The sequence below is a fragment of the Ceratotherium simum genome, chromosome 10 (genome assembly GCF_057802395.1).
Source record: "Ceratotherium simum simum isolate JZ-2026a chromosome 10, ASM5780239v1, whole genome shotgun sequence".
In the NCBI taxonomy this organism is placed as follows: domain Eukaryota; kingdom Metazoa; phylum Chordata; class Mammalia; order Perissodactyla; family Rhinocerotidae; genus Ceratotherium; species Ceratotherium simum.
In genome coordinates, this window is record NC_141909.1 from 14,147,419 (window position 1) to 14,269,314 (window position 121,896).

The 121,896-nt window shown below is 38.6% G+C and overlaps 1 protein-coding gene across 2 annotated transcripts; it reads right to left on the bottom strand.

Moving 5' to 3' along the window:
• Positions 1-64,114: 64,114 nt before the first annotated feature.
• Positions 64,115-105,898, bottom strand: RAP2A (RAP2A, member of RAS oncogene family). 2 transcript variants are annotated; one of them, XR_015553387.1, is made up of 3 exons: positions 105,345-105,898; positions 99,246-102,552; positions 67,859-67,941 (listed from the first exon to the last, which is right to left on the bottom strand). XR_015553387.1 is itself a non-coding variant. In XM_004423123.3 (2 exons), the coding sequence occupies exons 1-2, from the start codon at positions 105,656-105,658 to the stop codon at positions 67,704-67,706; spliced, it is 552 nt and encodes a 183-aa protein (XP_004423180.1). In that variant the 5' UTR covers positions 105,659-105,880; the 3' UTR covers positions 64,115-67,703. The 2 variants fall into 2 exon arrangements, 1 of the variants encoding a protein (XP_004423180.1); XM_004423123.3 differs by lacking the exon at positions 99,246-102,552 and having other exon boundaries at positions 64,115-67,941; positions 105,345-105,880.
• Positions 105,899-121,896: the final 15,998 nt, after the last annotated feature.

Here is a 121,896-nt window from a genome sequence, read left to right on the forward strand (position 1 = left end):
CTTTCTCTCAATTTGACATGCCCTGCCTCTCTTCCCAGAACTTGCCTCTATATCTCCTCTTGGACACTAGGCCAATCATTAAGGTTAAAGAGCAGCATAACCCAGCTGGTGATATGCTGGGCCTAATAAGAGAGTAAAAGGACTATACCCCAAAGGTGTGGCAGGACCTACCCAGCATATACTGGCAAGAGCCAGAGAGTATGTGTGGGATTGCATTCAGAGGGTACTGGATCAAGAGGGCCAAAACATGAAATTGGATAGATAAACTTTATTTCTTGAGAGTGCTCTTCTGAGATATAGAATAAATAAGTTTAACCCTGGCAAGGACACCAAGAAATGGCTTGAAATTGCTACTAGGACAGCTCCTAGAAGCAGGAAAAAGTTATGGCTCTTGCCAAGTGAAGGTGAAATGCCAGAATTGCCAAGGCAGACATTGTCAAGGCAGAATTGCCAAGGAAGAAAAGATTAAAAGTCTCAAGGAAATGGGCAACCAGGAATAGATATTCTAGGTATGGCTAGATGGCTGGCCAGATGTTTATGTTCTACAGAAAGACCTAGATGACACAGCATTTACCAAAGTTACATGGGATGTGCTAATGGGAGGAGTATGAGCATCACTAAACATTCCATGGTGGCTCTCTGCAGACCAATGTGGACAGTGAGAGAGGCTATAACAGAACTTGATTTGATGATGGCAGTGAGGATGATAGTACCCACCAGAACAAAGGTCAGGTGTTGGCAACTTGATGAACGTGGTGCTTTCCATACTCCATCTCATTACCCATTTTCAGAGAATGCAATCTATAACGATAAGAATCTAGGTTGTGTACAAGTTAAATAGCAATAAATAGGCAATAAATAAACATCTAGACACATCATAGTGAAATTTTGTAATATCAAAGAGAAAAAGAATATATTAAATGCCACCTGAGAAAAAAGGAACTTACAAAAGAACAATTAGACTGGCAAAGATCTTCTCATCAGTAACAATCAATGATAGTGACAATAGAATAACATCTTCAAAGCACTCACAGAAACTGAAGATCATTTGGGAACTCAATATCTAGTTAATCTGTCATTTAAAACTGAGGGCAAAATAAAGACATTTTGAGACAAGCAAAGACAGAGAGATTTCACCACTCTAAGATCTGATGAATGAACTGCTGAAAGAGACGTGATTCAGCAAGAAGGAAATTGAACCTGTGACAGAAGTGGGATTCAAGTTCCAATAATCATTCATAAATTATTAAACAATAATAATAAATCTAAATAGTATAGACTATTCTTTCCTTCCAATGATTTTAGTGTGCATTACCTGTCTCTATTTTGCAGTGTGCTACTTAGCTTAGAGTTTCTATCCATAAAATTATTTCTTATTTGTTAAACAGTAGGCCTATATACAGACCAAAATATATGCAAGTATTCAATTTTTAAAATGCTATTATAGTATTTGACAAAAGTTAACAAAGATGTCCAGAGGAGTGTAAAACAAAAAAAATTTTAACACTTCAAAGCTGGGTGATTGGTTTCCATGTGTTCACTTCCTAACACCTGCATTCAAATTTATGCCTTGGCTAAAAGACAGGCTACCACAGCAGGTCTTGGGCATTTCGAGATGCTTAGAAAAAGTTGAAAGTATGACTGTTAAACCCAGGAGCTCCAAGGTGATATTGTATATATTGTGTTGGGTGAGGGGACCAATATTTATTGAAAACTTACTATGCTTATATACATTAACATATGGTATTAGCTTTAATCTTCAAAAAACTCTATAAACTAGACATTATTGTTACCCATATCTTATTGGTGAGGCAATTGATATTCAGAGATTAAATTCTTTTTCAAAGTCTTAACTAGAAAAGGTCAGTGATAAGATTTGAACCTAGTTCTTTGGGACCTCAAAGCCCATGCTTTGACACTAGATACATACTCCAAGAGAGATAAAGCAGAAAGTAGGGATCAACCAAATCTATATGCAAGTATATATTCACAGAGGGATGTGACGATATAAGAATCCTATCTCATTCTTCAACCTGTTGATTTTCAGACTCATCTGCTGTCTTTTTTCTCTGCTCAACTTTATATTCTGCTATTTCCCTGGAGTTTTATTCTTGGCCTACTTCCCACCTGCTTGCTCAGTTTCCCAAATCTGTGTGGCTAGCCTCAATGGCCGGTGGTTTACCAGATGTCCCACAGACATGGTTTTATTCATTTGTTCATCCATCATCCATTCACTAAATATTTATTGAAAACTACTATATTGCAGTCATTGTCCCAGATGGTAAGTACCAAATGGCACACAAGACATGGCACAGCCCTCAAGGATCCTATAGTCTAGATAGTTGGATATGTTCAAACCCACTCCCCTCCTAGATCCCCATCATAGTAAATGTGTGGCCTTTAAATCCTGCTGATTCCAATGTCTCCCTCACCCCCAACACCTCTGTTTCCAGTGCCTTCTTTCAGGCCCTCTTCACCTGCCAAGTGAATTACTGTTGTAGCTTCCTTAATGCTTTCACAACCTGCTTTCCGCTTGGGTTTAATTTCCATATTTTCCAGTACAAGTTTGTGCACATTATTCCTTGGCTTAAACCCCTTGAATTGTGGTTCTTTTTGTATAGGATAAGATCCACACTTCTTCACATGTCTCACAAAGCCTTACATGATGAGGTACCTACCTTTGCAACCTACCTTTGCAACCTGGTCTGCTCCTGCCTCTCAGCATCTCAAAACCTACCATCGTCTCCCCACTTGAGCCATAGCCATTTCATGCTTCTATGACTTTCCTAATAGTATCATTTTGGGCTGGAATTATCCTCCCATCCTAGACAACATAGGATATCTACCAATCTTTAAATCTTGGCAAAATTATCATCCCTTTATTAAGCCTTCCTTGACTCTTCCAGGGAGAATCAACCATTTTCTTTTTTGGATTCCTAAGATCATCTTATGTATTTATCATTAAGTCCCTTTAAAAAATGTATGTTTACATGTCCAAATTTCTTCCCTAAAGCTCCAAACTCCTTATTGACAGGAGCTAGCTGTTATTCATCCTCACCTCTCCAGAACCTAGCACAGTGCTTGGCATATGTCCTATCTGCCCAACTCAATTAATGCTTGTTGAATGAATTTAATGAATGAAAATGTGGTTCAGAAAGTGTTACCCGGCACATCCTTACAATGATAGAACATGAGGTGTCATAGAAAGCAGCTCACTGCTTTGCCCTTCCTGCTCATAGAAAAACAGAAAAATACCCCAATATTTTTTGGAGTAGCTCAGCTTTATAACTCATTTCTCAGTGTTGTTGGTCTACTTTGGAGACACATAGAGGCCTTGATCAACTGCAGACCTGGAGCAAGTGCCCTTCTAAGTCTATTCGAACAGATGCTGGCAGTTCTTCTCTCACAACGCTGCTGTTCCAGAACCCTCGATGTCCTTGTCAGAGTTGGATAGAGTTTCACTCATCTAATGTTAGAATTTATAATTGAAAATTCTGTTTTCTCTTAAAGCTGGCAAAGCAACAGTACTCATCTGCTTTGAAATCCTGAAAAGAGAAATAAATAACAATAGTGGGAAAAAATGTTAGTTTACTGTAAAGCATGTGGATATTTTAAAAAAGAGATTACTTTGAAGACTTAGCATGGAGAAGTACAAACTCTGAGCTTTGGGCTACATATGTGTTTGTTTTCTCATAGAATGTTGAAGTTTTACTCCTTAGTTCCACAAATACATCTTTCTATTGTCCAAAATCTAGGGCTTTTTGCTTTCTTTTTTTACCAGATGGCAATGTTAAAATCATTTTCAAAGTGAATATTTTAACTTTCAAAAAATAAAACATGAAATGGCATGTATAGAAAATTAGGCCCATTTCATTTTGTTCACTATTTTGTTAAACTTATTTTTAGAATATTTCATCAATCTGGACATTTTCACAGATATTTTTATCAGTTCAGCCTGTTCTGTATCACTTACCAGTCTGGTTGCTATGGTGTGACAATGATTTTTTATTCTTTTCCAAAGAAAAAATAACCTTTCAATGACAATGCACTTAGATTTTTAAAAAACGCATCCATCCTCTCTCAGGCTATTTTCAATTGTACAAACCAACTGTACTTTAGCTTCCAATTCTCTTTCATCTTCAATGTTATTAGAACAAGATTTGTGTCCTTGGGGATGGAGAGTTTTTAATTGAAACCCAAACCCCACAACACGAATGAAACATTTGTGATATGGCAATTTGTAGGTTATTTAAAAGGAAGATCAGAGCGAGACCTTGGTTCATGCAAAGCAAGTTAATAAATCTTGATCCTAATTTAGAGATAGGAAATGAGAGGAAGGCATAATAATAATAATTTTTTTTTTCTTTATGAGGAAGATCAGCCCTGAGCTAACATCTATGCCAATCCTCCTCTTTTTGCTGAGAAAGACGGGCCCTGAGCTAACATTTATTGCCAATCCTCCTCCTTTTTCCCCCCTTTTTCTCCCCAAAGTCCCCATAGATAGTTGTATGTCATAGTTGCACATCCTTCTAGTTGCTGTATGTGGGACGCAGCCTCAGCATGGCCAGACAAGCGGTGCATCGGTGCGCGCCCGGGATCCGAACCCCGTCCGCCAGCAGCAGAGCGCGCGCACGTAACCGCTAAGCCACAGGGCCAGCCCCAATAATAATTTTTAAAAAATAATAAAATAATACATTTACACACATTCAGTGCCAGGCACTGTTCTAAGGGATTTTCTCATATTTACCCTTTTAATCCTCACAATCTTAGGGGTGGGTGCTGTTATAACGCCCACTTTGCACGTAAGAAAGAAGGTAGCATAGAGAGGTTAAACCGCTTAACGCCTGCGGCCACATCAATCATAAACAGTGGAGCCAGTTTGAAGCCCGGTGGTCCAGCACCAGAGCTGCTGCTGAAACGAAGTCTCCCAGCTGTGTGAGAACTTGCAGATGAGGTAGTGTTAGATTTCTGACTCCCATTCTTACCTTCTATGTTTCGGCTACTGCTTTAGCAAATCACAAGGACCCACTCTGATCTGTCTCTTCCCAAAGCATCTGTCCAGTTGCCCCACTAGTTCAGCACTTGATTGCTCCCCTATTCCAAACAGGTACTCCATTCCTGCCAGCTGGACTGTAAATGCTCCGATGACAGGGACCTCAGGGGGTCTTATAAATCTGCTGGGTGCCCATGGAGCTGAGGGCTGGGCTGGGCATCAGCGGTGCTCAGTGAGGGCCCTGTCTCTGAGAGGTTGATCAGGTCTGTAACAAGTGCACAGAGGGTTGTTCTTAGTCCTATTTCTCCCATCACCCTACATCCCCATGGAGTCTACGCAAAGGGTAAGGAATAGCCCAGAAGCAAAGCTGATCCAGGACCCTCTCTCTGTCCTCCTGCATCCCTTTGTTATGGCTGCTAGAAGGCGAGAGGGTGCCTGGACTTAGGGAACAAGGTGGCAGAGACCCATCAGAGCCTCCATCTTTCTAGTGTTCCTGAATCTTCCTTTTCAGGTGGACCTAGATCAAAACTCCTTCAAGTTGATGACTGTCAGACCTGCCCTATCTTTCTGTTTAAATTGCATTCAGATATAGAGAGCCTATCCTGTCTTCTGGCTTTTCCATCTTCCTTATATCTGACACAGACGCATGGAATCATCTAGCCTTTAAGAACTTCATCATCGGTGGAGTACCTGCAGGCCCAGCTGCTGCTCAGAGCAATGAAGTGGGTCAGCAGATCAGCCGCAATGTGTGCAAGCTTGAAAATGGCTGCTGCTTCCCTTCTGCCTCCAAAGCTCCCACACGAATGTCTCACGTGACCCACGCAAACCAGAAACATACAGGAAAGAGATTCTTGGGAAGTGGAGCTCAGCCTGGCCAGGCTGACCTGGTACTAGGCCACCACAGCACCTTTACTGGCTCACAGAAGCAAGCGACACTCACCACATAAGTGCTAGAAGTCACCTGCCTCAGCCTGGATATCTTAGATGGTTTTGGAAGGAGCAGTAAGTAGCCCAGATGAAAATATGTGAATTTCCTGCTCCAAACTCACTCTACAGGTCATGGGACTTGGAGTCAGAAGACCCGGCTTCCAGTTTCAGTTCTTTCCCTTGAGTTTTCCGGGAAAGTCATCAAAGTATTTATTGAGAGCATTAACCTCCCCGAGATTCAGATTAGGCATCTGTAAAATGAGAATAATAGTATCGGTTGTGGAAAGAGTTGGCAGACTTAAAGGATACAATACACGTGAAGTTTTTGTTGTTGTCTTTAAAACTGAAGACACTAAAATAAAATTGATCTTGATTTCCTCTGCTTTTTCATGATGTGTGTGCTGGTGCGGCACGCAGACATTTCTTTTTTGGAGATCATCGACACAGGCCTACCTTCGTGAACTCATCTTTTCCTCTCAACTGACCCATTGGCAGAAATAGGAAGTTCACATTTGAGCAGAAAGTAGAAGAAGAGGTACAGGAAAGGGTAGGCTCATTCCCGTGGCTGGTGGCAGGTTTCCCTCTCCGGCTGGTAACTGGAGATATCAATCCTTTGCGAAGCGGGTTTCTCCATAGGGCAGCTCATAACTTGGCAGCTGGCCTCCTTCAGAGTGAGCAAGTATAAAAGACGGTGCCCAAGATGGAAGCCTCTGTCTTCTGTAACCGTCTCGGAAGTGTTGTCCACAGCTTTTGCTGTATTTGATCCACCAGAAGTGAGTCACTAGGTCCAGCCCATACCCAAAGTGAGGGCATTGCAGGAGCTATGAGCACCAGGAGGTGAGATCGTGAGGGTCAGCTCACAAGGCTGTCTCCACAGGATCAACACACAGGAAACGATGAGGGCTTTAGAGTCGAGCCCTGGGCTTGTTCTACAAGTTCCACCAGTGTATTTCTGAAGTTTTTCTTCTGCTGTTATTTATTTGAGGAGAAGAAGCTCTGGGAAATGGTCACAACATTTTCTCCTGTCGCCTTCCTCTTTTCTTGAACATTGACAGCTTAGTTACTTAGACAAGCGAATAAACACCAGGGAGGCAGCGTGTCACAATGATAAAGGGTGCAGTCTCTGATGTTCAAATAGTAGCTCCACCATTGACCAGATGAGTTTCTGCAAGTTTTTGAGCCTCAGTTTCCTCAGCTGTAAAATGGAAATAATAATAGAATTTACCTCATTGTAGAGGACAACATAAAGGTAAACCTGGCACATAGTAAACACTCAATAAATATGAGAGATAGTATTATTATTATTTGTTATTGTTGTTGTTATGGAAGCGCCATATTTGTTAAGTACCTGCCCCCAACTAATCCATAATTTAGAGCAGGAGCCTAAAAAATCAGCTTTATTTTCTGAGCTATTTTTCTTTTTTGGATTGCTGGATAAAATCTTTTTTATTTCCTCATAGAAGGAAAACCAAAAGGCTTCCTCGTTAAACTGAAGGCTGCTCTGGTGTTCCGCTAAGTAGCGTCCGGACAGAACACTGAGACACTCTTTGAATGTGTTTGTCTCCTTCTTACTTTCCTGCTGCCCTTGACAATCTGCTGTTCGGGCTATTGTAAGGTTAGAAGGATGTTTATAGCTAAGAACACGACAGTCCTTTGCACATGGCCTTGGGCTCTCCAGAGGAAGCCTGCTTCTGAAATCCAACAAATAAATAATAAACAGGCAGTGGTTGAAGCAAGAGGCATAAGACTCCTGGCTTCACTCAGAGGGAATATTCAGAGCTTTGCAGGAGTGGCTTACAGGTTTCTAAATGTTGAGAGAAGCACCACTTTTTATCAAAAAAAATCCTGATAGTTCCTCCTATCTTCAATGGAATATATCGAATTAAAAAGTTTTGTTGGGCTGCAAAATTGTTTTATCATAAAGGAAAAATGGAAGTCATAATAAAATATTTTAAAACACACACAAACTCTCTCTACTTCCCATTTAGTTTTGTTATGAACCTAAAATTGCTCTAAAAAAATAAAATCTCTTTAACATAAAAAACAGAATTTCTTAACAAAGTAAATGTTTATGATTATAAACCTTGGTCATCCCAAATGACGTACTAGGCATAGTGAGTTCTCTCCAGACTGGCCACACATTTGTTCCCTGCATTTAGGGGAAAGCACACACAATTATACATTGTGTATATACCAATAATATACCTTTAATTAGTTCAAGGAAGTACTCTATTTAAGTGCTTTAAGCGAGTGTTTCCTTATGAGAAAACTTGAGACCTGACGTGAATGGTGGGGATTTCGGGAGGGGTGGCAGGCTAGGAAGGGAGGGTGCTTTTGACCTGGGAAATTTTCTGCGCCTCTCAGGTAACTAAACCATAGAAAGAACTGCCAAAGGGGCCCACCTGTTGCTCAACATCCTAGGGCACAGACTCGTTAGCTTTGTGAATTTTCCCAGGATGGATTGCTTGTGATATGACCTTCAGTTATTCCCTAATATTAATTCTTTGGACCAGACATTGAGCCTTTACTTCAAACCTAGAACTGCAGATGTTATTGCTAATCCTCACAGCAGCCCTAAGAGAGAAGTATTTGCATCATTTAGGACTCCATGTGGCAAGCAACAGAAACCAACACTGGTTAACTTAATCAAACAAGGAATTTGCTAGGCTCACAGCTAAACCTACAGGCTTTAGGAAGAACAAGAACCAAGGCAATTTGGGCGATTCCAGAGTAGGAACTAATGCGTAGTTTGTCCCGGAAGCCTCTGATTGTTTTTGGACCCTGGCTCAGATCCTACAAATGATGGGGTGGTGGGGTGTCTGATTGTCCTGGCTTGAATCTCTGTTTTCCCTTAGGGTACTTTGATTGACGCAAAATGTGGTAGGCTTTACTCTACAAAGGAACATGAGGAACGCTTGTTACAGAAAGCTAGGAGGGATGCTGTGAAGGCAAAGATCAAAAGTGTCTTCTGTAATATTCTCCTAATTTTAAAGGTGAAGAAAGAGGTCGAATATGCTTAGTTGTATGCCAAGGCACATGTCTGGGTGACAACTCCGAAATCTGATCCCATGTCTGTCTAATACCCCAGGGTCTGCTTCTTTCCTCCCCTCTCCCTCTGCCAACTCCTCTCTATGCCACTGAGCATAATAGCACAAGGAGGACATCCCCACCCCAGAAGATCCACAGGCCTGTGTTTACAAAACGTTCTGAACTCTTCTGGGGAAAGGTATGGTTTCAATAGAAATGAGTCAGCACTTCTGTGTCTGCCCTTCTTTCACGCATTTCTGATTTCCCCTAGGTTTTTATTTCCTTGGGTCCACCCCCGCAGACCTCTTTCCCAATGTAAACAAGTGAGGAGGCATTGATAAGTTGGCCAGGCTGATGGGGAAGCATGTTAAGCTTGGAGGTGGCAAACCGAAGAGAAAGGGTCTATTTCAGCGGTCACTGTGGGAGCAGGAACTAGCCAGCTCCTCCGTGCTTCTCCCTGCTCCCTGCTCAGCTCTTTTTTTCTCCTCCTGCTCTAGCTGTCTTTCCCTCTCTGAAAATAATAGTTCCAAATAACCTAGCTTTAGGTTGTGTCACTAACCAAAAACACCCAAGGCTAGCTAGAGAGAGAAAAAAGTGTAATTTTGAATTTAAAATTAGAGACCTGGGCCTATTTCAGGAGTTGGTAGTTGTGGGGTGGTGACCAAGTGCTCAAGCTGAAGGTGATTTCTTCCCGAACAACAAGTGTCAAAGATGTGAGTAGTGACTTAGTCGACTTTTAAAATGTGCCTGGATTCATGACTCAAAAAAAAGTGCTATTATATTATTAAAATATATAGCACTCACTGTTTACACAATGCTAAAAATTTCTGGTTGAGAGTTCATTTAAATATGGTTATTTCTGTTTAAAAATTATTCAAAACCATTATTTGATTATACTAGTCACTTAGTCAAAGGAAGCATAGTTTGAGCTAAGGCTTTCATTTTTATTATTAGAGGAGATAAAGTTTATCTCACTACTCAATGTAGTGACTCGTATATAAAAGATACTCATAAATGCTCTCCTATGACCTTTGTGAAATAAAGTAAACTTTAATTAATAATTGCTCATATACTCATATACTTTAATATTCTTATTCATTTAACATTCACTGAATACCAGGGGTCAATCACATGTCATTCTCCTTCAAATCCATCAGTGCCTCCTATCACCTCCTAATGCCTTGCTACTCAAAGTGTGGTCCATGGACCACCAGCAGCACCATCACCTGGGAGCTTGTTAGAACCAGGGTATCTCAGGGCCCAGCCCAGGCCTCCTGAAGCAGAATCTGATCTCAATGTAATCTGTATATATATGAAAAGTTTGAGAAGAACTGACTCACTGATCACTGATCAGGTTCCCGCTCCTCATCATGGAATAATATCTTGATCCTGACTCTTTTACTTCATTTCCTGCCACTCTCCTCCTTGGGATTTGAACTGAAATTCCCCAGACACACAAAGCTGTTTCCTGACTCTGGGCTTCTCTTGTGCTATTCTATTTGCCCAGGGTCTATTTCTCCTTTTTTGTCTTGTTAATGCCTACTCTTTCTTTAAGACATGCATCACAGGTTTGTTCATTCATTCATTCTCTATATACTTATGGAGTACCTACTATATGCCAAGCACTGTGCTCAGGCACCTTCTCTAAGAAAGCTCCTGCTGAGATGAGTGGCCCTCCTCTCTGCTCTCTAATGTACCAGGCATAACTCTATCACTGATGTGTAATGCTCTGTTGACACTGACCATAGTGGGCAGGGAGCCTGCCAGTTTGTCTCTTCTGCACCTAGCCTAGTTCCTGGTCCTTAGCAGATGCTCAGACAATGTTTTGGTGGATTGAACTGCTGCACTTCAAGAAACTGGTGATTGGGCCAGGACCACAGTGGGTGATCTCTGAAGTTACTTGTGACCCAAGGTGAACATGCTCTTTTCCCACAGACCACACCCAGATGCTCTCATGCGCCATCTGTCCTTTAATTCACTCAAAGGCCCGGTATTGGCCAGTGGCAGTAATGACATGTACCATGCTCATGTATACACTGAACTGATTGGGGAGCCAAGAGTGTCAGCGTTAGGAAGGACTCAGTGCAGAGACCTGAGAAGATGATCACTGTGGGCGTCATAAACTGGGGTTGTGGCTGTAGCCCCTCCCAGCTGCAACTACATTGGCCACAGTATGTGCTGCGTGTCATCTTATGAGTCACTGACCAGAGCTGAGTTTCCTACTGGTTCCCTACCCCATGGACAGGCATGCCTGTGGGCAGCTCCAGTGGTGGAGACCAATTAGGGGATGCCATCTTTGCTGGAGTAGGGAGGTAGTCACCAGAGGGTAATGAAAGCAAGGACTTTACTGTAATGAGCAGGAATGATAGAGGGCCATTACAAAAATGGTAAAGAATAAATCAATAAATAGAATAAAAAATGAGAGGTGGAAGAACCTAGTTAAAACATGGACCGTGGAGCCAGTCTGCTGGATCCAGAACCCCAGCTCTGCCCGTTAGAGCTGCGTGATCTTGGGCAAACTACTAAATTCTCTATGCCGCAGTCTCCCCATCTGAAAAGTGGGAATAATAATAGTACTTACCTTGTGAGGATTAAACAACTTATTATTCATAAAGACTTGGAACAGTGCCTGACACATCATAAGCATTGTATTGCTTAACAAACAGAAAATATTGAATTGCTTGAAAATAAAATTCAGCCCCTCACTCTTTTTCGATCACTGTGAGCCTTCCCACTAGTAAATGCATGTGCCGGCTTCCTGGTATTTCCCTGGGTTTACAACAGGAGTGTGTACGTCTTTAAGCTGTTGAGCAAGGCTTTAAAAAATGAACAAAAGGGAAACAGCTGCTTTGTTTTTGAGAGGATTTGCCAAGCTCACATAGTTAAATTTAATGGCTGGGTGTTTTAAACCCCGGAGAACAATGTAATTTGTGTCATCACTGCTACAAAGGATGACTCTTTGGCGAGCATTTCATTTTGGTGCCTAAAAACCTAACTTGAACAAAAGGAGCAAAAACAAACACAAATACAGTAATGGAAAAACTCTAATTAGGCTTTGGGGAAGGAGTGTCCGGTCCTGTCGTGTCTTCACAGAGCAGAATAAAAATAACACTGGCACCTGCAGAGTGATTTTTCTCACCAAATATTTTAATTTTTTAAGTAATATTTTGTGGAGGACTGCTTATGGTTCCGGGAAGTGGGAGAGTGCTTAGAGAAGGGGAGGGCTGGAGACCAGTGTCTCAATGCCTAGTATGTGCTTCCCTTGTAGTGTCTTTTTTAATCCTCCCAAAACTCTGTGAAGGAGATATTTTCCCCATTTTACAAGAGAACACTGAGGCTCAAAGAAGTTCAGTAACTTAACCGTGTTCATGCAACCAGTAATTTGCAGAACCAGATTTTGACTCTGTGTCTGCCTGACTCTAAAACCCATGCCTGTGTAGGGGAGGAAGAACTATTCCTCTACCCTCTAGGTTCTTCTGGCTGATCCAAGAATTAAATTGACATGAGACAGAGTAACAGGATAAAAATCAAACAAAGTTTAATAATACGTATACATGGGAGAAACCCAGAAAAACTGAGTAAATCACCAAAATGACTGACACCACCACCTTAAATACCATCTTTAGTCAAAGACAAAGAAGGATGTTGGGGGTAGTGGTTTGGGACTTCAAAGGGGAAGAAGGCAATTTAGATGGAGACGGAAAAGCAAATGTTTGGTAAACAAATGTTTGCTGGGCCATTTATAGACAATGTGACCCCAGAGAGAGAACTTTGATAGAAGTGGGCCTAGCAGGGTTCCTCCCAGTCTACCACACCCAGAGTTATCTATGGTGATAGCTCCTTCCTAGGACAGGCCTTCTATCTTAAATTCTTTTAGGCAGTTCAAGGAAAGGTCAAAGTTTGTTTCTGAGTCTTTTGCTCTTAAAAATAACCAAGCCAAGGAGACACATTTTGGGGTGGCAAATTTTGATCCCTCACACCTGCTTCAAAGTTGGTTGGTTCATTTTATAATAGGAACAAAGTATTTATATTTGAATCTTTTCCATGTAGTTGCCAAGAACCAAACATTAAATGCTTGTAAAGTTCAGATACATCTAATGTTTTATTTTTCTTTATGCAAGATAGATTTTGCTTCACCGTAGTCTCTGCATTTTGGTGGTAATTGTGGGAAGGAATGCGATGATGATGACGATGACAATGACAAAGACTACCATGGAAGACAAGACAACAACAATCAACCGATGACCTCATCAAATTCGGATGCCCCAATTCCCACGTATTACTATAAGAAACCCTAATGACTTGACAAAAATCAGTATTTTGTGATAAAACTCAAAAGATACAGTGATGGTTAAGACTGTTACTCACTCATAAGGGGAGTTCAAGGGCTTGTACTTCTAACTGATGTTGAAAAAAACTGGGACAGAGAAGATCCTTGAATACAGGAAGGAGTAAGGAATCCTGCCACTTTCCTCCTTTATTATTTTCAGACTACATTGCTTATTGCCAAATAGCCCAAGGACATGTGAGAGGAGAGAGAGACAAAGAGAGAGAGAGAATGGATATAAGTGACTTGTATCAGCTGAGAAGGGCTTGTTTAATTGGGCATATGCTCTTCGTTACATAAGAGTTTCTGTTACCCTTATTCTCTAGGTCAAGAAATCGCTTAGTCTAGAGAAGGCAGGAAACGATTTCATTTCTCTTCTTGACACTGAGTCAAGCAGTCAACTGAGTCTGCTTTGCAGAGCACTCACCTTTAGTTGTTGCCATTGAATGTAACTCTGTGTGTGTGTGTGTGTGTGTGTGTGTGTGTTTAGAATGGGTTCAAGGGCATCTATGAGAAGAGACTCTGGGACCTCACTGTAGAGTAAACCTTGAGTCAGATGCTGCACATCATTCTCATAAACACTACCTCAGCACCACTCTGCTGGGGTAAGGAAGGCTCCTGGAACACTGAGAAGAGACGTGCTCTGAGTTCAGGAATCCTGGGGCTGGGCTCAACATGGTCCCACTTGCTCTACGACTTCAAGCAAATTATCGGGAGAAAGAGGTAAATCAACATATTTGAAAATGTCTTTTTAACTGAAAAAGCATGGCACAATGTTTAAGGTTTATCAGCAGATTGGGATGTATAATAGTAAATTTTGCCTGGACATTTTTTCTTTTCTACCATCTCCTTCTTCTCCTACTGGAGATTTTACCATGCTTCTCCAAATGTCTAGGAAAGCAAAGAATAGTTTCCTGGCTAACTTGGATCTCCCTACATAAATCCTACAAGGGTTGCATTTGGGTAGTTAGAATGAAGTTAGTTGAATTTGCTTCAATACACGAGTCTTTGGAGATAAAAATAAGAAAGATGTTTGTTGACTCTGCTGAAGAAAAATCACATAATTATGCTGATCAGTGTCACTGTCCAGGCTACCCTGCCTTCTCCTCTGTCCCTAATCAATTCTCCCGATTTCCCCAACAGCCACTACCATCTTCTCCTTTTTCCTCACCTCCTTCCCCACTTCCTCTCACCCACTCTTGGCAGGTGCCTGCCCCCTTCCCCTTTATTGAAAATAGAAGCCATCAGACAAATCTCTCCCCCAGCTTCCAAATTCCAAACCTACAAACTATTCTACATCCACCCCATCCCTTCCTTCTTGGAATAAAAATCCAACAAAAAGGCATCCTTTCTCCAGTCTAAGTTTCTGTATGTTGTTCCTCCCCACCTCCCCCAAAGAACCTCGTTATATCAGTGACACTTTCTCTCAACTTTATCCTTAATCCTCCACTCTCCTTAATAGATCATTCCCATCAGCATCCAATCATTGAATATTAGCATCTTCCATCTTAAAGGAAAAAAATAAAATCACCCATTGACAGCACAATCCTTTGCAGCTGCTGCCTTAATGCTCATCCTTTTTTCCAGCCAAACTTCATGAAAGGATTGTTTCTCTTCTTGTCTCTGCTTTTATGCCACCCACTCACCCCACAGTGCTCTGCTGTGCGGCTTCTGTTTTCAACCCTCCGCTAAAACTGTTCTTGCTCAGGTCACTGATGCTCTTGCTGCTAATTTCCTTAGAATATTTCAAGCTCTTATCTTACTTGATTCTCAGAAATTTTGACACGTGCATCCACTTCTTGAAACATATTTTTTCCTTGCATTTTGTGACACTACACTCTTCTTGTTTGTCTCCTACTGCTCTGGCCACCCCATCTCAGTATCGTTTGAGGACTCTCATCTCTCTGCCTGTCCTTCTCTTAAACCCTTTACACCTACTGTCCCCTCGTCCCCAATTTCATCCATCCCCTTGGCCTCAGTTATCATCTGAATGCTTGTAACTCCCAAATCCTTGTGTCTAGTCCAGCTCTCTCTGACCCCTCGTCCTAGGCATCTAACTGCCTGGTGGACTCTACCCAACATACCTAACCTATACTCATCATCTTTTTCCCTAAATCTGCTCACAAACACTTCTAGTGCTTTCCCAACACCCTCAAATGAAATACAGGCTCTGTATGCTTTTCAAGAACCTTCAGATCCTCTGGACCGACCTCTTCAGGCTTCTGACCCTGGCACTCCATGCACCAGCCATTTTGACTAATTATGGCGCCCCAGACCCCTCATTCCCTCTTCCACTTCTGTGCCTTTGCACAGGCCAGACCTTCTACCTAGAACACTTTCCCCTAACCTACCCCTGCTATGTTGCTAATTCCTACTTATTCCTTAAGTTTCGTCTTAATCATTCTTCCAGGAGTCGATTAGAAGCCTCTCCTACTCACACCAAACTTCTCCCTAATAAACTATTTACCGTATCAAACAAAACAACTACATTGGCGTATTACCAGCAGTTACCAACCCAGTGTTCCCTGGTTCTCCTTCTCACTCCCCCACTGCCCAGTTTCCCCTCCTGGGGTAATTCAGCCTCCTCCATGCTTTTATGGCACTTACCACACTCTATTTCAAATATTTTGTTGTATTTATCTGTCCACTAGTACATGAGCTGCTAGAATGGTGCTAGAAATTTGAAGTAGTCAATAAAATGTTTGTTGAATTGGACTGACCTGAAACATAATTGATATGGTTCCATAGTATTACATTATTTACACAGCTATTTTTCACTATCATTTACTTAGCCATTCTCCTATTTTTAGACATTTAGAGTTTTATTGTTGTTTACCATTATAAATAATGCTGTGATGAAGATCTTTGTGATTAAAACTTGTTTCTATTGTTTCAGATTATTTACATAGGCTTGAGTCCTAAAAATAGAGTTATTCAGGCAAAAGGTATGATAATTTTAGACTTCAATTTGCATTATCGAGTTGCTTTCCAAAATTATTGCACAATTAAAATTCCCATTTATGTGACCATTTTACAAATTGTATTTTAAACCCTTATATAACATGAATATACACCTAAAAACATCACCTCATTGGAAGCATTGCAGTAGCTGTCTGAATTTATCATTTACTTTCTCTAAGAACATTGCCTGAGTGTGGAGGTCTTGTGGAGTTAAAATCTTGCAGGCTTTAAAAAGAAAATAAAAGAAAGACAATTTAGAAGGCCCTGCACGGATAGTGCAATCTACCAGATAGATGGCCTAAAAGGGCCAAATACAGGGCGTGGGGATTTTTAAAATTTTAATCTGCGTTCATGTCCTCTTCAGCTACCTAACATGCAATATTGATTGTTAATAATGGATGTTAAAGGTTATGATGTAATGTATAGACAAAGCAAAAAGACTTCTTTTGATTAATTTCATTGTCACTAGAATGACAGTGTGTCTTGAACCAATTACAAAAAGCCAATATCTCTTTGTTGGGTCATTTGTTATGAGTCACGACAGCCCTTCTCACTTGCAATCATGTTAGAATGTTGAGAGACAAGAGATATAATATTGATGTGGAGAGAAACATGTGGATCCTCCAAGTTTGTGACTATTGATTTGGTTCTCCTTGTTCAATTAGGATATCACTGTGCTTAATGGTTCAGCTGATCCCATGTTTGCCCTGGGTGCCCTGGTCCCAGCTAGGTCCCATAGGCCTTTCTGCAAGGGCTGCAGACTAAGTCTTCTATTGGCTTAATGTGGGTTCCAGCCTCATCATCTGCAGGAAGAGAGGAGGATGGAGACTGTCAAATGGACAGGAAGGATGCTGGGGGCTGGGTGGGTAGAAGAGGTTATTTAAACAGAAATGGTGACTAGAGAGCAGAAAATGCAGACAGAAGATAAGTGTTCTCCCAGGGAAGGATGAGCAGGCCCTGCACTATGTCCATGATAACAAGATTAGAAAGAAAAGGGCCACTACAGAAACCATCTGAACACGGTTTATGTCTACACCAGGCCAATTACTTTGAAATAAAATCAATTCAATTCAATAAATATTTTTTCCAAATGTAAAGACTATGCTAAGAGTATAATGAGAATCCAACCTTTACCCTCAGAGAGCTCACAGTTTACTAAGAGACATAGATGTAAAGCCAATAAAAATAGAACACATTAATGAAGTAGGCATAGAAGTAAACCAACAGTAGGAATGTTTACCTGCCACAGAGGGCCAGGGAAGTGACATAGAAGCTAGGTTTTCTCAATAGTTATGTTCTAAGTCATCAAATGGAAGAATGGGAAAAAAGAGTTTTTGCAAAGGCATGAAGGAGTAAACCACCACAACGTGTTTGGGAACCATATGCAAAATGGTATTGTTGAAGAGTAAAATGCAAAGTGTGGATTATTAAGATATGAATAAGGTAGGAGGCTGGGGAGGTTTCCCTGGACACATTGACGAAGCACCTTGGAAGCCTTGCAGAAACACACTTTCACCTGCAGGAAATCAGGAGCTGGCGAGGGGCTGTAGCCACGGACTTGCCGTTGGCAGAGGTTGGGAGTGCAGGCCCTGATCAGACACCTGGTGTCGAGAGTCTGGAACTGTCAGGTCTCAGCTCTGCGCTTTGGGCAAGTTCTTTCGCGTCTCAAAGCCTATGTCCTCAGCTTCATAAAACAACGTAATAAGTGTATCTGCTTCGTCAATTTGCTGTAAGGGTTAAATGAGAAAATGCCTGAAAATGTCGTTAGCGTCATCATCATCATCATTACCATCATCATCATTTTTTTACCACTTTGGTTTCAGTGCAAAGGGTGATTTTAAAGGGGAGAGGGAAAAGAAGAAAAATAACCAGTTAAGAATCTATTGCAATATTCCAGATGCCAGATGATAAAAGCCTAAGCAGAGAGACTAAGATGGCAGGAAGAATGGTGAGGGAGAGGCTGATAGAGAAATGTATAGGAAATAAAGTCAATTACACTTAATGAATACTAAGAGAGAGGAGTAGACGATGACTTTCACATTTCTGGTTTAGAAGACCAGGGGATAAACAGTGTTCCCATATAAGTAAATCAGAATGAAGAGAAAATAAATTTGTTTTTAAATGCCTTGTCTGAAGTAATCATAACAATAACAGCAGCTAACATTTTACATAGACCTTACCTTGTGCCATGTACTGGTCTAAGCAGCTTCACATATAATAACTCATTTATTGTACTTAACAACCAATCATTTATTGTACCTAACAACCAATTATTATTCTTCCAGTTTCTCAGATGAGGAAGCCAAGAGAGGTTAAGTAATTTGCCTGATTAATGTTCCACAGCTAGGAAATGGCAGAGTAGCATTTTGAACACAGGCAATCTGTGTCCAGAATCTCCACTCTTTACACTACACTACACTGCCTCTTGGGAGGGCTCCAGGAGGAGATTTCCAGCTGTTGGATGTAGGGGCCTGTGGTGCAGCAGCAAAGTGTGGCCTCAATACATATCTATATCCATATGCTGTCAGTCAGTGCATTCACTGGAGCAAAACTAAGGAAGCAGATAGAGGTATAGACTAAGACCAAGAAACAAGGAAGGACCAGCACTTAGGGATGGGCACAGGAGTGGATTCAAAGAACAAGATGCAAAAGGAGCTACTATAGGAGACACAGAAATGAGACAGAAAGTGTTAACGAAACTAACCTAGGGGAGAATTTCAAGATGAAGCATGTTGTCAGCATGACCCTACGCTATAGAGATATCACGGTGGATTATATATCAGAGAGAGAGAGAAAGAAAGACTCTGAGAAAAGTCCCTTGTAGTTGGCAGTTGAAAGGATAATGGTGTGGTGACTTTTGCCAGAAAAGTTTATGATCTAGTGTCAGTGCAATCCAGGTTTTAGTGGGCTAGAGTTACTCAATGGTGAATGAATATGTGCTGATGTCAAAAATAGACATTTGTGAGAAATTACTGGTGAACTGAAGGAAGTGTGGGGATTCAGCTCATCATTATTGTCTCTGATAAGCTGGTTGCAGGAATTCTACCTGCATTAAATGATTTTATTACTTATCATTGAATCTCATTGAATTCATTTCATTAGTTCCCTATTGGAGACATGTTCAAGCTACAAACTATTAACACGTCATAGACTCCTCCTTGTTTTCTTTCTGCTTCACTTGAGGGCAGTGAAAGGCAATAAGGAAATATTGTGGGTTTTTATGGATCTTGATATTTAATAGGTTATAATCAGATACAGTATCCACTGTCCCTAATGACCCATAAAATAATCCTAAAAGTATAACAGATATGAAGTAGATCTAGTATCTAGTGCCTTCCATATTTATTTGTTGAATGAATGCATGAACCTAGTCCAACCATCTGTTTCCAAACAGGACGCCACAAAGAACACTGGAATAAGGTTCTAAATCCAGGCCTATGTATTATTTGAAAGCCTATTCTAGTGTTTAATTGCTTGAACTATTAGGAAGTTCCTCCAAACTTTTACTTAATCATTATGATTTCAAACTATTTCTCCTAGATTGGACTTCAGGAGAGGGCCACCGGGGAGTGGGTGCCAGGCTGCTCCCAGTGCCTGTTCCTGGATTCCCAGATGGAGACTTTAATCCAACCCCTGTGTCTTGACATGAGTACAGCCATGTTTGGCCGGTCCATGAACCTACAACCACCAGCACACAGAGAAATGTAAAGCGGCCTTCTGTGTGGTGGGAACTGGCCCTTCTCCCACAGAGATAGTTGCAATTTGTAAGATTACAAGACTCTTTGGGCATCATAGCCCGGGACGGACTGGCCACCTGTGCTGGGCTAGGGCGATAACTAAGGAGCTCAATGCACATACACGACTGATAACCATTTGTACGTGAGAACACCAAATGCTTACTCTGGAAATTACTCACACTATATAAGCTGTTGGAAACTGGGGCCTGATGAGAGTCTTGCCTGTGGGGGGAATGCCTTGCCCAGGACCTCTTTCAATTGGCACTCCCACCTAGCCTGTCAAAGGGACTCTCCCCGGTGTAAGGGCGTGGATGTTGTAAGTACCTAATCTGATGTTTCTCTCTTGCTATCCATCTGATGTTCCTCTTTTTCGATCGATCTGATGTTGTTTCCTCTTTTTATTGACCTATTTGGATGTTATAAGTACCCAGTCTGATGTTTCTTTTTATATAGCTACTTCCTGTATTCTCCATATCTATTTGCTAACTTTAGCCTTTACCCTTCCCTATATAATAAAGTGTGCACTCAGTCCATTTGTTTGGGTTGGAAAGTTCCTTTTTACGTCTCCGATCAAATCCATCGAACCTCTTACAACACCCTGGGCCTGCTAAGCGTCTCTCCCTTGCCATATGCCTCTTGCCTCCAGGCCTCCACTTCTGCAGGGTGAACGGGCTCTCCTCTCAACAGTATCCCCTCTCAAGATCGAGAGCCTCCTCTCCTTTCATTGCCATTAAAAAAAAAAAGCCATGTTATCTCCTGATATCACCTGTCCTATTCTTTGCTTTTGTTGGTTAAGTCTTTACAATTTTTTCCTTATAATTGTAGGATGTTCTTGGGAGAGAAAGATGATAAATACTCTCAACCTGCATTATTTTTTCTCAACTCCTTATAAATAAAATTTGTTTCTAGTCCTTAGGGGTCATGGCAAGGTTGTAAATTATCATAAGTTCTGCGGAGTCTTCTTATCTTTGGGTATACATTGCCACATGGGTCTACCTGTACCAGCTGGCCAGTCAGAGTGTCTTTCCAAAGGAGTACTGCACCTGCCTGCTGAGGGACAGAGCTCGCAGTTGCCAGCAGGTCTGGAGGCGATGAGAAAGACTGGGCTGAGGACTGCCCCTCCCTGTTGTGCCTGGGGGATTATGAGATTAGCAGAGTTTCACATCTCAGCCCAAAGGTCCCAGCTTATGAACTTACTCACTACTGACTCATTTAAGGAGAAAAAAGCAGGCATATCTTCCACTGCTTGTCCAGTCTCCACCACCAGACAGACCCAGTAGCTTGACTTGCTTCATTTCTTGCTGAAGAAATTCCCATTCACTGACCTGAGGAGGACAAAAAAATAAATCACTTAAATGAACACAACAGCTGGAACAACTAGGTTACATAGGTTCTACTGAGCCAGAATCAATGGAAAAACAGACTAGGGGTTTAATAAAAATGTAATGAGAAGTCTTAGTGAGATAAGAGAACATAAAAAGATTTCTGGAAATTTTTTAAAAAGCCCACACAATCTCCAAATTTAAAGGTAAGAGGTGAACTCAAAGAGAGACTAGTTCCTGATGAAAATCAAATTGGTCAACTGAAAGATTAAGTGGAGGGAATAGTCCACAATATAGAGCAAAAATACAAAGAAATGGGAACCACAGATGAAAAGACAGCAGACACGGAAGACCCAGATAATAGGAATTACAAAGAAAGAACAGAGGAGCATATAGAAGATAAATACCAGTCAAATAATAATAGACACCTCTTCTCTGTGCTGAACAAAATCTTTCTTTTTCAGATTGAAAGTGTTCGACTAACACCAGGATGTATTTCTGACAATAACATATAAATCAGCCTCATCCAAGTGAATCTTCTGAAGTCCAAAAACAAAAAGAAAGTTTAGTCAACTTCCCCATGCAGAGAAAAAGGCTGTTACATAAAGAGGAGAAATAGACTAGCATCTGACTTCTTATTTACAACACTGCAAGTTAGAAAACAGTAGAGATCCTTCGCAAAATTTTGAGAGAAATGGAGTCATAATGTCATTTGAATGTGAGGACAAAAGAAAGCCATTATCAAACACGCTAGGACCCATTCTTTTTGAAAACACACTTTTTATGTTATTGGAGGAATTATTTCAACCAAACAAAATTTAATGGTAATTTAGATCTCAGGATAGGAGAAGACGTAGAATACAAGACAGAGCTGTGAACACTGTGCTTGGAAGATGTACAATTAAGTCTGAAGGATGCTGATAATGTGCCTGTGAACACATTCAGTAATTAATTCCCTAAACAGAAGAGGCAAAGTGCTTGTATCTGTATGAAATAGCAGCTATCTCCCCAGGTGGTAAGCACTTACTAATATTTACTGAGGGATGCTTAGATTAAGACTTCAATTTTAAATGAATCTCAACAGTTGCTGTGAGGTTGTTATAGCAAGGCGAGGTAAGCGGTTGCTTTGATTGGGGTTGGTGACGTAGAGAGTAGATTAATAAAAATTCTGATATGAGGAGCATTAATATTACTTAAGTCTATTACTACATAGCTATGATTTTGTGGCTTTAAAAATTAGGAAGCTAATTACTGGCTGAGAAAGAGAGAGAAACTTCCTAATTACTTTCCAGGATTAAGGTAGAAATAAAAGATAAATAAAACTTTTCAATGCAGTAAATTAAGGAACTGTATCAAGAGGAAGCAACAACAAAATCAATTTTAAACATAAAGTACAATAGAAAAATAAAACAAATTATCACAATGAAAGTGAAGTGATGTTTTCGTTTACTAAAAGACAAGCAACTTCAGACTGCTCACAAATTCTAGCTGTTTAAAATAAATCCAAGTAAGTCAAATAGCAAAAAAAAGGTAAAAAATAATGGAACATACAAAGATATGTTAGCAAAATAGAAAAGGGAGCTATATTAACATAATACCAGAAAAATAAGAACCTGAGGCATGAAGCAATATACAGGAAAATAATAAAAGGTATAATCTACAAAGAAGAGATAATATTAGTAAATTTTTATGTCTCCAAATAACATAGCAGTGAAACATACAAGGCAACACAAATAAAAACTAGGAATGCAGAGACTTTATGAAATCCAAAATCATAGCAGAGTCTGTAGTATACTTTTTTCAAAAAATAGGTGAACAATAAGTAAGAATATAAATATTTCAAATAATACAATCAACAAACCTGATCTAAAAATAGGTATGTAGATAATTCCGTGCCCGATGAACAAAAATGCACATTCTTCACTACATCCATCAGACAGTAGTGGAAATAAATCATCTACCTACAAAGAAAACCTTAAGAAATATCAAAAGAAGATCTTTTATTGGCACTATTCTCTGATTATAAAGCAATAAATTAGAAATCGTTCATAAACAAATAAAAATATTAATTACTTGTAAATTAATGATCAGACTTCTAAATTGATCAAACTGGGAGTATCACTCCCAGGCACCTGGAATAAGCAAATGAGCCATTCCAGAGAAATGAGTCATTAATTAAAGCCACTTGAAATTTGCACACACAGAGTCTCAACAAATATGAACTCACAACAAAAATTCTCAAAACATGTAAGAAGAGGTTCTTCTTCTGACAACACCTACTCGGTTGTTTTGTACCAACACTTCCACCAAGGGCTCTAGCCTGATACTGTTACAGAAACATAAGAATCTTGGCCCATTGCTTGATTCCGATCTTCTCAACTGCCTTGAAACACTTGAGGATTGAAATATTGAGGAAATACTGCAGACACTTGAACTACCCATCAGAGTATATAAATATTAGAGAGCTAGAAATGTCAAAACAAAAAGTTAAATGAAAAAAATTAAAAATATTTCATCCAAAAAAAGCAGAAATTAATCAGGCCATTTCTGCCCTTTTAGAAAACATTTTATGTCATTCCTGGAGATAACTGGAGAGGTTCTTCTGATCTTGTTGTGAGAGAACACGGATCCTTCCTACTCTCTGTGATCAATTTGAGAGTACGACATAATGGAACTCTGGCTTCCGTTTCCTTTTTCTCGGTTTGGCCTGGTGGGGACTGCAATCCTGCAGCATGCTGTGTACACTCCATCTTCCAGGTCTCTTCCGTGACAGGCAGTCAGAGATGCAGTGGGTTGCCCCCTCTTGGAGCTGATATTCATGTACTCTTCTATGGATCAGGCTGACTTCTGTTCAAATATTTCAGGGTAGTTGAGAACACCTGAACCAAGCAATGTGCCAAGATTCACTTGTTTCAATAGGGGTTATCAGGCTAGAGTCACAGAAAGCAACTTGACCAAGTCTTTTATCAACTCTAGGGACACAGAGCTCATCTGAAAGGGTCCTAGAGTCAGCTGATTAGTCATCCCTGTTAGCTCATATTTCCAGGTGTCAAATATTGAACTTAGATTCTGCTCGTAGCATGTGTTAACAAAATTTCTTAGACCTACTCTTGCACTGAAAATGATTCTTCTCAATAGAAGGGGCAGGGTTTTCAGCATAACAAGGTTGACCTTAGTCCAATAATCACAAAGAAAGAATATATACATATCTCACGCGGCAAATGTGACAGTAACAAAAGAAGTTATACCCCTGTGATGGACTGAATGTATTCCTGACCCCCAATTCATATGTTGAAGCTCTAACCCCCAATGTGATGGTGTTCGGAGATGGGGCCTTTGGGAGGCAATTAGGGTTAGATTAGGTCATGAGGGTGGGGGCCTTATGATGGGATTAGTGGCCTCATAAGAAGAAGAACTGAGGAAAGGCCATGTGAGGACACAGTGAGAAGTGGCCATCTGCAACGCAGGGAGAGAGCTCTCACCAGGAACTGAATCCTTTGGCACCTTGATCTTGGACTTTCTAGCCTGCAGAACTGTGAGAAAATAAATTTCTGTTGTTTAAGCCACCCCATCTATGGTATTTTGTTATTATGACCTCATAATATCCTCCTAAGTGAATGCAGAAACTGGAGATTAGAGCAATAAATACTGGGGTCCATAGAGGTTAAATGATTTGCCCAAAATTAATAGGAAAAAGCAACTTAGAATGCCTTTATTTCCAGTGCGTTTCTCACAATGTACCTTATTTATTTGATTTATGAAGAAAGAATATACTTCTTTTCTATTTGAAAGCATCTAGTAAAACATCTCAAACAACTAGACAGAAGGTTGAATAGTTTGTCCCAGTTTTTCCACTAGATCCGGGAATAGGGGGCTGCCAAATTATTATTATAATATGTCAGTCTAAATCTAATCGTTAATCATTGAATTGAAATGGTCAGAAGGATTGGTCCCCTAGAAGTCCTATATGATGGGTCTTAATTTGGGGGAAATTTCAGTTTTAAGGAGTATTGGGATTACTTAATTATTCAGATTGCATTTAATTAATCAGATTACAGTTTGCAAAGAGCTTTCCATGCACTGTTACGTTTAGTCTGCACAATAGTGGATATGATAACAATAATCTCCACGTTACAGAAGAGAAAATTGAGACTCAAAGAAGTTAAATGATTTCCCAAGCTCACTTAGCTGGTCTAATGACAGAATCCAAACATCCATCCAAAGCCTTTGATGGTAAAACTCACCCTCTTTCTACAGAGCTTAGGAATGCCAGGGGGAAGAGACGGGCTCCCTCATAGGTACCATTGTTTGCCAAGCCTGATCTCATTATTTCCTGACCCTTGACTCAGTGCCAGGCAACTGAGACCAAGATTCTCTGACTCATAAACACCGTGTTGATGTAGTCACTGAGTGCCTAATAAGCTTGGATTAGTAATGGCAGTCAGCTACTTGCATAATACACTATTGGGTAAAGCTTAGAATGGGGTCACCAACCCCTATGACATATACGATACAAAGTCAGATAGAGGACCCTGGTATCTGATTGAACAATTGAATATGCTTGACCTCTGAGGAATCAAAGTAAAACAAATGGAGTGAGAAGCCCAGATAGATTAGTCCAAGCTGCAGCAGAAAAATGAGATGGACGTAATGTGAAATACAGGGTCAAGCTTAGCTAGCTTAAAGGAGACAGCATTTCAGGTGAATGGTGTGTACTAAGAAAATTCAAGCTTTAATTAAGCCATTGTTGGTTGTTAGTTAAAATACCATGAAACTCTTTGGAGCTAATCAAAAGTTAATTGATTTCACCTGAAAATGCACTGACCCCTAATGAGAGAGTTGGACTATGAGTGAACACCATGAATCCAAACAATGGGGAATACATTTAGGGAGAAACCATGGGACCTAAGTGAAAGCTGTAGAAACTAAGAGAAAGTCATGAATGGTACAGTTAAAATAAATCATGCATGGAAATGGAATAAAGAGATGACACTGAGGAGCCGCAAGGCCAAGTGATCATAGATTTAAGCCACATGTGGAGGAGGAAGGACAACTTGTTTTCATCATAAAAGATTTTCTCCAGTGTAAATGCTAAAAAAATTTTTTTAAAGAAAAGAAAAACAAGAATTTAAAGCAATTTTCTGAGAGAGAAATGTTAGAATTTTCCTTCAGAAAATTGCTGCCCAAAGTTATCAAATAATGAAGAAAAATATATTTAGTACATGCCTTTCTACTGATCTTTCAATGTGAGAAAAAGGAAACACACATTGTCTATCAACATGCTAATCATTACCTAAATAGTAAGTCTATTTTGGCTGATATTAGCATAACTACACTAGGTTTCTGTCAGTCATTGTTTATCTGGCATATCTTTTTCCTTTGGTTTATGTTCAATCTTAACGAATTAAGCATTTCAGAGCATCTCTGTAAAAAGCATATAACTACATTTTATACACCCAGTCTGATCATCTTTTGCCTCACGACTAAAGAATTAAGTCCATCTACATTTGTTGTAACTACTAGAATTATAGATTAGATTTATTTATTTATTTATTTATTTAGTGAGGAGATCAGCCCTGTGCTAACATCTGCCAATCCTTCTCTTTTTTTGCTGAGGAAGACTGGCCCTGGGCTAACATCCATGCCCATCTTCCTCCACTTTATATGGGACGCCGCCACAGCGTGGCTTGCCAAGCGGTGCATCGGTGCGCGCCCGGGATCCAAACCGGCGAACCCCGGGCCGCCGCAGCAGAGCACGCGCACTTAACCGCTTGCGCCACCGGGCCGGCCCCTGGATTTATTTTTACCACGTTATTTTGTGCTTGTGTTTGTCTTCCTTACTCCATGCTTCATTTCTTCTCTTTTCTCATCTTTTTTTAGACTGATTGTTATTTTCTCATTCCATCTTTCTCCTCTTCTATTTTGAAAGTTGTATATGCTACATTCTAAAGTAAATCAGTATTTTTATCTTCCCCAAACACAAGAAACGTTGACATTATTCACTTCCAACTTATATGTCATTGCCATATATTTTAGTTCTGTCGTGTTTTTATAACTCCACAAGTTACTTTAATTATGTTTTATTCAGTCGATATTAGCTTTGGTTTACACACATTTGCCATATCCTTTGTTCTTTAATCCTTCCTATATAGCTCAGACCTTCCAGCCGGGATCATTTTGTTCTGCCTGAAAAATACCCTCTAGAATTTTCCTTACTGAATATCTAAATGTTGCAAACTCTCTCAGTTTTTGGTTGTTTGAAAGTATCTATTTTGCCTTCATTCTTGAGAGCTGCTGTTGCAGGTTTCGACTTCTACATTGGCATTTATTTTCTGTCAGTACATTGTACATATAAGTTGTTTTCAGGTTTCCACTGTTGCCATTAAGAAGTGAGCTGTTGGGCCGGCCCGTGGCTCAGTGGTTAAGTGCGCGCTCCGCTGCTGCTGGCAACCCAGGTTCGGATCCCGGGCGCGCACCGACACACCGCTTCTCCAGCCATGCTGAGGCCATGTCCCACATGCGGCAACTAGAAGGATGTGCAGCTATGACATACAACTATCGACTGGGGCTTTGGGGGAAAATAATAAATAAATAAAATTATTTAAAAAAAAAAAAGTGAGCTGTCAAATTAAGCATCACTCCTTGGAAGACTATGTCTTTTCTCTATGAAGGCTTGTAGCATCTTCTCATGGTTATTCAGTTTTCATTTTGCTGTCTAGAAGTGGATTTCTTTATATTTATCTTGCTTTTTATTTATAGTTGGGCTTTTTGATTCTCTAGAGGTTGTTCTCAAGCCTTCTTAGCTACTCTCTCTTCAAACAATGTTTCTACATGATTTTTTCTTTTTCTCCTTCTGGCACCCACATTAGAGCTATGTGAGTCTTTCCCATTCTTTCTGCCAAGATTCTTAAACTCTCTTTCGTATTCCCCATCTCTTTATCTCTCTATGCTTTATTCTGCGTAATTTATTCAGCTCTATCTTCTCATTTACTATTGTCTCTTAGGACACATTTTACCTTCTGTTTCTGGGATGAAGATAGTTCTTCCAGAAAAGAACTATATTTGGTTCTGCCAGGCAACTGGTACTACTACCACCCTGAGATCACTTTTAACCACACTTTTGACCTGATATTTTTGAGCAGCACAGGTCATGTGAATTTGAGTTGCAAACCACGTGAAGGATGGCGTGTGGTCACAAATTTTCAGGAGAGACTTTTCCCTTCTACTCAGTGACAAGGGTCCAGACAGTACTTGTCCTCACTGTCCCCTGGGGAGAGGAGCAGAGAGGAAGCGTATTTCTAGGGTATACCCTTAGAGGATAGCCTATGGGCTCCAGGGTTTATGGAGGGGTTTTCCATTAAATTACACCTTGGATGGGCCTGGTCCTTGCCTCCTCTTTTCCAAACCCTGTAAGACCTTGGACACTGAGGCTCAAGTTCGCGGCCAATATGCTCAACACAAAAGCTGCCTCTGCTTTTGTTTCTGACTGCCGGTTTCACTTAGTTTTTAATCTGAGGATTCCTTACTTTTTTGCTAGCTGTGGATGCATTTAAGATAATTTTTTGTTTGTTTTCCTTTTTATCCATCATTTTTAGTTGTTTAAAACAACTAAGCAAGTGTGGTTTGTTATTTTATTCAGCAATCATTTAGTAAGTGCCCACACCACGCCCAGCTGGACACCTAGAGAACATTGAACGAATTTTCTGAATTAGAGAGCTATGAAAAAGACCTGCCAAGTGTGCAGCCTTGATTAATCTATTACCCATGTCATGGATTCCAAGTTTTCAAAAAATGCAATAAAATTTGACACAATTTTAAGTAATTTCTCAATACGCAAAAGGGACTAAATTTGTTATAAGCATTCATGCAATCTTTTGATTTTTGTTTTCCAAAATATAGGGGATTTTCACCACCCCCCCAACTGAGAGACCACACCGATCCCATTTTCTCTCTGCTTTACACACAAGCAATATTCAAAGTCCCCCCAACAAAGAGATGTCACTGTATTGCTTTTAGCAATGTTAATTGATGTATTTGCCTGGATTCAATGTGTTCTTGTGCCCAAATTATCATAGAAGTGGAACTCCTGGTTTTGATGGTGAGCTCAGGAAACATCGCAAATTACCTGTATGCTGTTTTGAGTTTCATAACCGGATCCTAAATCCAGTGATAGAGTGTATCAGACTGTGGTGATTTCCAGGTTAAATTTAACTAGTCTGTAGGAATTGGCATCTTTCTGTTCAGATATCTCTATACGTGACATTCTCTCCTGCCATCTATCTTGGGGTTTCTTTTCCAAAGTAGTAACAGTGCTTCAACTTTTAGGGACTTCCCAAATGCTTGCTCCAAATGTCAACAGCTTTTGAATTTATGGATCAGGGTTTGTACGTTTTACTTCTTTGCTTCTCTCCCTCCCTGTCTCCTTTACCCCTCTCCTTTCCAATCCCTTCCTTCTTCCTCCTCGCTCTCTCTTTCTTCTTTCTTGTCTGTTTTTTCCTGCTGCTATTAAAAAGCTACTGACTGTTTTTTCATTCTCAGAGTTTTTCATCTTTTACTGAATTTTTATCTTATACCTTCACTTCATTAAATTGTTTGTTTTTTTGCATAAGAAAAATTATTCCAATTTTCTTTTTTAATCCAGTAAAACTGTGGCCATTGAGTTTATAAGGTCAACTATTTTGGCTAATTTGATTAATGATTATATCCAGTCCATCTTTTTAAAATTATTATTCATTTAGCTCAATTGGCCAGTTGCTTTATATTGGGAAAACATGATCATAGGAAGAGTAGAGAAGTAATTCCCTCTTAGCTTCATTGTTTAGTCTACCTGAACCATCGTTTTCTGTTAATTTTTACTGGGTTTGATTTGAGTAGATTTTGTGCTTTGTTTCATTTTGAGTACTCTGTTTGGCTTTCCCTCCTTCTAGTCTCTCCTAACCATGTTGTTTAGACTCTAGATCTGTGCTAATTTAAATTAAATTTAAGTTAATTAAATTTGAGATTCAGTTTATGGGTCACACTACCCACATTTCAAGTGGCTCATGGCTCCTGTAACGGAAGGTGCAGATGATCAAGGCAGAAGCTTCTACTGGAAAGCCCAGTTCTCTGTTCCTCCTAACTCTCCCTTGCACCACAAAAGGCAAAGTTTTAGTGCCAACGAAGAGTAAACCTTTCCTGTGTACCCTTCTCAGATCCAAGGCATAATGTTCTGTCCTGTTTCAGTCTTTGTCCAAGACAGCTTCATGGAAACCCTTGAAGGGTGTAACACACACATTACCCCACACACTACATTTCAGTGTAAAAAAGCAAGAAATCAGACCATGATGTGGAAGGTCTAGAAAAGAACTTCTATTTCCAAATCAGATCACTGGTGAAAGAGCAGAGGACCGATTAAATAAATAGTCACAATACTAAGCCATTACTAAGCGAGGAGTGTTCTGAAAGGTGCTGGCTAGAGGGCCTGTTCCTTGCTGCCCAGAGGTATGTTTGGCATCTTCTGTTCTATACGATTTGTGCTTTCATCTAACAGACCATGGAGGGATTTCAAATTTAAGTATGGGAGCTGTGTTAATTTCCGAGGCCTGCCGCAACAAATGACCACAAACTAGGTGGCTTACAACAAAATAAATTTATTCTCTGACAGTTTTGGAAGACAGAAGTCCAAAATCCAGATGATGGCAGGGCCACACTCCCTCTGAAGGCAAAGATCTTCTTCGCCTCTTCCAGCTCCTGGTGGCGGCCAGCAACCCTTGGCGCTCTGTGGCTTGCAGCTGCATCACTCCAGTTTACGCCTCCGTCATCACAGACATCTTCCCTCTGTGTCTCCTTTGTGCCTCTAAGTCCAAATTTCTCTCTTCTTATAAGGGCACCAGTCGTTGGATTTAGGGCCCACCCTAATCCAGTATGATTTCATCTTAACTTGATTATACCTGTAAAGACCCTATTTCCAAATAAGGTCACTTCATAGGTACTGGGAATTGGGATTTTTGAGGACATATCTTTTTGGAGGATGCAATCCAATCTCCAACAGGAGTGGAGAAGTTGTAGGTTTCGGAAGCATGTCTTTTTTCTTTTTAGAAAGAGGGCAAATAGCTGCTAAATATTAATTGACATCAATTTGAAGTAAAAAAAAATGTATACACATTGTCTACTGTACATGGAATATATTTTCAACACAAATAAATGAAAACTACATTAATACAGGGCTCTGTAACAGAGGCTGTTCATCTGTTTAACCCACTCTGGATACTAAAGTCCTGAGTGTAATAAGGAGGGAGGCTCCATCCTGCTCGATGCTATATGTGCAACATTTAGAGGAATTTTTTTAAACTCAGTACTTCATGAAAATATCAAAGCTCATTTTTGAGAACAGTTCAAATGAGAATTACTTTGCATAACTAGGCATGCATATATACATACACACACACATATATATAAACATATATACAATATATACACATAAATACACACATATATAAACATATACATCTTCGAATGTTATGTAGAGTTGCATTCTTATAACTTTCAGTTCTTATAAATAATAGAAGGAGAAGCCTTAACCAGTGTGTTTTGGGAAAGGTCTTTATTCTGGTTTAGCCTGGGACTCTTTTCCTCTTGCATTATCCGAGTTCCACCAATTCTCTTCCACGTGTCCCATGATGTCTTATTTCACGCCATTCTGCACTAGGATGGGACTTTCAAAACATGGTCACTATCTCTAGATGATCTGTGGTCATAGCCTGTCCAAAACAAAATTCATGTTGGATACAGTCGTCATGGAGTCTTTACTTTCCTCCCATATGCTCTGCAAACTGCTAATGCTTCTTTACATATTAATTAAAGGGATAACATTTGACTCTTTACTAGACCCCACAAGTTTCTCTTTAATGTGAGCATGAAGTCCTTCCAGCATTCTCTCCACCCGTAGCACTATATCCAGGATCAGCATCCTGCACTGAGTTCATAGGAGGAAGATGTTAAATTTATTTTAGCGACAAGAGCTACTTCCTGCTTAGAATCTGGGCATACCTACAGCCCACCGTGCACTTCAGATTACCAGTGTGACATTGTTAAAAACTATGAAGTTGAAAAGAACTGTCTTCCACCACAGAGGTTTCCTGGCACATGTAAGTTCTGCAGAGGTGTTTGTCCAGAAGCCTTTCATGTCATCAGATTCATAATTCTGAAATCCCTCCATACTAGAACTATGGGTTTATTTTCCCATAAAAGAAGCCCGTTGGACTTGTGTTCCCAGAGATAAAGAAATTCTTGGTTAGTCAAAATAGCCTTCAATAAGTCCTTTAACATCGGTAGATTAGAAAGATATAAGGGACAAATATAAAGAGAAAAAAAATCAATCAGCCTTGTAACTGTGATTCTTCTTTAATGTAAGGTGTAATGGCTACCTCTCTTCCTAAAAAAAAGTGCTGTTGACTGTTGGCTTGTTTTCTCTAAAGGGAGCTGGCACTTATAGACCAGAACAGATTTGTTTACAACAGGTGGTCCGCAGTTCCTTCCCACATTCCACTGTGGCTTAATAGCATTCTGTGGAAGGTGATAAGCAGCCTGCTTTGACTTCTCTCTGAACAGAAACAGAACAGCCACAGCTCTTGTGTTACTTGAAGTCACAGTTAGCCTCAAAAGCTAAGCTGATCAGAACTTGACCCACACGCAGAAGAATTTATAACTTGAACATTCTTCATTAATAAGAGTTTGCTTTGAACCGATCTTTAGCTTGATAGGAGCACTTTCTACTTAAGTGTCAGTGTGTGATGGTAAATTCACAGTCAACAACAGTTTTCAAAATGGCATTTTAATAAGGTTGAGTATCCTTCCTTGTGTATAACAATAATTGAAATAAGAACATTTTATGCAATTGAGAATTATAGTTCCCACCTAAGAATTTCTAAGTACTGCCAATCGTTTACCATCCTAATTCACAGCCAGACTTGGAAAGCTGCTAAGTGGGTTGCCTGAGGTAATGAGCAGAGTCAGAAATAAAACTTAGGATCCTATTACCTGATGCACTGTCCCATCTGCTAAATAACCTCCTCAATTTAATATAAATAAATTGTCTCACGGAAAGATGGCATAATCAGGGTAGAGGAAGTAAATCAATATATTCCAGACTCGTTCCTTTCAGGACGAAAGAGAGGAAACTGGCTTTGAATCCACTATATGATTCTACTGGTGAAGCTCTTTCTACTGGAAGATGTCAGCAACCTCAAATAGCAACAACCCAACTTGAGCATTTTGTTTTATCTAACCGATAGCCTCCATGTGCAATGCATTATGCTACACAATGCATGTACTCAACAAATATCTACCTAACTTAAGCCAGGACTGAAGATACAATGATGAACAAAGTAGACCTGATTCTTCAACTCATGGAGCTTACGGATGAGCCTACTAATGAAGAGGAACAAATACAGAGGTGATTAAAATAAAGATGGATGAGAGCTATAGAAGGTAAAGTGCAAGGTGTTATCTAGGAAGGCTTCCTGGAAGAAGGAGCATTTCAGCTGAGACCTAAAGGATGAGAAGGAATCATCCAGATAAAGTAGGGGGAAGATGAGCATTTCAGAAAGAAGACTAGCAAGATCAAAGGCAGGGAGGAGAGATCATGGTGGGTTTGCTGAATGAATAAATGAATGACTATTCAACAATCAGACATTTTTGAACAGGACAGAAATATGTTTTAGGACACCCTATGGTATTTCTTTGGCATATAGCCTGAAGTGTTCCTATGGATTGTGATTGGATAATCCTGTCTGATATAGGTTAGACAGAAAATGGGGCTCTGAAGGCGATTTTTAGGCAGGCAAAGAAGGCCTTGTGGCCTCGCCTCCTTGGGTCTGCAATTTAAGGAGTCTAGAAGTACCTAAGGACCCTCCTGGATGGTAGGTTAAGATGACATCTGTCAGGGCCTGCAGGTGACCCTAATCTGACAAAAGACTCTAACTGTGGCTCCTGTAACTTACACGGCATATTATGGACCTGCATTTCCATGTGCTTCCCTTCCTTCTCTGCCAGCCTTGAGTGAAGCCGAGTTTAAACGTTCAGGGCAGCTCTCAGCTGTGAGGAGAGCATGAGTCTCTTGGTCTCCATCGAATCCAGGACATTAAAGGGGGCACTGTACCCCTCTGAGGCCTGAGTAGGGATGGCAGGAGCAGTTATGGAGGTAAAGGAGAACCTGGAGGTGAGAGATCATCTACAGAAGACACAGAGAAAGGCTGCAAATCCGTCCTTTCTCCCCACTTGGAGATTTTGTCACCAGAGTCAAAATTGGAAAATTAGCGTTTGGCTTTATCAAGGGCATGCTTGACATCCTGACTGATAAGACTTTGTGAGAAAGGTCTTAGTGGCCAAGTGGGATTGACAGTCACAGACTTTGTGGTATGGGAACTGAAGAAGTGGGAAGCCAATTTGCCCGGTGAGGAGGTAAAATAGAGTAATTAAAAGCCTGAGTTTCAGAGTCAGACAGATCGACCTTCATGCTCTGGCTCTGTGACTGCTTATTATGTGCTACATGGGGAAATAGTGGTATCTACTTAGTTGAAAAATTTTAAGGCTATTTGGTTATGAGCATGTGTCAAAATTTTATGAAAATCTTGCAACAAGGGGAAAAAATCCTCTTACAGGTCAAGAAGGATTCACTTTTGGTAAAGATATTTTACAGGAAAAGACAATAAGTAGATTATCCTTGTTAGACTGATTATTAAAAGAAAAAAGTTCATTAGAAACAGGACTAGATTCTTGACAGATTAGTCAGGTGGGGGTGGGTGATGGTTTCCCCAAGGAAGTCTTAATCCCATTAAAGCTAATCAGAAAACCGCTTAAACATTTGATCAGTAAAATCCTAATTTCTTTTCAGAAGGAGGCTATGAATTACATCACACAGACCAGGTTTGGGACAATTGTTTTCTAGTCTAACCCATAGAATTCTATCCTCATATTCTAGTCTCATAGAACTGTGAAGACTAAGTGAGATATTACAGGAAAGATGCCCAGTCCAGGGCCTGGTCCATGGAGAATGATTGATCCACGTTCATTGTTACGTTGTTGTTTTAGGAAGACTTTCCTCTACTCCACTCCGCTCCCGACTTTCAACAGGTCTACTTGGTCTGGTTGGAGCTCTGCCTAAGAATCTGATGCTGATTCGCTCGATTATTTGTTGGTTGCTACAGAAAGAGACCCTGGATACAAAGTCCTTTGTTAAACGGAGTCTCCTTAATACAATTTTTGGCACTTTTGGATATTTAAAGGTAACTAAAGCCTATTTTGAAGAGATAGAAAATTTAACGTAATAAAGGAATAGGAATTTGATGGTTGAAGACTGGTAGTCAGACAATGGAGGAGGAGGTATTGGAATAGGCAGGAGAGGCAAGGAGATGGTAGTAAGCTCAGACCTAAGGGTTCATGTGGCCAGTGAGGAACATCCTGTCCTGGGAAATGGCTACTTAATTCTTAGTACAATGAAGTCAAATATTGCATTTAAAATTTTTGCTGGTCCTATGTTTTTCTTGGGCAACGATACCTTTCTGTTACTACAAAACCTAACTGAAAAGTTGCCTCATTTAGCCCAAATTATCACTACACGAGGCTGTGGAGTGTAGCCTCCTGAGCTAGTTAACTTGGCTGTGTGTGGCCCTGGAGAGGTCGCCCTGTAGTATGACAAATGCTTTCTAATGGCAGCACTAAAGGACATGCTGGAAGACATGTCTCATTTAGAGAGTGGGCGTTGTGGGCCCCCGGAACACATTCCTTTCAGTGCTGACATTGAATGAACCACAGTTCTCCGAGACCTGGTATGGGAGAACTATGTTTGTTTTTTTAAAATAAAGGGATTCTTTTTAAAATAAAATCAAGCAGTGAGGAAATGATTAAAGAATATTGTGAAAGTCTCTAATCTTCCCATCATCCCCAATTCCATTTCCTAGGGGAAAATGATGGGTATCCCTTCAAATGTGTTCTATGCCTCTACAAACATATTTCTATCACACATAACTCATGTATACATTTATAGACTAATGAAATTATTCGTATACTCTTTCACAATGAGTTTTTTGGCATTATCTCATCGACACAAATGCAGCATATTATCAGCATACAACCTTGAAATTTATTTTCCTTCATTTTACTGGTCAACGCAAGAGCATGTATTTTTGATCTTATCTTTCTTGATTGAATCTAAGAGTGAAAACCAAACTTAGATTGATAGACAACCAAACTCAATACAATGGAAATAAAAGCATGACCTAAGTGTTCATAAGTTCCAAGGGAGTGGGCCCAGGGTCAGGATTTGAAGGATGAGTCCTTCCTTCCTTAAGCAGCAAAGAGCTGGGGAGGAGAGAGAGCTTTCTAGGAAAAGTACCAGAGGGAACAAAGGCTTGGAGGCACAGTGATATGGCTCAGAATTTGGAAGTGAAAGTTATGGAGGTTCTACAACCTGCGTCATTCTGAATGGAATGCACAACGTTCACTCTTGGGTAATCAATAACATTTACTAGGTGACCTAATGACATCGTCGTGTAATGGAAGGTTTGCTTATGGTTTTGCTTAACAGAGTTAAGTTTTCTCTATTTGTTCCTAAACTCTGTCTTCAGTAGGTATTATGGCCGAGGGAGCAGGAGTAGAAAATGGACTCAGGAAAATTTTTATTGGGGGTATTTTTAATCTTTGCCAATAACTCTGGGACAAATCTTCTGTTAAGAAAACTCCCAAAGGGAGATGTATAGGAAATTGTAAAGTAAGTTACAATGCCCTTCTTTAATTTCAAGACAGTGTTGGGCTTTCACTGACCTAACCACTTTTCTCTGGAATTTTGCCTTAGGCTGAAAACCAGGGAGCTTCTCTACCAGGCAATTTCCTTTAAGAACTGTGTCTGCTCTTTAAAACATGCTCTCACCTGTCCCATGGCTAAATGAACGACTTCCTGCTCTCTTGTATTCATTGTTAATTTTTATTTCTTTTAATGTTGTTTTGTTTAGGGCTATACTTTTTCTACTTTTCTAGTGGGATATTTAAGGGCACCAATTATAAATAAGTTTGAATTTCATGAAATTGCTGATAGTCAACCGTTTTTTTCACCTACAAAATTGGCATTCATATTGTTCGAGCTAAGTCTTTAACTATATTGTCTCTTGTTTTTAAAATTGGGTTTCATCAATACTTTGTTTCTTACTAGTCTTCTCACTTTTAACTTTATGGTTAGTCTAAATGAATTTTTATAAACTTCTAAACATCTCTCAAATCCATTGCCTTTCTTCTGTTTGACTGTTATCACAAGAGTTCAGGTCTTCTTATCTTTTACCTTGACTATTTGAAGTGTCTTTCTACCTGGCTTTTAGTCTCCTGAAAAATTTGCCGATTTTTCTTGTTGTCAGTGTTATCTTCCTAAAGCACAATTCTTGATGACCTATCAATTTAAGAGCAGGTGTGGGAGGCTCCCACAGGACATTCCAGCCACCTATTCTCCCCCTCGTTCCTCTTTCTTTGCCCACTGCTTACATCCTGTGTTAACTCTTAGTTCATTTTTGGTTACTTATTTCCGTTTTGCTGCTGAGCTGGCTCTGCCTGGTATTGTAGTGGCTTCTGTAACAACCTTTTCCTCCCCCAGACTACAAGCCCTTGGAGGGCAGGGAGAGTCCTCTTCAAACTTTGAAACACCTGCAGTGTCCAGCATGATGGTCACCACATGTGGCCTTACAGATTTTGGTCAGCACAGTCCTGGGGTGGTCGTTATTAGAGACTAGGTCATGAATGGCTCCCCCAGGACTCATGTAGTGAGAAGGCCATGTTTAGCACAGTGGCGTACACAGAGCAGATTCTCTGTAAGTACTCATGGAATTCAGTTGAATCTCAATTTAGATCCAGCCATGAAAAGTGCTTCTGAAGCACTAAAATCTCCCACCATCTAACCTGGAATTCCACTCTGATCTTAAATGGATCAGACAATCTTGGGGAACAGATGCCCACTATGACTTCTCCACCTAGTTCAGCAAGCGTCTGGATCTGCAACAATGTCTGTAGATGATCTCTCCAAGTTTCCAGAATGGCTCCCAGCCTTAGGCTCCCCGTAACAGAGGCCTCCCTGCTGCTAGACTCTGTGCTGGTTCTAGACTCTGTGCTGTGTACTAGACTCAGCTCTGTGGACATTCCGGACCATTTTCTGGCTCACAGGACTGCCTGTGATTTTCTAAGCAAAGAGTTTCAGCTCAGCAGAGATATGTTTCACTGGCTTATTCTGATGGCTGACAGGGCAGATATAAATAAGTTGATTACATTTTCTGACTGGTCTTCTCATTCCCTCAAAATAAAGAGTAAATGCTGTAAAATGATTCCCTAACTGGAACTTTAATCTGTGGGTGTCCGCCTCTTCTAGTTTATATTCATTGAGTCCCTACTTCCTTTTGCTGTGGTCCTTCATGCATAACTAGGAAACAAAACCTAGAAGACAGTTATTGGCTTTGAGAATTTGGTGAGGGGTTTGTGTTACACAGCCAGCCCCACAGGGAGCCCTTGGAACTGTTGTCAAGAGAAAGTGATCAATTTGAACCTAGGAGAGAGAAAAAAATAATGGAGTCCAATTGGCTTTTGGAGATGCTTCTTATGTGTAAAGAGGAGTCTTGAACAAGGCCATAACTAAGATTTACTGACCAAATAAGAAAACTGGCTGCCATTGATCAAACCATGCAGGGCAAAGGAAAAGGTCTCACACTGCTATGAGATGTCCAATTAGGAGAAATGTCCATGATGAGCTGCCCAAGGATTTGCTAACGAGGGAAACATGGGGAAAAAACGATCAATTTAGGAATGCACACTAACTGTAAAGTTTCCTGTGGGAAAAATAAGCAAATATCTAAAACATCAGAAAGAAAATGCCATGGGGAATTTCAGCCCTTCTTAAACACAGTATGTTTTGGCACAAGTCCAAGAAGAGGGCTGGCGTTATCACTGCCCCCAAACAGGGTAAATGGAAACCAAATGATCAACTCAGGCAGAGGGTCACATCCAAACAGTTTAATGGGGGGACAGAAGGGGTGATTTTGTTGATATACGTCTATAAATATCTTAAGAACAATTTTAGGTAACTTGTATTCAAATTTGGAGCAAGGATGAAGAGAAATGAGGAAGGCGAGAAGCTGGGATGAAAAGATCTTTTTCTGCCTACAGTGTGGGAAAGGGCAACAATCCATAGCAGGACAGCAGGGACCACCATGCATATTTGGAGGGTGCCAGAGGCCCCTTGGTGGGACCAGCTGAGCTGGAGGAACCCTCAGTGCAGAGGCTGCAGGAAATCCTGAACTTACTCTTGTTAACTTCTGGCCTGTGTTCCAGGCCTGGGAAACCCTAGCTCCCACCCCCACACTGTGGAGACTTGTTGGCTCCCAGGCAAATGGGGGAGGGGGAGAAGAGGCCCATCCACTGCCAGGGAAGGGGCTGCAGGAACCAAATCTCCAACAGGCACCCTATAGACTGTGAGAGCCAGTTATCCTCAATCCTGCTGAGAAGGGCCCCCAGCAACATCATGGAAGTTTCCATAGCCCTACTCCAATCTCCCCTCCACCCCCATTCAGCACATCACCTGGGATTCTTGGATTGGAGATAGGCCATATAGCTCCTTCCCACCCTTTGCGAGAAGGAAGTTTAGGTTTTGTCTTATCTGGCCCTGAAGTGTCCTCTGATCGTTCAGGGCAAGAGACAAGGTGGTTGGATCTTTATGCCATGTCCTCAGTTTCTGTACAATGCTCCTAGAAGTGGTTTTGTGAAGGATTCAACCTAATTAACCAAACCAGTTAAGTTTCTAAGAAGATTGTTTTTCATGGTTTTCAATGTGTTCAGAATATGCTTCAAACTCAAGTCCTGTCCCCAGGCCCTGTTTTCTCGAAGAGCTTAGCTCTGCTGGGTGGGCTTTGGCAAGGGTCAAGGAGTACTTTCATGTGACTACCTAAGCACTCTGATCAGAATTTCTGAAGCACTGAGTCCTTCGGTCTGTTTGGAAAATGCCTAGCGGAATGAAGAGAGTGTGAAAGGATAGTTCCCTGGATCACACAGGTTTCTGGTCCTGATAAGAAAATGTCTGCATCAGTTTGGCCAGACTATCTCCAAATCGCCAGCATCAGTCAGCTTCTGTGTTCTGTTTCCTGACTTTCAGGGTGGACCAAGGTGTTTCTTCCACTTGGCCCAGTGTGCTATATCAAATGTGCACACAAGAGGTTTAAGACAGGGGATAAATTGCCACTATAAAGGCACTAGCAATTTCAAATCCTAGCTGAGTTTTCAATAAATGACTTTGTTCGCTTTCCTCCCTGAAGAAAGGATCAAATGGCCAACTACTTTTCTAGTGCAATGATGATATTTCTTCTTATATTGTTGAATGTTAAGAAAGGAAAGAGCTCCTTTACCCATCACCAGGAGAGTCAACAGATGCGTCGGATTTCAGATTATCAACAGATATCAAACACATCAAGAGATATTCTACTTGAAATTTCCCCCATCCGCAGCCTAGCACTTTCTATCACCTTTCCTTGCTTTATTTTCTCCATAGAACTCATCACCATCTGACATACTGTATGTTCTACTTATTGCAAACAAAAATTTTTGCCTCTCCCCCTCTCTCTTACACACACACCTCTGAATGTGTACGAGGGCAAGAATTTTATTTTTGTCTGTTTTGTTCACCGCTGTATCTCCTGCACCTAGAAGAATGCCTGGCACAGAAGAGGCACTTAGTAAATATTAGTTGAATGAATGGTTGAATGAATTCCTTAGAAGATAGTGTTTTCTCTGAAGTGAATATTTTGACCTTCTTTCCCAACCCGTGCACCTGGAAGCTAGGTCACTTGACTTGCAGTGAAGTCTCACTCTTTTTACAGCAAAATCCCAGAAAGACATGACAAATAGCTCAGGGGCACAGTCCAGCCTGAGGGTTAGAACCACTGAGAGACCTTTGGGCAACTCCAGGGTCAGTCTTCAAGTACCAAATCAATATTTCAGACATGATGCGGGAAACGTACCCGAAGTACAGAGACGAGAGGAGAAATTCCATTTACTTCATGCACAACTGCCAATTGCCCTTTCCTTTTCTTTCTCAAACAGCTCAAATCAGAATTTTCAAATGAAGCAAAGGATAAAGAACAAAATCTCAAACAAAGCCAGTTATGGACAAATGCTATAAAATCCTACAATAAGTAAATGTTTCATGTCCCTTTAAGGGGAAATCACTGTGGAGAATAATGGTGTTGGGTCTAACTTCTTCCTTAAATGAGTATATGCTCTGCACATGAGGGTATTCATGCCTTCACTCAGGAGACATTCATTGGGCATCCATTCTGTCCGAAGCCTTGTTCCACTGTAAAAACTGAACTTAATTCAGGGGCCAGCATTGTAAAGTGCCAGATAATAAATAAACGTTTTAGGCTTCGTGGACAACACGGTCTCTGTCACAACTACTCAGCTCTGCTGTTGCAGCACAAAAACAGAGGACACGTTAATGAATGGCCACAGTAGTGTCTCAATAAAACTTTATTTACAAAAACAGACGCAGGCTGGGTGTGACTCGTAGGCTGTTTTTTGCTGGCCCCTGCTCTCACTGCTTTGTTGCATTATAGTCAGATTATAGAGATGTGATTCAGATAACACTATTGTTTTGGTCTCAAATTTCCACGGAGGTAATAGTTAATAAGATTGTAGTATATACTTGAAAGTTGCTAAGAGTAGATCTTAAATGGTCTCACCACAAAAAAGAAATGGTAATTATATGACACAATGGAGGTGTTAGCTAAGGCTATGGTGGTAATCATTTCCCAAAATATAAGTTATCAAATCAACACGTTGTAAACCTCAAACTTACACAATGTTATATATCAATTATATCTCAATAAAGCTGGAAAAAATAAAATTAAAAAATTTTTATTTCCAGAGTTTGTAATTATTATCTGTGGGAAGTTAGTCTAATAAAAGCTACTAAAACATTTAAAAAAAAAAAAAAAGAAAAGAAAATACAGGTTTGTAAAAGTCCTTGCTGTTCATCTGCAGCTCTTCAGCAAGCATTTCTGTCAAGACAAAGGATACAGGTTACACCACAACTTTGCGTCTGTGATCATAACTGTCAAGTCTGTGCGATTATTCCCTGGGTCCCAATGGCAATGGCTTTGTTCTGTCTACAGATGTTTCCCACACATCATTTAGTGCAATAACCAGAGAACAAAATGATCCACTGACCCCTAGCCAAGAGTTGTATATATACCTTGAGACTGCATGGCTATTTTCCTACCCTCAGCTTGCAGGGAATACGGCACAGAGAGAACACGGCCATCTTGTCATGGTTCCTTGTTCATGGGTCACTGTTCTGACGTTCCCATCTCCCTCCCACACTCGATCCTTTCTCATCTCCTTTAGGTGGTGTGGGCTCCACCTCAGCTTCAGTCTATCGATAGTCTAGTTGACCCTTGTGTGGGATATTTGTCATTTCCCTCTCCAGATCCACTCTCCCTCTTCTCCCACTCTTCTCTGCCCCAGAAGGCTGACTTGTAGGGACTATATCAAAGGAAGCTCAATCCTCCTTGCTTCCTTTTGGGTCTAGCCAAGGAGGATTCCTGGCAAGAGATCTGAAGGAGAGAAGAGAGTGAGGATGGGTATGTATTCTCCGATTCTCTTCCTGTGAGGTCGCCTCAGGCTGGCTCCATCCCTTGATTGAAGGCTGGTGCTCCTCTCAAAGCTGCCAACTGCCTTGAGTCTTCTTTTAGATGCTGTAGCCACTCCTTCTCCTCGTTCCCTCAGGTCTAGGAGCCAGCACAACTTTCTGCTGCTAGCTCGAGTTCCTGCAGTATCCCTGTGCTTCCCCTACACCCCACCCACACCTTTGTGCCTTAATCACTTTATAAATAAACTCTTTCTGGATTATCCTAAGAAGATGGTGCCGTTTGTTCCTGTGGGGACCCTGATTGATGCAACAGATTTGGGCTCTTGACTGCACCATTACTGTGCTCTCTGTCAGAGAACAGAAAGGCTGTGGAGAGACTTCTACAAGCTTCTTACAAAAACTCCCTCTGATATAGCGTCTTCAATTGTTAAGTCATCCAAACATTGAATCCCTCTGAATGCAGTGTTCTCCCAGCAAGAGAACTCAAGCATAAGCCTCAAATGAGATGTCATGTGGCTCTGTAGGGTTGACTCAAAGTTAGCCAGTTACAGGGCTGCGAGTATGACCATAGACCAAACAATCCCAGGAACTCCTACTTATGAGGCAGAATTCATGAGCCTTAGCAACTCAATGACACTGAAGTGTAGAGCCAAGTACAGTTCTCAAGTAGCTTTGTAGACCTCAGTCAAAGGAGAAGGTAGACCCTAGAACAGTTCCTGGAAACAACTTGCAGAGTTTAGTTTAGCTGAAGGATTCTAGCATCAAGTACCCTTTAAAGAGGTGGTTTGTGTGATGATTAAGGACAGATTCTGGAGCCAGCTGTGTGTTCCATCCCAGCCCTACGTGCTGTGTGATGTTCAGTAAACAGTGATGAGACCTTGAGCAAAATGGCTTAACTATCGTGGGTCTCTGATTCGTCACCCCTAAGATAGGGGCTGCTGTGTGAATTAAATTGGTTAATATTTGTAAAATATTTAGAACAGTGCCTGATACATAAACAGTGCCATATACATAAGTGCAATAGGTATTAGCTATTACTGCTATTGAAGGAGACGCTCTCCTTACCATCTTTTGTGTTGGAATCTGCTTAGTTATGCTTGGAAGACCCCCTCATCCCAGATTCACTATTTTTTGTTGTTTTTTTTTTTTTCAATAAAAGGACCCATTATAAGGCACAATGACCTGGTATGCAGAGATTTTTATATTGGGCCATAATTTCCTAGTTTAATTCTACTCTCAGTCAGCCTGTGTAGAATGTGGCCATCCTCACTGTGTGTCTTTCATCACGCTATGTGCGAGAGAATGCAGCAGCAAACAAGAAAAGCCCAGTCCCCACCTTCCTGAAAGTGCCACAGAAATAGATACAGCTCAGGCTGAGAGTCAGATGTCTTCACAACAACATTTAATTTAAAATCAAGCCACTTGAGAAAATTCAGCTGTAAGCTTGGCCTTCTCTCATCACCCTGAGCACAGGGCAGCTAGCTGCAATCAAGCTGTGACTTACTCAGACTTTTCCCATCAAGATCCTTCTGTTCTTTCAGTAGATTCCCTTGACACGAGAGTAAATAGAATATCACAGGTCCTGAGCACTTCTACTCTGGAAGAGTCTTCTGGCAGCACGAATGGATTTTCAATGTAAAGTGCTTGAAATAAGGAGAAAACGACTTCTGACTACTTTTTCTACAATGAACATGTACTCTTTTTGTAGAGAGAACTAAAGATTTTTTAATTTTAAAAAAATTTACAGTTGCAATAGAGAGTATTCTTATTAAAGTATTATGAAGCACATCATAAATAAGACACACCTCAAATGAACATTAATCACATTCAAATGAGGTGTCTAAAAACAAGTGGGAAAATTCTGAAGTATTCATGTTTCTTTTTCAACTTTAAGTTGAGATTTGGGAGCCCCAGGATGAAGGGGTGGACTGTTGAAGGCCATATAGGTAGGTACACATAAGAAGTAAGAAAATCTCCAAGAAAGTTAAAGGTGCCAGCAAAAATACTTTTGTTCATAAATCAAACCATAAGACCTGTAGGAAATGCAGTTAAAATTGTCCAACAACATTTCTTGTCACTTACTTGGTTTGTGAACACCTTGTAGAAATTTGAAGTCAACACTTGTAGTCTAACTAACCTTAATCCAGTCCCTTTCCACCCCTCCCCTTTTTTTTTTTGTGAGGAAGATCAGCCCTGAGCTAACATCCGTGCTAATCCTCCTCTTTTTGCTGAGGAAGACCAGCTCTGAGCTAACATCTATTGCCAATCCTCCTCCTTTTTTTCCCCCATTTTCTCCCCAAAGCCCCAGTAGATGGTTGTATGTCATAGCTGCACATCCTTCTAGTTGCTGTATGTGGGATGTGGCCTCAGCATGGCTGGAGAAGTGGTGTGTCGGTGCGCGCCCGGGATCCAAACCTGAGCCTCCAGTAGCGGAGCGCGCGCACTTAACCGCTAAGCCACCGGGCCAGCCCTCCACCCTTATTTTCTAGCAGAAGAGAGAGTTCCTGCTTCTACTGAAGAGACCGATGGTGGGTCATGCTTGATATACTTGAATCTCCTGGACCATGCATTTCTCTCTTGTCCAAGGTCTAGAGAGTAGAGAATGTATTCTAATTAATTTTTATGTCCAAAGAGCTTAACATAGCATCTTTATGTAGTCAATGTCGAATAAACATTTGATGGATAAGTGGGTGGGTGGATGGATGGATGGATGAATGAATGAAGATGATATAATTTAGGGCGAAGGAAAAGAATTAAAGTAACTAACAGAATGCTTTCACTATTATTTGAAATAGAGGGTGTAGGAAAAGGAAGAAGTTTGCTGTACCACAATGAGCTCATCTTGGGACATGAAGCATCTTGGGCTCTGTGGAATATCCATGAGTCTTGGACAGTTGTAAACTTCTGGGCTTCAGTATCCTCAAGGAGAAAACTGAGGGTTTGGACAAAGTGATCTCCAGGTTACCTTGAGGTTCTATGACACTAAGTATAATGATTAAGGATGAAGAAGAATAGAATTTAACAAGGTTTAATGATGGCTTTAAAATGTGGGAATGCTGTGTCATCAGCAAGAAGGCAACTGAGTGTTGTGTTTTAAAAATGTTTGGTTTTCTGATACCTTCTTCCACTCTTCAAAGTGATACGTACTATTTACATTTAAATTAAAGTGAATTCAAATTGATTTATCTTTAGCAGATAGTTCTTGAGACTCTTGTCCAGCATGTTGCAAACCCTAGGCTGGGAGTTATTCTTTTAATCTTTGCAGCTGGTTTCTAAGAGAGGTTGGGAATGGCTTCTGAGAAATCCTCTGACTAGGGCAGGCCACAACGAAAGGGTTGATTAGTTAGCCTCTATCTCTAATGGATAAACAAGATCTCTCAAATCTCTTTCAACCGTTGGATTCTTTGGTTTTAGTCTCCACCTTCTACCATTGAGCCAATGTTTTCATTGTCCAGGTCCACTATTTTGCAAACTCTACAGCTCTTTCTGCCAAAACCAAATGCTATCTCTTTTCTCCCCCTAGACGATTAACTCACACAACCTTGGACCAAAATATACATCCACATGCCAGCAGTCAATGTTTTAGCTCCTCTTCTATCAGCATTATCCCTCTGCCCAGGGCCAAAAAAGTTAGAAAGATCAGTGCCAAACAGTGCTGTGTTGTTCATATTGATTCTCCTTCTCAAAATTTATTTCTTTAATAGATTTCAGAATATTTTATTTGTGTTGTGTGTTTTTTTTTCTCTTAAGTTCTCACTCCAGCTGTTTTTTATTTTTTCAAATATTTTAAAGACAACGGGTGTGAATTTAAAATATCTTCTGCTATGTTCTGTTTATTTGCCCAGGACCTGGAGATTTCTGACTTTCAAAAGGTCAATGTGTACATTTACAACACAAACAACCAAAATTAAAACAGTATTTGATTTTTATTCACTTTTCAAGGCAACTGTCCAAAACAGAGTAGTTTTAAATATCCAAGTCCTTTATATATATCTACACCATCACTGGGCTCAGCAAAATCTGCCCCAATTTGTTTCTGATCCAATACAGAGGATTCCCAACATATTGTAATTTATCTTTTTTCAATAGTTATAATGATAACATCTGTTGTCACAAACTCCTATTCAAAAAGTACACAGAAAGCCATTAACTAAAAATAACCAGGCTGTTATTTACTATTTAATGCAAATAACGCTTACACGGACAACCTGAGGCATCGTAAGATTTTGAGCTAATGTTTGAATCCACAGAGATTTAGATACAATGTATGATTCATAATCTACGATGATGTTCAGAGCATTTTCAGATAAAGTACACTTTACTAAAAGATTTTAGTTATTTGCGAATGTGTAAGCTGTCTTTGGTATTTATGGTAATATCGGTAAATCAGAATATTCAATTTACCAGACTCAATTTCTAACTCTCCTGGTTACAAAAGAGGAAAGAGGTGGGGCAGGGCAGGGCGGGCGGCCTCGAAGAAGCCAAACTAGCAAATCTGGCTTCAAACACACTCTCTGGTCTGCTATTTCAATTTTAGCCATTTGTTTTGGCTAACTCTGTTCTAAACTTAGTTTTTTCTATGTTGGTATAAGAGTATGCTCTTATCTTCTAAATACAACATGTTTGAAATTGCACATTGTTTTCTATTTTTTCTATTTAAAGTTTTGTCCCCTAAATATAGTTCTCTGAGGCAAATCCTGGATTTTCCAATCCTAGCCACAGGTGTATCAGGAATTAGCTCAAAACAACTCCTAAAATTGCTCCCATTTTTTAGTTTAGATAACTGACATTGGTAGAGGTAAAACAATTTAGGTAAAGTCAAGATATACAGTTAGCAAGTGAATACATTGAAATTTTCACCAAAATTTGACATGTTCCAAAGACCATGCCCATTTCTTCAACAGCACAGAAAATGATTACATATAGGTACCTGTAATTTTCATTAAATAGAATAATCTCCATTAACAAGAATCCAAATAACTGTGACCTTCAATTATTTTTTTAATTGATTTTTTAAGAGAAAAAGAAAAATTACAAGAATGATAACTCTATTAGCAGCAATCGAAACACAAACATGTATATTCCAAGGAATATTCTGTCTGTCCCCTACAACATATTAGGTCTAATATTCTACTATTGAATATTATAAATACTGTAGAATGATTAATATTTTCAGAGATCACTCCAAGGCTTTTAAATAACTCACATCGATGCCAAAATGTTAATTAAACTAGTTAAATAACACTAAGGCAAGGAAGTAGACCATGTTTTATTTCATTTAAAGAATGTTTAGATCTTATGCTTTTTGTTTAATTTCTTGATTTACAGTGGCCTAACTATTCTCAGAGATATGTTATTTTAAATAACATATATTTTCTGTTGTGGAGTAAGTAATTGCTTATTGTAGAACATTTAGAAAATACAGAAAAACATAAAGAAATTCAATGATCCAGAGATAATGCATGCTATATATTTTTTCTGTCATATACAGATATAGATATCTACATGATTTTAACTTACAAAATTGAGATTATACAGTATATATATTCTTTATTCTGATGTGAGCTTTTTACCATGTCGTTTATAATTCTTTATTTGCATAAATATACATAGCCTAAAATATTCTCATGTGACTATATCATATTTTACTTAATAGTTTCTCTGTTGAATATTTGAATTGTGTTACATATAACACAGCAATTAATATATTTTGCCCCTATCTACTTTTTCCCTAGGTTAGACTGCTAGAAATAGAATGATTATGTCAAAGGGTAGAAACATGTTTGAAGCTCTTGATAGGTACTGTTAAACTACTCTCCATAATTTTGTACCATTTTTCACTTTAGCGTCCACTTTACCACATCAGTACCAGCAATGGATTTTATTGTAGCTGATAAAGATTCACCATACGGCTTCATTGTAAATTATTTGCTTTATCAGGTTTGAAAAATGACTCCCTTTTGGTTCACAGAACCCTTTTTCCTAAAGGTTCTGTTGTCTGATATAACAGTAAAATGTTGTGGGTATTGTGCTAAGAGAGAAAATTATCTCTTTTAAGTCCAACCACACTTTATTTTATATACATATATGTATATATAAAAGAATAATTTTCTAGATGAAGATGTTGTCTTAGAAAAGTTTAGTCACTTGCCCAAGATAACCCGGCTAGGAGTTGGTACAATTTCAACTGGGTCTGACTCCAAAAATACATAAAATCTTATTTATTTCTTTTTCATCTGATACTTTAAGATGAGACACCCGAGATCCACCCCTCCAACACTTCTCTATGTTATTAGAATGTTGTGATCTCTTCCTTTCCATTTATTTTTCAGATGAACTATGTAATTATTTTATCAGTTCCCTCAAAATCAGCATTTTAACAAATGTGGCATTAGGGTATAGATTAAATTCAAGAAAAATAACATCTTAACGATACTGGATCTTGCAGCAACATCATGTCAAGACATCTCTCAGCTCTCTCATTTAGTTTTGTGGTTTTCTTCAACACAGCTTCTTCATCTCTCTTGTTAAAGTGTTTTTATTTGTTTGTTTGCTTTTCTATTTTTTGTAGCAATGAGTGAGATCTTTTCTTTATTATATTTTAATTGATGATAGTTAGTACTGATTTGTTTATATTTATTTGTGTTCCTGTTTAGTTATAATAGTTTTCTAATTGATTTTCTAAGGTTTTCTGAACAAATGTATCTGCAATATTTTTTTCTATTAATTTCTACTATTTCTTATCTCTATCTTTTTCTTGTTTCGTTGAATTGGGTAAAACTTCTAGAACAGTGTTAAATATTGATGATATGGTAATTATAAGGAACATCTCTTTTTTGTCCTTTACCATACTGGGATTATTTCTAGTATTCTGCGTTTAAGTTAATGTGTGTGTGTGTGTTTTAAACTGTGGTAAAATATAGGGATAATGCAGTCAGTAGAAATCCCACCTTGACTTTGGCACTTTGTCAGTTTTTAGTTTTCAGTATTTTATGGGCAATTTAATGAGGAATTGGAAACAGGCATATGGACCCAAAAACTTGCTGCTAATGTAACTCTGAAATTGAACACACAAATTTTAGAAAGATTTTCAACAAATGGTGCAATATATTATTGCCTAATTAACTTTAAAATTCAACTCATTTCCCTAAGCATCTCAGTCTTGTGAGGTAAGATTATAATTGGCTTTTCCTAATTAGATTTATCCCACACTCCAGTATTTTCCATTATACATGCTATTTCCACTTCCCACTAGAATGCATTGTTTTCCAGACCAGGACTAGAGAAAGTCAAACTTGGAGTTAATAAAGAAAAATCTCTTGAACTGAAAGTCCACTGTCCTCCCCATTCCAGAGCTCTAGAACCCACTGATTTCTGCTGTGGAACAGGAGGACTTGGTTCTGGCTGTTCTCATATCCTGAGCTCTTGATAACCTCAAGTCAAGTCTAGCCACAGGACTACAAGGAAGTGGGATTTCCTGAAGAAGAAAATATATGGGCTTGTCCATCAATGGATGAATGGATAAAGGAAATGTGGTATATATATACAATGGAATATTATTCAGCCATAAGAAAGAAAGAAATCTTGCGATTTGTGAAAACATGGATGGACTTTGAGGGCATTACACTAACTGAAATGTCAGACAGAAAGACAAATATGGTATGATCTCACTTATATTTGGATTCTAAAAAAAAACCAAGCTTGTAGGTACAGAGAACAGGTTGGTGATTGACAGAGGCAGGGGGTTGGGGTGGGTGAAACGGGTGAAGGTGGTTAAAAGGTATAAACTTCCAGTTATAAAATAAATAAGTGTTGGGGATGTAATGTAGAGCATGGTGACTATAGTTAATAATACTGTATTGCATATTTTAAAGTTGCTAAGAAAGTAGATCTTAAAAGTTCTCATCATAAGAAAAAAATATCTTGTAACTATGTATGGTGACAGATGTTAACTAGACTTATTGTGGTGAATATTTTGTAATACATACAAATATCAAATCATTATGTTCTACACCTGAAACTAGTGTCATATTACATGTCAATTATACCTGAATTTTAAAAAAGATGAGCTTATTGTGGTAGATAAATGTCATTAAAAATTTGTCAAAACCCATAGAATGTACAACACCAAGTCTAATGTAAACTATAGACTTTAGGTGATAATGACGTGTCAATGTAGGTTCATTGATTCTAATAAATGTACCACTCTGGGGTGAGATGTTGATAATGGGGGAGATTGTGCGTCTGTGTGTGTGTGGGGCGGGTGCTATATGGGAACTCTCTGCACCTCTGCTCATTTTTTCTGTGCACCTAAAACTGCTCTAAAAAATTTTCTATTAAAAAATACATGAAACTAATATAATGTTATACGTCCACTATATCTAAAGGATTAAAAAAAGAAAGTAAAACATATACACACAAATACATATGGGCTTAATAGTCCCCAAATATTACCCCGAAGTCATGCTCAGAGACCCCATGGAATCCATCTCTGCTTCTGTTGAATGTCTAGAATCTTCCCACGGGACATCCTCGGCGTCACTGTGTAGCATTCTAAATCCATCAGCTAATTTCTCCGACTGCTCTCTGCTCCCTAATTGTCTTCCTGCCCCTCTCTTCTTGAGTTTCTTCTTTTGTTCCTGCACTTTCAGCCCATACAATTCTCCCTATAGTAAGAGAGCTGAGGAGGGTCCTTCTGTAAAATAACCTTGACCTCTAAATTCTGAGACACCTCACAAGAGTCATTTTCTTATTCACCTCATTTTAAAAAGTTCCCTTACCATCAATTGGTATTATCGCTGTGCCTGAAATCTGAAACTAACAAAACCCTCATCTTTCTGTAATACTCTAAACAGAGTATTTCAAAACCATCCTTTTTGCTAAAAATCCAGAAAATTATTCTGTAAACATTAAGCATTGAAAAGAATAAACAAGTGACAGGGATCATAGACTAACAACAGAATCGTCCCCACTATGTAGTTGACGGTACCATTTGTTACATCATACAGTGTGCCCTTTATGGGGATCCACAGGACATCTGGAACAAATCTCCAGAGTTGGTTCTGTTTATCTCAAGGACATTTCAAATTGTCTGGTTTTGTTTTCCTCTTGACTTTGGCTGCCAGGAAACTCAGAATCAAATATGAAGAGCTTAGCTTTCAGAAATACAGGACATCTGGTATGCGTTGTGAATAATAACTTGACCCCTGTTTTTTTTTTTTTCCTAGTTTTTCTACTTTATATTCCTTTTGCCCTTATTTCCTAGTCAATTTGTATAGTGTGATTTTCTGAAATCCCTGAAGATATTGAAAGGAGAGAATAACACTTTTTAAAACGACAGTTCAATTCTCAACACGAGTGTCTCTGGCTTTGCAAATTTTTGTTGGCCAGTTTGATTACATCCTGTCTTCCCTCTGCCATTTGGTACATACCTGAATCATATAAGCTCAAGGAATGCAACACCGATGCAAATTTAGTTTAACTCAAACATGATTAGGAATCAAACTTTTCAGAAAGTACATCATGCAATGAATTCTGAAAGCAAGTGAAAATGATTTTGATATTTACTGTACTATTATTACTAACACTATTATTATCTGTGCTATTTTTTCTTTCTCTGGTAGGTGGATATTTTTGAAAAAAAAAATCTCACCCAAATTTAGTTTGCAAGAAAACTTTCCCCTTCATAACACAGTACATGAATCACTCAGGATTGTTGCTGCATTCATTGTTCTTATTGTTTTTGTTTTACTGTGACCGTGGAAACATGGAGAACAGCTAATAAATCCTTGATGATCCTCAGTCTGCATTTGATTTTAGTGTCCTCCTGTATCTGTTGTTAATGTTGGGTTAATTGCAGCATATAATTTACCAAATGGCGACAGTAGATGTGTGTCATATAATTTTTTATTCAGACTTATAACAGTGTCTTATATACAATAGATGCTTAATATTTGTTGAATGAATGATTGTGAGAATAAAGAAATGAATGGCTGATGAATAAAAGTAATTGGGCTAAAGCTTAAACTTGAGATCTGGCAAAGCTCTTTCAGGGAAAGGAATTCCACTATGGGCAACTCAGAATCCGGGTTAGAAAACACCTGTTCAAAAGAGAGCCCAACTTTCCCTTAATATTGGAGGCACTGGGACACAGCTTTAGGTTTCTAGCGTTCCTGGGAACAGACAATATTTAAAGCTGAATCCCTGATGAGGGTCTCTGATGAGACTGCCTAAAGGACTCCAGGCACCTGAATTTTATCCCATGTGCCAACTGTTCCTCCTTACTCTCTAAAGATTATAGGAAAGGAGGCTGAAAAAGAACCAATTACAAGGAAAGGGAAACAAAGAACTCAACATCCAAGTTCCATCTTGTATGTGCAGGACTGGCTACATAATTTGAGAATCTCTGTGAATAAATGCAGAGTCCTTTGTTTAAAATTATAAGAATTTCAAGATTGTAACAACAGAGCATTAAACCAAGCATGGAACCCCTCTTAAGTTCAGTGCCAGTTATGCCTATACAGGTTGCACACCCTTAAAACTAGCCTTGCAGATGTCTGCTTAGTCTCTTATTATTGTTTCTGAGCAAAGAAAATTGAATAGGTCTGGTATAAGTAATTTTTATTCTAATGTAGTGCCATTCAATAGAACTTTCTGCCATGATGGTAATGGTCTATATCTATACTAATACATAGCCACTAACTACCTATGGCTGTTGAGCACTTAAAAGGTGGTTAGTGTGACTCAAAATTTGAGTAGTGCTATTGAAGAATTATATTTCAACTTTAATTTTAATTAACATAAATTAATTAATTAATTAATTTATTTATTTTTGTGTGAGGAGGACTAGCCCTGAGCTAACATCTGATGCCAATCCTCCCCCTTTTTTTTTCTTGACGAAGATTGGCCCTGGGCTGACATCCATGCCCATCTTCCTCTACTTTGTACGGGACACCGCCACAGCATGGCTTAACAAGCAGTGCGTTGGTTCGAGGCTGGGATTCGAACATGAGAACCCCAGGCTGCCGAAGTGGAGCGCGCGCACTTAACCATTTGTGCCACAGGGCCAGCCCCTTAATTAACATAAATTTAAATAGCTGCATGTGGATGTGCTTAGTGGCTGCCATATTGGACATAGAAGTTTAATAAATCAACCAACCTACAGACAGTAAAGAAAATAGTTCCATATAGAAAGTTTCATTGTAACAATGAAAAGCAAACAATTCCTTTTATATTAACTGTTTTGAGCAACTGACAACAGCTAAGTTTGCATGTTATACCAATGGAAAGTTGTAGCATAGCTTCTAAACTCATAAATAGAACAAGAAATTTCTTTAAGATACAGAACTGTGAAACTTGGAGGAGATCCCTGCCTCCAAAATTTCCCAAGGATAGAGAGTTTCCATGGCAATGGAGAATACATCCAAATGTAATTAAAAGTGAGTGACTAGAGTATCTATATTATTCAGTTCTAGTACATTTTACCTTTAACTATATTTTTCCAAGCCGTTGATGTACTAATATGTCATCTGATATTTGTTCAGGACTGAGGCTGGCAAGTCATTGTAGGAAGAAAGAAAAGACGACACAGTCATCTTGAAGAAACACTAGGAACTATACAGATAGAATAAAATAAGAATAAAAGATGTATTCTTTTGCTACTCTTTGGAATTCCTTTGAGTAGTGATGAGAAGGCCAGCCATTATTTTAGGGTTTTCCACTTCTTGGTATCACATTTCCCCATCAAGGAATCGTGCCAGGACTTACCCTTGACAGACTCTCTCTTGAGTCCCAAGAAGCATCTGCCCTGGTTCTCCAGCTGGCTTCCAGTATCCCAGCCATTCCTGCCTATAGGCCCTGGGCTCCTTTCCATCTTTCCCACCTGGCCCAAGGCCACGGCCATGGGCAGCTTTGGAAGGTCTAACAAAGGAGTCCCAACAGATACTATGACAAAAGTTAACCATCACTGTTGTCCTGGTTTAAAGTTAATGCTGAGAAATCAGTTTTGTTGTGTGTATTTGTGGGAAAAAAAGTGTGCCATTTAAAAAAATTATACAATGAATACTAGTGCTATAAGTGAATAAGAAGAGTTTTTTGTATTTTCATTTTGTTTTGTTTTTGTTACAAATCACGTGTCCCTAAGTGGTGAATGAAAACAAGGGTGTTGCTGAAGAGAGAGAACTTATTGCTAGAAAAAAACAACCAGAGCAACCACCGGACCAAAATCATTCTCAAAAGGAAGTAATGTTAACGACTTAGATAGCAATTGTCTGTATTTAGGATGTGGAGAATATCCAGCCACCTGGGGCCATGGAAGATACTGGTAGCAAAAGGAAGGAATGAAAGGAGAGAAGAAGGAAAAGCATAATGAAACTGAATTGGTTTAAGGGGAAAATTGATATCTACGCTAAATCTTTCATTCAGGTTTCACAAAGTAAACTCCAAAATTACTTATTTGCTCTCGCTTTTACCACAGGGCAGCAGTACTCCGGGCTAACTTGAGTGTGTATTGGCTAGCCATAAAGGTGGCAAAAAATCAGAAGTCCAGCTCTTTGAGGAAAAAGCATTCTGTGGTCAAATACTTTGGAGACAGACTGCCATCTCTCTTGAAGGTACACAATGCACGTTGGGATATTGAAGGCTCCAAGGAGTTCCACAGTAAAAATCTTGTTTAATTTTGTTTAACCAGATGTTTCTCAAACTTCTTTGGTCATGGAATTCCTTTTTTCCTGTTCAACACAGACTTAGAACTTGGTCAAATACATTTGGGGAAACACTGGCCAAGAGCCAAAATTGTCAATTAAATGTTTTAATATTTCAGCCATAATATGAAACAAAGACCAATTAATGATGGTGGCTGTATCTCTATTTGTTCAACTAACTCTGTATGAGTAATTATTCTATGCAGAAGTTCAACTCAGCATACCATCAAGGGACAGGAGGTCAAGAACAACCGTGAAGTAAGGAAAGATTTCTTTAAAAGAACACAAAAATAACTAATCATAAAAGAAAAGATTGGTACATGGTACATTGACTTCATTAAAACTAAGGACTTTGTTTGTCAAAAGACTCCAACAAGAGTGTGAAAAGATAAGCTTCAGACTGGGACAATACGTATATTTACAAATATACACCCAGAAAATATAAAGAACTCCTACAAATATACAAGGAAAAGACTACCCATTTAAACGATGGGCAAAAGATATGAACAGGTATTTCACAAAAGAGGATAACCAATGACCAATAAGCATATGAATATTATTGGTCTTAGAGAAATGTAAAGTAAAATCCACAATGACATACCACCAGACACCCACCAGAATGACTAAAATGAAAAACACTGACAGCCCTAGGTATGTGTGTGGGCATGTGGAGTTGGTAGATACTGTGAGGCACCGCCTGGACCTCCTTTCAATGAAGTGATTGTTGCCCCAGCTGCTGAGAGTGCTGACGGCCTCCATCTGCAGTCCTTCAGAGATTGCCTAGAATGCGTATGGTCCAAGGTCATAGTGACTGATGGATGGGGGGCACAAAGGATTAGCCAATTTGACCCAACTTGGGGCAATTCTGAGGGGCCATTCTAACTCCCCACCCCCACTCCCAGGTTGTTGTCGGCCTTGCACTGCAGCTCAACTTCTCCCTCTGCCAAATCTTACTTCTTTCACAGGAGTTGATCCCAAGGGCACTCCATAATAAAGACCCTGCATGCTAAGCTCTGTTGCAGAGCCTGCTTACCTGGGAGCCCATCCCGTGACACATGCCAGCGAAGTTCTCACACATTGTTTGTTATTGTGTAAACAGGTACAACCACTTGAGAAAACTGTCTACCAAAGCATACCTGTGACCCAGCAATTCCACTCCTAGACATTTACCTGGGAGAGACGAACAACGTGTCTGTCCACCAAAAGTTACCTATAAGAATGTTTGTAGCAGCTTTATTCACAACAGACCCAAACTGGAAACAAACTAAATGTGCATCAACTGCAGATTGTATAAATAAATTTATGTGTGTTTACACACAAGAATACTGTACAATGACAAGAAAGAACAAACTACTGCCATATGTAACAGCATGGGTGAATCTCACAGACATAATGCTGAGCAAAAGAATCTGAACACACAAGAGTATATACTGTATGATTTAATTTATATGAAGTTCAAGAACTGGCAAAACTAGCCCATGGTGAAAGAAGCCAGAAAAGTGGTTACCTCTGGGCTGTAGTATTGACTGAGAAGGAGCATAAAGGAGCCCTCTGGAGTGACAGAAGTGTTTGATATGTTTGTGTGGTTGGTGGTTGCATATGTAAAAGTTCATTCAGGTATACACTTAAGTTTTGGGTATTTTACTATAGGTATGTTATAGGTCCGTTAAAAAAACTCTCAAAGTATAGTAAGTTTTTTATTAACCCATTTCAGATTAACTGGTTTGCAGATTAAATTTGGTTAAAGTGCTACAGTGACCCACGATATTGTCACCCCCTGGGGATAGTGGGGTCATAGTGGGGTTGGGAAGTAGGTAGTCCTGATTAGTGCATTGACTAGCTCCTCTGCAGCAGAAAGAGCCAAGCTTTGGGCCTTGGTGGTCTGATGGGGGAGGAGAGGGACTTTGCAAGTCTCATGATCCTAATTTAATCAAACAGCTCCTCCCACTCAGGTATCTACCACTAGATCTTATCAGCTGCCTCTTAATTACCAAGGCTTTCTGGGAGAAAATCTCTCTACGGAGGAAAATAATCTCCTTTCTTTGGCCTGTTAAGATAATCCACAAACCAAACCAGTTAATCTGCAACCAGATAATTCCAGTAAGTCAACTGTCACTGGAGATTTAGCCTGCTTTTTTACTGACAATTATGAACCAACTTACAAAAAAGAAAAAAAAATGAATCAGATATTTACTATTTTTTAAAATTAATTTCATTAATTTGTCTTAGTCAGCCCTGACCAAGAGAGATTAAAGAGGTAACAAGTTAAGACTCAACCCTCCCACCCCCCACTACAAATAGCAGAATAACTTCCAGGATCCACCAATGAAAGAATACTCTGTTGAAATGCTGGTTTATCATTTAATGAAGGCTAATCAATTTCCTTTGAGTACTGTACTGGTATGGTAGATGGACATTTGGGAAATTGTTTTGCTTTAATCAGGGAAACTAAATTTAGCTTATGCCTATTTAATATTCAATACTTAAACATAATTAGTTCCTGCCTTTCTAGTTAACATTGTAGTTGATAAGGAATTCTTGCATGTCTGTGGTGCACTGGATGTTTTTGCTACATATAGTGGTACACATGATGGTAGAAGAGGGATTGAAATCAAGGTAAATGGAAAAAAAGAATATACTGTGAAATCCTTATGCTTTAGATCATAATTACCCAAGTTGGGAGATAGTATGGAATAAAACTCACAATAGTGTATGGTAGGCAGCTTTCTAAGATGACACCCAATGATCCCTGTCTCCTGGTATTCACTCCTGTATCTGTTAGGGTTCTCCAGAGAAACTGAGCAATAGGATGTATCTATCTATCTATCTATCTATCTATCTATCTATCTATCTACTCATATATAGAGAGATTTATCATACAGATTTGGCTCATGAGATGATGGAGGCTGGCAAGTCCCAAGATCTGCAGGGTGAGTCAGCAAGCTACAGACCCAGAAGAGCCAAAATGTAGCGCCAGTCGGAGCCTGAAGGCCTAAGAACCAGGAGAGCCAATGGTACAGTTACAATCTGAAGGCAGCAGACTCGAGGCCCAGGAAGAGCCAAGGTTTCAGTTTGGGCACCCCATGGCCCAGTCAAGTTGACACGTAAAATTAACCATCTCGAGACTCCTGTGTAATTGCCTCTTTTTGAGTGTGGGCTGAACCTAGTGACTTGCTTTTACATAAGAGAATATGGCAAAAGTGCTGAGGGATCATTTCCAAGATTAAGATACACGGCGGTATTTTCGTCTTGCTCACACTCCTCTCTTGCTCTCACTTGCCCGCTCGGATGAAGCCAGCTGCCACGTTGGCAAGGCCCATGTGGGCAGCCTCTGGCCAACAGCCTGCAAGGAAGCAAGGCCTAACAGCCCTGGAGAAACTGAGTCCTGCCAACAACCTCTGAAGGAGCTTGGAAGTGGATTCACCTCAAGTTGAGCCTTAAGATGACTGAAAGCCCAGCCCACAGCTTGATTGTAGCCTTGTGAGTCACAGCCATGCCTGGACTCGGACCCACAGAAACTGTGAGACAATAAATGTTTGTTGCTTTAAGCTGCTAAATTTTAGGTAATTTATTACACAGCGATAGATAAATAACACAGAGTGTGTAAATGAACTGAAAGGTAGTGAATAATGATGGAAACAAATAAGACAAATAGAGCGAAAGTGTGTTCAAACTCTACTTACAAGAAAGGTGTTGTTGGAGGGCTCTGGTGGAGGAAAAGCTGTCCTCCCACTGGATTTTGTCCTCCCTTCCATCTCTCTTTATTCCACTCCTAAGAGGAGGATGGCTGCTGGAGGCTGGATGGATTAAGCCCCCTTTACTGTGGAGTAGCAGGGTCCCTTCAGAATAAAGGCCAGGGTCCCTGCTCTTCTCTCTTCTCCTTTGGGAAGTGAGATGAGTCTGGAGGCAGCTCCCCCTGGAGTGTCCTCTGCCTGTGAGCCCTCCTCCCATTCTCCTGTCAGGACCCTGGACAGATGGCCTAGGGGAGCACCTTGCCAGACACTGGATCAAACTCGCTTTTCCTCTATCTTTTGTTTCTTCTCACTAGCCGAGGTGCTCTCACCTTTCTTTGCATCGCAGAGGCAAGGTTCAGGATGTGGACTCAAGCTTCATGATAGATGTAGAAGCCTTTGCATCTGCTTCTCATTCTAGGCTCCTCTGGCAGACCTGAGTCTGTGGGGTCCAGTGGGGGCACCAGAGTTCTGTACTGTGGCTTTAAAACGAAAGCTCCAGCGAGTAATTGGCCTCCCCTCATCCTGCTGTTTTAGGGTGTGCGTCATTCTGTGAGGGTGGGTTCATATGAACTTATACCTCCCTCAAGGATGACATAGGCATGATCAAGGATAGGATTCAGGCATTCCTGGATATTTTGGCCAATGTTCATTTAATGGTACCCTGACTCATCATTTTCTGATATGGGCCAAGTTCAAGGACACTGGTGAGTCACAATGCATTGGGGTGGGTACTATGGTGTAAGGAGCAAGGTCCAGCCTGCTGTCTACTAAGAAAAGACTCTCTGTTGTGAGTTGGCCTAGGAGTAGACATATAGACTGACTAATAAACACTTTAAGGAAAAAAATCATTATTTTAGAGTTGACCTTTTTTTGGTTTTTACCTTTCCTTCTTCTTTTTCTTACTTTTTTCAGAAAGCTAAGCCCTGAGGGCTAAGGTTCAGTACCCGTCTGGGGAAAGTGGACAGAGACCACAGTGCCGCCTCTCTCAAGACTAGAGTGCTCAGGTTCACAACTAATCCAGGTCCTCTCACCTGGACAGAGTTCCCACAGCAGCACTTGGTGGGCAAATATCGAACAGCAACATTTCCTAAAATTTGCTCCAGAGTGTACTACCTTGTATTATATGAAGAGAGTGTCCTGGGGTCAGGTTAGCTTAGGAAACATCAGCGGGATTTTTCTGAGCTTTTTCCAAGATGTGAGATGTATTATGCAGGGTTTTCCAAACTCGCTTGACTCCAGAATCATTTTCTGCAAAATATTTCATGACACAAGACCTCTTCAGAACACACTTGGGGTAAAACTTATCCAAAGAAATAAATAATGTGCACATGCTGGAACATCTCATTGGCAGATCTCCCTGTGGAACCTGGACTTAAAACAGATACTAGGCCATGGATTTCTCACTTTCTTACCACGTAGACGTGACTAAGGATTAAATAAATGAAGCCCCTGGTCATTTTGGTTCACACTTTTTTATTATTTTCTGTCTTACTCAGATTTTGTGACTCTTCACAGAAATTCTATTGTCCTTCCAATAACAGCATATAATTTTTTGGTGTTAGTAGTTCCCCACTAAGCAATGATTTACTTCAATTGTTCTAAGTATATGTGAATCACTCACCTCTCATTTAGTAGGAGGCTTTTAGAAAATACTTTTCGGTCCTGACATTTCAAACTAAAAATCTCACTAAGACATAAAAATGTCTAGTACTTAACTGTAGGCATGGACCTAGCATTCATTCTTCAGTGTGGTATCTGATATATACATCCCTCTGCCCCCCTCAGCTTTGCTGGTGTCCCAAAACCAGCTCAGTGGCCCCTCTGCCCACCCTCCAGCCAGCCCCTCGCAGATCCTGTTAGCCTGTACGCTTCCTCTGTAAGTAGGCACACCCTGTAACAGCAGAGCTCTGGGGCCCTGCTGTACTGCCATCCACCCCCACCATCACAGACTCCTCAAAGTTCCCAGGATGGAATAGCTCAGGCTGCTCACAGCGGCCTTGGGAAGAAAGAACGGAGCTAGCAGCAGCCTCTGTGGGCTGTGCCCAGGTCTTGGGCTCAGCCTGGGTCGCTGGAGTACTGGCATGTAAAAGTAGGAAAAGAACAAATTAGTTATTTGTTGCCAAGAGGCTAATTTGTAACTGTCTTGAGGTAAAGGGAAAGGCAAGGGACACGACTAATGGTACAGACTGAATGTTTGTGTCCCCTCAGAATTCTTATGTTGAAACCTAATCCCCAACGTGACATATTAGGAAGTGGGGCTTTTGGAGGTGATTAGGTCATGAATGTGGAGCTCTCATGAATGGGATTAGTGCCCTTATGAAAGAGACCTCAGAAAGCTGCCTTCTCCCTTCTGCCACATGAAGATACAGTGGGAAGTCAGCAGTCCGCAACCTGGAAGTGGGCCCTCACCAGACACCAAGTCCCTCAGCCCTTTGATCTTGGATTTCCCAGCCTCTAGAACCATGAGGAATAAACACCTGTTGTATAAGCTACCCAGTCTATGGTATTTTGTTACAGCAGCCTGAATGGAATAAGACAATGAAATTAAGACATCTTTGTTACCAGGGATTCCAGTCATGTGGCGCTTAATGACAACATACATTCTGAGAAATGCATCGTTAGGTGATTTCATCGTTGTGCAAATACCAGAGAGTGTACTTACACAAACCTAGATGTACTGCCCACTACACACCTAGGCTACATGGTACTAACCTTATGGGACCAGTGTTGTATTTGCCGTCCATCATTGACTGAAACGTTGTCATGTGGCACATGACTATATGTGTATGTGCCTATCTATGAATTGCTGTACCATGCCAGGTGTAAGAGTAACCTTCAATGATTAACAGCTGAATGAGCCTGGAATGAGTGGACACCATTTATGTAAAAGAATTAACAGTAGGGAAAATGTGATCTACAGTTAGAAGCCGGGGTTTGCACCTTAACTCTGCCACTTTATTAGTGGTGTGACCTTGGGTGATTCATCTTTAGTACTTAGAGCCAGTTTCTCATTAGTAACATGGAGTTATTTATCCTTCTACCTGTGTGTGTGTGTATATCTGCATGTGTGTATATGCATAGAAACATGTATGGAATGATTCCTATCAAATGTTAACATGGTTGTTTTGGGGATTTGGCAATTGGGTGGTTTTTCCCTTTCTTCTTTGTATTTTTCATTAATATCTGATTTTTTTAAGGTAAAAATGTAAATCATACCTAAAATACTGTCAATGTAAAATTGTAACCATATGACAAAACAATGAAATCTTTGATACTTCCGAGTCTTTGAAATGGGAGGATCTTACAAAAAATTCCCCAAACCAAACCAAGTATCTTTCCGTCAGTTTCCTTTTTCCTAATTCATGCCTACTAACTAGGTCTTTGTATTTAATCCTTCAAGCAGATAGTTGTCTACCTTTTTCTCCACTAATAAGTCTTGGAGGAATCCTTAGGAGGTAACGTGAAGACAAGTGCTCTAAGAAAGTACTGAAAGCAATGACCGACCCATCACCTTACCTGGAAGAGGAGCAAATCTTTTAAAACCTAATACTTCAAAGGAAAAAACAAAGACCAAAACAACCTCAAAACCAGAAAAAAGTGTTAATATTGAAAAATGTAAAACCAGTTTCAATTATCCATTTAATAAATGAAGTGCACTGTTTTATTAGTATTTACATGGTAACATAGATATTTTAAATTAAGAAACAAATGAGAAGTCAGCAGCTTTTTTAGGGAGTTTGTGATAATTTTCTCTGATTCACAGATCCTCGAGGTCAGATAGGTTCCAAACTGGGTGGCACTTTTTTCCTTCAACCATTTATATTCCCATCCATGGACCTCTAGCAGTCAATAAACAGTACAACTTGGGAGAATTTCAAAATACTATTTTTCAGCCACAAAGAAATTCTCCCAATTAAAGTTAGAATTTGATAGGTTTAAGTATTTTACAAATGCTTCAAATGAGATTATGAAGCTAACCAGGAGATATTTATTTATTATACTAAAATACATGCACATTTTCCTTTAAATATTTGAGATTCTATCTACAGTGCCTCTGTTATATTCATTCAGATTATTCTTATATTCTAAACAATGAAGCTTCTAAACTGGTGGAATGTTGCCAGAGGAATTCAACAGAGTTTGAAGGCGACATAACCAAAAAGCATAGTTTAAACTGGCTTAGGGAATGAATGGGCTCCTTATCAGAGCAGCTGAGGGCTGTATATAATTAACAGCATCTGTCAACATTTACAGGGCCCCATATAGAACAGGCAGGCCCCACAGCCATGCAGAGCAGCAACCCCCAGCTTCTGGCACCTTCAAATCCACAAGACCTAAACAAGAAGGCAGCTCCAAGCCATCACCAGAAGGACAGTGGCACATTTTAGAGATACTAGCAGGACAATAGAGCAACTGCTAATTAATGTTAATTATCTAGAACAACAATTCTGTTTTAGTATCAAGACTTCAAATTTGCCAGCTATCATCAAAAATATAAAATGCTATTTATGGAGATGTTTATATTTGTAATTACTGATTTTAAAGTCCTTCTCCTGTTATTTTTAAAGGGGAAAATGATCTGGTAACCTCCCTTTTTATATGATGAATTCTCAATTTAATTCAGTTTGAATATTTCTGTATCAAGAGTATTAAATTCATTATATGGCAACTTTTAGTTGTTTTTGTCTATATTAAACACATTTCACTCAGGAACGTGTACAAAACAAAGAAATCCAGAGGAAGTTTCATTAAATAAATTTATTTGTTAAAATAATTTAACTCCAAATACAACTGTTGAATTTGCCTTGAGTTATAACTACAATTCATGTTTTAATTGAAATGTCAAAGTTTAACAACTGACATTGTTACAAAACAATAAACTGTTGTTCAATTTTAAATGGTCAGTTGTATTAGAGCTCAACAATTAACTGTGAACTATATCTCTGGGAAACCCCAAATCAATAATGATAAGTCTGTTTCCAAAACCCACTGCAGTCATTCTTGAAACCCTGATTAAGATATAATAGATGCACAATATCATGTTAATTAAAAAAAAAAAAAAGACCCCCACAGTCTTTAACATTTGATTGGCTAAGGAGACAATTATAGCTCACCCAGGGCTAACACAAGACCACTGAGAAGAACAAAAACAAAAAAACAGACGAAACAAAAAACCAACAGCAACAAACAAAATAAGCACTTTCATATTCATACATACACAGACAACATTCACACTGGAAAACTCTTGAAAGCAAATAGCAGATACCCTTAGGCAACATTTCCTTATATAGAAAAGCAAATATCAGTAGTTTTACCACAGAAAAGTGATGGCAACTGTAGCAATTAGAGTCAGAAGTTCAGTCCTAATTCTACAAACCAAAGGAGAAAAATCATCAAAGCACCTTGCGATAGTTTAAGAAAGATTTTTATGTTAATACTTTTGATCAGATGCTGGCTTGTTTTGTGTAAGTTGAACAAAATGAAAGGCATCAGTTACCATCACTATCACAGCTTGAAAGAACCCAAAAATGTTGCAACATAAAAGAAAAAAATTTTTTTAAATGCTGTGCCTTTGTATAAAAGTAAAACAAGACAAAACAAAAACAAAAGAAAATCTTATTGTAAATAGCTAAAGAAAAAGTGGGTCTTTGGATCAAACCATAACATTTTTAAGGCATGTTAGAAAAACTCGCACTTATCTAGTTGCTAGTCTGATCAGGGCATAACATAAATAGCGACACAAGGTCACCAACTTTTCTCTGTAGCCACTGTTATTTCCTGTGCCAAGAAATTTAATCTTTCTGTTCTTAAGCTTTTTATTAACATCTCAACAAACACATTCACTCAAGCTGCGTTATAGTCATACCAGATGAAATACCAACAGTAACAGCACATGAGGGTTTCCACGTTTCTGGATATCTTTGATGCTTTGTGCAGGGCTGTGTGAAAACACAGATCAAGCAGCCAAATCAGTTATTATTAACATCTTTACAGTAAAAGCCCACCTTACTGTCTGCCACAAACATTTCTAACTAAACCCCAAATTTTTGGATAATCTTTTCCACCTTATATTTTGCCATATCTTTCCTCTTATGTAACTTATTTTTCTTGTCTGCATAGCAATCTGTAATGTAAAACTGTAGAATCTTTACAGATGTTTTAATATGTAATCTTAGTTGTCATAAATTGCTATTAAATTTAGCAATTCTTAAAAAAATCATTCTAGAAGTTAGAGGCTTCAAAACTCAACAATTTACTAAAATATTTCTATTTCAGTGGATAAATCGTACTTCTTGAATCTTTGATTTCTCTAGATGTTTGAGTCAAATCTACTTTTACGTAATGAAATTTGTTTCAATAAAATTGATTAGGACTTTTTGTCCTATAAACACGGTGCTTCATAACTGGGGGTTATAAAAAAACTATACTGAAGAATGCAAATATTCACAATTCAAAGACTTTAGACAACCACAGCCTGGTTTTACCCACATATCTCTGTTTTTCTCATCTATGAAAAGTACTATTCACCTTTTTTCTATCCTCTAAGCTTAACGACAGTTTACCAAACACTTGGGGAGGCTACCAATGATTTCAATAATGTATTAAAAAAATACTTAAATAGTTTAAAAGAAAAAAATGTTTTTGATACACTATATTCTGCAGTACAGGCAGATTCTCAGTATAGGCAATTATCTCCAACTTGTGCCCAATTCTTAGGAACAATAAACACACATGCATACACAAACATACACTCTTCTCTCAGTTACACACGTAAGACCAGAGGGTACTTGCACAAGAGTGCGAAACCAACAAAATGTGGGGCGCTATGTAGATCACAGGCTCAGTGATATTGCAGTTCTGAAGGCCAAATTTATCTCCAGAGGATCAGCTCAAGATACTCTCTTCAGCATTTATAACTCTGAAGTTAGTTGAAAATCCTTCTACACTTGATTGTAAAACTTATGAATAGGTTTTTTTTCTGTGCCATTAGTCATGCAAATGATAAATACTCCATGGCTATGAAAACCAAAAATGTCAGAGCTTTGAGCACCTTTTCAAAACAGAATATTCACTCTAGCTTTATTTGCCACTGCAGTAATCAGGGCAAAATTGTTATAAGTAAATCTGTATATAATTCTTCAGGAAAATTAAAGATAAAGGGTTTTTTTTTTGCCCCTTACCTTCCACTCTATAATTTATGTTCTACTTTTAAGCCCAAATTATTTCACATGGTAATTCAATTTTTTAAATGCCTGCAATAAAGCTGTGCTACAGCAAACTTGATTTCGAAAGCAGGTTAGCCAAGAAACACACCACAACCATAGCCCTTAAAGGCAGGAAGGAATTTGCTGCTTTAACAAACTAAAAATGCAAGATATTTGTACTGTCCTGTGAGGTTTCTGCAAATGGGAACACGTGGATGCAACATGGCTTCATTTTCCTGACATGATGGTACTAGCTAATCTACTAGAACGCTGCTTGTTAGTAAGGCTAGGCAATCTCTTCCCATCACAGTTGCTTCCTCTTGTTCAATAAAGTAATCAAGACCATCCCTGCTTGGTTAACAGAGGGTGGGTTTGGGGTTTTAATTCGGATCAAACCCTTGTGAGAGCCTCCATTTTCTGTGGCAAAGCAGGTGATTTAACATATTCTAAAGCTAGATCGTATTTTTACACAACCTGTTCTGATTTTTGCTCTATCAAAGATTGATGCATGAGTTAGTTCCATGTCACAATTAGGATAACATCTACAATTAAGCATTGATTTTGAAAAACAGAAATATGTCAGCTGAGCAAAGAATCTCTCCCTGTAATGCCGTTGGCAGGTCAGCTGTTATTAATCTTACTTGACGGAATACATTGATTAGAAGCACTATCTCAATTCCTGAAATTCAGTACTCTCGTAGGAAAATATTTCTCCTTATTATTTTTTTTTTAAAGAAGACAAAATATTTTAATTGTAAGCGGTCATAGGAATTCTTCTGGTTTCTCTCTCAAGATTATTTTTAATTTATACAACAGTTGCTTCTGTCAACTCAGCGACAATGCCATCATAGCTTTCAAAGGAGATCACCCTGTAGATCGACTGGCTATGCCTTAAAGTTGCAGGTGCATATAGGAGACTGAGGACAATGGTGAAAACCGTAGTTACTGAACCCAAATGTTACTCAGAGAGATCAACTGACAATCACCGCTCAATTCTGAATAAGGGCTGCTATTTCACTGTAAAGTCACACCACACAGCCTGCAAACTCTGCAGTCGGGCAGATGAGGTTTGTATTGCCTACGGTCTTGGGCAGATCCTGTCCAGGAGAGCCATATTTGAATGCTATTGTATGTTACATGCAGAACAGCATGGGTCATCTTTGTCAGGCTGCGCAGCGTAGTTCATTTGCCTCACAATTTCTGCAAAGAGTTCGTCCACCATCGTTTTACTCTTGGCAGAAGTCTCCATAAAGGGGCAGCCCCACTCTTCAGCAAGGGCTCTGCCTTCATTGGATGATACTTCTCTCTCACTTTCCAGGTCCACTTTGTTTCCAACCAGTATGACTGGCACTTTCTCATACCTACGAGAGAACAAGCAAAACACACACATATTGTAGAAGTTAGCACAAAGTTAAACAGATAAAATGTATTTTTTCTTCACTATAATCTACTACAAATATTCTCTTTAGCTGCCTGGAAGATTATTTGCTCCACTCGGTTTGACATCTACCTGAGGGCATCTAGAAGCTGCTCTCATAGTGGATCATAAACGGGTTTTTCAAAATGATGTTTTTAATCAATTATATATTCTTTAAAATCAATTTACCCTTCTAGATATACTTGGAAAATTATTCTTAGAATCTCAGAATAAATCCTTTTAGATGGATTAAGTTAAATTTTTTTCACTATAAGAGATACTAAAAATTTCACAGTTGATGAGGTAATAGCTCTACTGTAAACAAACAATTGTAATTGTCAGCATTTTACTATGCTCTATAAGTATACAAAACTGAGCATGTTCTAATAGTTCCTAAATAAGAACAAAGCTGGTAGAAACCATTAGGATGGAAACCGTCAAACACAACTACACTCGATCCCTCTACAAAACTGTTATAGATGAGCCAGGTGAAAGACAATTATGGTTCTTTTCAGCCTGACAAGGATTAAACATTTCAATCACTAGCTTTATTTGGTGTTGTCTCTTCTTTTCCTTCCTAACTAGAATAGGTACACTATAGATTAAATGTTTGTGTCCCCCCCAAAATTTGTATGTTGAAACCTAATCCCCAGTGTGATGGTATTTAGGAGGTTGAGCTTTTGGGAGGTGATTAGGTCATGAATGGGATTAGTGCCCTATAAAAGAGACCCCCAAGAGCTCTCCTGCCCTACCACCATGTGAGGACACAGCAAAAAGATGACAGGCTATGAACCAGGGAAGTGGCCCCTCACTGGACACCGAATACGCCAGAGCCTTGATCTTGGATTTCCCAGCCTCCAGAACTGTGAAAAATAAGTTTCTGTTGTTTAAGCCATGCAGTCTATGCTATTTTTGTTATAGCAGCCAGAACGGCCGAAGAGAAGGTGTCTCTGAGTAAATATGTTTGGAAAAAGCTAAACTAATAAAGATAACAAATGATATGAAAAGAACAAAAAAAAGGTCCTAAATCATTTTGGTACTTAAAAGATGATTCTCTCTACAGTGGTTGCTCATGGTGTAAAAATACATGGTGCTACTCTGCATATTTATTTACTATTCTTGTTTATGTTTGTTTGAAGAAATGGTGCTAATATATTTTCATAAGGCTATCATTTTTATTTAGAACATCATTTTAAAAGCTTTTTGTGATTTTAGTATAAATTAATACATGTATGTGTTTGTACTTTCGCCTAAGCAGAATGCACATCTAATTTATAAAGGAAGTAAACTACAAAACTGCACATATGTGATAATAAATGTGACTGGACACTTGTTAGAAGAGAAAACTACCACAGAGTCAAGACTTTACCGAGGTTGGATTTGGACAGAGTTTTTATCGGTCAGGAAACTGAACTATAGGCAGGCAGGTAATGTTAGAGAAAATACTTCCACAGTTTCATCATTCCGTCAAGATGGTTCTCTCCACTAACCCTAACTTGTAAAGCAAACCAGATTCCCTACAGGGTCTCACTTTTTTCTTTGGCACTAGATCCAACACAGAATGGTCTCAACAAGAGGGCATACTCCAGGCAGTGTGCCATTTAGCAAACTGAAACTTAACTTAAAAGTGAGTAGGGATAACAACATCAAAGGTAAATCTAGAATTTGGATATTATCATTTTGCAGGAAATGGATCTGGACAACTCCAGTTTACATCAAAAAATGTTATACATGAATTCACTGTATAAATGAATTCACTGTATAACAACTGTGCCTTATGCTTTCTGGCCTCAGATCAGACTGAGAGCTCTAAACATATGACACAAGGGTTTTTTCACATCTTCTAGGACTCTTACATACAAACAGTTATGTGTACCCCCTGGCCTATGGGAGGACAAATGGCCGTGAGAACAAAGCTGCATTACAAACACCATACATCAGCTGCTTCGCATACAAGCCCTCTTGACCTGCTGTACAGAGAAGCTCGGCAGGGAGCTAACACTGCCAGTTGTGTCAGGACAGTGTCAGTTCCTAATCAGTTTTACTTGTAAAGATATAGTTGCATTTCATTTTTCTTTTTTTTTTTCCCAAGGAAGATCAGCCCTGAGCTAACATCCATGCTAATCCTCCTCTTTTTTTTTTGCTGAGGAAGACCGCCTCTGAGCTAACGTCTATTGCAAATCCTCCTCCTTTTTTTCCCCAAAGCCCCAGCAGATAGTTATATGTCATAGTTGCACATCCTTCTAGTTGCTGTATGCGGGACGCGGCCTCAGCATGGCCGGAGAAGCGGTGCGTGGGTGCGCACCCAGGATCCGAACCCGGACAGCCAGTAGCGGAGCGTGCGCACTTAACCGCTAAGCCATGGGGCCGGCCCAGCATTTCATTTTTCTTATGAGAGGATATACAACACAGTGTGTTTTAAAAATGCTTTGTTTGGCAGCGAAGCACCAAACATTAATACAATTCAGTAAAATTTACTGGTTGAATTTAATTAAGTTAAAAATTACTTTCAATTTCCATTTACAATGCTTAATAATAAAGAGGAAAGTGATTAAGACATCACCTCCTATTAATAATTAAGTGATAAATATTTTAAGGAACATTTTTTAGTTTAAATATAGTATTACATCATGTTTTCTACATAAATATTTCTTACACTTTCAACTAAAACTACAAATATGTGGATTTTCAAAACTTGCAAAAATATCAAAGCATTAACAGTTGTATGATAGAATCAAGAATTTGAATAAATCTTGCCACAGAATCTCAAAAGGGCAACTAGAACATTGCAAACACAGGTCCACACGTAACAGCATTTAATAACTGTTAAATAAAGATGGCAGTTTAGTCAGTATCAGAGAATCTGTCCATTATATCACTAACTGAACTGTCAGTGGTCTTTTCTAAAACCAAGATGCTAAAGATGCTAGAGAAATCCAGATTAATATCCTCATAAGACTTTAAAAGACTGAATAAGATCTTCAGGGAAAAAAAGGTATTATGTACATTTCAGAATACCAGCTGGTGATAAGTTTTCTCTCTCTTTCTGTTAACATGAAAATATGAGACAGCAGAAAAGATTCTAAACCAGGATTCGGAGGCTCAGCTTCCCCTCCTGCCAACGAGAGGCGGCAAGACTGAATAAATCACTTACTCTACTCATCTGTACTTCATTTCCTTGTCAGTAAAAAAGGAATAAGAGTATCTGTTCCCACTTAACACACAAGGTTGCTGTAGAGGTCAAAAGAGATGATGAAGAAAAAATCAAGTACAGATAAATGCAGGGCGGTGCGTCTTCCCCCTCCTGCCTACTGATGTGAGACTACAGCTTCAAGACGTGTTAAGAAGTGGGAGAAACAGATGAGGCAGGTGAGGAGTTCCCGAGGAGAGGGGACCCAGGTCAGGGTGCTGGTGGGGTGGCGTAGAGACAGCAGAAGAGAGAGAGACAGGGTAAAAGGAATAAAGCAGCCACCTGACATCAGCCTGTCTCTTCTCTAGACTCCCGCGCTGAGCACCACAGTAAGGAGGAACAAGAAAGGCAGAAAAGCCTTCTCCAAATATGGATACCATGGGGAAGGGAATCTGAGGAGGCTTTGGGTTGAGATGACAAGACTAGGTCCTACATGTGAAGGTAAGATTTGGAGAAACCTGGATCCTCCTTAAGAAAGACGAGTAAGAAGGAAAAGAAAAAGAAGCAAAGCGTTGTGTTGACAGACTAGAGGAGGGCATGAGGAAACTGGTCTTGCTTCTTGTTGCAGCTATATGGTGTATTAAAAAACAAGCAAAAAACCCAGACCAGGACTCCAGTCCCAGAACTGCCTCTAGCTAGTTCTGTGAATTCAGAAAATTAATCTCTTGGCTCCTCAGTTTCTTGAACTATAAAATATAGAGTGGGGATGGATAATTTCTAAGGTGCTCTTAAGCTCTGAAGTTCAGAACAGACATAATGGGTCACTCCCATAATCAACACTTATCATTTACCGAGTAATTGCTCAGAGCTTAGCACTGTTCTAAGAACAACACCCAACAGGCTGATCTTCAGAAGAGACAGGAAAGTATACATCAGGTCTAAGGCCAAAATGTATGGGAAAACCTCATCAGATCTCGTGGGGCCAAAACACCAAGCAGCAGAGATCTTCAACTCTAGAAGCAGAGCAGCTACTGCCAGCATGCTGACTCACAGGCAGAAGGCAAAGATGCTCTCAGGACCTAGGCAGTTCCATTTCACTGACAATGCTGTTCAAACACAAAAACATGGCATGGTTTTAACACATGAAGACTGAAGGCTCTATTGAAAACTGCCTGCCCCCCCATAAATAACTAGTAATAAACAATCAATGTATCATATATTTATTCAACGATTTAACCCATGTATTTGATAAGAGCCTACTATGTGCTACACACTATTCTAGGCATTTATAGTATATCAATGAATGAAACACAGATGTCTGCCCTCACAAATGACAGTCTAGCAGAGGAGACAGACATCAACAATAAAAAAGTAGGTAAATCATAGGTTTACAAAAAGGTGTTAAGTGCAATGGAAAAAAGAAAATGCCCATGAGGGAGGGGGCTGGAGGCACAGGTGCAATTTTAAATAAGATGATCAGGGTAGGCCTCATTGGGAAGGTGGCATGTGAGCAAAGACGTGAAGGGACTAAGGGAGTTTCCAAGCAGGGATCTAGGGGAAGAGCATTCCAAGCAGGATATGGACTGGACAGTGTGAAAGCTGGTGCAATCATGCACAGTGGTTCAAGAAATAACAAATGGTCTGTGGGGTCAATCTGTATAACCTCCTGCAACCTGAAATCCTGCAGTGTAGGAAACTTGCTCATTTGAGGCTAAATAGAACTTAGGAATTTGGGTGGCAGAAGTGGCCTCAGAAAACAAATGTGACATTTACGGCAGGGCCAACTATATTATACAGGAAGCCTAGGCACTTGGTTAGCGGTGATGGCAGTTACTTTCATTTCATGTTCTATATTTATTAAGTTTTGTGAGTTGTCTTCATTTTTTCCTTTTTATAAACACATCATTTGGGAACGAAGTTGAAGATGCAAAATTCCAAAAACATTCAATTTACGTATTATTATTGTTAACCTGACCACGAGCAGGAGACCACCTTGTCCACATGTTAAACATCAGCTGGTTTCTCATCAACTTGAGCAAACCTTCCTTGATACTTCCTTTAAGAGCATGACCAGGGTCATACAGTGGCTGCTGCAGCTCAAATAATTTTATTTTTGTTTATAGTGTGTGAACAAACACTTGTTCTATTAACATAAATTTTCATATTGTTTATTGTATTCATGAGTATGATTACATAATATATTAATAAATAAAACGTTCTTTTAAGCAGCTCTGCTTAACGCATTGAATGAAACATCAGAATACTGGCTCAAGCATCACTTAGCTCTAGAATGTTGATGGGCTTCAGCGAGGCAGTTTTGTAAATATGAAGAGTTCAAAAAGCATTTGATGTGTTTATCAATGGAGTTTATGTTGTTTTCTTTTTTTGTTAACTGTCCTGATATGTGTATATGTGTATGCATGTATGTACATTTTATTCTAGTTGTGTCTAAACTTGGCTGATTATCAAAATAACTTGAGAATTAAAAAAATACTGATTCCTGGGCCCTACTGCAGAGCTACTGAATTTGAATTTGTAGCATCAGGACCAAAGAGCCTATTAAAATCTATATCTATAAGCTCTGAAGACTAATTGCAAGGTTCAGCAGGGTTTAGGAATCACTGCCCTAATCTACTACTTGATGACCGCAAACAATATTCTATGTGTATAGTTCATGGTTTTATATTGCGGCGAGTCCAGAATCAATTCCTTCTTCCCTTCATTTATTCATCAATCCTGAGTTGTAGACAGATACCACTGCTGTCAGTTCCTTTAACTTCCTTTTGAGGGTGTCATATTGTAGCATATTAAACAAAGGCCATACTGCACATGAATTTTATCATGCTGTCCTCTTTGTCACTTGTTCAACTTGTTGTGAGTTGAAGACAACTCACAAGCAGGTTGAAATACAATTGTCTCTGAATTCAGAAATGAGAATCAGAAAGATTTTTATAGGTCCCCTTGTTCAACTTTCCACCCATTGTTAAAAATCTCATCTACCAAGAGTCTCAAGGCAAAATGTCAAAACACCTGATGCTTCAATCACTTCCAAGACAACCTTACCAAATGGTTACGTAGCTGATGTTTGAACATCTTTAGTGATGTGGAACTCTTATCTCAGGCAACCTGTTCTTTCCTGTCAGTTCTGTTAAATGTTAGTGTTAAAAAGTCAGTGTTGAAGTTTATCCCTATCTAATGCGTTGTGTCTGTAACATGGTCCCTTCTTCTCATAGGTTCTAGTTCTTATACCCTTTAGAATATAGAAATCTTTTCTTTTCTCCAAAATGAAAATAGGTTTTCTTCCTCCTCTTCTTGCTCAAATACATAATGCTTTTTTAAAAGAACTCTGGCAATATTTAAACAGGTAAAGAGGAAAATGAAAAACATTCTTAAACTCACCCCCATGAGAATAATCACTATAACTATTTTGGTGTATATTCTTCTAGATTATTTTCCTATACAGTCACGTGTCGCTTAACAACAGGGATGCGTTCTGAGAAATGCATCGTTAGGTGATTTCGTCATTGTCCGAACATTATAGCGTGTACTTACACAAACCTAGATGGCATAGCCTATACACACCTAGGCTATATGACACTAATCTCACGGGACCACCCTGGTATATGTGGTCCATTTTTTTTTTGAGGAAGAGTGGCCCTGAGCTAACATCTGTTGCCAATCTTCCTCTTTTTCTTTTTTTTGTTTCTCCCTAAAGCCCCAGTACTTAGTTGTATGTCATAGTTGTATATCATAGTTGTAGAGCTGTAGCTCTTCTGTGTGGGATGCTGCCTCAGCATGGCTTGATGAGTGGTGAGTAGGTCCGCGCCCAGGATCCAAACCGGTGAACCCCGGGCCACTGAAGTGAAATGCTTGAACTTAACTCTTATGCCACTGGGCCAGCCCCTATGTGGTCTGTTGTTGACTGAAATGTTGCTATGCAGTGCATAACTGTACATATCTATATAGACATAGATACACATTTTTATAAAAGGAGATTATACCCATTATATTTAGTAGCTTCAATTTTCACTTAATATCAAGGAGCTTTCCACTTCAATAAATGATATATATTATACTAATGGCTAAGTAGCATTCCATTCGATAGAATCTATACTATAACTTTGCCATAATTTAATTACTCCTCCCCCCCTTAGTGCATATGAAGGGTTCCCATCCCAGTTTTTTCACCAACGTAAACAGCAATCTAATGAACTACACCTAGAAGTGTGATTTCTCTCTCAAAGGTACACACGTGTGTATTGTATACTTAGTGTATCAGATTGTTGTGTGAGTGTGAACACATGTGCACACACACACAGTTTCAATGGACATCCGGAAATTTATACAACCAGCAGTGCTTAAATTGAGCCTACCTGTTTCCCCAGGCTTAGGACTGATATTTTTAATCTTTCAATAAAGTATTATGGCAGTTCTGAAGAAAGACGATTGTGTTCGGCCAGCAGTGAAGGCTCTACCACAGCTCGCCAGTATGAAACATCTATACTTAGCTTCTAATGATGGAAAACACGAACTAAATAAAGCTGCCTTCCTCCTATAAGCTGACTTGTTCTGAAGTGACTAAAGATTTCATCTTAAAAGGGCATTTCTAATAATTTAGCTTGAATAATGAAAGGAAACCACAATCCTTTGCTCTCACTTTGGGTTTCAGAATGCATACTGAAGAAGAACTGAGAGAAATTTGTAAATGTAATGTAAAATTTAAGTAAGAAGAGGAATGATATTAAAAAGATTGAAAACTATCAGGGATACTCCTTACCAATGTAAATAAATATAATCTTTCTTTCACAGAAATTAAGAGCTGACACTGTATCAGAAGAATGGATTCCTAATAGTTTGATTGTGAGAGACCAACTGGTGCAACTCAAGCATTTTAAATGTATTAAAAAGCCATTTGAGGGAGAAAATATTTGCAAAGGATACATCTGATAAAGGACTGTTATCCAACATATACAGAGAAGTCTTAAAACTTAACAATAAGAAAACAATCCAATTAAAAAATGGGCAAAACACCTTAACAGACACCTCACCAAAGAAAATATACAGATGGCAAATAAGCATATGAAAAGACACTCTACATTACATGTCATCAGAGAAATGCAAATTAAAACAACAAGACACCACTACACACCTATTAGAATGGCCAAAATCCAGAACACTGACAACCAAATGCTGGAGAGGGTGTAGACCAACAGGAACTCTATTCATTACTTGTGGGAATGTAAAATGGTACAGTGACTCTGGAAGACAGTTTGATGGTTTGTTACAAAACTACACATACTCTTACCATAGGATCCAGCAATCTTTGGAATTTACCCAAAGGAGTTGAAAACTTATGTCCATACAAAAAAATTGCACATGGATGTTTACAGCAGGTTTATTCATAATTGCCAAATCTTGGAAGCAACCAAGATGTCCTTCAGTAGGTGAATGGATAAATAAACTGTGGTACATGCAGACAATGGAATATCATTTAGTGTTAAAAAGAAGTAAGCTATCAAGACATGAAAAGACAGGGAGGAACCTTAAATGTACAGTATTAAGTGAAAGAAACCAATCTGAAAAGCCTATATACTGTATGATTTCAACTATATGACATTCTGTAAAAGGCAAAACTATGGACACAGTTAAAAGATCAGTGGTTGCCAGGGAGTGAGTGGGGGAGAAGGATGAACAGGTGGAATACAGAAGATTTTTAGGGCAGTGAAAATACTCTTTATGATACCATAATGTTGGCTACACGTTGTTATACATTTGTCCAAACCCACAGAATGTACAACACCAAGAATGAACTCTAAGGCAAACTATGGACTTTGGGTATTATGATGTGTCAGTATAGGTTCATCAACTGTATCAAATGTCCCACTCTGGTGGGAGATATTGACAAAGGGGGAGACTATGTATGTGTGGGGGCAGAGAGTATATGGGAAATCTCTGTATCTTTTCAATTTTGCTGTGAACCTAAAACTACTCTAAAGAAATAAAGAAAAAAGCCACTTGAGGACTTCTAGAGTAGCCAAGATGGCATAAGTCCACTAAAGCTTTTATCTTCCACTGATTACAAATAAAAACTTAGGACAAAATACAAAAAGCAACTACCTAAGAACTCTGAAAACTAAAGAAAAGCAGGCAGATTGGGGAGAAGAGTCAACATTTGGAGAAAGACCCATATAGAGGTGAGTTGCCTGGTTTTCCCCTTTTCCCTTGTGGTCTTGAGATGAGGGTGGGCACTCAGTGGCGTGCACACAACTAAAACTCTGGGACAAATTGTGTCTTTCTTAACCAGAAGATCAGGGTAAAGGGGTTCCTGTGAACTGGAGTATGTATGTTGGTGGGAAATCCTCCCTTTTTTCTCTCACAGCTCACCTAGAGTAGGTCTCTAGCAGAGCTGAGGTGGTGGGCAGTGCCAGCAGCTAAGACTTCGTTAGAAATCTTTCTGGCTAAAGACACTGGGAAAAGGGCTCATTAAGAGCCAAAGAGGATGAGAGAAATCCCCAGTTTTTTTCCTTTTCTTTTTTCTCTGCCCACTTTGCCGGGAAGATGACCCAAACTGTGAGAGCTGTATAGTGGTGCAGAAGGCTAACCACCAACTTTATCTAATTAACATTCACAGAACACTCCACTCCACAAAAGCAGAATGCACCTTCTTCTCAAATGCACCTGGAACATTCACTAAGACACTATATTTTTGGTTATAAATAAGAACCGTAACAAATGTAAAAGAAGTGGAATGATACAAAATATGTTCTCACACCACAATGGAATTAAACTAGAAATCATTAACAGAAAGACAAATCTCCAAATACTTGGAAACTGAACCACACACTTTTAAATAATCCACGGGTCAAAGAAGACATCACAAGGAAAACTAGAAAACATTTAATTGAATTAAAATGAAAATCTAACATTTCAAAATTTGTGGGATGTGGTTAAAGCAGTGCAGAGAGGGAAATTATAGCATTAACTGTTTATATTTGAAAAGAAGAAAGCTCTCAAATCAATGATCTATGCTCTACCTTAAGAAACTACAAAAAGCACAAAATAAATCCAAATTAAGCAGAAAGAATAACAGAGTAAAAATCAAACAAAATGAAACCAGAAATATAGAAAATCAATGACACTAAAAACTTAGTTCTCTGAAAAGATCAATAAAAGTGATAAACCTCTAGCTAGATTGACCAAGAAAAAAAGATGACATGAATTAACAATATCAGAATGAAAGAGGGAAATCACTATAGACCCTACAGACATTAAAAGAATATGCTCCTGAAATAGAAAATTAGATGAAATGCACCAATTCCTTGAAGCAAACAATTACTGATGTGATATCATCCATGCTCCCTTCCTCAGGGACTAACAGCAGCTCTCCACTGTTGATCATATCACATTTAACACCTCTGGTTAGCTTCTTCAGCTATCCAAACTCTCACCCCTCATATCTAATTCAATCTTATCTCCTATAACTTTCCAAAGAGTATCTTCTCTTCTAAATTGTCTCCTTGTTCATGGTGGTCTTCTAACTATAGTGGTCCCTACCACTCACATTCTAACTTCTATTCAAAGCTTAGGTCAAATTTCATCTCTTTAAAAATCTTCCTTTAGGGGCTGGTCCGGTGGTGTAGTGGCTGAGTTTGCGTGCTCTGCTTTGGCGGTCCGTGGTTCGCAGGTTCAGGTCCCAGGTGCACAGTATATCAAGCCACGCTGTGGCGGGGGTCCCACATATAAAGTAGAGGAGGATGGGCATGTATGTTGGCCCAGGGCCAGTCTTCCTCAGCAAAAAAAAAAAAAAAAAAAAAAAAAAACCTGCCTTTACTTTTGTAGATAGCTCATTTGTTGGAACTCTTATTTACATTTTATATCACTAAGAATCTGAGATTCATAAGTTTTCCTTAATTTACTTCAGTATCTACGAGGCATTGTGTGAGGGACAAATAAGGTCCTTGGAGCTTATATTTAACTTGGGGAACATACAATAAACAAACAAACAATATAACTAAAGATTGTTACAGTGGTTACAAAGAAAATATTAGTTAATATATAGTAACTTGGGCAGGCTAATATTACATGAGGTGATCAAAGAAGGCATCTCTACAGAGCTGAAATCTCAGCAGAAGCTTTAAGGCTGAGAGTTGAGTCAGCCCTGGGAAAAAACTAGGAACGAAACATTTTAGACAGAAGGAAAAGCAATTGTAAAAGATAGGCAGTAGGAAAGTGTGAGGCTTATTCAAGGAATAAAAAGACCAGCATGGCTAGAGCGTAAAGAGCAAGGGGAAAGAAAAGCATGAGGGATGATTGAAGAAACTATGGCGGCTACTGTAAGAACAAGAGAAAGTGATTAAAGGTTTTTCAGCAGGAAAGTCACACGGCATATGTATTAAAAGATTAGTGTGGCTAATATGCAGAAAATGGATTTTAGGGGCATAATAGTAGAAGCATGAACATAGTTAGGAGATGACTGCAGTATTCTAGGCAAGAGACAATGATTATTTGAACTGGGATGATGGCTATGATAGTGGAAATGTATGATACCATTTAAAATATAGTTTGGAGGCTGCATCAACAAAGACATGATTATGGACTGGTTGAAGGAGACAGAGCAGGTGGTAGTTTTGATAAAAAAAAAGAGAAATCAGTAATGATTCATAGGTAAACTATTGCTTTTTCTCCTGACTAGGAATATAAGGCCCCAAGGGGAACTACCATATGTCTATTACCCTGTTTCTAACACACTTGCACTGTGATCATGTTTAAAATTATCTTGGTTATCCAAATCACTATTTCTTACCAAGAAACTTAGTATATCATAGAGTTCTTAATAAACATTAAAAACGATCTCATCTTAGCTTAAAATTTACAAAGTGATGATTTTCCTGTAGAAGTGGCTACTTCCTTTTCCCATAAAAGTTTAATTTTTCAAATATCCTACTCAGGTTAATTCACTTCATGTTTACCTCAGTATCATTTCTGGATTTCCATCTATCCTTTACTGATTACCTGGGAGTCTTTTTAAAGACATATGTTGTTTCCAGACATAAACTATTCTTTTACTATGTAAGATAAAAATCATTTGCCACTCAAATTTTACCTGTTGAAGGTCTTTCCACATACTCTCAAATTACCACTAATAGAAAAGAATGAGATTTTAGCCAAAAGTCACTTGGACATTTTGTTTATTTCTAAAAGTTTGTGAATGGTAATTAACACTGCAAATATAATTTTTTTTTTTTAGCTCTTTCTGATTAATCAAGCCTTTAAAAGTCTCAGAAAAATATTACATCAATCAACAAGAAGCCTCAAATACTTTTTGATAGGAGGGACAGTATAAATAAAAACTCTAACACCGTCTCCCTCTTCTTAGGCCCTCCTAAGAAGGAAAAAGTCACTATTGTGCTATATTTCTCTATATGGCCTTTTCAGCATTATGTTCCCCTCAGGCCAAGCATTTCAATTTAAAAAATAAAGTTTGGAAAATTCCAGTGTTTCAGGAGGTGGGGCAGAAGGGAAGAGATGGGCAAACTGGTAAAAGCAGTCATTGTCCTGGCTTCATCTAGGGACAAGGTGAATGGTACACAGTATGTCCAAAGGCAACTGAAGGTCACACTCAACCAATTCCTTGACAAGTACAAACTATCACAACTCACTAGTATGAAATAGATCATTTAAACAGCCCTAAAACTATTGAAAAATCTCCAGGCCATAAAGGAAAAATCTTCCCCAAGAAGAAATCTCCAGGACCAGATGATTTCATTAGAGAATTGTACCAAACATTTAAAGAATGACCTCTAATTCTACCCACTCTTTTGCAGAAAATAGTAGATAGAACACGTCCCAATTCATTTAAAAAAGACAGTATTACTTGGATACCAAAACCTAAGACAGTACAAAAAAGGAAAGTATATACCAATATCCCTCATGAATACAGATGCAAAAATCTTTATTAAAATTTTAGCAAATACAGTTCAGCAACATATAAAAAGAATTATACACCATGATCATGTGGAGTTTATTTCAGAAATGCAAAGCTGGTTCAATATTTGAAAATTAAACAATGTCATCTACCATATTAACAGGATAAACAAGAAAACTCACATGATCTTAATACAGAAAATGCTTTGATAAACTCAATACCTATTCATAATAAAAACTCTCAGAAAACTAGGAAGAGAGGAGAATGTCCTCAACTTGATAAAGAACATCTACAAAACTCTACAGCTACCATTATATTTAATGGTGAAAGCCTGACTATTTTCCCCTTAAGACCAGAAACATGGCAAGGATGTCCACTCTCATCACTCTTATTCAACATAGTACTAGAAGTTCTAATCAATGCAATAAGCAGTAATGTAAGAAAAAAAAATAAAAAGCATACATATTCATTAAGAGCAACATAATGCTGATATTAAGAAAGATATAAAACACTCTCTTTGCTGGTAATATGATTATCTACTTGGCAAACCCCAAGGAATCTACAAAAAAATGAAACAGAAAAAACCCTCCTAGAACTATTAAGTGAGCTCAGCAAGATCACAGGATACAAGATAAACATACAAAAATAAATCAGATTTTTATATACCAGCAATGAACGTGTACAATGAAATAAAAAATATGATACCATTTACAATTGCTCCAAAAAATTCGATACACAGGTGTAAATCTAATAAATCCTGTACAGAAATTGTATGATGAAAATTACACATTGCTGACAAATAGAAATCAAAAAAGATTTAAACAAATGAAGAGATATAGATTGGAAGACTTAGCATAGTAAAGAAGTCAATTCTCTCCAAATTAGATATATAGGTTTAACACAATTCCCATCAAAATCCCAACAAGAGTTTTTTATAGATATAGACCAGATTATCCTAAAATCTATATGGAAAGGCAATTTTGAAAAAGAAGAATAAAGTGGGAGAAATCATTCTATCCAATTTCAATACTGTTTACATAGCTAAATAATCAAGACTGTGCCATATTGGCTGAAGGATAGACACAGATCAACGAAATGGAATAGAGAATCCAGAGACAAATCTATGCAAATATGTTCAGTTTATTTTTGACAAAGTTGCAAAAATAATTCAATGGAGGAAGGACAGGCTTTTCAATAAAATGCTGGAGCAATTAGGCATGCTTAAACTAAACCTCACATCTTATACAAAAACTAACTTAAAATGGATCATGACAAACATAAAATGCAAAACTAGAAAACTTTTAGAGAAAAACATATAGGAGAAAATTCTCATGACCTAGGCTAGACAAAGAGTTCTCATACTTGACACTAAAGGCATGATGCATAAAATAAAAATTAATAAATCAGACTTCATCAAAATTAAAATCTTTGCTCTGTGAAAGACCTTGTTAAGAGGATAAAAGGTTAAGCTACAGACTGGGGAAAACCATTTTCAAACCACATATCTGACAAAGCACTAGTATCTAGAATACATAAAAAACTCAAAACACAACAGTAAAAAACAAACAGTCCAATTAGAAAATGGGCACAAGCCATGAATAGATATTTCATTTAAGAGGCTATAGATGGCATATAAACACATGAAAAGATGTTCAATATCATTAGCTATTAGATAAATGTAAAATAAAACCACAATGAGATGTCACTACATACTGATGAGAATGTCTAAAATAAAAAATAGTGACAACACCAAAATGCTAGTGAGGATGCAGCGAAACTTGATCACTTAAACACTGATGGTAGAACGTAAAATGGAACAGCCACTTTACAAAACAGTTTGGCAGTTTCTTAAAAAATTAAACATGTAATTACCATATGACTGAGAGATTGCACCCCTGGACATTTATCCCAGAAAAGTGAAGACTTATGGTCACAAAAAAACCTGTACCACAACTATTTAGGGCAGCTTTTCATGACAACCAAAAATTGGAAACAACCAAGATGTCCTCCAATAAGTGAATGGTTAAACTAACTGTGGTAATCCATACCAGAAATTCTACTCCGTAATAAAAAGGAATGAACTGCTGATACACAGAACACCTTGGATGAATCTCCAGGGAATTAAGCTGAATGAAAAGAGCCAATCCCAAAAGGTTACATCGTACATGATTTCACTTATATAACCTTCTTAAAATTATAAAATTATAGAAAAAGAGAACAGATGAATGGTTGACAGGCGATAAGGAGGGGGGAGGGAACATGGAGGTGAGGAACAAGGAGCTGTGGCTATGAAAGGGCAACATGAGGGATCCTGTGGTGACGGAAATGTCCTGTATCTTGACTATCAATGTCATTATTTTGTTTGCAATATTGTACTATAGTTGTGCAAGATGTTACCACCGAGGAAAACTGGGTAAAGGGTATATGGACTTGATTATTACAACTGCATGTGAATCTACGATGATCTAAAAGTAAAAAAGTTTAATTAAGAAAAGGTAAGGTAATTATTTGTGTATTTTATGCTTTACAATAGAAACACTAAAAAGAATCTTTGAGTTAAAACAAAAAAGAATCTTTAAGTACAATTAAGTTCCCAGCCAGTGCAAAAAAGCAAAAAAAAAAAAAAGCAACACAAGCAAAAAAAAAATAAACATAATTTACGAACTGTTTTAAAAAGCAAGGTGGTTGTGGATAATCTATATACAGAAATCAACTGTGTTAGAATTAGAAAACAGAAAATCCATTTAAAACAAACCATTCATAGTAGCACCAAATAATACCAAATACTAGAAATAAATCTAATCAAAGATGTTAAAGACCTTTACAATGAAAATTACAAAACAGTGCATAGAGAAATTAAAGACCTAAATAAATGGAAGGATGTACCACATTCATTGATTAGAAGATTCAATATTATTAACATGTCAATTCACCACAAATTGACTTATGGATTCCATGCAATCCCAATCAAAATAACAGCAGGTTTTTCGTGATTTTTTCTTTTTGTGGTAATTGACAGATGATTTTTGGAAATACAAAGGATTCTATGGAAAAGCAAAACACCTAGAAGAGCCAAAGCAAACCTGAAAAACGACAAGAGGTGGAGGATTTAGATATGCGATATCAAGACTATTAAGGCTACAAAAATTAAGACAGCATGGTTTAGACATAGAAGACAAAAATAGAAAAATGGAACAGAATAGAGCCTAGAAACAGACCCACACATATACATTTGCCTGATTTAGAACAAAGATACATCTACAATTCACTGGAAAATTGTCTTTTAAATAAATGGTGCTGGGTCAACTGGATATCCATATGTTTAAAAAAAAAAAAGAACCCTTGACCTCCATCTCATACCACTCATATAAATTAATTAGAGATGGATCATAGAATGAAAGTCAGATACGAAAGCTTTTAAAAATAAATATGGAGGATGGATCTTCATCACCTTGGGGTTGAGAAAAATATATTAAATAGGACACAATAACAAACAAAAAAGATTAATAAATTGGACTTCACGAAAATAAAGAATTTATACTCATTAAAAGAAACTACTGAGTGAGTGAAAAGCTAAGCCAAAGATTGGGAAAAGGTATTCGCAATACATGCATCTGACAACGGACTTCTATCCAGAATGTACAAAGAACTCCTACAAAACATAAGAAAAAGATAATACGATTTTTTAAATGGACGACACACTTAAGTAGACATTTCTGAAATGAAGATACTCACATAGTCATTAAGCATATGAAAAGGCGCTCAACCTCATTACACACCAGGGAAACAAGAACTAAAATCACAATGAGAAACCACTGGAATCTTAACAGATTAGCTTAAATTAAAAAGACTCACAGTATCAAATGTTGGCCCAGGATGTGGAATAACCGGAACTCTCACTGGTGGTAGAGTAAATTGGTACAACTACTTTGGAAAATCACTTGGCAGTATCTACTAATGCTGAACATAGGCACTTATGACCTGAAAATTCTACTCTTAGGTATACATCAAGAGAACGTGTACATATATGCAGCAAAAAATATGTACTAGAATGTTCATAGTAGCGTTATTCATAATGGCTTCATCTAGAAACTATCCAAATGCCCACCAACAGAATAGATAATGAAATAATGGTCTCTTCACACAAGGGAACTACTGCACCTCCATGAAGAATTAGCTGCTGCTACAAGCAACACGGATGAATCTCACAAAGAAGTTGTTGAAGCCAGAAGCTCAATAATGGGCAAAACTGATCTGTGTTGGTCTTCGAGCATGGAAGTGTCAGGGACGGAACATGAGGGATCTTGCTATGTTGCTTGAAACGTCTGTCCTACATCTTCATCTGGGATTTGGTTATATGTTGTATGCATCTAGCTATATACCTAAGATTTGTGCACTTGACTGCATAAAAGTTATACCTCAACAAAAAAAAAATTCAAACAAAAAAATCAATAAGATAATTATCTAAACGATTTCTTCATTAAAATAGGTATAGTAAAATAACCTTCAAGAGAAACTGAGCGAACGTGCACATTGGTTATGGTGTTTAAGTCACATAAAGTGCATGATTAAGTCGATCGGTCAGTTTACTACTCAGCTGAATATTGCTAATCAATTTTAAATTTCTGTCCAAGTCCTATGCTGTTTAATTTATATTCAAAACTGGCTAAAGACTGAAAGCATAAGGAATACTAATACTAAAGTATATGTTATTGGAAATAAAAATGATAATAATTCTGAACATTTTCTTCACTATCAGATCTATAAATTGCATCCATCTGAGCATAATTCTTTTCAGGCATATCAAGATGCCACAGTACTTCCAACATCCATGTTAAAGAGAGAAAATATAATGATAACATTTAACCTGGCTTTTTATTTATTAGAAATGGAGATTGTCCACCCTGGTAATGTGGTATTTGTGAGGAAGTGTTCACAACTAGAAACCTAAAACCTTGTCATTTAGAAACCGAATGCAAAAATTATCTGAATAAACCAGTTGATTCTATTTTTTTTTTTTTAAACCACAATATCCAAGACATCCAAAGTAAGGCAGAGGAAAGCAGTTGTTGGTCTATATTTGGTACTTTAACATGTGGCTAAATTTCAATCTGTATTTTAATGTACATTCAGTCACCAAATCAAAGATATATCATTTTAAAATCTGTCAACAAGGTAGGCTTCTCTTACATAATTTAAATAGCAGAGGAAATTCAAGCTTGGATGCATATATGAAGAACACACAACTTTCACTTATTAAAGGAACAAAGGTGTTCAGACATAAAACATGCATTTTATCTTTAGTGAGAGTTGAAATCTGAAACCTGTGCATCAAAAAACAGGTCCAACTACTGTACTTGAAAAGACTAAATTGAGTCCATTGCTCAAGAATATGCAAATTATTTGAACTGTTATCTACATTTATATCTGGATTAAATTATACGATATATCTTTTCAGCACCCCTTCATTCAGAATTCCTGGCAAAAGTGTTTATGAATGAAAATTCATATGTATCTGGTACACAGTTAAAGTTCAATTAGAAATACTTTTTTTTTTGGTGAGGAAGATTAGCCCTCAGCTAACATCTGTTGCCAATCCTCCTCTTTTTGCTGAGAAAGACTGGCCCTGGGCTAACATCCATGGCCCATGGGTCCATCTTTCTCTACTTTACATGTGGGACGCCTGCCACAGCACAGCTTGATAAGCCGTGAGTAGATCTGCACCCGGGACTGCTGAACCTTGGAACCCTGGGCTGCCAAAGTGGAGTGCGCGAACTTAACTGCTGCACCACTGGGCCGGCCCCAATTACAAATACTTTTTAAAAGCTATCTCTGAATGAAGAAGATTTAAAAATGCATGAAAGCCACGAAGAGCTAAGTTTTTTAGGAAGTTTTAAATTATGAACAGAAAAGTATTTGTCCTGGAAGATTTTTCTATTGTTGTACTAAGATCTTAAAATATTTCTTATTTCCAAATCACTAAATACAAACAGCACCGAATAAAATTAAAAAAAAAAAAACCCAAAACAAACACACTAAATCTCTACAATCCAGCTTTCTAGAAAGCCCAGGTTATCAGACCAGCAAAATTAGCATTTCTTCTCTCCAGCAGTAAACAGCTCAGGGGAAGAGCACATCAATTACACATAACATGTAACGGCATAAGATTGATTGGTGATGTCTATTAAAAAGGTTTTTTCATTTGAACCAGAAGTAACAGGTGACAGATGGAAAAGGCAAAACAAAACAAATGCACAATGAAGAAAGGAGCTGGAAACTATCATTATTGGCAGAGATTATGGTGCCCAACAGCGGCCAAGAGAGAATAATGAGCTACAGATATTTTGAGAGGATTCAAGCCAACACTGAAGTAAAAGAAGTTAGAAACAGTTATAAGAACTCACTGTGAGAGCAAAGAAGAATGGGTGGTAAGTAAAAAGTCTTCAGTAGCCTCTCAGAGTAATCACGGCTGGGATGAGAGGCTGTAACAACAGGTCTGGTATAGTAGTGATTACAGAGGATGGGCAGAGCAAGAATTATTGGATGGGAGAAAATCTGTCCCTTCATTTTCATTCCTGCTACAAAAACCCTTTCATTTCCAAAATAACTCACACTTGAGCTATGCAACAGTCTCCTAACTGGTCCCATCTCCAATTTCTCACCCTTCTATTCTAACCTATACGCCACTTCAACAATAATTATGTTAAAACACTGCTTTTACAGTCCTCTCCCCATCCCCCAAACCCACTACCTCAGAAAAACACATGATGGCTCCACAATGACTAGATCAAGCCTATCCCCAGGCTCACAGTCAGCCTCAACCACAACGTGGTCACTGGCTAAAATCATGATGGAGTGCACTGCAAGGCAGAGAGGACTGGATTTGGATTTAGAGGACCTAGACCTAAGTGTCAGCTCTGCTCCCTTGGATATGTTATGCGATCTTTCTGAGCCTCAGGTTCCTTACTTGTGAAACACAAACATTAATGATACTTAGATATTGTTAAGGAAGATGACGGCGGTGACTTTACTAATAATAACTAGCATCTGACTAAACAAACACTTGCTAATGTATTCATATATTCAACTTTTATTTCAATGGTGTCAAGTTATTGGACGGTAAAGGATATATAAAAAAATAAATCATACACCACATTAAAAAAAAAAAAAAATAACTAGCCTCTGTAGAGGGTTTAGCAGGTGCCAGACACTGCGCTAAGCAGGTTACATGAGTTACCAATTAAAGTATTATGGATACTGTGAAATACTACAGAAATGCTAATTATTCTTTTCTAAGTTCTCTCAAACCATCTGTTAGTAAGTCAGTTCTAGAATCCCAATTGTGGTGACATATCTATAAAAATGTACAAAAATTGTTACATAGTATCTTATCTCCTATCTCTGGCTTCCATTCCCCTGGCAAGGATGGCCAAATCTCTCTTTCTAGTCTGAAGACCATTAATGCTTGCGGAAGATTTGAGAAAAACAGTTACTATTCTCTCTAATATCAGAGGTTAACAATTTACCATCTTCTCCAAACAGAAGTACCTTTCTTTTTTATTCTATTCATCTTCTCACTCTAAACACTGTTAAGCCACTAGATAAAGCTCTGAAGCCCTAATAAGATAATGTGGGGTAATAAAATAGAAAATAGAAAAAATATAAATTTTGAATAGAATTAGGAGTTCTGAGATAAAGCACTGTTCCTGCCTTAAGCCAGCTGTGCTGCCTCTGAAGTTACATCTGGGACCTCAGGAAGGCAAGGACCATGAATGTTTTACACGTAGCTGTATCTCCAGTGTGGGAATCAATTCTTGACACTTACGGACATACAAAACAGAATTGAGTGATGATCTTCGAATATGACAGTTTTCACATGTAGCCCATAGTGAAAATGTCACAGAAACAATGCAAACATATCCATGGTCACCAGGCTGAAACAGCATTTTTGGATGCACACTATCTATAGTGCTTTTTTTTTAATTCTTTATCATGCCTTGCATTAGATGCTGAAATGCTTAAACTGATTCACGGTAAAAGGGGTCCCCAGAGACCTGGGAGGAAAATGGCCAACCACAGAATGTAATGACCTGAAGGGACCTATATTTATAAATTCAACAAACATTTACTGGGTGCTTTCCACGTGCCAGGTGCTGGAGATCAAAACCAAAGCAGATTACCACTAGATATACAGAAGAGGTTTTTTCCGTTAACAAAAATTAGACGGTACAGGCCAATTACTTTTATGAACAATATACACTGTGGGTAGAGTGAAGGGGGAGTACAGACCATTATTACAAGCAGTTGCAAACGGTATACGTATATACTTAGATTTTCTGCTGAAACTAAAATTTAATGTTATATTCTTAATAAAATTAAACGTAATCTTGAAAGTGCAGCTAGTCATGTGTGGGCAGGAACAGTACAATGCTACAGGACAGATAAATTGTGAGGGCAGACGGTAGGTGCCTGCATCAATTTGCCACCTTTTAAGGGTTAAGATAAATTCATTAATTCACTTATCACTTACCTTCAATGAATATTTTTTAAGGATCTTCACAAAGAAATCCAAAGGACCAACAGTACTCTTTTATCCAAATAATTTCTAAAATATCAACATGTTTACCTAAAAATATTTTATTGGTCCAGATTACTATTGCTGCATAAAAAACTACCCCAAAACTCAATGTCTTAACATCATCCTTTCCCTATACTTGGTGATGGTGTGGGTCAGGAACTTGGGCAGAGCTCGGGCAGGTGATTCTTCTGCTCCACGTGGCACTGACTGGGCTTGCTCAGTGGTGTTCAGTGAGGGCTGGACTGGGTGGAGGGTCGAAGACGGCTTCATCACAGGCCTGTGGGCCCTGCTGGAAGGGCAGCTCCCTCCCCCTCTCCATGTATCTCAGGGTCTCTCCATGTGTTCTCTCCATGTGTTCTCTAGCAGGGTGGACTTCTTACAAGGCTGCTCAGAGCTCCAAGAGACCAGGTGGAACATGCTTAGTGCTCTTAGACATTAGGCCCATAACTGGGTTAGCAGCACTTCTGCTATACTCTACAGCCCAGCCCAGATTCAAGGAGAGGGGAAACAGATCCTACTTTTCAATCGGAATTGTGTCAAAGAATCTGCAGCCATCTTTAATCCAGCATGCTTAGTAAAAAAGACGTCATCTTTTAAAATTGAACAAAATTTCCAGTTGATGAGGATTTTTTCACCTAAATTAACAAATGCAGTACAAAAGGATGTTGGCCAGGTCATAGAAAGAGACTGTTTATATAGACCAGATCTCACAAAAATATATATATAAATGGGATTTAAATTCTTATGATTCTAAAAACAGGTATCTGAGGTAAGAGTCTAGAGAGACCATATAATTTATTGCCCAAACAGAGACACTTTTGAGATGGAAAGCAGCACCATAAATAAATGTGCCAGAGCCACAGGCATTAACCTGGACTGTCCCACGTAAATAGAGACACGGACACCCCTGGAGAAAAAGAAATAGCTCAAAGCTGTGGTACTTATTCAAAGGAAAATACATATGGGATTGTTAGAAGCCAATCAGTACTGCTGACAAAGAAAAGCTCAGGACTCGTTCTTTTCATAGGATGTGCTGAGGAGAGCAATGCAACAAATCTCCTTCCCCCAAATAATCCCTTCCTCCATAAAGGTACAAATATTTCTTTCAACAAAACCACATGATATGCTCACGGTGGCCTCAGGAATAAACATTTTCTGTCATTAAGAGTAGCCTCTTCAAATGTATATACCTCTGGAAGGCATCCTACCATAGTTAAGGCACTGACTTGTTAGGCAGGGATAGTCAACTTCTCCCAAGGTAAATGCTGCCAGCGGGCCAGCGCATTCTCTCTTCTGGTCCCACACACAGCTGGAGGGTCCTTCCGCAACAGCGCTCTGTGCAGCTGATGCCCCTACTGAGATGAACACTGTCTGTATGCTTCCTCACTAAAGGCAGTGGCACGCCAAAACTGCTTAAAGGCTATTCAAGAGCAAGAACAGATAGAGAGTTCATGCAAACACTACTGCTCCTTAATGCCAGACCACTGAAAAAACGTTCTGTCATAAATATTATGGATAAACTGAATTAACCATTGAGAAATTCTTTTCTCATCTCCCACTCTTCAAAGATAAACCTGAAAAATTGTCTTACTTTCTAGTTAGCTTTCATGCATGTACTCATGCATGTATTTAACCACTTGTCTTACAATGAGCCTCCAGTCCTTCACTATACCAACATTACTCGTGGCCAAAGTCTGTCCGGAGGGCTGGTTCCTAAAGCAGAACAAGACAACGGTCTGAGGTATGCGGGTCATGTGGGTGAGGGGGGGATTATATTTTGAATAGTACAGTTTTATATATACTATAATTGGATATTTCAGTTTTGCTAAATGCAAAAAACAAACAAAAAAATGATATGAAGATAAAGCCTATTCCTCGTTTCTTAAAGTATATTGACTATCCCTGATAAGCAACTTTTACCTTTAGCTAGTCTCCCAGCTATCTTCCCGGAGTACTAGCTAATTTATTCCATCTTCTCTCAATTTTCCATAAATCAGTTTACTTTTCTAATGCTTCCTAAAATAATAATTCTTCTCAAAACATTTTATAACCAAATACAAACAGAAAATAAGATTTCATTTCTAAAGAGGATCAAAATGTACTAAACATAACAAAATAAATACATAACTATTGGCATTGGTCTTATAGACAAATTTTTGACCTTCTATAGTAATTTAGAATGCATAAAAATTCCTTAGAAAAGGTGGCCTAGTAAAAGCAATGTTTTTGGTGGAAAAATATTTTGAAACTTAAGAAATCAAATTGTTTTAAAAATGTATTTCTGTCTGTCTCTATTTATAATTAACTCAATTCTGTCAAATATATATTCACTTATAGTACATTTTGGCATATGAGAAGGACAAAGATAGTACCTTGTACTTATTTTGCATAACACCCAGGGCAATGTTATGTAAATGAAGTGGCTTAAACCAAACTATTTGATGTTGACAGTAATGACTTTTATACCAAGACAGATAAAACTTCTTCTGGAATCAATTTATTAAAAAGCTCTGTCAACACATTACTATATATATGTATGTTATATATACTGCTATTAATATATATTATATATTACTATATATATAGTTATATATAGTTTATATACACACACACATATATCCATAAGATTGTTTTTTTCCTAAATTTTTATTTATTTATTTTTTTCCCCCAAAACCCCAGTAGATAGTTGTATGTCATAGTTGCACAGCCTTCTAGTTGCTGTATGTGGAACGTGGCCTCAGCATGGCCGGAGAAGCGGTGCGTCGGTGCGCGCCCGGGATCTGAACCCAGGCTGCCAGCAGCGGAGCGCTCGCACTTAACTGCTAAGCCGCGGGGCCGGCCCTCCATAAGAGTGTTAAAATTATCTTTACCTCATGCATAGTTTTTGGTATTTACAAAAAGGTCTGTTATCATCATCAGCATTTTTGTGTGTGTGTGTGTGCGCGCGCGCGCGCGGAAAATCAGCCCTGAGCTAACATCCATGCCAATCCTCCTCTTTTTTTTTGCTGATGAAGACTGGCCCTGGGCTAACATCCGTGCCCATCCTCCTCCACTTTATATGGGACGCCGCCACAGCATGGCCTGACAAGCGGTGCACCGGCGCACGCCCAGGATCCGAACCCGGGCCACCAGCAGCGGAGCGCGTGCACTTAACCGCTATGCTACGGAGCCGGCCCCACATCATCATCAAAATTTTGTAAAAGAAAAATGTTATTTAACAAATACTTAATATTACATGCCTGATTACTTTTTATAAAATATTTTTTATATTTAAAATGTATGTATTAAAAATTATCACAATTCTTTGTGAGTCACAAAAACATACTGTGACCATTTATAACCAACAGAGCCTCCAGGGGAAGGCAGACACCAAGCACTCAGGGTCTAAGCTCTGAGTTCTATAACATGATGTACCAGCACTTCAGACACAGAGGAGAAAACAGTGGGAAAAGTGGAACTGCAACACTGGATTAGCTATATAATTTATCTAGATATGGCAAGGCCACTCAGGCTAACTCCTAAGACATCATGCGGTATGCTGTCTTACAAAGTAAGAAAACGCTTGGGTTTCATTCCTTTTTCAGTAATTTTTGATGAAATTTTGTTATTGACATTTTACAGTTACCATGTAAAAAAACACTTTACATTCATTACCTCATTAGTTATTATGTTATACCCATATTATAGATGAGGAAATTGAGATGCAGATAATGTTAACTTGCTCCTAATGGCATAACTAATGAGTCCTGGAGCTCAGCTTTAACCAGATTAACACTTACTGTCTTCACATATGAGAAGATTAGATCAGATGCACAATAAAACACTGAATTAGAACACTTATAATATATACAGTATTTCTTATGTTCATTGGAAACTTAAAGATGGACGTATTTAGAACAAAATTCTCCAACCAGAAACAGAAAAATCACTCTAAGATTTCATTTAGAGAGCTGTAAAGACACCCAGTAAAGAAGAAAATACTAATATGTAATGAATTATTAATATGATGTAGGATTTCCACATTTGAATTATTAATTTTTAAGGGGTTGCTCCTAGGAAAGCATGAGAAATAACACTTCTAAATGACTTAAGTAAAGGTTTGCAATGTTTCTCTTGGGTGATTTTACTAAGTGATTTTAAGATATTTATAATTATATGGTCATCTTCATCCATTTTTACTGTCTTAAAGGGAGAGCTGAATCAATATCGTCCTGGACAGATGCAGCAAACCTCTTAAAAAGATCAGTTTCCAAAACCTCCTCCGCAACCTGTTGTAGTAGTGGAGAATTCCTGCAATCACACATCCTAGTCTGAATCCTACCTCCACATCCCCTTCTCTGTTCTAAGTTTTCACAAGGCAGGAGCTATTCTGCCTTATCAGAATGAACAAAACTAAATGAGAAGTACGTCCTCATATTTCTAATATGCACAACAAACAGTAATAAATGCTTCCTCAAAAGATATACTTTATGTATCCTTTTGTTCAGCGACTAATGTTATCTTTCTCTGTAACAGAGGTAGCATTTACTAACTCATGCTGGGAAGTATTTCACTTTTGTAGCATTTACATAGCATTGCTGGAAACTGGAAAAGTAGGAAGAGAAAATAAAAGTTCAAAATATTAAAGAAATAGTTGCATTTATTTTTCTCAGAGTAAAATGTTTTAGGATAGCAGTTTTCAATTGTGTGTGATGAGATCAATTTAGTGGGTCAAGAGGAGCATTTAAAAACAAATGAAATAGAATAGAAAACAATAAAATAGAAAATATAACACAAGCAACATAACAAGTGTAACTACTGTTTCATGAAACTTTGGTTTCAGCTATATGTATTTATGCCTGTGTGTGTTCTGTTACAGTGTAGAAGATGTTTCTTACTGAGGGCCATGATTAAGAAAATGTGAATGCCACTGCTGAGTAAATATACAGAAGTGGACAGAGAGATGTGTTATTTTTTTTCAATATTTTGTTTTTGACAGATAATAACAACTAAAAAACACAAATTATAAGACACTGATGAAAGAAATTGAAGACAACACAAATAAATGGAAAGATATTCTACATCCATTGATTGGAAAAATTAATACTGTTAAAATGTCCACTCTGGGCCAGCCCCGCGGCTTAGCGGTTAAGTGCATGCACTCCGCTACTGGCGGCCCGGGTTCGGATCCCGGGTGCGCACTGACGCACCGCTTCTCCGGCCATGCTGAGGCCGCGTCCCACATACAGCAACTAGAAGGATGTGCAACTATGACATACAGCTATCTACTGGGGCTTTGGGGAAAAAAAAAGGAGGAGGATTGGCAATAGATGTTAGCTCAGAGCTGGTCTTCCTCAGCAAAGAGGATTAGCATGAATGTTAGCTCAGGGCTGATCTTCCTCACAAAAAAAAAAAAAAAAGTCCACTCTACCCAAAGCAACCTACAGATTCAATACAATCCCTATCAAAATTCCAATGGCATTTTTTTTGCTGAGGAAGATTAGCCCTGAGCTAACATCTGCTGCCAATCTTCCTCTTTTTTTCTTTTGCTTGAGGAAGATCAGTCCTGAGCTAATATCTGTGTCACTCTTCCTCTATTTTGTATGTAGGTCACAGCCACAGCATGGCTGACAAGTGGTGTAGGTCCACACCCGGGATTGGAACCACTGAAGTGGAGCACATGGAGCTTTAACCACTAAGCCACAGGGCTGGCCCCTCCAATGGCATTTTTCACAGAAACAGAACAAATAATCCTAAAATTTGTACAGAACCACAAAAGACCCTGACTAGCCAAAGCAATCTTGAGAAAGAACAACAAAGCTGCAGGCATCACATTTCCTGATTTCAAACTATATTACAAAGACACAGTAATCAAAACACTATGGTATTGACATAAAAACAGACACACACATCAATGGAACAGAATAGGGAACCCAGAAATAAACCCATGCATATATGGTAAACTAATTTATGACAAAGGAACCAAGAATATACAAAGGGGAAAGGACAGTCTTTTCAATAAATGATGCTGGCAAAACCAGATAGTCACATGCAAAAGAATGAAACTGGATCACTATCTTATATCACACACAAAAATTAGCTCAAGATGGATTAAAGACTTAAATGTAAGACCTGAAACCATAAAACTCCTAGAAGAAAATTTGGGGGTAAGCTCCTTGACAATGGTCTTGGCAATGATTTTTTGGATTTGACCCCAAAAGCAACAGCAACAAGAGCATAAATAAACTAATGGGACTATGTCAAAGCAAAAACTTCTGTAAAAGGAAATCAACAAAATGAAAAGGCAACCTACAGAATGGGAGAAAATATCTGCAAATCACATATCTGATAAAGAGTTAATATCTAAAATATATGAAGAACCCATATAACTAAACAGAAAAACAAACAATCAGATTAAAAAACAGGCAGAGGATTTGATAGACATTTCTCCAAAGAAGATATGCAAATGGCCCCAGGTATATAAAAAGGTGCTCAACATCATTAATCATCAGGGAAACGCAAATCAAAACTACAATGAGGTATCACCTCACACCTGTTAGAACGGCTATTATTATCTTTAAATACAAGAAATAACAAGTGTTGGCAAGGATGTGGGGACGTGGGGAAAAGGGAAGTGTTGGGCACCGTTGGTGGGAATGTACATTGGTGCAGTCACCATAGAAATCAGTATGGAGGTTCCTCAAAAAATTAAAAATAGAACTACCATATGATCCAGCAATTCCCTTTCTGGGTATTTATCCAAAGAAAACAAAATCACTAGCTCGAAAAGGTATCTGCATCCCCATGTTCACTGCAGCATTATTTATAATAGCCAAGATATGGAAACAACCTAAGCATCCACTGATGGTTGAATGGATAAAGAAAATGTGATATACAGACAGTCCCTGACTTTTAATGGTTTGACTTAGGATCTTTCAACTTTACGATGGTGTGAAAGCAATACACATTCAGTAGAAATGGTACTTCAAATTTTGAATTTTGATCTTTTCTCAGGTTAGCGGTACGCGGTATGATCCTCTCTTGTGATGCTGGGCAGCAGCAGCTCACTGTCACTCCCAGTCAGCCCCGCCATCACGAGGGTAAACCACCAATATACTGACAACCATGCTGTACCCACACAACCACTTGTTTTTCATTTTCAGTACAGTATTCAATAAATTGAGATATTCAACACCTTATTACAAAACAGGCTTTGTGTCAGATGATTTTGCCCAACTGTAGGCAAAATAAGTGTTCTGAGCACGTTCAAGGTAGGCTAAACTAAGCCAGGATATTTGGTAGATTAGGCGTATTAAATGCTTTTTTGACTTATGATATTTTCAACTTATGATGGGTTTACCAGGACGTAACGTAACCTCATCGTAAGTTGAGGAAGATCCGTGTGTGTGTGTATACACACATACATAATGGAATATTATTCAGCCATAAAAATGAACAAAAGCCCACCATAAGTGACAACATGGATGGACCTTGAGGGCATTATGCTGAGTAAAATAAGTCAAAGACAAATACCATATGATCTCATTTATATGTGGAATCTGAAATACAATAAAACAAACCTGAATTCAGACACTACAGAGAACAGACTGGTGGTTGCCAAAGGTGAGGGGGGAATTGTGTGAAGGTGGTCAGAAGCACAAACTTCCAGTTACAGGATAACTAAGTACTACACATGTAATGTACACCTGGTGAATATAGTTAGCAATACTATATTGTATATTTGAAAGTTCCTAAGAGAGTAATCATAAAAGTTCTCACCATAAGAAAAAAAAATTGTAACTATGTGTGATGATGGGTGTTAACTAAACTTATTGTGGTAATCATTCTGCGATATATACATATATGAAATCATTATTTTTTATGAGAAATAATACTCCTGAATGTTTTAAGTGAAGGTTTACAATGTTTCTCTTGGGTAATTTCACTAAGTGAAAAAACCTAAAACTAATACAACGTTATATGTCAATTATATCTCAATAAAAATAAATTTTTAAAACCCACAAAAAGTATAAACCAAGGTATTTCTTCCTAAAATATCAATTTTGGTATGTTTTTGAATCTTAAGTGTATTAAAAAAACATATTACAGAAAACAAAAACATATTAAGAAAGCATATTAAACAAAAAACAAAAAACAGCAACCTGTACAATTGTGTCAGTGACTAATTTTAGCATTTCGTGTAAAAAAGAATGTGCCATTTACAAGTGTACTTAATTTACATGCTGTAATCTATCTTAAATAGCTTATTCACATAGAGTTTTCAGTGATGTGTGACAAGTACGTTTCCCACATTAAGTAACTAAATGCGTCAAACTTCCCAAGACTTCCAATGTCGCTTTGTTACTGGACTTTCCAAACCATGACTTCAATATAACATCCCACTGATATTGGATTCAGATACCCAATCACCTTATTCTGACTCACAGGCTTAAAAAAAATCTTATTTCATAGCAGCGATCCTTAATTTAAACTGAAATTTATTAAAAATCAGGCTAATATAGGTGTTTGCTTTTTATTAGTTTTCCTACAAGAATAAAAGGCAAAATAGTTGGACTATTAAGTCTGGTATTTCCAACGAGGTTTCAATCTTTTAGAAGTATAAAGTTAAATCTATTTAAATAGTATGTTCAGTATATACCATGTTAAAATCTTAGCAACTAGAAATATGCTATTTTTAGATATTTTGACAACCTTACACTTTACCAATATATTTATATTTTACTTATATACTTTACTGAAATGCAGATGTCTAAAATCATAGCATTACCATCATTGAAATCATTTTACTAAAAGGCTCAGTTTGATCTGGTAAAGCATAAAGTTATGTTTTACAAACAACTTTTTCTCTGTCAGGCTGAGAATAATTTTTAATATAATGAACCACAACTGTCAAAGAAACAAATAAACAAAAAGGCAAATATATACATGGCATATTTCTGCACACTATTAAAATTCCATGATACGTTTCCTACAGAAATACTGTTCTCTACAATTTTACTTTTGTAACTATTCTGTCTCCATGAGTTTTATCTTGTTTGAAAGTCTACTAATATTCAAACTCAAATATTTTTCCAAAAAAATTAAGAATACTTACAACTCTTTTTATACCATAGGCCAAGAAAATGTAAGTATATAATAAAACGGTAGGTAAAACCGATGGGGAGAAACAGTAACAGGGAATAGTCGAAACAGAAGCAAAGGAAACCCTAGAATGGAATCACACATGCTTCCCCAGGGGCTTAGGTTCTCAAGACAACGGCTAAGAAAAAAACTATAAAATAAAAATCATGCTTGAAAAAAAAATCCCTTAAGTATGGTATACATGCTTTAATGTATAGATCATTGTTTAGAAATAAGTGTAAATGATAATCTATACATTTTAGTGTGCCATATATAATGTCCTAGAAGACGGCATACAGAAATTAAATCACTCAAGTATATTGCTACTGGAAAACCTGAACAAATAAAGATTCCAACTTGGTTGGCACTTCCTGTTGATTGTGTCATCTAGAGACATTTTATCAGTTCCTCTACCTCCTCCTTAATGTTTATCTATTAATTAATTATGTGACTTTTTCCTAAAGGACAGCTGGAAAGCCAACATCATCCACTTGCCTGGTGGCCTGAATAGTTCTCATTCAATGGTCAGTCATGTCACCTTTCAAATCATCCATTCATTCTTGTCAGAGGATTTAGCAATATGCAGCAACAGTTGACATCTTTTGTCTGTGTGCAGAAGAATGGTTGGCTGGCTATTTAAATTACTTTTGCCCCCTCACCCGTTTCTTAAAAAAAAATCACTATAATGATTGCTTGGATTATACATTTTATTGATTGAATTATCACCAATCTTAACTAGACAAGACTTGCAGATCACAGGCTGCTGATTCCTTAAGGTTCATATTAAACTTTGCCTCTTCCCTTATCGCCCCACCTAGACAGAAGTACTCACAGAACATTAGAGCTGAAGAGAGATCATCTACTCCACCTGCAAAATGAACTTTAAAAATTCCAATCCTGGGATGGCAAAAAGAAAACTACTATCCCTTAATGTTCTAATTTTACAAAGCAGCAAAAACAAGTTTCCCTTGCAGGAAAACCTTTGGGCTATATGAAGTGCCTTATGGCTATTAGGCCCTGTATCTTGTAGCCTAGCTTTCAATTACAATTTTGGTTACTGGAGGTATCAAACTGGGGAAGGAGGTGTTTGTGGAGGAGGGAATGGTGGCGGACTCCAGAAGTTTCACGTATTTGGGACAAACATCACCTGATGTGTTCTCTAGTTTCAGCTCACAGCACTAATCTGTTATGGGTCAGGATCCACGTGTAGCAATTGACAATCTGCCTCCATTTTAGAGAAAGTTTTTATGGCTTACTTATTGTGAGGAGAAGTGTCAACAATCATTTGGGTCATTTGTAAGTGATCACTTAAATGATATAGAAATATTAATAATAAAAAAATAGTAACATTCATTTTGGGTAGTGTATATCAACCACGTTTCCTGTTCTTTTTTCCAACCTTATAGTCTACTGCAATGTATGAAGTCTCCTCTAGATATTGCAACTCTCAAGTTCTATCCTTGGCCGTATTCACTTCTAATTTCTATTCCTGGCTGTATCCATTCATCTCTCTCTCTCTATACTCCACCCAGCAGGTTTCCTCTCCTCTCCAAATCTGAATTATGCAGATGATCCTGAAGGAGTCTTTATATTCATACATAAACTGACCTTTCAGGCTTTACTCAAATATTCTAATTACTTATTAGGTGTATCTATCTGGATGATCACTATCTCCAAACTGAAATAATCTCTCCCAGCTATTCCTCCATAATCCTATTCACTCATGTTCAAAATGTCAAGGTTACTTTTGACCTTTCCCTCTCCTTCTCCCCCTAAGTTTGATTAATTCATTCTTTACAACATTATTTTGAACCATATTTCCTTTCTGTTCCTATAGACACCAGGCTAATTCAGAATCTTTATACTTCATATAGAAACTAGATTATCACAATGTTTCACAACTATTCCTCCTGGCTCTGGCCTATTGCCACTAAGCCATCTATCACATTACCATCATAATTACTACTTCCATAACAATTCTGATCATGGTCCTTGACAATAAGATCAAGTCCAAAGTCTTTAACCTTCTGTAATTTAGGTTTACATTTTTTGGCCTTATCTCCTCTCATACTCCTATATAAATTTCTAGTTTAGCCAATCTGGTCTATTCAACAGCTAACAAATATATTCTATACATTTCCCGTGCTATTTCCTCCATCTGGAAAACATCGTGCTCCTGATTTTTTAAGGTTTATATTAAAATTTGCCTCTTCCCCGTCACCCCAATTAGATAGAAGTACTCTCAGAGAATGTTAGAGATGAAGGAAGATCATCTACTCCATCTGCAAAATGAGCTTTAAAGAATCATCTTTTCCATCTATAAAATTAAAATGTTTGGGGAAACTAAAGCCAAAGGAAAATAAAAATACTTTTCTTTCTGAACACTACCTTTTTTCCAATGTTTTTCTTGATTGCTATGTGCCAGGAGCTGTGCTAGCCACCTGGGATTAGAATTTCATGAGAAAGACCGATTGTATGTAAATTATCTTACAAACAATGAAACTTTGATGAGTGCTACAGGAAGAGGGAAGTACAGGGGGCTAGTGCTGTCTGAAGTACTCACTGGAGGGCTGAGGCATGAAGGTAATCCAGGGTGGGAAGACAGGAAGGAGTTAATTCAGTCTGCAAAGACTTTCCTGAGGGGGAAACCTTTTAAGCCGTGGAGAAAGAGGGAGCAGGAATAAACTCTGCAAAAGGTAGATGATTTCCACAGGTAGAGAACCTATAGATTGACACTTTTAAGGAAATAAAAGAAGGTCTGGGTACTGGAATCTAATGGATGAGGAGGGTTGTAAGGGTGAGGCTGTAAAGGCAGGGAGGGACAAGAGTATGCTGGGCCTGGGAAGGTCATGTGGAAGATTTCTGGGCTTCATCCTAAGAACAACAGGCCTTGGATAACATGTTCAAGATACTCCAGCCAGGACCATGGCTTACCCTGGGAGGAATGAGAAAAGCAATTATGAAATCAGAAAGAACTCTGGTTTCATTTCAATGGAAACATTTTCTGTATCCCTATCACTCTTTCTTTTATGTGTGATCTCATCCAAAGTCAAGTTAAAAAAAGAAAGCATAGGAATTTATAAATACAGCCATTTTCAGTGGGTCCACTTGGCTTTGACAGGAGGTTGTGTATGTATATGGATGTCTGTGCACCTGTAAACACTTGAGGAAGTATGGGCCTGTTTTATATTTTTTGAAAGCAAAACGTTCCATACAAGAACAATCCAATGCAAAGCTCCATTTCATTGTGTGGCCATGCATTAGTGCTATACTTGAAGTTAAATATTCATCCTCCTGCTCCTTCCCACACGATCCTTAATAAGGGAAAATATTTTAAGAGAACACCAACAAAATTTTTCTAAGGATTGTTCTACTCTGCATTGCTTTTTAGTCTCATCTTGTCTACACTAGGTAAGGAATTTCAATATACAATCACACATTACTTTCCTCCAAAATTACATTTATGTCAAGGATAAAATTTAAAGAAGGCAGCGTAACAGTTATTAATAAAAGAACAGCTGCAACTCTGCAGCAATTTCTGTTTGAGGTATTGTGTTGGACACCTTAAAACATATTTTCTCATCTAATCCTAACAAAGACTGAGAGGTGCATGCTCTACTCTATTTTACAGATAAGGAAACTGAGGCTTAGAGAAGCCAGCATTTCTCCAAAACATACACACCTTATACCTGAGCTGTCCAGTGGTAGCCTGTAGCCACATGTGACTACTGAGCACTTGAAGTATGGCTCGTCTGAATTGAGATGTGCTGTTAAGTGTACATTATACACCAGATTTTGAAGACTTGGTATGAAAAAGAAAGTAAAATATATCAATTTTTGAATACTGATTACATGTTGAAATGACAATATTTTGGATATAACAGGTTAAATAAAATGCACTATTAAAATTAATTTCACCTGCTTTATATATTTTTAAAATCAACTACTAGAAATCTTAAAATTACATATGTAGCTCACATTATATTTCCATTGATCAGTGCTGCCCTAGACCAAAGGCCAGATATTGAATTTGCCAGTAAACACCAAGTTGAAAGGCAGCCTGGTATGGAAGAAAAGAAGATGGTACATGGATTCAGGCAGATCTTGGTTTAAATCACCTCTCCCTCAATGACTGGTCTTGGGCAAAATACCAAACCTCTCTGCACTTCATTTATGTCATCTGCTTTATGGTGATATTAAATATCCCCAAACAACTGTTGTATTAATACGTAAGGCAGCTAGCAGGCAGAGGGGAGGGAACAATTACTAAATACCTCCTATAGCAACTGGTTAATTTAAAAATTAAACCCAAAAAGAGTAGAAAATTCACTTATTAGAAAATCCTGTCTTATTCTCTTTAAGTGGGAAGAGTTAAAGAACTACACTGAACACTTGCTTTCGCATAATATATTATATATTATAGTATACATAATATACAGACCCTTTCTTTCTCTCAAGGTAAGTTGCTTATCATATGCTATAGGCTAGGAGGCCAGATGATGAGGTTAGGGTGAGGTATAAAATATCAGGACACACAAGGGCCCCAGTGGGTCTTATGGATACAATGGATGAATCCAGAGAAAAGAGCTTATGGACTCTATTTCAGCTGATAAATGATCTTTTTACATCAAAACTGAGACTGGTAAGTAAAATGACATCTGGGCAAGTAGAGTTTTACTCTTTTTTTCTTCCTGGGTCACAGTGCAAACAAGCAAATTGTTCCAGTTTACAAATAAATTGTACCAAGTTAGACTAACCCATTATTAGTAATCTGCACTAAATCATAAGAAACTACAAAATCATGTGCACTATACTAACCAATGATATTTTGCCATTCCGTTCCCTAGGCTTGTCTCAAGAAGTTTGCCCTGGGTATGTGACTTTATCAACGTATGTATTATATGTATATATTTAAATGCAAAGGGTGAGGCATTTACTTCAACTATTTGATATATGTATATGGCCTAAGACTGACATGTGAAATATATTAGACTACTCTGTTCTGCAGTTTTGTTTTGGATTTTTCTGAGTAGCTGGGGTGGGGGGAGTAATAAATAAGGATATGAGTCACTAAAATGTAGCCCCAAAATGTCATATACATATTAAGTTTAACACCAAAATCGTTCATTTGTTAACTATAAGCAATTATGAAAACAAGGTTGGAGAAGTAAAAGCTATCAGATTCACAGATCTTAGAGCAGCAGCAGAGGCCAGGAAAAAATTCACTTTATTCTACTTTGAAATTTAATGAAAGAAATAACACACAAAATTTTAGTTTAGCTATTAAAGTGCATATTCAGTGAGTTAAGGGGGGGTCATGGAGAGAGAGCCTCCTCTTTGATCTCATCTGTTGCATTAAAAATCCACCACTGGTAATGAATTTTTGAGCACTCCCTGATTTAGTACACGTGACTTGGCCCTGGCTCTTTCAGAATGAGCAGACTCCAACTGACTTATAATGTGATTGTGTCTACAGTACACTTACAACCATCTTTCAGTAAATGTCTTTCAAGTTAGAGCTATAGGTAGAATTAGGTGGGAAAAAGAAAAACTAAATCAAAATTATTAGCAATTATTAACTAATAATAAGAACCAGACAAAACATTAATGTGTAATTAAACAGTAATTAGAATAATCTGCTAAAACTTTGAACTAAGATATTACTACATTTTTAATGCTTGAAATTATAGAAAAAATATACTCAATTTAACAGAAAATAAACATTTTAAGCCATTTAAACTACCATCATATTTCCGAAAAGCATACTCTAGAAAAGAGTTTCTATCAGGATAGACCTTATCTGCATTAACTTTAAATTATCTAATACTTGAGTCACACCCTGAAGAAACTTCTCTTTTGTTTCCAGGAATGCTTTTTTCTTTTCTTTTTTTTTTTGAGGGGGGTAAGGCAGCTAAATTAAAACAAAAAGCTGCATTCTTTAATGTGAACGGCATATTTGTACTCTTATATACTAATACTCTCTCAATCCCACTGAGCTGCTATGGTGTCTTCAAATAATTTGATAATCCGCTTTTAAAGTTTCGTCTTAATTGGAGAGTTCATTTTCGTAAAACGCCTTGGCACCATTCAATCTTTTGAGATGAGAAAGGTCTCTTTCCTCTCGACTTGACATTTTTACGGCATACGTGTGAGCAATTTTTGCTGTCAAATATTGCAAAGGTAGATTTTTTCGTTGTTCAGTCTGAAAATGTCTCCACTACACTTGCACAGCTCCCTTCCTCCCAACACAAACCTACCCTCCGCACTCCCCCTTGCAAGTTTTAAACTTTGTCTCCTTTGGGGTTCTGCACAAGCGCTACTAATAACATCCAAGAGACAAAGAACTGTGCTGTGGGTTCACGGGATGCCAAATTTGAGTTGTGAAACAAAGCACTCAAATTTGAGATTCAAGATGATGAGGATGGCGATGCTGGCAAAAAATTTATTACAAAGCATAAGACCCCGGAGCCACCTCTTCTACACAGCTCCCCCTGCCCACGGCCACGCCGGAGCCCGGGGGAGGGAGTCCCGGACCCGGGACGGCGGCCGCCGACCGCACCGCGGAGCCCCCTGCCCGCACCCCGGCCCTCTCACCGCTTCACTCGGATGATCTGGTCCCGCATGGGCTTGATGTCCTGGAAGCTCTGCTGGTTGACGAGGCTGTAGACGAGGATGAAGCCCTGGCCGTTCTTGATGTACAGGTCCCGCATGGACGCGAACTGCTCGGTGCCCGCCGTGTCCAGGATCTCCAGCACCGACGGCGACGAGTCCACCTCGATCTCCTTGCGGTAGAAGTCCTCGATGGTGGGGTCATATTTCTCGATGAAGGTGCCGGTCACGAACTGCACGGTCAGGGCGGATTTGCCGACCCCGCCCGAGCCGAGCACCACCACTTTGTACTCGCGCATCGTCCCTCCGCGGCCGCCGCCGCCGCCGCCGCCCGCGACATAGACCTACGCCCGCCGCGCTGCGCCCCCGGACCCTGCGCCGGCGGCCGGCCCCACCGCCTCTCGCGGCCGCCCCCACCTCACGGCCGCCGCGGCCCCCCGGGCGCCGGCGGAGGGAGCAGCGGCCCTGGGCATGGGCCTAGCCGGGCGGCAATGCGGCCCCGCGGGCGCCGGCAGGCTCTGAGGACGAGTAGGAAGCGGGAGCCGCCGGAGCCGCCCGAGCCGCGGGCCCGCAGTGCCGCCCGCCCGCCCCGCCCCTCGCGCCTCCACGCCCAGCTCCCCGCCCGCCGCTTCCCCCGGCGCCGGAGCGCGCGCCCGAGCCCGAGTCGCGGAGCTGCCGGGGGCGGGGCCCGGCGGCCGGGGGCGGGGCCTGGCGGCGCAGGCCCCGCCCTCCCACCCCCGTCGCCTAGCGACCAGCCGCGCGCGCTCCCGGGAGGCTCTGCGCCGCGCGGAAGCCTCTGCCCGCGCTTAGATAAACAACCGCCTCGGACGCCCAACACCCCACCCCGCACGCCCCGTCGAACCCCAGGCCTGCGTACTGAGCATGCGCAGTTTGTCCGCCTGAGCCGGGAACCGCGTCAACTTGAGAATCCCACGCTCAGAATTTGGCGGAGACAAGGTGTTAGGCGGGCCAGAGCAATCTCCAGGCTTTAACCTGAAGAGGGGAGTGAGAAGAAGACATGGGCAAGGTCGAAAAGGAGGCGTTGGCGTGAGGGCCTTGGCCGACACCACGCCACTGTCGGCCAGCATTCCTGTCTGTCAGCATTCCTGAGAAGCTTTGGTTTCATGTTGTGTAAACATAACGAGAGGAAGCTTTGTTTAAGGGGACGCGCATAAACACAACGAGATGAGGCTTTGTTTTAAGCATCAGGTCTGAGGGAGAGGTGACAGGCCCCTCCCAGCCCACTGCCCGAGGTGGCGAAGGCCGGGGACCGCGGAAGCCGGGCCCACGCCCGCTCACGTCGCCAGGGCCCCGCCCACCTCCCCGGCCCCGCCCACCTCCTCCCAGCCCCGCCCTTCAGTGCCCGACTGCTGTCGAGCGCTTCCCACGCCCTGTCAGCTCCGGGCGCTTGGAAAACCGGGAGAGCGGAGCCCCGAGCCGCCGCCAGAAGGGACACCTCATAGCAACAGCCAGCTGGGATACCTAGTAGGACGCTGGGATTCATTCCAGCCAACCAGACCCCGTCTCTGGACCCCATGGTAGTGTTCTCGGCCAATAGGGAGCAGCTTCATACCACGTGACGCCCATCCATCGGCCCACAGGGATAATGTCTAGTCGCTGGATCGTCCAACCCACCTCCCACTGCTTGGCCGGGCTGGGCGTTTGCTCCTGCGCACGCTCTGCCAACCAATCGTAGGTGGGCTGACGCATGACGGAGGCTTGGGGTGAGCCAGCCAGAATTCGCGATTGCTTTGCCACCGAGTGCCGGTGGTGTGGAGACAGGGCCGGAGCTGGTGGGGTTTGGGAGGGGTCGGAGATTGAGGGGCTGGTCGCTGTGCCCTGTTCTGGTAGGGAGCGAGATGTGTTGCAGGCGAGAGTGGTGAATTCCGCTTTTCAGGTCGTCTCCGTGGCATTCTGCCTAAATGATGGGCATGGAAATGGTGCTGAGGGCTGTGGGCCGAAGCGTGGGATGAATCGAGAAAACAGGGACTTTTGTTTTTAGGTTGAGAAAATTTCCGGTCTTTAAGGAGACGTACTGCAGCAGTTGCATGGTTCTTCCATGCGTGCCTCCTAAAACATTTTTTTTAAGTTACTCGGTTTTAAAAACTTACCGTTTTTTCTCTGTAGCTTTAGATCTTACACACTCTCTCCCACCCATAACATCACATTTAGAAGCTATATTCCCAGATATTAGTGGATTATTTTTTGTGATAGCTGATATTGGATTTACCTTCCTTAAACTATGTCTTTCTTGAACTAGTCTACACCCTACTAGCTCACGTTTCTTAGGAATAACAAATGTCTACAGTTTTAATGTTTGATCACGGCGTACCTCTTCCCGCCCCCCCTTCCCCACAAGGTCATCGTATAGAGAGGATTTTAATCTGAGTTCCTCAAAAAAGCAGGTGTTGTTTTGCCATCTTTTCTGTCAATTATCAAACTACTGCAAAGATGTACTCAGATTTAGTAGTGTCCTACTCCTCTGTTGCTCCATTATGTTAGAACGGATAACTTAACATTTGCATTATCTTGCTATAGTATAACACATACCAAGTTTTTGCTTAAAATAATTGAGGACAAGTTTCCTGTCAAAATATTTAGTAAAATATAACTCAATTGTTATTTCTCGATTACATGCCATCAAAATATGAAAGGTTATATCTGAGCTGCCAGAATCAGCAGTGAATGCAAACTGAAAAAGAACTAAGAATCAGAGGAATGTTTGAAGAGAATTGAAACCAAAGAAGATCTGATATCTCATCCTAAACTAGTAATGTGAATAAGTGTAGTGAAATTAAGAGAGCTCACATGGATATGAAGTGACGCTTCATATATGAGCTTTTTTGGCAGGGATGTTTGAAGAGGATGATGTATGTGAATACAGTGTTCACTAGCTTCTTAGAAGTCTCATATTCTGTGTAAAACTTGTATGCTTATTTGTGGTTACTTTAGCTTAGTAACAGCTAGACTTCTTTCAGAGGAAGAACAGACTGTCTCTTTTAAGATCCAAATAGTATACCGTGATGATAACGAGTTCCTAGACTTGTTGGGGGTTAAATAGAGCCAACAAGCATCAAACTTGCTCTCCTTGTGTAGATCATTACAATGCATGTAGTACCTTGCATTACAGTGGAGCTGAAAAACCATTCACTTTCCAGTGACTTTTTTTATAAATTTACCTTGGCATTTTGGTTCTAGAATGTAAACTTAAGCAACTGTTTTCATTTCCTAGGTCCCCAGAAGTTGAGAAGCTTGGAATTGGAGTGCATCTGATAGAAGTTGTCACAAAAAAATAGTGAGTGGGCTCCCTAGTCACTCCACTTAGCGTAATAAAGAGTGGGCGAGCTTTTTGACATTTCTCAGGTTCTTTTCCCTGAACTTTCATCAATGGTGACTTTCTTGCTAAGTTGAAATGTAGAGACTTCAGCCCTTGGGGTAGTTGCACCTCATTTATATTTCTCATATTGACAGGCCTCAGTTTTCATTCTCAATGACATAAAGGTAGATTTTTAACCACTAAGAGGCAAGAGAAACATGGTGAGTAGGAGCATGTTTTCTTACCTTTTCGGTCGTGGATGATGGTACTTACCTGATTTGAGGCTGTACGTGAAATGCTGATTGAAGCATTAGCTACTATAAGAAAGGATGTCAGGATATGTAGAGAATTTTGCAGATTTGCGTGGGAGATGGGTGTCTGTCGTCTGATCCCTTAATCATGTTCATTCCTATGCCAGCATGAACTGTCTATTTTGAGAGTGATTTTAGAAATAAAAACTTATGTCTCCATTCGTTTGTTTGTGGGAAGGACAAAATAAAAATGAGATAAAATAAAATTGAATTTTCTCCAAGAGCTGTAAATCTGTATGATAGTGAAAACTTAACACTGTACGCTGACATTAGGGTCTCTTTAGCTTCGGGAGTGCATTGCTTTGGAGAAAAAAAGAAAGAAAAACTTCATTTCTCCTCTCCCCACTGAATCTGAGAGTTATCTCACCTATGCCCAGATACCCTCGACTGTCACACTTGTGTTACCGTGGAAACCCAGCTCCTTTCCTTGCTTCTGTAAAAGATGTTGGAAAAGGTGGAATGAAGTGGGAAATACACTGTGTTCTGGGACTCTCTGATGCTGGCAAGAAGCAAGTATGCAAAGAATTTAATATAAACAAGTTAGTAGACGGCATTTGTAATATGACCAGCACTTCTTGGCTATAAAACCCTGATTCCTATTGCTTCCTATTAAAGCCTACGTCTCTCTGAGTAACCATAAAGGGGAAGGACGAGTCGAGTACATTTACCACCTATGAAATGCTGCTGGCAATTATAAAGAGAGCAGAAGACATTTTCTTGGCCTCTGAGGCTCCTAATACAGTTGAGAAACAGAAGTATGTATGAAGGGAAAGGAAGGGGCAAAATAAACTTATTTCTCTTTTGAAAATGTGATATGTCTCAGCACTTTTGAAAAGAAAAGGAATTAAATACACATTGAGTATGTAAACAAGTCAATGAAAGAAACCTTTTGGTTGAGCAAGTAAATGTTTCAAGAGGCAATTTTAAGCAGAAAAAATTTCTGAAAGAAAAGGCTTAATGATTAAAATATAGGGAGGAAAAAGAAAAAGCCTGAATAATCTTAAGAACATGAAGGTTCTGAGGAAAAAAGAGCTTTAGTCTGGTTCATTTAACATAGCAGAAGAGCAGGCACAATATTGCTCATATACCCAGCAGTTTCCCTTTCTTTTTGCTGAAAAAAATGATATGAATCAGGGTTGATCATTAATGGCAGTGCTTTCCCCTCTGTGCAGTTAGTTCAGAAGAAGGCACGTGACTCAGTTCTCACCATTGGAACAGGAAGAAGGCGCCTGGGGGTGGGGAATTTCTGGAATTCTCACAAGAGTGAGTAGATATTCCCATTTTTTGACATTACTCCCCTTGCTTGCTTCCTGCTTTGCATACTGAAATATGAGAATGTGGCCAGCATCTTTGGGCTACATCACCTTGTGGCTGAGGTTGAAAACTAACCAGCTTTGGATGGCCGAGGAGAAGGATGAAAAGACCTACTCCTGGATGACAACATTGAGCTGTCAAATCAATACTGGAAATGTCCACCTTTGGACTTACGGCTAAGTAAACAGCAAGTGTCCTTTAGTTTAAGTGTTCAAGTCCGTTAGGTTTTCTGCATCTTGCAGTCAAATACATCCCAACTGTTAAAGAAAGTATGAGCAATTCAAGACAAAATGGTATTTTAAAAAAATCAGCAAGCATTTGTGAGCACTTTTCATTCTACTAATATTCTGAATGGTATTTGAAAGACATCATACTATTTATTGAGTGCTTACTATGTATATCATTCTAGGCTCTGATGATTCAACAGTAGACAGCCAAAAGAACTTGCAATCTAGCAGGAGATACAAACATTATAAACAGAAGTGATAGACATTAAGTGACCCCTTACATGTTTACATTATGTAATAGCTATAATTAATGCTAATAAGGAAAAATCAGAGGTTACAAGGGTGTATAATAAAATATAATAACATAATGAAATATTACAAAATATATAACTAAATAACTGAATAAAATTACAATAATAATTTTCTAGTACATGGTAATGTTATGTATAGTTTATACATGAATTTCTAGAGATCAAGAGAAACGAGGAGTAAACTGGAGTGTGTTTAGTCAAGGAAAGCTGCTGAAGGAAATTAACGTGGAGCCAGATTTTGAAGGAAGTGGCTAAAGAATAGACTAGATTGGGCAGAAGGGAGCGCTCCAGATGTAAGGAACCAAAAATACACAGGAAGAAAGCAGGAATGAAGTAAGAGTGAAGTGAGGGAAATGCAGAATCACTTGATTCTTTAATTCCCTGTAGCAATGCCCTTCTAGGGACAACTATCAGGGAAAAAATCAGAAGCTAGAACTATCAAAGCAAGATTATAAAAGGTATAAAAATATAGGGAAAATAATACAGAAGAAAAAGTGGAAAGAGTACAAGGGTACATTTGAAATTAAAGCATCATTCAAATAATGAATAATTTATAATGTGGGCGTCATGAAAGATTTGTCATGAGAAGTAATTATGGACTTCAGGGCATCAAGAAGGAGAGATTTAAACTTTCACAAATAGAAGTAGAAAGAAAAAGGAGGAGGAGCAAAAAATGAAGACAGGCAGGAAAACAATTTTTGCTTATGGTTGTTTTTTTCATGGTAGCTGTTATTGACATGCATTATGTAAAAATGAATGCAATTCAATTGAAAAGAAAAATTTCAATAGACCAGTAATATATAAAGGTAGTCTTTTTGGTAAATAATGTAATTTAAAATGTTTTCCCTAGAATGCCGTTTTGTACCTTGCCATAGAAAAATCTTTTCAATAACAAAGCTGTAAGGAATAATAAGTACAGATTAGTGTTGCATTTTGGAAATAAAAAACCTCATAGATGTACCAAATGTAAGAGTATAGCAACAATAATAAATACTTGTAATAAAAATCAGAAGTTTGTCAGACATTTTGTGGTTTCTGGTCAAATTTGCTTGTAGTAATTTTTCTAATGCTATTTTCTGTACAAATATAAGAATATTTTTGAAAAATTAATCTACAGGAGGCATATGAACACATCTTGATATTATTCATAATAATGTAACTAATATTTATAGTACTTTGCCATTTCCAAAGCCCTTTCCCACATCTCCAAGAAACTCTGTTTTTTTAATAAAAAATTTAAAAATAATTAGCAACCACTATACAAATATGTGATATTAGGATGCTGAACTAGCATTATTACTGCTCCTTCCTCCAAGATCAGTGGAGTAACATAGAGGGTGAAACACCCTCAAATGGAGAAAACTATGAGAAAACCCTGGTAATAAGAGGTGTTTTTTTTTTTGAACTGTTTGGCACGGGGGCTGGGGGAGTGGTGGTTTAGGCCTGGGGCAGTAAGCAGCAGGCCACACTGTGGGAGAAGAAAACAGGAACAGAACTGTTGTAAATCTGCTTGTGCTTCTCGCTCACCATTGCCTTGGGAAAATCAGTGCCTGCTCCCTCCCCCTAGTGTGTGGTGACTTAGAGCTCTGAATCAAGTGGACTGAAGAGGAGAATCAGGGCTGCACAGAAGCCCTGTGCTTGTGAGGAGCCTAGAAACTCCTTAGGTCCTAACCAACTGCTCTAACTTCCCTGGGCTGGTCAATTACAACACAAGGACTGCTCCTACTGATGTTGCTTCTCTCTGTGATTTTTTGAGATTTAGCGTTCTCCACTCTAAAGCTCATTCACTCTCACCCTCTGAGCAACTTGGCATGACTCAAAATGGGGTCTAGTAAGGTGATCAACCATCCTCATCTACCTGTGACTGTCTTGGCTTTAGTCCCGCATTCTACAAAACTCCTCAGTCCTAGTGGGTCACCCTAGGCCTATCCTCATACACATTTTCAGAGAAAAATGAATGCACATGGCGAATAACAAGATATTTTGAGAAGTATAACTATTTCAAAAGAAAAAAATATATAGATTCCATCAGAAGCATAAACATTAGAATGGACCAAAAATTTAAAATTAGCCTAATAAACATAATAAAAAAAATAAGGGATAGTGTTAGCCATATGAAAATAAAGAAACAAACAGAAAGGAACGAAGTCGACATGTTAAAAATGAAAGAGGTAGTAGTTAAAGAATAACAGAGAGAGCGGAAGATAGAAGAAGGGACACAGTTAAGGAACACATGAGTGAACTGCAAGACCGGATGGAGGTCATCTCACAGAAGGAAGAAGAGAAGTTCAAAGAATAGGAAAAGGAAAAGCCAAGAGATGTGAAGAACCGAAGTAGAAGTGGCAGCATACAGATAATAGGAATCCCCAAAAGAAGAAGGAAAAATAGATGGATGACTTCTTAGAGAAATGATAATGTTAAATTTCCCATAAATGAATGGGTGGATGAACAAATAAAAGACCTCAGACCGAAGGGACCGTGGAGTATCAAAGGAGAGTGATATGGAAAACCCATATCTACACAGATTACAGTGAAATTTTGGATAACCAAGACAAAGAGAAAATACAAAATGTTTACAGTATGAAAGATTAATAGCAGATTAAACACAGATTTCTCAGTAGCAGTGTTAGAAGCAAGAAGAACAATAGAATAAGATTTTCAAAATATTGAAGGGAAAAGAACTTAGAAACTGAAGTTTTATATTCAGCCAAGTGTCATTCAAGTATGAGAATAAGATACGAATATTCTCAGGCATGGAAGGCCTCAGAATATTGCCACACAGAGACCCACATTGAAAACAATGGATGAATACTTAAGGAAAAGATAGAAAAAAATCTAAGTGATGTTGCACAAGATGTATGAAGAAAAAGTGATCAAATATTTTAGTAATATCAGTTATTGTCTTTAAAAATCTCTAAGACCAGGGCCAGCCTGTGGAGTAGCGATCCACTTTGGGGGCCCAGTGTTCGCAGGTTCAGATCCCAGGTGTGGACAAATGCACGGCTTGTCAAGTCATGCTGTAGCAGCATCCCATATAAAGTAGAGGGAGGTGGGCATGCATGTTAGGCCAGGGCCAATCTTCCTCAGCAAAAAAAAAGGAAGATTGGCATGGGATGTTAGCTCAGGGCTAATCTTCTTCACACACAAAAAAAGAAAAAAACCTAAAACCAGAGAAATAAAAATACATCCATAATTCCTCAAAATTAAAAGTCTATATAATAGCATGATAGGGGTTACATTAAGAGGTTTGAGAATGTGCCAAAGGTGTTCTTGTCTTATTAAGAGGGAGATTGTATATATAAGTATTCACAAAAAGAAAAAAGGAAGAATAATATTAAAAGTAATAGAATTTAAAGATACTGAAAAAATAAGATAGTCAAAATAGAATTTAATGTATCAATAATTATAAAAACTAAACTCACCAGTTAAAAAAAAATAATCCATTTATATGCAGTTTACAAAAAGTGCACCTAAAGGATAAGGACATAGAAAAATTGAATGAAAGGATATGTTAGAAGTTCTATCAGGCAAATTATTAACCAAAGGAAAGCTGATATAGTGGTATTAGTATCAGATTAAATTCATTGTAAGTCAAAAGTATTCTTAGGCTTGGAAAGAATTACTATACAAAAATCGTAGATTCAATACACCAAGAATTTTTGCTATATAGGCACTAGTAAAATAGCCTCAAATTATATAAAGCAAAAATTAATAGAACTGTAGGGAAAAATTGATAAATCTACCCCTATGGTGCATATTCCTCTCTCAATTATTGGTAATTCAAGCAGACAAAAATTACAGGGATATTGAAGATTTGAATAGCTAATTAACAAAATTGGACTAATGGACATATATGGAATTCTACCACCAATGATTAGAGCATATGTGTTTTTTCCCAGCATGTACAGAACATTTGCAAAAATTGATCATATACTAGATCATATACTAGATCATAATGAAAAATCTCAATACATTTCAAAGAATAGGTATCAATCAGACTCTGAGTTCCTAATTACATTAGAACTTTAAAAATAATGAAAAGACAAATGAAGAACCCATATATTTGGAAATTTAAAAACTTATAATGCTTAGTAATTCATTGGTTAAAGAAGAAATTTAAACACTTGGGACTGAACAATAATGAAAATATTATATATCAAACCTGTGAGATACAGCAAAGTAGCTCTTTGATGGAAATTTATAGGTTTAATGCTTATTTTGGAAAAGAAGACAAGATTAATTAAAATGAACTTCTTTAGAAATTAGAAATAACTTCAGAAATAGAAGGAAAGAAATACAAAAATGAGAGAAAGTGAATGAAAAATAAAGATACACTAGAAAAACAACAATGCCAAAAACAGTCCTTTTAAAAATAATTAAAAAACTGTTGCAATAGTAATCAAGAGAAGAGCAACAAAAACACAAATAATATTGTGGGGAGAAGGGGATAAAACTATAGGTAAATTAGAGACTAGAAAGATAGTAAGAGAATACTATCAATAACTATACCAAAGATTTTGAAAACTTAGACAAAATGGACAAATTTCTGGAAGTACATGGCTTGTAAACTGACTAAAGAGAAATAAAAATCTTAAATATGTCCTATCTAACTTAAAGAAATTGAGGTAGTGGTTAAAAATCTTCCTGCAGAAAGTCTATTGGATATATAATCTGATTTCTTCAATAAATATATTATGAGAAAAAAGGAAAAGAGATGGAAGCAAAACCTACAGATTAAAAGAAACTTAAGATACATATCAACCAATTGCAATATATGGGGCTTATTTGAATCCTGATTCAAACTGTAAAAAACATATTATAAGACAATTGAACATTGACTGGATATTTGATGATACATTGTTAATTATTTTAGGTGCTGTGCTGGTATTATGTTTATGGCTTTTGAAAATAACTCTTATCTTTTAGATATATATGCTGAAATGTTACAAGCCCATGCATATGTGGAACTCAGCATGTAACAGAGGAAGCATGTCATATCAGTGGGGAAAACAGAACTGTTCAATAAATGGATCCAGAAAAAAATGATTCTGGGAAAAAAGTAAAATTGAATTGTTACCTTAAACCATACACAAAAGTCAACTCCAGATGGATGTCAAAAACAAAACTTAAAAACTGTTAGTTGAGGGGCTGGCCAGTGGCTTAGTGGTTAAGTTCATGTGCTCCACTTCGGGGTTCGCAAGTTCGGATCCCGGGCGTGGACTGATGCACCGCTTGTCAAGCCGCGCTGTGGTGGTGTCCCATATAAAGTAAAGGAAGATGGGCATGGATTTTAGCTCAGAGCTAATCTTCCTCAAACACACACACAAAAAAAACCTGTTAGTTGAAAATATAGGTAAATGTATTTTAGACTTTGTGGTAGGAAAGAATTTCTTTAAAAAAACCCAAAAATCTTTGATGAAAGAATGATATATGTAGTTATATCAAAATTAAGAGTCATTGTTCATTAAAAGATAAAGAAAATAAACATACAAGTACAAACTGGGGGAAGATAATCACAATACTCACACAGGGGATAAGTATCAAGAGCATGGAATGAACTTCTCCAAATCAACAAGAAAAGTACAAACAATCCAATAGAAAAGTGAGCAAAAAACATGAATAGACATTTTACAGAAGAGGAAATATGTGTGGCAAATTAACATATGAATAAATGTTCAATATCATTAGTGATCAAAGTCAATTACATACTATTTCATATCAGTTTGGCAAAATTAAAAAGACTGACAATATCAAATATTGGAGAGAATATGTATCCACAGAGTCTCTTCAAGTTTGCAGATGGAATTCAAATTGGTGCAATCCATTTAGAAAATCAGATTGGCATTATCTCTTACATTTAAATATTCATATTCCCTGTGACCCGGCAATTCTAGTCCGAGGTATATACCCAAAATAAACTCTTGCCTGTGTTCAACGATAGACGTGTACAAGAATTTTAAGCAGATTTATTCACAATAACAAAAACAAAAAACAAAATAAAATCCTGGAAGCAACCCAGATGCTAATCAATTGGAGAGTGAATTGATAAATCATGGTATGTTCACAGTAGAAAATTTTATACAATGGTCAAAACAAATGAACCATAGTAATTTGCAACAATATGAATGACATGGTAATATTTACTAAAAATGAAGTAAGCCCCAAAGATTGCACATAGCATGATGCCCTTTTAATGAAGTTAAACAACTAAAATTTTTTAAAATATACTTTTTAGAAATGCAATAAGATTATGCAAAAACAAGGAAAAGGGAAATGATGAACACATAGAAAATGATGGATGTACTGGGTGGAGAGAGGCAGGAGGTTGAGATGATGGGGGCCATGTGGTAGCTTTTAGAACACTTGGAGCTTTTATTTTGGGTTATAAGCTCTCAGGTGCTTATTTCATTATTAAAAATGACTACATAAATAATAAAAGTGGACCATGTGTGAATAAATGATAAGAATGTATCATGGATCAAAGATAATTAGTCCATTCTGTAGGCCAGAGTTACAAACTATATATATATATAATGTGTCAAAGTCTAGAGATTCTAATAATGTGTGAACGTTGGGAGCAGAACAATAAAAGAATTTGCAGAATATCCTTGTCTTTAAAGAACTTACATGCAAATTGTGGAAATCAAACATATCGTCCTTAGGAAGATTTATAGCATGAAATATAAGAGGGTCATGCCTTGCAAACATCTATGCAATGGTTAAGGAGAAAGGGAGATTTGTGAGGTACGTTTTTTCTCTCTCGCTGTGATGATTAAACTTGCCGTTCCCAAAGCCTGACATTCTCAAAGTTTATATTCCAGTGTGAATGAAAGTAGAGGGAGTAGATAAAGGAAGAGGGGAGAGGAGGTGGAGATAATATATAATTTATCCAAATATCTCTATTAATTTTTCTAAAAACAAAGTACTGTGTATCCCCTTCTCTCCAGTGAATCTTTTTTCTCAAATCCTCACATTTCTCTGTCTATCCCAGAACCTCAGGAGCATGCTCATTGGGACCAGCTAGCTCTACAAGGGCGTGAGCAGGTGAGCAGAGTGAGAAATGAGCCATGTGTGTAATTGTATCGCACAATGGTCACGTCTATAGACGTCCACCAGTTTAAAGGGGCAGGCAAGGAGGAGGGAGGAGACTGTCACCCCCTCCCAGAAATAAAGCTTGTACCTTTGAGATTCCTTTTTTCCCTTGAAGTCAAACTAATAACTCTGTCTAGCATGGAGATGTTTTCTTTGGTGTTTTTTCTAATGCAAGAAACTCATTTCTGCCTGCAAAAAAATTAAAAAAAAAGTCTGCTTCTGACTCTTGACCTATCTGTCATGCCATCTTGTCTTCTAGCACATACGCGTTCCTTTCCTTTCATAGTCTTATACTTTGGAATGCTACTCAGAGTAATGCGAAAGTGCTCTGGAGTTTCACATCATGCAGACCTAGTGTCACATACTAGCTCCTCCACTTACAGGCTAAGTTCCTCAACCTCTATGAGACTCAGCTAGCTTATCTGTAAATTGTGAGAATTGTGTTTATTAGTTTGAGTGGCATATGATGCCGCTATTCCTAGGCGTAAAAAAGTGAAGTTTTTGTCAAGTCTATACATGCCTGAATGGGGAAACACATAATTTCCATTCCGAAGTGTCATAATTAGTGATTTCTAAGCAACAGTGTCAGGAGACTTTCCATAACATCACTTGTAAAGAGGAACAATAAACAAGGCCCTAGAAATGAGCTTTAAAATTGATGTCTTCACTACCCACACTTCCAGTGCCAGGATGAAGCATTTCTACAGGGCAGCGATGGGGTTGAGGTTGTTCACTTATTCGTTCAACAGGTCTTTATCAAGTGCAAAACATGAAAGAAGCACCGTTTTAAATGCTGGAGATAGAGCAGTGAATAAAGTTGATTCAGGTTCTTTCTCCCATGGAGCACAACAGTCTGATGGAGGAAGATGATGAAGAAGTAGATAAGTCAAAATAGACAGATAAAATTAATATTTACAATGTATTTTACTGAATCCAATCTATTAAAAATATTATCATTTCAATGTATAATTAGGATAAAAATTATTAATGAGATATTTTACTTTTTTTTTTTCATGCAAAGCCTTTGAAATCTGTTGTGTATTTTACACTTAGCATTCAGACATTTCAAATGGTCAATAGCCATGTGGCTAGTAACTACCACATTGGACAGAACAGTTCTAGGTGATAGATGATGGCGGATTGTTCAGGGGAGCAATGGAGAGAAGATTTGAGATATTGTTTTGTAGGTATTGTTGACAGGCCTCAATGATGGTTTGGATGGAAGAGTGATTGAAGAGAAGAGGAATCAAGGAAAACGTTCAGACTTTTGGCCTGAGCACACTGGTCTGTTTGTGGTCCATGTAGTGGGGTCAAATTTTCAGAATGACTTTGCTTTGGAGTCTCCAGACTTTTGCTTGGCTGATTTCTTCCCATTTCCCAGGTTTCTCTTCAAATGTCACCTATTTGGAAAGACCTTCCCTAACCACACAGTCTAGAGTAGTCCCCACCCCTAGAATGCTCTGTTACATTACTTTTTTATTTTATTTTTTATACTCTCATCATCACTACCTGACATTATTGTTTTGATTATTTGTTTATTGTCTGTTTACCCCATTAGAATGTAAACTCTTGGTTTCTCGTGTTCATTGTAATCCTCAGTACCTAGATCAGTGCCTAGTACAAAGCAAAGGCTTAATACGTATTTCTTGACTGACTGAAAGGAATTTAGATGAACAAATTACAACTTTTACCACAAACTTATACAGATCAAAATAAAATATCAAAAATTCCAAAAATCAAAAGAGAATAAAGAAGATACCTGTGTTGCAGAAAAAGCAAATTCTTACAACTAGCATTATGCTGTTTGGTCCTAACATTAGCATTCAAGGAATAATTCTAGACTACCTACTGTGTGCAAGGCACTATGCAAAGGATAAAAGGTGACTTCTTCCTCATCATTTGTATATGTAAACCAGCCGTAATGTTAAAGGTTAGGCTTTGCTTTGAAAAAGTGGCTTACAAAAGTGCAGGTACAGAATTATTTAGGAGCCAGCCCTGATGGCCTAGCGGTTCAAGTTCACTGCGCTCCTCTTCAGTGGCCTGGGCCCCACTCATCTGTCATTAGCCATGTTGTGGCGGCAGCTCACATAGAAGGACCTACAACTAGAATATATGTACTGGGGCTTTGGGGAGGAAAAAATAAAAGGAAAAATAATTATTATTTAGGATATATTTCCATGTCTATTCTCTAACCTCTTTTTTTCTGGTTTATGTTTAGGTAGTGAGTTTTACAATTCTTGTGACCCTTCTGTGGTTAACCTGACGACTTTGAGTTAGAATATAAATTTTCCAAAATAACTTTTTCCCATTTGAAGTAAGGTCAACTGCTAGTTTCTGTAAGGGCAACTGCTAATTTCTTGCCAGGGGTTACTATATTGTATCTTTTTTACCCAGTGGGGAAAATATTCTTTTGTCAGAAATTAATCAGTTCATATAGATGTGGGTGCTAGAGATAGAATTTACCACTCACTGCTTGTGACCCCCAGTGTAACCCTGAGCAGACTTCTGTCTTACCAATAGCACGTTATTAGGTTGTCTTCTCTACTGACAGAGGAGAGGGATAGTGTTTTGTTCATTTGGATTTTAGCAGCATTCAGCACATTGTATAAAACATTTTGGGAACTCATAAAACATATGCAAATAAATGAACAATTGAATGGACTATAACTTTGTTTCTAAAAATCCTGTTTCTAACACCCAGAGAAGATGAAAACAAGGGAAAAGAAAGGGGATTTTCTCAACATCAAGGAGTGGGAGATGTAAATGTTTCTGTAAAGCTGGCCTTATCCCCAAAAAACTTCCAGCTTAAAAAGAGTAGGTCTATAATAGGCAAGGTCGGTGTCAGTCTGTGGGCTTGGACTTTGGCAGAGCCAGGAAGGATTTGAAAAATCACCTCTTCTATCAACTGACTGCTGCCTGAAATTTTGCACTTAGGGTTTTAGTCTTTTGCTATAAAAGCTTTTTTTCCAATTACAGTGTAAGTGGGAGATATCCAGTTAAATTGCATCGTTGTCCTATCAACTTTGAGGCATTCAGCTACGCTTACTGGCAGGAAAAGAAAACAAGGAAAATAAAATAGAATAAAATAACTTAAGTCAGACCACATGTCCTGGCATGAGTGTATGCCCAGAGTGAGCATGAGCAGGCATGGGGATCCATTGTATTTTGTGTCGCACACTAATTTTTTTTTAATGATAAGTTTAGTCTTTTCATATGGTGTAACATGAACAATACCAGGCTTCACAATTAGTAGATTCTTAAATCAATTCAAATACTCTCTTCTTTTCAAGTGATTATAAGACTTTTTCAAACTTTGGGGCTGCATCCCTCATCTGATTCCATCAATTTCTCATCTGCTTCTCACCCTATTGTGTTCAACAATGGTTTGGGGCACACTGGGGAAGACAGAGCAGTCACAGTGGAAGGCTCATCCAATTGTTCCTCTCAGCAGCCAGCCAGTTGTTTTGTCAAGGAAAGTTATTCATCCTACTCTCCAGGTTATCTCCTCAAAACTCAGCTTCCTGCTTTTACAGAACAGTATATCCTCTTTTATTATTATCCTAATTAATGCTTCTCACACAGCTTCACAAAATATTAGCACTTAATGAATAATTAACCACATTCAAATGGATGCACTAGTTGAAAAAGAGAAATCTTGTTTACCTAGTCAGAGTGCTACCTCTGTGCAATAGCAGTGATGGCAAAATTGATTCCAGTCTACATTTGAATGAGAGAAGCCGAGGGAGACATTTCAGGGATATGAAGTTTTTTTATTTTCCTTGTTGTACTGGGTAGTTGAACAGAGTTAAACTATCCCATAATGCAAGTTGCCTTGACTCCATTCTGTTGGGGACTGGTCTCTGGTATTTATAAGTTTTTAATAAAGGTTTTGGCTATTTCCTATGAAAAGTAATGTTTCCAATGAAAAGATTCTACAACATATGTAAATTATCTAAGAAATATTAA

Coding starts and splice junctions, on each gene's coding strand:
- RAP2A (XM_004423123.3), bottom strand. CDS start 105,658: ATGCGCGAGTACAAAGTGGTGGTGCTCGGCTCGGGCGGGGTCGGCAAA. Junction 67,942..105,344: donor CAGATCATCCGAGTGAAGCG/GTGAGAGGGCCG, acceptor GTTCTCTCGTAG/GTATGAGAAAGTGCCAGTCA.